Source organism: Nerophis ophidion, linkage group LG24 (genome assembly GCF_033978795.1).
Source record: "Nerophis ophidion isolate RoL-2023_Sa linkage group LG24, RoL_Noph_v1.0, whole genome shotgun sequence".
NCBI classification, from domain to species: domain Eukaryota; kingdom Metazoa; phylum Chordata; class Actinopteri; order Syngnathiformes; family Syngnathidae; genus Nerophis; species Nerophis ophidion.
In genome coordinates, this window is record NC_084634.1 from 10,865,070 (window position 1) to 11,009,248 (window position 144,179).

General features: G+C 37.5%; 5 protein-coding genes and 1 long non-coding RNA gene across 6 annotated transcripts; 3 read left to right on the top strand and 3 right to left on the bottom strand.

Annotated features, from left to right (window-relative positions):
* Positions 1-6,570: 6,570 nt before the first annotated feature.
* On the top strand, positions 6,571-25,997 carry stmn4 (stathmin-like 4). The gene is made up of 6 exons (XM_061886540.1): positions 6,571-6,666; positions 11,815-11,877; positions 11,943-12,038; positions 12,106-12,311; positions 17,232-17,423; positions 25,870-25,997. Exons 2-6 carry the CDS (start codon positions 11,865-11,867, stop codon positions 25,927-25,929), a joined length of 567 nt encoding a protein of 188 aa, XP_061742524.1. The 5' UTR covers positions 6,571-6,666; positions 11,815-11,864; the 3' UTR covers positions 25,930-25,997.
* A 7,313-nt stretch (positions 25,998-33,310) lies between these two features.
* LOC133542434 (interleukin-17F-like) lies at positions 33,311-40,861 on the bottom strand. The gene is made up of 4 exons (XM_061886541.1): positions 40,673-40,861; positions 40,434-40,606; positions 38,296-38,439; positions 33,311-36,830 (listed from the first exon to the last, which is right to left on the bottom strand). Exons 1-4 carry the CDS (start codon positions 40,679-40,681, stop codon positions 36,707-36,709), a joined length of 450 nt encoding a protein of 149 aa, XP_061742525.1. The 5' UTR covers positions 40,682-40,861; the 3' UTR covers positions 33,311-36,706.
* A 3,196-nt stretch (positions 40,862-44,057) lies between these two features.
* On the bottom strand, positions 44,058-82,368 carry mcm3 (minichromosome maintenance complex component 3). Its single transcript, XM_061886539.1, has 17 exons — positions 82,163-82,368; positions 81,967-82,079; positions 79,922-80,130; positions 79,718-79,848; positions 74,508-74,746; positions 68,529-68,634; positions 68,305-68,458; positions 65,646-65,777; positions 65,374-65,582; positions 65,127-65,301; positions 59,325-59,451; positions 54,779-54,929; positions 52,419-52,559; positions 52,138-52,241; positions 49,151-49,224; positions 45,166-45,259; positions 44,058-45,089 (listed from the first exon to the last, which is right to left on the bottom strand). Exons 1-17 carry the CDS (start codon positions 82,235-82,237, stop codon positions 44,891-44,893), a joined length of 2,433 nt encoding a protein of 810 aa, XP_061742523.1. The 5' UTR covers positions 82,238-82,368; the 3' UTR covers positions 44,058-44,890.
* A 3,649-nt stretch (positions 82,369-86,017) lies between these two features.
* On the top strand, positions 86,018-97,330 carry paqr8 (progestin and adipoQ receptor family member VIII). The gene is made up of 2 exons (XM_061886139.1): positions 86,018-86,206; positions 91,137-97,330. Exon 2 carries the CDS (start codon positions 91,174-91,176, stop codon positions 92,221-92,223), a length of 1,050 nt encoding a protein of 349 aa, XP_061742123.1. The 5' UTR covers positions 86,018-86,206; positions 91,137-91,173; the 3' UTR covers positions 92,224-97,330.
* On the bottom strand, positions 96,824-98,687 carry LOC133542235 (uncharacterized). The gene is made up of 2 exons (XR_009804097.1): positions 98,363-98,687; positions 96,824-98,258 (listed from the first exon to the last, which is right to left on the bottom strand). It is a non-coding gene; the product is annotated as an uncharacterized LOC133542235 (long non-coding RNA).
* A 40,978-nt stretch (positions 98,688-139,665) lies between these two features.
* LOC133542232 (AT-rich binding protein-like) lies at positions 139,666-140,720 on the top strand. The gene is made up of 2 exons (XM_061886134.1): positions 139,666-140,327; positions 140,424-140,720. Exon 1 carries the CDS (start codon positions 139,684-139,686, stop codon positions 140,203-140,205), a length of 522 nt encoding a protein of 173 aa, XP_061742118.1. The 5' UTR covers positions 139,666-139,683; the 3' UTR covers positions 140,206-140,327; positions 140,424-140,720.
* Positions 140,721-144,179: the final 3,459 nt, after the last annotated feature.

Consider the following 144,179-nt stretch of genomic DNA (forward strand, 5'->3'; position numbering starts at 1 on the left):
CAAAATGTCAACATCATTATGTATTTTTTTAATGCGATTAATTTTTTTCTCCCATAAAAATCAGAACACTGTAATTTATTATCGCCACATATGCGATCTTTTGCATGTATATTGTACTTCTACATACACCATATTGTGTAATGTAATTATATTTATACGACACATCTAAAAACTGTACGTTGCTTCGTGGTATTTATAATGCATGAAACGCAATAAAATGACAAGTGACTAATTTGCAGATACACTACCTGTTGTCTCTAATTTGATACACACATTTTCAACAGTTTTATTAAAAAATATAGTATGAAATATTAAGTGATTTCACATTTAATCAATAAATTAACTGTTCATACTGATGTATCTGTTAAAAAAAATATTTTTTTCTTACCTTATCCCTTTCAATTTGGCAAAGTTTCTCTTCAAAAATCAGTTGCCTTTGGTTTCTTCTTCGTGGCCACCTCGCAGGAGCTCTAATAGGTCAATACTGCCCCCATGTGAACTATACGTGTAATGCGTGCGTCTGATCTGATACGTCAAGACTTTTTAGGACGAACACTGACGAGGCAGAGGGCTCAAAAAGGTATGTATCACTTCTGATACGTTCGGCGTTTTCACCATAAACAATATTTTCATTGCAAAAAAAAAAAAATATTGAAACAATATTAGATCCGCGGCGGCTATGAGTTGTTTACATTTTAGGACCAGGTGTGTTCAATTAGGCCACCGGAGAAAGGAAGCAGTAAGTAGGACAAACGGACAACAGCTGGGACAAAATATGTGCTAATCAGACATATTTGGTCGCGGCATGACTGCCAGCTAATCGATGCTAACATGCGAGCAACAGAAATATAACACAAAACAATTTTTTTGTTGATTTTAAATTTGTTTGTTGGCAAATATTTTTGTTTTTGTTATTGCAAATTTTCAATTGGTTTCAAATCACCTGTTTTTGTTTGAAAATATATTTTTTAATTTAAAATCTTTTTTTGTTTGCATGCCTTTTTATCAAAACATTTGCATCCCCGGTGGTTTTATTTTGAAGTCTGCCTCTCCCCTGAGTGTATTTCCTGTCAGCGTCCTCGCTTCCCTTGGTCTTTCTCTTCTTCTTTTTTTCCTGCTCTTTTGTCTCTCTCTCTCTCTCTGCTGGTGATGTCATTTCCAGGACGAGCACAGCCTTGGCAAAGTCACGTGACCACTTCCTGTCAGCAGTGGGAGGAAGGAAGCGCCGAGAGGGAGCAACAGGACACGCCCAAATGTGACCTGCCGCTTATCTCTCTGCCTCGCTTTCATCCTGCTCGTGCCTTCATGTCCATGTGCGGACCTCCCACAAGTCGCCCAAGTATGCATTCATTTTACTGAATATCTTTGTTGCGCCCCACGAAGTGGTTGTACTCTAAGTCTTGTATATAATACACAACGTGCATGTTAGTTGTAGCTTTTTATCAGCACATATAGAGTTGTTGAAATCACCATGTGAAATCGCTAATGCTAATCAGCAGCACGTAAATAGCGCATCCAAATTAGCATCTAGCATTAGCATCTAGCTTGCGCATTTTCAAAGATGGAGCCTTACTTTTGAGTGCTTTCTATCGAGCATGCTTAGTGTTTTGGAATTTTTACTATTCAATGGAGAAATGTCCAGAGACTAACGTATTTATTTGGGATCTCAAGCAAAATTAGTTTACCCAAAAGAAAGTTTTTCGTTGCTACAGAAAGAAAGAAGGAGAGGAAGAAGAAACGAGAGAGAGTGAGACCAGTATTGCTTTTGGGAATCAGAGGAGGCTTTGGCAAAGTGTTCTGTCTCCTGGTGAGGGGTTGAATGGCGCATCCAAAATTAGCATCAAGCTAGCGCATTTTTCAAAGGTGGAGCCTTACTTTTGAGTGCTTTCTATCAAGCCTGTTTGCTTTGTTGGCAGGGTGTTTTGGAATTGTTTCCTATTCAATGGAGAAATGTCCAGAGAGAACTTACGTATTTATTTGGGATCTCAAGCAAAAAAAATAAAGTTTTTCGTTGCTACAGAAAGAAAGAAGGAGAGGAAGAAGAAGCGAGAGGGAGTGAGACAAAGAACTTCCAAATATTTTATTGATTTTGGGAATCAGAGGAGGAAAGACTGGAGGTAGTTTGGGCAAAATGTTCTGTCTCCTGGTGGGGGGTTGAATGGCGCATCCAAAATTAGCATCAAGCTAGCGCATTTTTCAAAGGTGGAACCTTACTTTTGAGTGCTTTCTATCAAGCCTGCTTGCTTTGTTGGCAGGGTGTTTTGGACTTTTTTTTCTATTCAATGGAGAAATGTCCAGAGAGAACTTACGTATTTATTTGGGATCTCAAGCAAAATTAGTTTACCCAAAAGAAAGTTTTACGTTGCTACAGAAAGAAAGAAGGACAGGAAGAAGAAGCGAGAGAGAGTGAGACAAGTATTGCTTTTGGGAATCAGAGGAGGAAAGACTGTAGGGAGTTTGGGCAAAGTGTTCTGTCTCCTGGTGGGGGGTTGAATGGCGCATCCAAAATTAGCATCAAGCTAGCGCATTTTTCAAAGGTGGAGCCTTACTTTTGATTGCTTTCTATCAAGCCTGCTTGCTTTGTGGGCAAGGTGTTTTGGAATTGTTTCCTATTCAATGGAGAAATGTCCAGAGAGAACTTACGTATTTATTTGGGATCTCAAGCAAAAAAAATAAAGTTTTTTGTTGCTACAGAAAGAAAGAAGGAGAGGAAGAAGAAGCGAGAGGGAGTGAGACAAAGAACTTCCAAATATTTTATTGATTTTGGGAATCAGAGGAGGAAAGACTGGAGGGAGTTTGGGCAAACTGCTCCGTCTCCTGGTGGGAGGTTGAATGGCGCATCCAAAATTAGCATCAAGCTAGCGCATTTTTCAAAGGTGGAGCCTTACTTTTGAGTGCTTTCTATCAAGCCTGCTTGCTTTGTTGCCAGGGTGTTTTGGAATCGTTTCCTATTCAATGGAGAAATGTCCAGAGAGAACTTACGTATTTATTTGGGATCTCAAGCAAAATTAGTTTACCCAAAAGAAAGTTTTTCGTTGCTACAGAAAGAAAGAAGGAGAGGAAGAAGAAGCGAGAGGGAGTGAAACAAAGAACTTTCAAATATTTTATTGATTTTGGGAATCAGAGGACGAAAGACTGGAGGTAGTTTGGGCAAAGTGTTCTGTCTCCTGATGGGGGGTTGAATGGCGCATCCAAAATTAGCATCAAGCTAGCGCATTTTTCAAAGGTGGAGCCTTACTTTTGAGTGCTTTCTATCAAGCCTGCTTGCTTTGTTGGCAGGGTGTTTTGGAATTGTTTCCTATTCAATGGAGAAATGTCCAGAGAGAACTTACGTATTTATTTGGGATCTCAAGCAAATTTAGTTTACCCAAAAGTAAGTTTTACGTTGCTACAGAAAGAAAGAAGGAGAGGAAGAAGGAGCGAGAGAGAGTGAGACAAGTATTGCTTTTGGGAATCAGAGGAGGAAAGACTGGAGGGAGTTTGGGCAAAGTGTTCTGTCTCCTGGTGGGGGGTTGAATGGCGCATCCATAATTAGCATCAAGCTAGCGCATTTTTCAAAGGTGGAACCTTACTTTTGAGTGCTTTCTATCAAGCCTGCTTGCTTTGTTGGCAGGGTGTTTTGGATTTTTTTTTCTATTCAATGGAGAAATGTCCAGAGAGAACTTACGTATTTTTTTGGGATCTCAAGCAAAATTAGTTTACCCAAAAGAAAGTTTTTTGTTGCTACAGAAAGAAAGAAGGACAGGAAGAAGAAGCGAGAGAGAATGAGACAAGTATTGCTTTTGGGAATCAGAGGAGGAAAGACTGGAGGTAGTTTGGGCAAAGAGTTCTGTCTCCTGGTGGGGGGTTGAATGGCGCACCCAAAATTAGCATCAAGCTAGCGCATTTTTCAAAGGTGGAGCCTTACTTTTGAGTGCTTTCTATCAAGCCTGCTTGCTTTGTTGGGAGGGTGTTTTGGAATTGTTTCCTATTCAATGGAGAAATGTCCAGAGAGAACTTACGTATTTATTTGGGATCTCAAGCAAATTTAGTTTACCCAAAAGAAAGTTTTACGTTGCTACAGAAAGAAAGAAGGAGAGGAAGAAGGAGCGAGAGAGAGTGAGACAAGTATTGCTTTTGGGAATCAGAGGAGGAAAGACTGGAGGGAGTTTGGGCAAAGTGTTCTGTCTCCTGGTGGGAGGTTGAATGGCGCATCCAAAATTAGCATCAAGCTAGCGCATTTTTCAAAGGTGGAGCCTTACTTTTGAGTGCTTTCTATCAAGGCTGCTTGCTTTGTTGGCAGGGTGTTTTGGAATTGTTTCCTATTCAATGGAGAAATGTCCAGAGAGAACTTACGTATTTATTTGGGATCTCAAGCAAAATTAGTTTACCCAAGAGAAAGTTTTATGCTGCTACAGAAAGAAAGAAGGACAGGAAGAAGAAGCAAAAGAGAGAGAATGAGACAAAGAACTTTGAAATATTTCATTGCTTTTAGGAATAAGAGGAAGGATAGATGGATTTTGGGCAAAGGGTCCTGTCGCCTGGGAGGGGGAGGAAAATGGTTAAAGGGGAACATTATCACCAGACCTATGTAAGCGTCAATATATACCTTGATGTTGCAGAAAAAAGACCATATATTTTTTAAACCGATTTCCGAACTCTAAATGGGTGAATTTTGGCGAATTAAACGCCTTTCTGTTTATCGCTCTTGCAGCGATGACGTCAGAACGTGACGTCGCCTAGGTAATAAAGCCGCCATTTTCATTTTCTCAAACACATTAGAAACGGCGGGTCTAAGCTCTGTTATTTTCCGTTTTTTCGACTATTTTTTGGAACCTTGGAGACATCATGCCTCGTCGGTGTGTTGTCGGAGGGTGTAACAACACTAACAGGGAGGGATTCAAGTTGCACCACTGGCCCGAAGATGCGAAAGTGGCAAGAAATTTCCCGCCAGACCCCCATTGAATGTGCCGGAGTGTCTGCGCATTTTACCGGCGATGCTAAGGCAAACATGGCACAGAGATGTATGGATAACCTGCAGATGCATTTGCAACGATAAAGTCAACAAAATCAGAGTTTTGTGGATGTTGTTGACTTATGTGCTAATCACACATATTTGGTCGCGCATGACTGCCAGCTAATCAATGCTAACATGCTATTTAGGCTAGCTGTATGTACATTTGAAAGTAGATACCCATATTTAATGCGAAACAAACACTTACCAATGGACGGATTTAAGTTGCTCCAGTGTCACAAGATGCGAAAGTCCTGATCGTTTGGTCCGCACATTTTACCGGCGATGCTAACGCAGCTATTCGGCCATGCTATGGCCAAATAGCATCAATACCTATTCGCTCAATAGCTTCAGTTTCTTCTTCAATTTCGTTTTAGCTATCTGCCTCCATACTCCAACCATTTGTTTCAATACATGCGTAATCTGTTGAATCGCTTAAACCGCTGGAATCAGAGTCTGAATCTGAGCTATGTCGCTATATCTTGCTGTGCTATTCGCCATTGTTTGTTTACATTGGCAGCACTGTGTGACGTCACAGGAAAATGGATAGTGGCTTCGAAGATAGCGAAAATAAGGCACTTTAAAGCTTTTTAAAACTTGAGTTTATACCAAAATGGATACATGGATGATACAGCAGAGGATTGGGAGAATGTCATGTAGTCAGATGAAACCAAAATAGAACTTTTTGGTGTAAACTCAACTCGTCGTGTTTGCAGGAAGAAGAATACTGAGTTGCATCCCAAGAACACCATACCTACTGTGAAGCATGGGGGTGGAAACATCATACTTTGGGGCTGTTTTTCTGCTAAGGGGACAGGACGAGTATTCCGTGTTAAGGAAAGAATGAATGGGGCCATGTATCGTGAGATTTTGAGCCAAAACCTCCTTCCATCAGTGAGAGCTTTGAATGGTTGACCAAATACTTATTTTCCACCATAATTTACAAATAAATTATTTAAAATTCCTACAACGTGAATTCCTGGATTATTTTTTTCACATTCTGTCTCTCACAGTTGAAGTGTACCTATGATGAAAATTACAGACCTCTGTCATCATTTTAAGTGGGAGAACTTGCACAATCAGTGGCTGACTAAATACTTTTTTGCCCCACTGTATATTGATGCATGCTTGGTTATCGTTTAAACAATTGCGACGACGACTTTCAACTGAGTTTGTTTTTTAATGATTTCTGCTGGTTTCAACGAAAAAAATGTGCCTTGGCTCAAAAAAAAGGTTGAAAAACACTGATGTAATGAATGTGTCCAAGCAGAAGTGTGTGTATTTACACGTACAGTAAGAGTTACATCATTGCTAGCCCCACTGCCCCCACCCCCACCTTTGAACAATTCTCCCCTTACTCCCCCCCGACTCGAGCCCCCACAAAAAAAGAGGCGCACACGCCCTGCGCTAACTGATTGTCTCAAACCCCCCCCCCCCCCCCCGCCCCGCAGGACAATACAAGGAGCTGACGGCCCTCCCCCCCGCATCCTCGCTCGGCGCTCCCATTGGCCGAGACTCCTGGATGCTGGCAGAGTCTCCCGCCAATGGGATGCCCGCTAAGTGATGTCATGGAGGCAGCGGTGATGCTGTTGCCGATGCTGAATCCGTGCTGCCAGACGAGGGGAAGCAACGTCGGCGCTCCGACATCAGCGAGACGAGACGCTCAGAGGGGGGTAAGTCTTACGTCATGGCGCCGTTCCACACTGAATGCCTCCTATTATTATTATTATTATTACTATTAGTATCATGCATGATTTAAGAGGAGTGATGATGCGGTTCCTGCTAACGAGGGAGGGAGGGAACCCGAAATATATATTATTTATTATTCATGTTCCGCTTTGTGTCTGCTTCGAGTGAATGTTTGTGCCGCAACATAATTGTGATTATATATTTATATATATGTATATATATGCGTGTATACACAAACTGTTTACATATATACATAAATATGTATGATATATATATATATATATGCATGTATATGTGTATATATGTGTGTGTATTCACATACTGTATACATATATGTATACATATATACATAAATATATATATGTTTAGATATATATATATATATGTATATAAATATGCATGTATACAAAGTATTTGTGTATATATATGTACATACATATATATGTGCATATGTGTATATATACATATATATGTACGTATATATGTATGTGTGTATATATGTATGTGGTGTGTATATATATATACATGCATATAAACACACATACAGTGAATATATATTTCTATATATGTATATATGTGTGTGTATATACAAACTGTATACATATATATATATATATATATATATTTATATATATATACACACACATAAATATATATATATGTTTAGATATACATATGTGTATATAAATATGCATGTATATACAGTATTTGTGTATATATATATGTACATACATACATATATATGTGCATATATACATATATGGTGTGTATATATATATATACATGCATATAAACACACATACAGTGAATATATATTTCTATATATGTATATATGTGTGTGTATACACAAACTGTATACATATATACATAAATATATATATATATATGTATACACACACACATAAATATATATATATGTTTAGATATACATATATGTATATAAATATGCATGTATATACAGTATTTGTGTATATATATGTACATACATACATATATATGTGCATATATACATATATATGTATGTGTGTGTGCATATATACATATATATGTACGTATATATGTATGTGTGTGTGTGTGTATATATATGTATATGTACATACATATATATGTGCATATGTGTATGTATACATATATATGTACGTATATATGTATGTGTGTATATATGTATGTGGTGTGTATATATATATATATATATATATATATATACATGCATATAAACACAAATACAGTGAATATATATTTCTATATATGTATATAAGTGTGTATACACAAACTGTATACATATATACATAAATATATATATATATATATATATAAATATGCATGTATATGTGTATATATGTGTGTGTTCACATAATGTATATACATATATATACACACATAAATATATATATATGTTTAGATATACATATATGTATATAAATATGCATGTATATACAGTATTTGTGTATATATATATGTACATACATATATGTGCATATATACATATATATGTACGTATATATGTATGTGTGTGTGCATATATACATATATATGTACGTATATATGTATGTGTGTGTGTGTGTGTGTGTGTGTGTATATATATATATATATATATATATATATATATATATATATATACTATACAAACACATTTGGAATTTTATAAGGTAATGATTGGACATTACTTTAGTATACGGGACTATCATAACTTTGGAGGTGGGGACAACCCTGACAAGCACTCGATCTATCGTATTACCATTGTGATGCGTGGGTTCATTTATTATTTGTGTAAGACCACAGCTATCAATTATAGTCCGGAGTGCTACGCACGGAGGGTCCAATGGGGTATTCATATGGATATTAAAGTCCCCCCTTATAATTATTTTAACAATTAAAAATTAAAAGCCATATTACAAACCTTGTTTCCATATGAGTTGGGAAATTGAGTTAGGTGTAAATATAAACGGAATACAATGATTTGCAAATCCTTTTCTACCCATATGCAATTGAATGCACTACAAAGACAAGATATTTTAAGTTCAAACACATAAACTTTTTTTTTTTGCAAATAATAACTAACTTAGAATTTCATGGCTGCAACACGTGCCAAAGTAGTTGGGAAAGGGCATGTTCACCACTGTGTTACATCACCTTTTCTTTTAACAACACTCAATAAACATTTGGGAACTGAGGAAACTATTTTTTGAAGCTTTGAAATTGTAATTCTTTCCCATTCTTGTTTTATGTACAGCTTCAGTCGTTCAACAGTCCGGGGTCTCCGCTGTCGTATTTTATGCTTCATAATGCGCCACACATTTTCGATGGGAGACAGGTCTGGACTGCAGGCGAGCCAGGAAAGTTCCCAATCAGCCTGCACACCTGTGGGATGTTCCAAATAAGTGTTTGATGAGCATTCCTCAACTTTATCAGTATTTATTGCCACCTTTCTCAACTTCTTTGTCACGTGTTGCTGGCATGAAATTCTAAAGTTAATGATTATTTGAAAAAAAAAAAAGATAATCAGTTTGAACATAAAATACGTTGTCTTTGTAGCATATTCAACTGAATATGGGTTGAAAAGGATTTGCTAATCATTTTATTCCGTTTATATTTACATCTAACACAATTTCCCAACTCATATGGAAACAGGGTTTGGACATACAGATAGTGTGTCATGAGATATAAATTGAATTATGAGGACTTAAAAAAAACTAAAGCTCAAATATACCTACAAATGAGGCATAATGATGCAATACGTAAATACAGTTAGCCTAGATAGCATGTTAGCATTGATTAGCTTGCAGTCATGCAGTGATAATATTTCAGGTAATAAATGATTTTCAAGGTAAAAGTTGATTTTCAAGGAAAAAATGATTTTCATGGTAAAACTTCATTTTCAAGGCAAAAAAATACTTTCAAGGTAAAAGTTTATTTTCAAAGAAAAAAATTATTACCAAGGTAAAAGTTGATTTTCAAGGAAAAAATATATTTTCAAAGTAAAAGTTGATTTTCAAGGAAAAAAATGATTACCAAGGTAAAAGTAGATTTTCAAGGAAAAAAATATTTTAAAAGAAAAAAATTCAAGGTAATAAATGATTTTCAAGGTAAAAGTAGATTTTCAAGGAAAAAAAAAATTTTCAAAGTACAACTTGATTTTCAAAGAAAAAAATGATTATCAAGGTAAAAGTTTATTTTCAAGGAAAAAAAATATTTTCAAGGTAAAAGTTGATTTTCAGGGAAAAAAATGACTTTCAAGGAAAAATAATATTTTTAAGGTAAAAGTTGATTTTCAAGGAAAAAAATATTTTCAAGGTAAAACTTGATTTTCAAGGAAAAAAAATATTTCAAGCTAAAAGTTGATTTTCAAAGAAAAAAATGATCATCAAGGTAAAAGTAGATTTTCAAGGTAGAAGCAGATTTTCAAGGAAAAATAATATTTTTAAGGTAAAAGTTGATTTTCAAGGAAAAAAATATTTTCAAGGTAAAACTTGATTTTCAAGGAAAAAAAATATTTCAAGCTAAAAGTTGATTTTCAAAGAAAAAAATGATCATCAAGGTAAAAGTAGATTTTCAAGGTAAAAGTAGATTTTCAAGGAAAAATAATATTTTTAAGGTAAAAGTTGATTTTCAAGGAAAAAAATGATTATCAAGGTAAAAGTTGATTTTCAGGGGAAAAAAATATTTTCAAGGTAAAAGTTGATTTTGAGGGAAAAAATGACTTTCAAGGTAAAAGTTGATTTTCAAGGAAAAAAAATATTTTAAAAGAAAAAAAATATTTAAGGTTATAAATGATTTAAAGTAAAAGTTGATTTTCAAGGAAAAAAATTATTTTCAAGGTAAAACTTGATTTTCAAGGAAAAAAAATATTTCAAGGTAAAAGTTGATTTTCAAAGAAAAAAATTATCATCAAGGTAAAAGTAGATTTTCAAGGTAAAAGTAGATTTCCAAGGAAAAATAATATTTTGAAGGTAAAAGTTGATTTTCAAGAAAAAAAAATATTTTCAAGGTAAAAGTTGATTTTCAGGGATAAAAAAATGACTTTCAAGGTAAAAGTTGATTTTCAAGGAAAAAAAAATATTTTAAAAGAAAAAAAATATTTAAGGTTATAAATGATTTAAGGTAAAAGTTGATTTTCAAGGAAAAAAAATATTTTCAAGGTAAAAGTTGATTTTCAAGGAAAAAAAATATTTCAAGGTAAAAGTTGATTTTCAAAGAAAAAAATTATCATCAAGGTAAAAGTAGATTTTCAAGGTAAAATTAGATTTTCAAGGAAAAATAATATTTTGAAGGTAAAAGTTGATTTTCAAGGAAAAAAAATATTTTCAAGGTAAAAGTTGATTTTCAAGGAAAAAAAATATTTTCAAGGTAAAAGTTGATTTTCAGGGAAAAAAATGACTTTCAAGGTAAAAGTTGATTTTCAAGGAAAAAAAATATTTTAAAAGAAAAAAAATATTTAAGGTTATAAATGATTTAAGGTAAAAGTTGATTTTCAAGGGAAAAAAATATTTTCAAGGTAAAACTTGATTTTCAAGGAAAAAAAATATTTCAAGGTAAAAGTTGATTTTCAAAGGAAAAAATTATCAAGGTAAAAGTAGATTTTCAAGGTAAAAGTAGATTTTCAAGGAAAAAAAAATATTTTCAAGGTAAAACTTGATTTTCAAGGAAAAAAAATATTTCAAGGTAAAAGTTGATTTTCAAAGGAAAAAATGATCATCAAGGTAAAAGTAGATTTTCAAGGAAAAAAAATATTTTCAAGGTAAAAGTTGATTTTCAAAGGAAAAAATGATCATCAAGGTAAAAGTAGATTTTCAAGGTAAAAGTAGATTTTCAAGGAAAAAAAATATTTTCAAGGTAAAAGTTGATTTTCAAGGAAAAAAAATATTTTCAAGGTAAAAGTTGATTTTCAAGAGAAAAAAATGCCCAGAACCCTTGCAGCACTAACTCTTCCGGGATGCTACAATAGATAGTACCTTATTGATTCCTTCAGGAAAATTAAAAATATATACACCCCCCCCCCCCCCCCCCCACTACCACCAAACCCCGCCCCTGGTTTTGGTGTTGTCATTACTGCCACACGTGGTGGAAGAGTGTATTACAACCGAGGACCGCCACCAAGAAAGGGATTTTACTGTGGCGTGCTCTGTGTGCAGACTGAGGAGGATCTCCGGCATCCTTGGAAAGCAACACGAGCAGCGAGAAGATGACTCTGGCAGGTAAGAAGCGGCGCCGAAAAATTGCCGGGTGCGTGTCTGACGTTCCTCACCGTGCTCCTCCCAAGCCTACAAGGAGAAGGTGAAGGAGCTCCCCCTGGTGTCCTTGTTCTGCGCCTGCCTGCGGCCACAGAGCCTGGACAAGGCCTCCTACAAGGCGGAAGGTGAGAGTCCTCGGGAGCGCGCGGCGTTGAGCCGGCGTCACGCCAACGTGTTTGTGGTCCTGCTCAGATGCGGTGGACCTGGGTCTGTGCGCCATGAAGGACGTGGAGGTGATCGAGCTGAACAAGAGGGCGTCCGGTCAGGCCTTCGAGGTCATCCTCAAACCTCCGTCCTTTGACGGCCTGCCGGACCTCAACGCGTCCGTGCTCCCGCGCCGAGACCCCAGCCTGGAGGAGATCCAGAAGAAGCTGGAGGCCGCCGAGGAGCGCAGGAAGGTCAGTCATGTGACTCACAAGGTTGAGACCAAAATCCTTGTGAGCCAATTCCAAAGTGTGATTAATCTAATTGAATTTATTAATTTTTTTAAATAGTAATAATAATAATAAAAAAAAAAAAAAAAAAAGGAATGTAAACAAAATAATCTAATTGGAAATGTTTCAATTGACAGCACTTATATTTTTTTAGTATTTGGACCAAATATGAATGTGTTAACGTATAAATAAAAACATACAACACAGATATTGCAGCCTTGCGTATTGACCAATACTGATATCGATCTGATACGATATCAGCACGAAACCCGAACCCGCTTATTATGAACCGTCTGGAAAGGGACTTATGCTGTCTTTAAGTTGAAGGGGAGTGGTATTTGTCTGGTGCTCACAACAGTTTAAATTGAATGGGTTGAATTTGCAGCTCTGGGGGTAGTTGTTTATTCAATTCACCCCCCCTCAAAAAAAATCAAACAAAAGGAAGACATATAAAAATGAAACATACCGTTAAAGTACATGATGAAAGAAGCGGAAAGAAGGTTAAAAAACGGAAATTAAATGATGGCGGACACATTTGTTTCTGGATACTTTCTATTACACGTCTGCCTTGGAGACTTTGAATGTTTAGGTAATGTGCACTTATAAATATTTGATACTTGTTTATATTGACAAATGTCGCCTTTTATTTATTACCCATGTCTAGCTTATGTGCTATTGTGTGCTTTGCTGTTGTGTAGCTGTCAGCTCCTACTAGCCGGTGGCCTAGCATGTTTACCTTTTGTAAATGACTCGAGTAAAATAGAAAAAAATTGCGTGTTAATTGGAGGATGTTTAGATGTTAACTCACTGTCCAGCTTTGTACAAGTAAACACTCTGCAGGACTGCTTGTATCGCACATGATTTCACACATTTGCAAACACTCCTCCGGATTGCTTGTATCACACATAATATCACACACAAGTAAACACGCTGCCGGACTGCTTGAATCACACATGATATCACACACAAGTGAACATGCTGCAGGACTGCTTGTATTGCACATGATATCACACACATGAGTAAACATACTTTGGGACTGCTTGTATCGCACATGATGTCCCACCCAAGTAAACACGCTGTCGGACTGCTTGAATCGCACATGATATCACATACAAGTAAACACTCTGTATGACTGTTTGTATCGCACTTGATATCACACACAACAACTTTCCGGACTGCTTATATCGCACATGATATCAAACACAAGTAAACACTCTGTATGACTGCTTGTATCGCACATGATATCACACACAAGTAATCACTCTACAGGACTGCTTGTATCACACGATATCACACACAAGTAAACACTCTGCAGGACTGCTTGTATTGCACATGATATCACACACAAGTAAACACATTGCAAGACTGCTTGTATCACACATGATATCACATCCAAGTAAACACTCTGCAAGACTGCTTGTATCACACATGATATCACACACAAGTAAACACTCTGCAAGACTGCTTGTATCGCACATGATTTCACACATTTGCAAACACTCCTCCGGATTGCTTGTATCACACATAATATCACACACAAGTAAACACGCTGCCGGACTGCTTGAATCACACATGATATCACACACAAGTGAACATGCTGCAGGACTGCTTGTATTGCACATGATATCACACACATGAGTAAACATACTTTGGGACTGCTTGTATCGCACATGATGTCCCACCCAAGTAAACACGCTGTCGGACTGCTTGAATCGCACATGATATCACATACAAGTAAACACTCTGTATGACTGTTTGTATCGCACTTGATATCACACACAACAACTTTCCGGACTGCTTATATCGCACATGATATCAAACACAAGTAAACACTCTGTATGACTGCTTGTATCGCACATGATATCACACACAAGTAATCACTCTACAGGACTGCTTGTATCACACGATATCACACACAAGTAAACACTCTGCAGGACTGCTTGTATTGCACATGATATCACACACAAGTAAACACTTTGCAAGACTGCTTGTATCACACATGATATCACATCCAAGTAAACACTCTGCAAGACTGCTTGTATCACACATGATATCACACACAAGTAAACACTCTGCAAGACTGCTTGTATCACACATGATATCACACACAAGTAAACACGGTGCAAGACTGCTTTCAAATGCAGATGATATGGCAAACAAGTAAACACTCTGCAGGACTGCTTGTATCGCACATGATATCACACTCAAACACGCTGCAGGACTGCTTGTAGCGCACATGATATCCCACAAAAGTGAACATGCTGCAGGACTGCTTGTATCGCTCATGATATCACACACATTAGTAAACAATCTTCAGGAGTGCTTGTATCACACATGATGTCCCACACAAGTAAACACGCTGTCAGACTGCTTGAATCGCACATGATATCACATACAAGTAAAAACTCTATAGGACTGCTTGTATCGCACATGATATCACACACAAGTAAACACTTTCCGGACTGCTTGTATCGCACATAATATCCCACACAAGTAAATACGCTGCCAGACTGCTTGTATCGCACATGATATCACACACAAGTAAACACTTTGCAGGACTTCTTGTATTGCACGATATCACACACAACCAAACACTCTGCAAGACTGCTTGTATCGCACATGATATCACACACAAGTAAACACTCTGCAAGACTGCTTGTATTGCACATGAAATCACACACAAGCAAACACTTTGCAGGACTGCTTGTATTACACGATATCACACACAACCAAACACTCTGCAAGACTGCTTGTATCGCACATGATATCACACACAAGTAAACACTCTGCAAGACTGTATTGTACATGATATCACACACAAGTAAACATGGTGCAAGACTGCTTTTATTGCAGATGATATCACACACAAGTAAACACTCTGCAAGACTACTTGTATTGCACACGATATCACACACAAGCAAACACTTTGCAGGACTGCTTGTATTACACGATATCACACACAACCAAACACTCTGCAAGACTGCTTGTATCACACATGATATCACACACAAGTAAACACTCTGTATGACTGCTTGTATCGCACATGATATCACACACAAGTAAACACTCTGCAGAACTGCTTTAATCGCATATGATATCACACACAACCAAAGACTTTGCAAGACTGCTTGTATCGCACGATATCACACACGAACACGCTGCAGGACTGCTTGTATCAAACATGATATTTACATGTGTGTGATATCATGTGCGCTAAAAACAGTCCTGCAGAGTGTTTACATGTGTCTGATATAATGTGTAATACAAAAAGTCCTGCAGAGTGTTTGCTTGTGTGGGATATCATGTGTGATACAAGCAGTCCTGCAGAGTGTTTGCTTGTGTGGGATATCATGTGCGATACAAACAGTCCTGCAGAGTGATTACGTGTGTGATATCATGTGCGATACAAGCAGTCCTGCAGTGTTTATTCGTGTGTGTCATAACACGTTAGGATACAAGCAGTCATGCAGTGTTTACTTGTGTGTGATATCATCTGCGACACAAGCAGTCCTGCAGAGTGTTTACTTGTGTGTGATATCATCCGCGATACAAGCAGCCCTGCAGAGTGTTTACTTATGTGTGATAACATCTGCGATACAAGCAGTCCTGAAGAGTGTTTACTCGTGTGTGATAACATCTGCGATACAAGCAGCCCTGCAGAGTGTTTACTTGTGTGTGATAACATCTGCAATACAAGCAGCCCTGCAGTGTTTACTTGTGTGATAACATCTGCGATAAAAGCAGCCCTGCAGAGTGTTTACTTGTGTGTGATAACATTTGCGATACAAGCAGCCCTGCAGAGTGTTTACTTGTGTGTGATATCATGTGTAATACAAAAAGTCCCGCAAAGTGTTTACTCTTGTTTGATATCATGTGCGATACAAGCAGTCCTGCAAAGTGTTTGTGTGTGATAACATCTGCGACACAAGCAGCCCTGCAGAGTGTTTACTTGTGTGTGATATCATCTGCGATATAAGCAGCCCTCAGAGTGTTTACTTGTGTGTGATATCATGTGTAATACAAAAAGTCCCGCAAAGTGTTTACTTGTGTGTGATATCATGTGCGATACACGCAGTCCTGCAAAGTGTTTACTTGTGTGTGATAACATCTGCGACACAAGCAGCCCTGCAGAGTGTTTACTTGTGTGTGATAACATCTGCGACACAAGCAGCCCTGCAGAGTGTTTACTTGTGTGTGATAACATCTGCGACACAAGCAGCCCTGCAGAGTGTTTACTTGTGTGTGATATCATCTGCGATACAAGCAGTCCTGCAGAGTCTTTACTTGTGCAAAGCTGGACAGCCAGTTAACATCTAAATTTCCTCCAATAAACACACCTTTTTGCTTCTATTTTACTCAAGTCATTTACAAAAAGTAAACATGCAAGGCTATAGGCTACGAGGAGCTGGCAGCTACACAACAGCTAAGCACACAATAACCCACAAGCTAGACATAGGTAATAAATAAAAGGTGACATCTGTCAATACAAACAAGTATCAAACAATTCTAGCTGAATATTCATACAAAGTCTCCAAGGCAGTAAAAGAAAGTAACAAACGTATTGCATCATTCGATTTACTGTCATGAGCTTAACGATTTTGGAAAAAAAATATTTCCACTCCACTTCACCTTAAAGACAGCATAAGTCCACTCTAGATGGTTAATAATATATATGTTTTGTTTTGTTTTCATAACTAGCAATTTTCTCTGTTTGACTCATTTCACTTGATCAATGCTTGATAATACAAGTATGTAGGATTCCTGCTGATATCGAATGGAATCAATGTCGGTATCGGCCGATGCGTTAGGTTTCGACGTCGGAACAGTGAAGTTTCCATGCAGGAAGTTTTCCATCTTGTCCCGTGTTTTTGCGTGCGTGCTCAGTGCCAGGAGGCGGAGCTACTGAAGCACCTGGCGGAGAAGCGGGAGCACGAGCGCGAGGTGATCCAGAAGGCCTTGGAGGAGAACAACAACTTCATCAAGCACGCCAAGGAGAAGCTGGAGCAGAAGATGGAGGCCAACAAGGAGAACCGGGAGGCCCTGCTGGCGGCCATGTTGGAGAGGCTGCAGGAGAAGGTATGGCGGGGCGTCCGCACTTTCAGTTTCACTTTCGTAATGAGCACGGGGAATTATTAGTGCAGCGGACGCGTGAAATCTGCATTTTTCATCAAACAAGCTGCTTTTTACCTGCTTGTATGCATTAATTATGACTTATTGTCTGCTTATGAATAAACATTATTGTTAGCCTTCTTACGGGTAGGCGATACAGCGATACCAAGTGATATCAATATGATGCCGTCTCGCAAACGGATACCCGGTCGCATCTTTTGTGCTGCATAAATGTTAATCAGATATCATTATCAGCAGAAAAATCAACACCCATTGGATGTGGTATCAAATTTTCATGGTCGATATCATTGTAGTCACAAACAAATTTGCTACAATATCTTTTCATAATTTTAAGAAATGCAGGAGAAAATGGATCATCTCTTTGTTGAAAACTTAGACGCATTTCTTCGAAATGTAAACCCTTGTTTAATTTTTTTATTTACAGTTATTGATTTATGCTCAGCATTTTACATAAATAGATATTTTTTCTAACTGTCTCTTTTATTCCCGGAAATATATCAAAGCAGCAAAAAGTCTTGAAACACATTTTGATTGTGCCCAAAATGTTTGGCATTGACTGTAAAATGCATATTTGTGGGCGATACTAAATGATATGGTAACGATATGATGTAAATACAGAGAAAATAAATCAATATTACAGTGATCAGGTCATTAATACATCACTGATCAGATCAATACTATGTCAGTGTAATATAATATAAATATAATACATCATTAATTAGATTAATAGTACTCACTGATGAGATCAATAGTACGTCATTGATCAGATCAATAATACGTCAGTGATCAGATGAATAGTACGTCACTGATCAGATCAATGTTATGTCAATCGGATCAATAATCACCAGTGATCAGATCAATGTCAGTGATCAATAATCACCAGTGATCAGATCAATGTCAGTGATCAAATCAATAATATGTCGATGATCAGATCAATAATGCATCATTCATGAGGTTAAAAAAAATAGCATATTCTATTATGTATGATTTTCCTACAAAAGTAAAATAATAGATAGAAAAATATATTTTTTCAATATTTTGTGACGTCGCAGAAGCTTTGGAGTAAAAATGGTGAGTGAAGGAAGTAATGTCGTATTTGTGTGTGACATTTACTACGCCCCCTAGTGGACCAATGATGTCTTCCAGTGGACCAATGGTGTCCTCTGTTACTGATTATGTGACATTTACTACGCCCCCTAGTGAACAATGATGTCATCTCTTACTGATCATGTGTGACATTTACTACGCCCCCTAGTGGACCAATGATGTCTTCCAGTGGACCAATGGTGTCCTCTGTTACTGACGATGTGACATTTACTACGCCCCCTAGTGAACAATGATGTCATCTCTTACTGATCATGTGTGACATTTACTACGCCCCCTAGTGGACCAAATGGTGTCTTCTGTTACTAATTATGTGACATTTACTACGCCCCCTAGTGGACCAATAATGTCTGTTACTGTTCATTTGTGACATTTACTACGCCCCCTAGTGGAACAATTATGTCTTCTGTTACTGATCATGTGTGACATTTTCTACGCCCCCTATTGGACCAATGGTGTCTTCTGTTACTGATCATGTCTGACATTTACTACGCCCCCTAGTGGACCAAATGGTGTCTTCTGTTGCTAATTATGTGACATTTACTACGCCCCCTAGTGGACCAATAATGTCTGTTACTGTTCATTTGTGACATTTACTACGCCCCCTAGTGGAACAATTATGTCTTCTGTTACTGCTTATGCGACATTTACTACGCGCCTTAGTGAACAATGATGTCATCTCTTACTGATCATGTGTGACATTTACTACGCGCCCTAGTGGACCAATACTGTCTGTTACTGTTCATGTCTGACATTTACTACGCCCCCTAGTGGACTAATGGTGTCTTCTATTACTGATCACGTGTGACATTTACTACGCCCCCTAGTGGACCAATACTGTCTTTTACTGTTCATGTCTGACATTTACTACGCCCCCTAGTGGACTAATGGTGTCTTCTGTTACTGATCATGTGTGACATTTACTACGCCCCCTAGTGGACCAAATGGGCTCTTCTGTTGCTGATTATGTGACATTTACTACGCCCCCTAGTGAACAATGATGTCATCTCTTACTGATCATGTGTGACATTTACTACGCCCCCTAGTGAACAATGATGTCATCTCTTACTGATCATGTGTGACATTTACTACGCCCCCTAGTGGACCAAATGGTGTCTTCTGTTACTAATTATGTGACATTTACTACGCCCCCTAGTGGACCAATAATGTCTGTTACTGTTCATTTGTGACATTTACTACGCCCCCTAGTGGAACAATTATGTCTTCTGTTACTGATCATGTGTGACATTTTCTACGCCCCCTATTGGACCAATGGTGTCTTCTGTTACTGATCATGTCTGACATTTACTACGCCCCCTAGTGGACCAAATGGTGTCTTCTGTTGCTAATTATGTGACATTTACTACGCCCCCTAGTGGACCAATAATGTCTGTTACTGTTCATTTGTGACATTTACTACGCCACCTAGTGGAACAATTATGTCTTCTGTTACTGCTTATGCGACATTTACTACGCGCCTTAGTGAACAATGATGTCATCTCTTACTGATCATGTGTGACATTTACTACGCGCCCTAGTGGACCAATACTGTCTGTTACTGTTCATGTCTGACATTTACTACGCCCCCTAGTGGACTAATGGTGTCTTCTATTACTGATCACGTGTGACATTTACTACGCCCCCTAGTGGACCAATACTGTCTTTTACTGTTCATGTCTGACATTTACTACGCCCCCTAGTGGACTAATGGTGTCTTCTGTTACTGATCATGTGTGACATTTACTACGCCCCCTAGTGGACCAAATGGGCTCTTCTGTTGCTGATTATGTGACATTTACTACGCCCCCTAGTGAACAATGATGTCATCTCTTACTGATCATGTGTGACATTTACTACGCCCCCTAGTGGACCAAATGGTGTCTTCTGTTACTGATTATCTGACATTTACTACGCCCCCTAGTGGACCAAATGGTGTCTTCTGTTACTGATTATCTGACATTTACTACGCCCCCTAGTGGACCAATAATGTCTGTTTCTGATCATGTGACATTTACTACGCCCCCTAGTGGACCAATGGTGTCTTCTGTTACTGATTATGTGACATTTACTACGCCCCCTAGTGAACAATGACACCATCTCTTACTGATCATGTGTGACATTTTCTACGCCCCCTAGTGGACCAATGGTGTCTTCTGTTACGGATTATGTAACATTTACTACGCCCCCTAGTGGACCAATGGCGTTTTCTGTTACTGATTATGTGACATTTACTACGCCACCTAGTGAACAATGATGTCATCTCTTACTGATCATGTGTGGCATTTACTACGCCACCTAGTGAACAATGATGTCATCTCTTACTGATCATGTGTGGCATTTACTACGCCCCCTATTGGACCAATGGTGTCTTCTGTTACTGATCATGTCTGACATTTACTACGCCCCCTAGTGGACCAAATGGTGTCTTCTGTTACTAATTATATGACATTTACTACGCCCCCTAGTGGACCAATAATGTCGGTTACTGTTCATTTGTGACATTTACTACGCCACCTAGTGGAACAATTATGTTTTCTGTTACTGCTTATGCGACATTTACTACGCCCCCTAGTGAACAATGATGTCATCTCTTACTGATCATGTGTGACATTTACTACGCCCCCTAGTGGACCAAATGGAGTTTTCTGTTACTGATTATCTGACATTTACTACACCCCTAGTGGACCAATAATGTCTGTTACTGTTCATTTGTGAAATTTAGTACGCCCCCTTGTGGACCAATTATGTATTCTATTACTGATTATGTGACATTTACTACGCTCCCTAGTGAACAATGATGTCATCTCTTACTGATCATGTGTGACATTTACTACGCTCCCTAGTGGACCAATGGTGTCTTCTGTTACTGTTCATGTGAGGCATTTACTACGCCCCCTAGTGGACCAAATGGTGTCTTCTGTTACTAATTATGTGACATTTACTACGCCCCCTAGTGAACAATGACGTCATCTCTTACTGATCATGTGTGACATTAAATACGCCCCCTAGTGGACCAAATGGAGTTTTCTGTTACTGATTATCTGACATTTACTACGCCCCCTAGTGGACCAATGATGTCTGTTACTGTTCCTTTGTGAAATTTAGTACGCCCCCTAGTGGACCAATTATGTCTTCTATTACTGATTATGTGACATTTACTACGCCCCCTAGTGAACAATGATGTCTTCTCTTACTGATCATGTGTGACATTTACTACGCCCCCTAGTGAACAATGATGTCATCTCTTACTGATCATGTGTGACATTTACTACGCCCCCTAGTGGACCAATGGTGTCTTCTGTTACTGTTCATGTGTGACATTTACTACGCCCCCTAGTGAACAATGATGTCATCTCTTACTGATCATGTGTGACATTTACTACGCCCCCTAGTGGACCAATGGTGTCTTCTGTTACTGATCGTGTGTGACATTTACTACGCCCCCTAGTGGACCAAATGGTGTCTTCTGTTACTGATTATGTGACATTTACTACGTCCCCTAGTGGACAATGATGTCATCTCTTACTAATCATGTGTGACATTTTCTACGCCCCCTAGTGGACCAATGGTGTCTTCTGTTACTGATCATGTGTGACATTTACTACGCCCCCTAGTGGACCAATGGTGTCTTCTGTTACTGATCATGTGTGACATTTACTACGCCCCCTAGTGGACCAAATGGTGTCTTCTGTTACTAATTATGTGACATTTACTACGCCCCCTAGTGAACAATGACGTCATCTCTTACTGATCATGTGTGACATTAAATACGCCCCCTAGTGGACCAATGGTGTCTTCTGTTACTGATCATGTGTGACATTTACTACGCCCCCTAGTGGACCAAATGGTGTCTTCTGTTACTAATTATGTGACATTTACTACGCCCCCTAGTGAACAATGACGTCATCTCTTACTGATCATGTGTGACATTAAATACGCCCCCTAGTGGACCAATGGTGTCTTCTGTTACTGATCATGTGTGACATTTACTATGCCCCCTAGTGGACCAATGGTGTCTTCTGTTACTGATCATGTGTGACATTTACTACGCCCCCTAGTGGAACAATTATGTCTTCTGTTACTGCTTATGCGACATTTACTACGCGCCTTAGTGAACAATGATGTCATCTCTTACTGATCATGTGTGACATTTACTACGCCCCCTAGTGGACCAATGGTGTCTTCTGTTATTGATCATGCGTGACATTTACTACGCCCCCTAGTGAATCAATGGTTTCATCTGTTACTGATCATGTGTGACATTTACTACGCCCCCTAGTGGACCAATGGTGTCTTCTGTTACTGATCATGTCTGACATTTACTACGCCCCCTAGTGGACCAAATGGTGTCTTCTGTTACTAATTATATGACATTTACTACGCCCCCTAGTGGACCAATAATGTCGGTTACTGTTCATTTGTGACATTTACTACGCCACCTAGTGGAACAATTATGTTTTCTGTTACTGCTTATGCGACATTTACTACGCCCCCTAGTGAACAATGATGTCATCTCTTACTGATCATGTGTGACATTTACTACGCCCCCTAGTGGACCAAATGGAGTTTTCTGTTACTGATTATCTGACATTTACTACACCCCTAGTGGACCAAATGGTGTCTTCTGTTACTAATTATGTGACATTTACTACGCCCCCTAGTGAACAATGACGTCATCTCTTACTGATCATGTGTGACATTAAATACGCCCCCTAGTGGACCAATGGTGTCTTCTGTTACTGATCATGTGTGACATTTACTATGCCCCCTAGTGGACCAATGGTGTCTTCTGTTACTGATCATGTGTGACATTTACTACGCCCCCTAGTGGAACAATTATGTCTTCTGTTACTGCTTATGCGACATTTACTACGCGCCTTAGTGAACAATGATGTCATCTCTTACTGATCATGTGTGACATTTACTACGCCCCCTAGTGGACCAATGGTGTCTTCTGTTATTGATCATGCGTGACATTTACTACGCCCCCTAGTGAATCAATGGTTTCATCTGTTACTGATCATGTGTGACATTTACTACGCCCCCTAGTGGACCAATGGTGTCTTCTGTTACTGATCATGTCTGACATTTACTACGCCCCCTAGTGGACCAAATGGTGTCTTCTGTTACTAATTATATGACATTTACTACGCCCCCTAGTGGACCAATAATGTCGGTTACTGTTCATTTGTGACATTTACTACGCCACCTAGTGGAACAATTATGTTTTCTGTTACTGCTTATGCGACATTTACTACGCCCCCTAGTGAACAATGATGTCATCTCTTACTGATCATGTGTGACATTTACTACGCCCCCTAGTGGACCAAATGGAGTTTTCTGTTACTGATTATCTGACATTTACTACACCCCTAGTGGACCAATAATGTCTGTTACTGTTCATTTGTGAAATTTAGTACGCCCCCTTGTGGACCAATTATGTATTCTATTACTGATTATGTGACATTTACTACGCTCCCTAGTGAACAATGATGTCATCTCTTACTGATCATGTGTGACATTTACTACGCTCCCTAGTGGACCAATGGTGTCTTCTGTTACTGTTCATGTGAGGCATTTACTACGCCCCCTAGTGGACCAAATGGTGTCTTCTGTTACTAATTATGTGACATTTACTACGCCCCCTAGTGAACAATGACGTCATCTCTTACTGATCATGTGTGACATTAAATACGCCCCCTAGTGGACCAAATGGAGTTTTCTGTTACTGATTATCTGACATTTACTACGCCCCCTAGTGGACCAATGATGTCTGTTACTGTTCCTTTGTGAAATTTAGTACGCCCCCTAGTGGACCAATTATGTCTTCTATTACTGATTATGTGACATTTACTACGCCCCCTAGTGAACAATGATGTCATCTCTTACTGATCATGTGTGACATTTACTACGCCCCCTAGTGAACAATGATGTCATCTCTTACTGATCATGTGTGACATTTACTACGCCCCCTAGTGAACAATGATGTCATCTCTTACTGATCATGTGTGACATTTACTACGCCCCCTAGTGGACCAATGGTGTCTTCTGTTACTGTTCATGTGTGACATTTACTACGCCCCCTAGTGGAACAATGGTGTCTTCTGTTACTGATCGTGTGTGACATTTACTACGCCCCCTAGTGGACCAAATGGTGTCTTCTGTTACTGATTATGTGACATTTACTACGTCCCCTAGTGGACAATGATGTCATCTCTTACTAATCATGTGGGACATTTTCTACGCCCCCTAGTGGACCAATGGTGTCTTCTGTTACTGATCATGTGTGACATTTACTACGCCCCCTAGTGGACCAAATGGTGTCTTCTGTTACTAATTATGTGACATTTACTACGCCCCCTAGTGAACAATGACGTCATCTCTTACTGATCATGTGTGACATTAAATACGCCCCCTAGTGGACCAATGGTGTCTTCTGTTACTGATCATGTGTGACATTTACTATGCCCCCTAGTGGACCAAATGGTGTCTTCTGTTACTAATTATGTGACATTTACTACGCCCCCTAGTGAACAATGACGTCATCTCTTACTGATCATGTGTGACATTAAATACGCCCCCTAGTGGACCAATGGTGTCTTCTGTTACTGATCATGTGTGACATTTACTACGCCCCCTAGTGGACCAATGGTGTCTTCTGTTATTGATCATGCGTGACATTTACTACGCCCCCTAGTGAATCAATGGTTTCATCTGTTACTGATCATGTGTGACATTTACTACGCCCCCTAGTGAACAACGATGTCATCTCTTACTGATCATGTGTGACATTTACTACGCCCCCTAGTGGACCAATGGCGTTTTATGTTACTGATTATCTGACATTTACTCCGCCCCCTAGTGGACCAATAATGTCTGTTACTGTTCATTTGTGACATTTACTCCGCCCCCTAGTGGACCAATTATGTCTGTTCATGTGAGGCATTTTAGTGGCGGGGAGGCTTCTGACTTCAATTTAAATACTCGTAAATTGAGGTCTTACTGTATTTACAATTAGGGATAAATATCAATATTAGTATCGATCCGATACTGACACTACCTTTGCTATCGATATCATAGTCAGATCGTTCAAAAGCCTGATAGGGCTGATGAATAATAAATATCAATTATGTTTTAGTTGTCTAGTTTCCAAATGTTCATGAAAGCACCGTCATTGATACCAATGTACGGACGACCACAAAAGGATCAACACCGTATCGTATCAACATATCAAGAGTGTATTGACGATCACGAAAGGATCAATAAAGTCACGACGTCTGCTCCACAGGACAAACACGCAGAGGAGGTGCGCAAGAACAAGGAGCTGAAGGAGGAGGCCTGCCGATAAAAGCACCGCTTCAAAAGAGCCGAATAGAGGAGCGGGAGGAGGATTAAAAAGATGATTTTGGTTTGTTTTTGTTTGTTGTTTTTTTTCTCGCGAGAGGAAAAGAGTACAGGGAAGAAAACGGGAAGTCAAAACCGCTCAAAGGAAAACGTCATTATTTCTAATGTTGAAACAAGTCGACTTGTGATATTTAGCTGGCGTGTAATAAGCATAATACTTGCAGTACCAACACTTTGTAGGGCGCAACGTAACACATTCAGCTACTTCCGAGTTCGACAACACACCATAGATACAGCACTGCCATTTAATGTCTCGGAAGTGCAACTGCATTGCAAAAGAGACTCAAAAATAAAATAAAACTATTCTTTTTAAACGTTAAATACATTTAAAAAATGCATTTTATTATCCAACAATTAATATTTATCAACACACAAAGTACCCAAAATTGAGAAACCGGTATTGACTACCAGGTATCGGAAAATTGCTACCGTATGGGTTCAAATGTGAACGCTATCCATTGACCGAGCGATTAGTGACAACATGAATCGGCACCGTGATACGATACTTGCCAGTGATATCAACACCCGGGGGCCACTTGAAAAAGTACACCAGGAAAACCGCACTTCCAGGATACACTTTGTGAAGTCAGTCCGAAGTTATAGGTCGACATACATCTGAACAAAACATGAGTACAAAGAACGACTATTAAACCCCTTTTATTGTGAAATTCAAATGTCTAAACGTTAAAATCTTTTTAATGGTTTCAGAAAATGTACTAAAAGTTAACATGAACTTCTCTTATAAGGTCCAACATTTTTACCATTTTGACTACTTTTAATATTATCATTATCACTACTAGGGGTGTCCCGATACCAACATTTTCACTTCCGATACGATACCAATATTCGAGCCTGGATATCGATCCAAAACGATATCAGCAGGAATGATACATACTCGTATTATTTAGTAGTGTGGAATGTTAGAAAAGGTTTGATCAAGTAAAATGAGTCCAACAATGAACAATAATAGCTACAAAAACACTAACGTATTTATTATTAATGGACTTATGCTGTCTTTAAGTTGAAGTGGAGTGGTCATTTTGTCACAAAAACTTGAGGTTAAACTCTCGACGCAGTGAGGCGAACAGTGCGGACACATTTGTTACTTGGAGACTTTGTAATATGCAGCAACTATAATTATTTGATGCTTGTTTATGTTGGCGTGTAATAAGCATAATACTTGCAGTACCAACACTTTGTAGGGCGCAACGTAACACATTCAGCTTCATGGAAAAAGCTACTTCCGAGTTCGACAACACACCATAGATACAGCACTGCCATCTAATGTCTTGGAAGTGCAACTGCATTGCAAATGGGACTCAAAAATAAAAATAATTATTTTTAAATGTTAAATAAATTAAAAAAAAGGATATTATTATCCAACAATTAATATTTATTAACACACAAATTGAGAAACCGGTATTGACTAGCAGGTATCGGAAAATTGCTACCGTATGGGTTCAAATGTGAACGCTATCCATTGACCGAGCGAGTGGTGACAACATGAATCGGCACAGTGATACGATACCTGCCAGTGATATCAACACCCGGGGGCCACTTGAAAAAGTACACCAGGAAAAACGCACTTCCAGGATAAACTTTGTGAAGTCAGTCCGAAGTTATAGGTCGACATATATCTGAACAAAACATGAGTACAAAGAACGACTATTAAACCCCTTTTATTGTGAAATTCAAATGTCTAAACATTAAAATCTTTTTAATGGTTTCAGAAAATGTACTAAAAGTTAACATGTACTTCTCTTATAAGGTCCAACATTTTTACCATTTTGACTACTTTTAATATTATCATTATCACTACTAGGGGTGTCCCGATACCAACATTTTCACTTCCGATACGATACCAATATTCGAGCCTGGATATCAATCCAAAACGATATCAGCAGGAATGATACATACTCGTATTATTTAGTAGTGTGGAATGTTAGAAAAGGTTTGATTAAGTAAAATGAGTCCAACAATGAACAATAGTAGCTACAAAAACACTAACATATTTATTATTAATGGACTTATGCTGTCTTTAAGTTGAAGTGGAGTGGTCATTTTGTCACAAAAACTTGTGAGGTTAAGCTCTCGACGAAGTAAGTCCAACAGTGCGGACACGTTTGTTACTTGGAGACTTTGTAATATGCAGCAACTATAATCATTTGATGCTTGTTTATGTTGGCGTGTAATAAGCATAATACTTGCAGTACCAACACTTTGTAGGGCGCAACGTAACACATTCAGCTTCATGGAAAAAGCTACTTCCGAGTTCGACAACACACCATAGATACAGCACTGCCATCTAATGTCTTGGAAGTGCAACTGCATTGCAAATGAGACTCAAAAATAAAAATACTTATTTTTAAATGTTAAATAAATAAAAAAAAATGATTTTATTATCCAACAATTAATATTTATTAACACACAAATTGAGAAACCGGTATTGACTAGCAGGTATCGGAAAATTGCTAGCGTATGGGTTCAAATGTGAACGCTATCCATTGACCGAGCGAGTAGTGACAACATGAATCGGCACAGTGATACGATACTTGCCAGTGATATCAACACCCGGGGGCCACTTGAAAAAGTACACCAGGAAAACCGCACTTCCAGGATACACTTTGTGAAGTCAGTCCGAAGTTATAGGTCGACATATATCTGAACAAAACATGAGTACAAAGAACGACTATTAAACCCCTTTTATTGTGAAATTCAAATGTCTAAACATTAAAATCTTTTTAATGGTTTCAGAAAATGTACTAAAAGTTAACATGAACTTCTCTTATAAGGTCCAACATTTTTACCATTTTGACTACTTTTAATATTATCATTATCACTACTAGGAGTGTCCCGATACCAACATTTTCACTTCCGATACGATACCAATATTCGAGCCTGGATATCGATCCAAAACGATATCAGCAGGAATGATACTTACTCGTATTATTTAGTAGTGTGGAATGTTAGAAAAGGTTTGATTAAGTCCAACAATGAACAATAGTAGCTACAAAAACACTAACATGTTTATTATTAATGGACTTATGCTGTCTTTAAGTTGAAGTGGAGTGGTCATTTTGTCACAAAAACGTGTGAGGTTAAGCTCTCGACGCAGTAAGGCGAACAGTGCGGACACGTTTGTTACTTGGAGACTTTGTAATATGCAGCAACTATAATTATTTGATGCTTGTTTATGTTGACAGAGGTCACCTTTTATTGTTCAATGACTATTACCTGCGTCTAGCTTGTGCGCTATTGTGTGCTTGGCTGTTGTGTAGCTGCCAGCTGCTAGTAGCCTACAGCAGAGCATGTTTACCTTTTTTTTTTACAAATGACTCAAATAGATGAAATTGTGTTTATTGGAGGACGTTTATTTATTTATTAGTTTGTTTATTTTTTCATTTTCTACTATTTTCATGCAAGCTGATATCAATATCAACATTGGATCGGTGCACCCCTAATATTATTATTATTATTAATATATACTATTTGGTGACTTGAGCAGCAGGGTAAATGACACCGAGCACACGTAGAAGATAAATCTTGTTTAACACAAACAATAATGCATAACAGCGTGGCGTCCGCGCTCTTATTTTGGCGGGCACAAGTCAAAAGCACACGTACACGAGGAGAAAGGAACTCGTCTGTTTGTGTCGTGAAAAATGTCTGAGCGGGAAAATAATCAAAAGTGACAAACTGTTGATGTCATTCGCTGAAGTCTTGTTGACTGGTGTTTTTTTTTTTTTTTTTGCATTTGGGAAAGTATGTTGCTGAAAATGAAAGATTGTAATTACTTGGCATGGACAGTAAAACATTTCAATCAACTTGGGTGTGCTCGTTGTTTATTTTTTCTTATTTATGTCAAGTCAGGTGATTAAAACAATAAAATAAAATAAAATAAACATGACATAAATGGTCCATGAGATAAGATGTGGGGTTTCCTCAGGGCTCCGTTTGAGGTCCCCTTTTTTTTGCTGCCTCTTGGGGACGTCATCAGGAGACACAACCTCCGTTTCCACGGCGACGCTGATGACACAGGACCAATAGACACCCTTCCTAACAGCGTTTTGAAGCCTACAATTATCACAAAACTCAGCTGCACGCGTGTTGACGAGGACCAAAGGGCCGGCGCACATTACACCAGTTTTAAAATTGCTGCATTGGCTCCCTGTCCGCCTCAATCTGGATTTCAAAATGGTAATATCATTTTCTACCGCTTATTCCCTTTGGGGTTGCGGGGGGGCGCTGGCGCCTATCTCAGCTACAATCGGGCGGAAGGCGGGGTACACCCTGGACAAGTCGCCCCCTCATCGCAGGGCTATTATTATCAGATTTTAAATGTCTTAATGGCCTTGAATACCAGAACAAAGACCCACGGCGAGGTGGCTTTTGGTGCAGGAGTTCAAGTGTCTTGAGGTCTTGTTCACGAGTGAGGGAAGAGTGGATTTTGAGATCGACTGTCGGATCGGTGATGTGGACTCTGCATCGCTCCGAAACGGTGAAGAAGGAGCTGAGCCGGAAGGCAAAGCTCTCAATTTACCGGTCCATCTCATCCCCAATTCTCACTTATGGTCATGAGTTCTGGGTTATGACAGAAAGGACAAGATCACGGGTCTGGTCAAGATCTGGTCAGAATACCACCAGGACCTGGGGAAGTTTTTAGGGGCACGTCCAACCGATAGGAGACCACGGGGAAAGACTGTCTCCTTGCTGGCCTGGGAAGGCCTCGGGGTCCCCTGGGAGGAGCTGGACGAAGTAGCTGGTGAGAAGGAAATCTGGGATTCTCTGCTTAGGCTGCTGCCCCCGCGACCCGACCTCGGGTAGGTGGAAAAATATGGATAGATGGATGGAACTCTTAATGGACTCGTTCTTGCAATGCAGCTAATGGAGTTCTAACAGTTCTGCCTGTAGGGAAGGGATTCATGTGGGCTCATTCCTGGTTGGATCTCGCGTGAGAGGAGGAGAGGAAGATTCATCATTTTGCAATGCATTCCACTGAAAATTATGGAAAGTGTCACCCTACATAGGAAATGGCGCTGTTGTCAAAGTTGGAATTGGCACAAAACACATTTTAAAGTATTTCACATTCTACTGCCATTTGGCGTCTAAAGTGGATGATGAAGCCCCCCCCAAAAATTTTTTTGTCATGTTTCATGTGTCGGGTAAACCGTGAAGAATGTGGCCTTATGAATCCCCTTTCTACTGTAAATCACTTTGAAAATGCATTCAATCACCGCCAACGATACTTCATTCACACTCAGGGCCGAGACCAGGAGTTGACAAAGACCGAGGTCAAAAAACGGAGCTTTGAAAGGCTGAAGTCATGAGTATCCCAGCCCCGTAGAAATAATATAACCTATAATATTAATATAATATAAATATTATTAGCAACACAATGAACAATCCACTTTTTGTTCATGAATATGCTGAAGTTAAGCACACTCAACAACATGTTTTTGACCCGTGTCCCAAATTTTTAGGTGTGTCCATATTTTTTTTACCTGTGTCCATATTTTTTCGTGTGTCCATATTATTTAGGTTTTATTATTATTTTTTTTAAGTGTGTCCATTTTTTTTTTTTTTTTTTAGGAGTGTCCATATTTTTTTTTTTTTTTAGGAGTGTCCATATTTTTTTTAGGTGTGTCTATATGTTTTAGGTTTGTACATTATTTTTCCACGTGTCCATATTTTTTACATATCCATATTTTTTATGTGTCCATATCTTTACATGTAGCCATATTTTCAGGTGTTTCCATATTTTTTAAGTTTCTCCATATTTTTTAGGTTTGTCCATTTTTTTTTTAAGTGTGTCCATTTTACTTTAGGTGTGTCCATATTTTTTTTAGGTGTGTCCATATTTTTTAGGTTTGTCCAATTTTTTTTACGTGTGTCCATTTTTTTACGTGTGTCCATTTTTTTACGTGTGTCCATTTTTTAGGTTTGTCCATTTTTTTTACGTCTGTCCATATTTTTTAGGTTTGTCCATTTTTTTTTTTTACACGTGTCCATTTTTTTAGGTGTCCATATTTATACATGTGTCCATATTTTCAGCTGTTTCCATATTTTTACGTGTGTCCATAGTTTTTAGGTTTGTCCATTTTTTTTTACGTGTGTCCATTTTTTTACATATCCATATTTTTTGTGTGTCCATATCTTTACATGTAGCCATATTTTCAGGTGTTTCCATATTTTTTAGGTGTGTCCATATTTTACGTGTGTCCATATTTTTTAGGTTTGTCCATTTTTTTTTTTTAAGTGTGTCCATTTTACTTTAGGTGTCCATATTTTTTTTAGGTATGTCCATATTTTTTAGGTTTGTCCAATTTTTTTTAAGTGTGTCCATTTTACTTTAGGTGTGTCCATATTTTTTTTACGTATGTCCATATTTTTTGGGTTTGTCCATTTTTTTTTTTTACACGTGTCCATTTTTTTAGGTGTCCATATTTATACATGTGTCCATATTTTCAGGTGTTTCCATATTTTTACGTGTGTCCATAGTTTTTAGGTTTGTCCATTTTTTTTTACGTGTGTCCATTTTTTTTTTTAGGTGTCCATATTTTTTTTTAGGTGTGTCCATATTTTTTTTAGGTTTGTCTATATATTTTAGGTTTTTACATTATTTTTCTTTTTCCGTGTGTGTTCATATTTTTTACATATCCATATTTTTTATTTGTCCATATCTTTACATGTAACCATATTTTCAGGTGTTTCCATATTTTTTAGGTGTGTCCATATTTTACGTGTGTCCATATTTTTTTTAGGTGCGTCCATATTTTTACGTGTGTCTATATTTTTTAGGTTTGTCCATTTTTTTCTACGTGTGCCCATACTTTTTAGATTTGTAAAATTTTTTTGGGGTGTGTCCATATTTTTACGTGTGTCCAAATTTTTTAGGTCTGTCCAATTTTTTTTACGTGTGTCCATATTTTTTACATTTGTCCATTTTTTTATGTGTGTCCATTTTTTTTTTACATCTGTCCATATTTTTTAGGTTTGTCCATTTTTTTTTTTTACACGTGTCTATTTTTTTAGGTGTCCATATTTATACATGTGTCCATAGTTTCAGGTGTTTCCATATTGTTACGTGTCCATATTTTTTAGGTTTGTCCATTTTTTTTTACGTGTCCATTTTTTTTTTTAGGTGTGTCCATATTTTTTTTAGGTGTGTCTATATTTTTTAGGTTTTTACATTATTTGTATTTTTCCATGTGTGTCCATATTTTTTACATATCCATATTTTTTATTTGTCCATATCTTTACATGTAACCATATTTTCAGGTGTTTCCATATTTTTTAGGTGTGTCCATATTTTTTAGGTTTGTCCATTTTTTTTTTTAAGGTGTGTCCATTTTACTTTAGGTGTGTCCATATTTTTTTTAGGTGCGTCCATATTTTTACGTGCGTCTATATTTTTTAGGTTTGTCCATTTTTTTCTACGTGTGTCCATATTTTTTAGATTTGTTCATTTTTTTAGGTGTGTCCATATTTTTACGTGTGTCCAAATTTTTTATGTTTGTCCAATTTATTTTATGTGTGTCCATATTTTTTAGGTTTGTCGATTTTTTTTACACGTGCCCAATTTTTTTAGGTGTCCATATTTATACATGTGTCCATAGTTTCAGGTGTTTCCATATTTTTACGTGTCCATATTTTTTAGGTTTGTCCATTTTTTTTTACGTGTCCATTTTTTTTTTTAGGAGTCCATATTTTTTTAGGTGTGTCCATATTTTTTAGGTTTGTACATTATTTTTCCACGTGTGTCCATATTTTATACATATCCATATTTCTTATGTGTCCATATCTTTACATGTAGCCATATTTTCAGGTGTTTCCATATGTTTTAGGTTTGTCCATATTTTTACGTGTCCATATTTTTTAGGTTTGTCCATTTTTTTTTACGTGTCCATTTTTTCTTTTAGGTGTGTCCATATTTTTTAGGTTTTTACATTTTTATTTTTCCATGTGTGTCCATATTTCATACAAATCCATATTTTTTATTTGTCCATATCTTTACATGTAACCATATTTTCAGGTGTTTCCATATTTTTTAGGTGTGTCCATATTTTTTAGGTTTGTCCATTTTTTTTTTTTTTAGGTGTGTCCATTTTACTTTAGGTGTGTCCATATTTTTTTTAGGTGCGTCCATATTTTTACGTGTGTCTATATTTTTTAGATTTGTTCATTTTTTTTTAGGTGTGTCCATATTTTTACATGTCCATATTTTTTATGTTTGTCCAATTTATTTTACGTGTGTCCATATTTTTTAGATTTGTCCATATTTTTTAGGTTTGTCGATTTTTTTTTACACGTGCCCATTTTTTTAGGTGTCCATATTTTCAGGTGTTTCCATATTTTTACGTGTGTCCATATTTTTTAGGTTTGTCCATTTTTTTTAACGTGTGTCCATTTTTTGTTTTAGGTGCATCCATATTTTTTAGGTTTGTTGATTTTTTTACACGTGTCCATTTTTTTAGGTGTTTCCATATTCATACATGTGTCCATATTTTCAGGTGTTTCCATATTTTTAGGTGTGTCCATATTTTTAGGTGCTTCCATATTTTTTTACGTGTCCATTTTTACTTGTGTCCATACTTTTTAGGTGTGTCCATATATTTTACGTGTCCATTTTTCAGGTGTTTCCATATTTTTTTTTAGGTGTGTCCATATTTTTTTATGTGTGTCTATATTTCTTTAAGTGTGTCCATATTTTCAGGTGTTTCCATATTTTTACGTGTCAATATTTTCAAGTGTTTCCATATTTTTAGGTGTGTCCATATATTTTACGTGTCCATTTTTTAGGTGTTTCCATATTTTTTTTAGGTGTGTAAATATTTTTACTTGTGTCCATACTTTTTAGGTGTGTGCATATTTTTTTTATCTTTGTCCATTTTTTTAGGTGCGTCCATTTTTTTACATGTGTCCATTTTTTTTAGGTGCATCCATATTTTTTAGGTTTGTTGATTTTTTTACACGTGTCCATTTTTTTAGGTGTGTCCATATTTATACATGTGTCCATATTTTCAGGTGTTTCCATATTTTTACGTGTGTCCATATTTTTTAGGTTTGTCCATTTTTTTTTACGTGTCCATATTTTTTTTAGGTGTGTCCATATTGTGTAGATTTGTACATTATTTTCCATGTGTGTTCATATTTTTTACATATCCATATTTTTTATTTGTCCATATCTTTACATGTAACCATATTTTCAGGTGTTTCCATATTTTTAGGTGTGTCTATATATTTTAGGTTTGTCCATTTTTTTTTTTTAGGTGTGTCCATTTTACTTTAGGTGTGTCCATATTTTTACGTGTCCATATTTTTTGGGTTTGTAAATATTTTTACTTGTGTCCATACTTTTTAGGTGTGTGCATATTTTTACTTGTGTCCATACTTTTTAGGTGTGTGCATATTTTTTTTTATCTTTGTCCATTTTTTTAGGTGCGTCCATTTTTTTTAAGTGTGTCCATTTTTTTTAGGTGTCCATATTTTTTTAGGTTTGTCCGGTTTTTTAAAATGTCCATATTTTTCAATGTGTCCATATTATCAGGTATGTCCATATGTGTACATTTTTTTATGTGTGTCCATATTTTTAAATATGTCCATTTATTACGTGTCCATTTTTTTTACGTGTCCATATTTTTTTTATCTTTGTTCATTTTTTTAGGTGTCCATATTTTCAGGTGTTTTCATATTTTTACGTGTCAATATTTTCAGGTGTTTCCATATTTTTACGTGTCAATATTTTCAGGTGTTTCCATATTTTTAGGTGTGTCCATATATTTTACGTGTTTCCATATTTTTTTTAGGTGTGTACATATTTTTACTTGTGTCCATACTTTTTAGGTGTGTGCATATTTTTTTTATCTTTGTCCATTTTTTTTAGGTGTGTCCATATTTTTTTACGTGAGTCCATATTTTTACATGTCCATATTTTTTAGGTTTGTCCGGTTTTTTGAAATGTCCATATTTTTCAATGTGTCCATATTATCAGGTATGTCCATATGTGTTCATTTCTTTTATAAGTGTGTACATTTTTCTTTGTGTGTCCATATTTTTAAATATGTCCATTTATTACATGTGTCCATTTTTTTTTTACATGTGTCCACATTTTTTACATGTGTCCACATTTCTGGAACCAATTAATTAGATCTCCATGATTTCCCATTGAAATTTGCGTTTGTCGTTTTAGAACAAAAACAAACAAAAACCTTTTTTTTTTTCTTCTTTCAGCTCCTTTTATGTTGCTTCAAAACGCTAATTTTGATTCTATTTTAAAAAGCTGAGTTATTTCTTTTTTATTTTTCTAGCAGACATGATCTCACACACAAGTGAAAATGCAATAACTGTACATTAATAACAAATATGTCTATGTTAATAAACAATAACTATGTTAATAAGCAAGAAGTGTATGTTCACAAATTGTATGTTAAAAAGCAAAAAGGGTACGTTAATAAGCACAAAGTGATGTTAATAAGGGTGTGACAGCAAGCAATAAGTGTACATTAATAAGGAATATGTGTGTTATTAAGTATGCGTTATTAAGTAACAAGTGTGTGTCCATAAACACTAAGTGTGTGTCCATAAACACTAAGTGTGTGTCAATAAGTGTGTGTGTTATAAGCAACAAGTGTGTGTCTATAAGTGTTTGTTTTATTATGTGTGTGTTACTAAGTGTGTGGGTGTGTGTTATATTAAGTGTGTGTTAAGTATGTGTGTGTGTGTTAAGTGTTTCTCACACAAGTGCAGCCGACTGTAATTGTTTCTGTTCCCAGTCTGAATTCATATTTTGTGTTCTTCTTCTTCTTCTTGCTCAGGTTCTTCTTCTTCTTCTTCTGTCGTGTGACCCTGCAGTGGGAACATTGACCATTATTGACTTTACAGTGGAAATAAGTATATATATATATATATATATATGTCATCCGGGAGGAGCTCAAAGTAAAGCCGCTGCTCCTTCACATCGAGAGGAGCCAGATGAGGTGGTTCGGGCATCTGGTCAGGACGCCACCCGAACGCCTCCCTAGGGAGGTGTTTAGGGCACGTCCAACCGGTAGGAGGCCACAGGGAAGGCCCAGGACACGTTGAGAAGACTATGTCTCCCGGCTGGCCTGGGAACGCCTCGGGATCCCCCGGGAAGAGCTGGACGAAGTGGCTGGGGAGAGGGAAGTCTGGGTTTCCCTGCTTAGGCTGTTGCCCCCGTGACTCGACTTTGGATAAGCGGAAGAAGATGGATGGATGGATGGATGTGTATGTATGTATGTATGTATGTATATATATATATATATATATATATATATATATATATATATGTAGGTGTGGGAAAAATCACAAGACTACTTCATCTCTCTATATATATATATATATATACATATACATACATACACACACGAGGGTCTTTGTTCTGTGTGTATGTATATATACATGTTCACACACACACACACACACACACACACACACACACACACACACACACACACACACACACAGATATACATATATACAAACCTATACATATATATAAACATATACATATATATACAAATATATATGTATATAAACATATACATACATATATGCATATATATACACATATGTATGTATATATATATATATATATATATTATATATAAATAAAAAGTTAATAAAAACAATTTTATCATGTACCCGTGTACATACATGTACTAGCATACTGTACATATATACAGTATATATATATATATATATATATATATATACAGTATATATATATATACATATATACACAGTGTATATGTATGTATATATGTATGAACAATCAAACATTGTTTAAAAAGACGCCAGCAAACTCCAAAACGCACTCGTATTATTTTGATTTACTCCCTCCAGTTATCCAGCAGTTGTAAAAATAATGACATGATATTTCTGAACAGACAAAATGTCTATTTTATTTTTATCAATCTATATTTGTTGACAAGCACACGTCGACGGACCAACTCCTCGCTCCTGGCTGTACTTCTGCACACCTGCCAGCTCGTACGCCTTTTCCAGGCCGACTAAATAGCGACGCAAAACAGGAAAGCAGTTTCAGTCTTGATAAATCATCTCCTCCCAGTATTGTGTGCGTTCTGATGATGGGCGTACATTCTGCATGTTGGTTTCTGCTGATTATTATATTTAAAAAATATATATTTTGAAAAAGCGTTTGGATCCGGTTCACTTCTAACGTGGAAGCACAGAAAGCGTGTCCAAAGTATCGATTTTGTCAGCACCAGTATCAGATAAGAACCCAGTCTGCTGTCAGTGTTGGCGCACACTTCCTTCTTTCTGCGCTCACCTGTGCAAAACCAGGACCTGATACTCGATAGGTCGGACCTGCAAGGCCGCGTCTTCACCGCCGCCCGGCTGGCCGAGACAGCCGCTTGTCAGGCAGCGGGCGTTGGACAGCACCCTTGGGAGACGCCAGGCCACGTTGGACTCTCTGGAGGGAAGACGAAATGTGTTGTGCTGATCTTTACTAGGCCTGTCCCAATCACACATTGATATCACACTGATATCATCCAAACAACAATTATGTGATATGTGACGTATCATGTGAGATACAAACAGTCCTTCATGTATATATATATATATATATATATATATATATATATATATATATATATATATATATATATATATATATATATACATACATACATACACACACACACACAGTGAGGCAAAAAAGTATTTAGTCAGCCACCGATTGTGCAAGTTCTCCCACTTAAAATGATGACAGAGGTCTGTAATTTTCATCATAGGTACACTTCAACTGTGAGAGACCGAATGTGAAAAAAAAAATCCAGGAATTCACATTGTAGGAATTTTAAAGAATTTATTTGTAAATTATGGTGGAAAATAAGTATTTGGTCAACCATTCTAAGCTCTCACTGATGGAAGGAGGTTTTGGCTCAAAATCTCACGATACATGGCCCCATTCATTCTTTCCTTAACACGGATCAATCGTCCTGTCCCCTTAGTAGAAAAACAGCCCCAAAGCATGATGTTTCCACCCCCATGCTTCACAGTAGGTATGGTGTTCTTGGGATGCAACTCAGTATTCTTCTTCCTCCAAAAACGACGTGTTGAGTTTATACCAAAATAGATACATGGATGATACAGCAGAGGATTGGGAGAATGTCATGTGGTCAGATGAAACTAAAATAGAACTTTTTGGTATAAACTCAACTCGTCGTGTTTGGAGGAAGACAAATACTGAGTTGCATCCCAAGAACACCACACCTACTGTGAAGCATGGGGGTGGAAACATCATGCTTTGGGGCTGTTTTTCAGCTAAGGGGACACGATGATTGATCTGAATGGGCTCATGTATCGTGAGATTTTAAACCAAAACCTCCTTCCTTCAGTGAGCGCTTTGAATGGTTGACCAAATACTTATTTTCCACCATAATTTACAAATAAATTCTTTAAAATACCTACAATGTGAATTCCTGGATTTTTTTTTTCCCACATTCTGTCTCTCACAGTTGAAGTGTACCTATGATGAAAATTACAGACCTCTGTCATCATTTTAAGTGGGAGAACTCGACTTGTCCAGGGTGTACCCCGCCTTCCGCCCGATTGTAGCTGATAGGCGCCAGCGCCCCCCCGCGACCCCAAAAGGGAATAAGCGGTAAAAAATGGATGGATGGATGGAAACTTGCACAATCGGTGGCTGACTAAATACTTTTTTGCCCCACTGTATATATGTATATGAGGTGGCGACTTGTCCAGGGTGTACCCCGCCTTCCGCCCGATTGTAGCTGAGATAGGCGCCAGCACCCCCCGCCACCCCAAAAGGGTATAAGCGGTAGAAAATTGATGGATGGATGGAAACTTGCACAATCGGTGGCTGACTAAATACTTTTTTGCCCCACTGTATATATGTATATGAGGTGGCGACTTGTCCAGGGTGTACCCTGCCTTCCGCCCGATTGTAGCTGAGATAGGCGCCAGCAACCCCCGCGACCACAAAAGGCAATAAGCGGTAGAAAATGGATGGATGGATATATATATATATACACATATTTATGTATATGTCATAATGTGCAATTAATTAATGAAATATATTAAACAATGCATTATTGTTTACAAAGTACAAAGAATAAGAATTCTGATAAACATTTTAAACTTGATTAGAAAAGCAATCACCTTATTCGTCTCACCATAACTTATTTATTTATTCATGAGAACCCTATTAATTATTTATACATTTATTATGTATTTACTCACTCATTTATGTATTTGTTCTCTGTTGCATTACGGATTGAGCACTAATGAGTTAGTAACTGATCTAGGATTAAATAAACTCAGCTTCTTCCTGCTCCTTCTCGGACACGAGAGCCTGTAAATTGTATCGGTTTGCAAATACCATACCCCGATATCGCACCACATTCCTGTCCGTATCGGCCCGAGGTGACGCGGGCGACTCACCTGTAGGTCCAGGGCGAGAGCGACACGTTGGCCAGGTGGTCCTGGTGGGCGCTGGTCATGTGACGCAGCAGCGGGTCCAACAGCAGCCTGACGGTCGTCCGGTCCGGAGTCCTGCAGTCCGCTCGCCCGTGCAAGCCGGCGGCCAGGCCCAGCCGCAACACAACTCCCAAAACCTTCAACGGCAAAAGAAGCTGACTATGGTTTGACGACGTGAAGGCAAGAAAAGATGTTTGACTCACCAGGAACATGGCAGCCGCAATCGGAGGCGTTTGTGAGATCTTTCTATCCGCTTGCCGTCCTCTTTTATATCTTCAACCACAGACGATATCTTTGCGGTATCTCTTCCGCTTGTCGTCCACAAAAGCAACTTCACTCGCGCGCGGGGGCGAGCGTCGCTCTCGTGATGAGTCAGCACAACTTCAAAAAGGTGCCCGTCTTCTTTCCACTTCCTGTTTGTCTCTCGCACCTGTCGCCGGTTGTGCCAATCAGGATGCTTGGAACTGTGCTATGCCTACCGTCTCTGCATCCTGGGGTCTTGTGTCAACTCTTTTGCCCACCTTTTAGTGCAGATCATTTTGTGTTTAACATTTTTTTTTTCATTATTAATTTTCCTGAAGGAATCAATAAAGTACTATCTATTCAAAACAAATGTTTAATGTTAAGTTTATTAAATTAATAACAATGGATTATCCATCCATCCTTTTTCTACCGCTTTTTTTTCATTAGAGTAATAATAGTGCTAACTAATCCACAATATGTTCATGTTGACAGCCTTATTTAAAAAAAAAAAAAAAAAATCAAATCACCATGCTTGACGGTAGGGATGATGTTCCTGGGACTAAAGGCCTCACTTTCTCTCCTCCCAACATATTGCTGGGTATTGTGGCCAAACAACTCAATTTTTGTTTCATCTGACCACAGAACTTTCCTCCAGGTCTTAACTTTGTCCATGTGGTATCAGTTTAAATAAAAAAAGTGAGCTGTTTGGCTGTTATATATATATATATATATAAAAACACACACACATATACATACACACATATATATACACACATACATACATACATATATATATACACATACATACACACACATATACAGATATATATATACATAAATATATACACTTATATATACACATATATACAGAAATATATATACATACATACATATATACACATAAATATATACACAGACACACACACGTACAGTATATGCATGAGTACAGTATGTATATTCAGTGTGAGTCATCTGTGTTGTGTTTATCTGTTGTGATGAACAGTACAGATAAGTACATGGTAAAACTTCAAGCGTATATTGTGTAGGAGTGTTTAAGTAGGTCACGGAGTACTTCATCTACTTTGATCCTCTACTTTGTACACATCGCAACACAATCTCAGTCGTCTTTGACACTTCTTGGGTTTTTCCAACACGTGCCAAGAACAAGGTCACTAATCAGTTGGAGTGTCCGTTGTGTAAGTACTATGAATGTGTGAACATAAAGGTACAGTAGTACTATGGACGTCTGAATTTAAAAGTCCAGTAGTACTATGGACGTGGGAATTTAAAAGTAAAGAGTACAGTAGTACTATGGACGTGTGATTTTAAAAGTACAGTAGTACTATGGACGAGCGACTTTATAAGTATGGTAGTACAATGGACATAAAACTTTACAAGTACAGTAGTACTATGAATGTATGACTTTACAAGTACAATAGTACTATTAACGTGTGACTTTAAAAGTACAGTGGTAATCTGAACGTATAACTTTACAAGTACAGTAGTACTATGGACGTGTGACTTTATAAGTATGGTAGTACAATGGACATAAAACTTTACAAGTACAGTAGTACTATGAATGTATGACTTTACAAGCACAATAGTACTATGGACGTGTGTCTTTACAAGTACAATACAGTAGTGCTATGAATGTGTGTACAAGAAAGTACAACAGAATGTATGACTTTACAAGTAGAGTAGTACTATGAATGTATGACTTTACAAGTAGAGTAGTACTATGAATGTATGACTTTACAAGTACAGTAAAACTAAAAATTTATGAATTTACAAGTGTAGTAGTACTAGGAACATATGACTTTACAAGTACAGTAGTACTATGAACGTGTGACTTTACAAAGTACAGTAGTACTATGACTATAAAACTTTACAAGTACAGCAGTACTATGAACGCGTGACTTTACAAGTACAGTAGTACTTTGAACAAATGACTTTACAAGTACAGTGGTAATCTGAAAGTATAACTTTGCAAGTACAATACAGTAGTGCTATGAACGTGTGACTTTACAAGTACAGTAGAATGTATGACTTTACAAGTACAGTAGTACTATAGACATGTGACTTTACAAGTATAGTGGTACTATGGATGTATAACTTTACAAGGACGTACAGCAGTCCTATGAACGTGTGACTTTACAAGTACAGTAGTACTATGAACGTGTGACTTTACAAGTACAGTAGTACTATGAACGTGTGACTTTACAAGTACAGTAGTACTGTGACCGTGTGACTTTACAAGTACAGTAGTACTATGACCGTGTGACTTTACAAGTACAGTAGTACTATGGACATGTAACTTTAAAAGTATAGTGGCAATCTGAAAGTATAACTACAAGTACAATACAGTAGTGCTATGAACGTGCGACTTTACAAGAAAGTACAGTAGAATGTATGACTTTACAAGTACAGTAGTACTATGAACGGATGACTTTACAAGTACAGTAGTACTATGAACATGTGACTTTATAAGTACAGTAATACTATGAACGTGTGACTTTACAAGTACAGTAGTACTATGAACATATGACTTTACAAGTACAGTAGTACTATGAACGTGTGACTTTACAAGTACAATAGTACTATGGACATGTGACTTTAAAAGTATAGTGGTAATCTGAAAGTATAACTACAAGTACAATACAGTAGTGCTATGAACGTGTGACTTTACAAGAAAGTACAGTAGAATGTATGACTTTACAAGTACAGTAGTAATATGAATGTAAAACTTTACAAGTACAGTAGTACTAATGTGAAACTTTACAAGTACAGTAGTACTATTAACGGGCAACTTTATAAGTACAGTAGTACTATGACCGTGTGACTATACAAGTACAGTAATTGAATATATAACTTTACAAGTACAGTAGTACTATGAACATGTGACTTTACAAGTACAGTAATACTATGGACGGGTGACTTTAAAAGTATAGTGGTACTATGGATGTACAACATTACAAATACAATACAGTGGTACTATGAGGTGCAACTTTACAAGTACAGTAGTACTATGAACGTATGACTTTAAAAGTACATACACGGTATAGAGACTTTACAAGTATATTTAGTGTATATTTACAAGTATAAACAGTTTACACACACACGCAGATTTAATTTGGTATAATAATGAAACTTTCAAAACAGGTTACATGTTACGGGTTTTTTTTTTTTTTTTTTTTAAAAGCTGCTTTTGCCACAAATTCATTTCCATAAAAAAACAAAAAATCTATTTACAATCTGGATGAATACGAATCTCTATTCAGATGTGAAGTGAGACTCATTTTTAAGTCAAATGAGTCTCACTTTAGGATTCGGAATGATCACAAATAATCACAGTTGCTACAAAAGCGGTTTAATTCAAGCGGTACTTTTGTTGACATTGTTACAGGTAAACTTTGCCTGTGCTTGTTGTTAATGTGTTGTCTTCTTGGAGCATATTGAAACTTGCTGTGCTTCTCTGACAGTATCATTGTGTATCATCGGTGCTAACCACACGTACTTTCGATACATGTGTCGACTGGGACAGCAACACACACACACGTATGCAGTATTACTGTAGTACATACACACACAGTATGCAGTATAAGTGTGGTACATACGCACACGTATGCAGTATAAGTGTGGTACATACGCACACGTATGCAGTATTACTGTAGTACATACACCCCGGCTTGCAGTATAAGTGTGGTACATACACACACAGTATGCAGTATAAGTGTAGTATATACACACACACAGTATGCAGTATAAGTGTAGTATATACACACACACAGTATGCAGTATAAGTGTGGTACATACACACACAGTATGCAGTATAAGTGTGGTACATACACACACAATATGCAGTATAAGTGTGGTACATACACACAATATGCAGTATACGTGTGGTACATACACACACACAATATGCAGTAAAAGTGTGGTACATACACACACACAGTATGCAGTATAAGTGTGGTACATACACACACAATATGCAGTATAAGTGTGGTACATACACACACACACAGCATGCAGTATAAGTGTGGTACATACGCACACGGCACGGCATGCAGCATAAGTGTAGTAGCAGAGAGTTGTGGTGATATTTGTATAAAGTATTTACAAGTTGTTACCGTGACAACAGTCTCCATAGAGAGAAGGTGTCAAGGAGAGCATCTTTCTCAGATGAGGAAGATGATGTCATCAGCCACCATGACCTGGTTGTCGTCTTGCATGCGGCGTAGAGCCACGCCCACTTCCTGCCGCGTGAAGCCCACCTCGCGGTCTTTGTTGACGGCGTCCATCAGCGCCTGCATCTTCACCGACTGAGCGTGTGCGGACTGGAAGACGGCGAACAGAGACGACTTGAACTCCTTCAACCTGGCAGGAAGACCAAACAAAACGTTTAGAAGTTGGCTTTTTGACTTTTGGGGTGTGGCGCTGACGAGGCGCACACCTGTCTGCCGCCAGCTCGCCGTCTTCAGAGGAAACCTGCGCTGGTTCTTCTGCCGCCTGATCCGCCTTCGCTCTTTTCGGGGCAGCACTGTGAACTGAAACACAAAATACATGTCATACGATGTTCAACTCCTCTCAATACACCAGGATTGGAAAAATGGAGCCACAACTGCCCAGTATCACTATATCACAACGTATCATATTGTTTCACCGTATCAATATATCATACAGTATCACTATATCACAACGTATCATATTGTTTCACTGTATCAATATATCATACGGTATCACAACGTATCATATTGTTTCACTGTATCAATATATCACACCGTATCATATTGTTTCACTGTATCAATATTTCTTACAGTATCCTATTGTTTCACTGTAGCAATATATCATACAGTATCACTAATCCCAATGTATCATATTGTTTCACAGTATCAAAACATTATAAAGTATCACTATATCACAATGTATCATAGTGTTTCACTGTATCAATATATCATACAGTATCACACCGTATCATATTGTTTCACTGTATCAATATTTCATACAGTATCCTATCGTTTCACTGTAGCAATATATCATACAATATCACTAATCACAACGTATCATATTGTTTCACAGTATCAATACATTATACAGTATCACTATAGCACAATGCATCATATTGTTTCACTGTATCAATATATCATACAGAATCACAATGTATCATATTGTTTCACTGTAACAATATATTGTACAGTATCACAATATCACACCGAATCATATTGTTTCACCGTATCAATATATCATACAGTATCACTATATCACACCGTATCATATTTTCACTCTACCAATATATCATACGGTATCATAACGTATCATATTGTTTCAATGTATCAATATATCACACCGTATCGTATTGTTTCACTGTATCAATATTTCATACAGTATCCTATTGTTTCACTGTAGCAATATATCATACAATATCACTAATCACAACGTATCATATTGTTTCACAGTATCAATACATTATACAGTATCACTATATCACAACGCATCATATTGTTTCACTGTATCGATATATCACAGAATCACACTATCATATTGTTTCACTGTATCAATATACCATGCAGTTTCATTGTTTAACTAAATCAATCTATCATACAGTATGATATTGTTTTACTGTATCAATATTTCATACAGTATCCCATGGTTTCACTGTAACAATATATCATACAAGACCACTGTATCACACCGTATCATATTGTTACATTGCATCAGTATACCATTCAGTATCATATTGTTTTACCGAATCAATATTTCATACAGTATCATTGTTTCACTGTATCAATATATTATACACTATCTATATCATACTGCATCATGTTTCACTGTATCAATGTATCATACAGTCTCATATCGTTTAACTGAATCAATATAGCCTACAGTGTCATTGTTTCACTGTATCAATATTTCATACAGTATCATTGTTTCACTATCAATACAACATACGGTATCACTACATCACATTGTATCATTTTGTTCCACTGTATCAATACACCATACAGTATCATATTGTTTTACTTCAATAATATAGTATACAGTATCACCATCACACTTTATCATAATGTTAATCCGTATCAATATATCATACAGTATCATATTGTTTCACTGTATCAATATAACATGCAGTTTCATTTAACTAAATCAATATATCGTACAGTATGATATTGTTTTACTGTATCAATATTTCATACAGTATCCTATGGTTTCACTGTAACAATATATCATACAAGACCACTATATCACACTGGATCATATTGTTACATTGCATCAGTATACCATTCAGTATCATTGTTTTACTGAAACAATTTATCATTCAGTATCATTGTTTCACTGTATCAATATTTTATACACTATATCATACTGTATCATGTTTCCCTGTATCAATGTATCATACAGTCTCATATCTAACTGAATCAATATATCCTAGTGTCATTGTTTCACTGTATCAATATTTCATACAGTATCATTGTTTCACTATCAATACAACATACGGTATCACTACATCACATTGTATCATTTTGTTCCACTGTATCAATACACCATACAGTATCATATTGTTTTACTTCAATAATATAGTATACAGTATCACCATCACACTTCATCATAATGTTCATCCGTATCAATATATCATACAGTATCATATTGTTTCACTGTATCAATATAACATGCAGTTTCATTTAACTAAATCAATATATCGTACAGTATGATATTGTTTTACTGTATCAATATTTCATACAGTATCCTATGGTTTCACTGTAACAATATATCATACAAGACCACTATATCACACTGGATCATATTGTTACATTGCATCAGTATACCATTCAGTATCATATTGTTTTACTGAAACAATATATCATACAGTATCATTGTTTCACTGTATCAATATTTTATACACTATATCATACTGTATCATGTTTCCCTGTATCAATGTATCATACAGTCTCATATCATTTAACTGAATCAATATATCCTAGTGTCATTGTTTCACTGTATCAATATTTCATACAGTATCATTGTTTCACTATCAATACATCATACGGTATCACTACATCACATTGTATCATTTTGTTCCACTGTATCAATACACCATACAGTATCATATTGTTTTACTGCATCAATATATTATACAGTATCACCATCACACTGCATCATGTTTATCCGTATCAATATATCATACAGTATCATTATTTCACTGTACCAATATATATCATACAGTATCACTATATCACAACATATTGATTCACTGTATAACTATATCACACCGTATCATATTGTTTCACTGTATCAATATACCATAGCATCATTGTTTTACTGAATAAATACATCATTCAGTATCATATTGTTTCAATGTATCTGTATTTTATACAGTATCATTGTTTCACTGTACTAATACATCACATTGTATCACTGTTTGACTATCAATATACCATACAGTATCATATTGTTTTACTGAATCAACATATCATACAGTATCACCATCAGACTGCATCATGTTTTACTGTATCAATATATATCATACACTATCACTATAACACAACATATATTGTTCCACTGTATCAATATATCAGCCATTGTCACTATATCACATCGTATCATTGTTTCACTGGATCAATATATATTTCAGTATCACTATATCACAACATATGTTTCACTGTATCAATAAACCATACAGTATTATATTGTCTCACTGTATTAATGTATCATACAGTATCATAGTTTCACTGTATCAATATATCATGCATTATCACTATCTCACGTCATATCATTGTTTCACTGTATCAATATATCATACAGTATCATAGTTTCACTGTATCAATATATCATGCATTATCACTATCTCACGTCATATCATTGTTTCACTGTATCAATATATCATACAGTGTGATATTGTTTCACTGTAACTATATATATCATTCAGTATCACTATATCACAACATATATCGTTTCACTGTATCAATACATCATACAGTATCATATTGTTTCACTGTATCACTATATCATGTTATGTGACTACATCCCACTGTATCATATTGTTTCACTGTATCTCTATATCATACCGTAACACCATCCTACATTATCCCTATATCAAATAGTATCATATCACAGAGTATAATACATTACTGAATCATACCGTATCACTATAATCACTATGTGACTTTATCCCACAGTATCATATTGTTTCACTCCATCATACAGTATCCCTGTATCATACAGTGTGATTACGTCCCACTGTTTTGTATCATTTCACCATATTGCTATATCATACTGTATCAGTGTATCATACTGTATCAGTGTATCATACTGTATCATAGTGAGAGATGTCGAGTAAAACTGTTATAAAGACAGAAGTATACATGAAACAAGAGAATAAGTCAATTTAAATATCATATAAATATTAATAAATATATATTTAAGACGGGTGTCAGACTTACTGTCAGGGACGTGTTGTTCTTCACTGAAGTCGTAAGGACTGTAAGGTTCACTGCCCTGAGATTCACGTCGCCCCCTTCAGGACACACAAGGTATTGTTAGTGCTGGCAAGACTGCATTCATACACTACTTTATGCATCACAAGTATGTGTGTAGTACACTATGTGTATATACAGCAGTGTGTATGTACCTAGTACACTGGGTACGTACTGTGGTGCGTATGTACGTAGTACACTGTGTACTTATTGGGGTACGCATGTACGTAGTACACAGTGTACATATGTACGTAGTACACAGTGTACATACTGGGGTAAGTATGTACGTAGTACACTGGGTATATACTGTGGTGTGTACGTAGTACACTGTGTACATATTGGGGTACGCATGTACGTAGTACACAGTGTACATACTGTGGTACATATGTATGTAGTACACTAGAGGTACAAACCGAAGTACATACAGTATGCATGTAGTACATTATGTTTACCGTTGAGTAGTAGTAGGTAGAGTATGTGTACCTAGATTAGTAGTAGTAGTAAGTACAGTATGCGTACCTACTTTAATAGCAGGTAGAGTATGTGTACCGGGCAGTAGCAGTATATAGAGTATGTGTACATACAATAGTAGTAGTATGTAGTAGAGTGTGTACCTTTTCCTGTGAGATGGTTGCAACTGCTGTGTAGTATGTAGGGTAGTAGTAGTAGTAGTAGTGTGTATGTACAGTATGTAGTAAAGTATTAGTAATAGTGTTTAAGTACAGTATGTAGTAGAGTATTAGTAGTAGTAGTAGTAGTAGTGTGTATGTACAGTATGTAGTAAAGTATTAGTAATAGTGTTTAAGTACAGTATGTAGTAGAGTATTAGTAGTAGTAGTAGTGTGCGTGTACAGTATGTAGTAAAGTATGTGTACCTTTTCCTGTGAGATGGTTGCGACTGTTGCATAGTATGTAGGGTAGTAGTGTGTATGTACAGTATGTAGTAGAGTAGTATTAGTAGCAGTGTGTAGGTACACTATGTAGTAGAGTGCATGTACGGTATGTAGTACAGTAGTAATAGTAGCAGAGTGTGTACAATATGTAGTAGAGTAGTAGTAGTAGTGTACATGTACAGTATGTAGTAGAATAGTAGTATGTAGTACGTGTACCTTTTCCTGTGAGATGATTGTGAGTGCTGCGTAGTATGTAGGGTAGTAGTAGTGTGTATGTACAGCATGTAGTAGTAGTGTGTATGTACAGTATGTAGTAGAGTAGTGTGTATGTACAGTATGTAGTAGTAGTAGTGGTATGTAGTAGAGTATGTGTACCTTTTCCTGTGAGATGATTGTGAGTGCTGCGTAGTATGTAGGGTAGTAGTAGTGTGTATGTACAGTATGTAGTAGTAGTGTGTATGTACAGTATGTAGTAGTAGTAGTGGTATGTAGTAGAGTATGTGTACCTTTTTCTGAGAGATGATTGAGAGTTCTGCGTAGTATGTAGGGTAGTAGTAGTGTGTATGTACAGTATGTAGTATGTATGTAGAGTATGTAGTAGTAGTTGTCATAGTAGTGTGTATGTAGAGTATGTAGTAGTAGTTGTCATAGTAGTGTGTATGTAAAGTATGTAGTAGAGTAGTAGTGTGTATGTTAAGTATGTAGTAGTAGTTGTCGTAGTAGTGTGTATGTACAGTATGTAGTAGTAGTAGTAGTGTGTATGGAAAGTATGTAGTAGAGTAGTAGTAGTGTGTATGTACAGTATGTAGTAGTTGTCATAGTAGTGTGTATGTTAAGTATGTAGTAGAGTAGTAGTGGTAGTGTGTATGTACAGTATGTAGTAGTTGTCATAGTAGTGTGTATGTTAAGTATGTAGTAGAGTAGTAGTGGTAGTGTGCATGTACAGTATGTAGTGGTAGTTGTAGTAGAGTGTATGTAAAGTATGTAGTAAAGTAGTAGCGTGTATGTATAGTATGTAGTAGTAGTAGAGTAGGAGTGTGTATGTAGAGTATGTAGTAGTAGTTGTCATAGTAGTGTGTATGTAAAGTATGTAGTAGTAGTTGTCATAGTAGTGTGTATGTAAAGTATGTAGTAGAGTAGTACTAGTGTGTATGTACAGTATGTAGTAGAGTAGTAGTAGTGTGTATGTACAGTATGTAGTAGTAGTTGTCGTAGTGTATGTACAGTATGTAGTAGAGTAGTAGTAGTGTGTATGTACATTATGTAGTAGTATTTTTCATAGTAGTGTGTATTTTAAGTATGTAGTAGAGTAGTACTAGTGTGTATGTACAGTATGTAGTAGAGTAGTAGTAGTGTGTATGTACAGTATGTAGTAGTATTTTTCATAGTAGTGTGTATTTTAAGTATGTAGTAGAGTAGTACTAGTGTGTATGTACAGTATGTAGTAGTAGTTGTCGTAGTAGTGTATGTACTGTATGTAGTAGAGTAGTAGTAGTGTGTATGTACAGTATGTAGTAGTAGTTGTCATAGTAGTGTGTATGTAAAGTATGTAGTAGAGTAGTAGTAGTGTGTATGTACAGTATGTAGTAGTATTTTTCATAGTAGTGTGTATTTTAAGTATGTAGTAGAGTAGTACTAGTGTGTATGTACAGTATGTAGTAGAGTAGTAGTAGTGTGTATGTACAGTATGTAGTAGTAGTTGTCGTAGTAGTGTATGTACTGTATGTAGTAGAGTAGTAGTAGTGTGTATGTACAGTATGTAGTAGTAGTTGTCATAGTAGTGTGTATGTAAAGTATGTAGTAGAGTAGTAGTGTGTATGTACAGTGTGTAGTAGTAGTTGTATTAGTGTGTATGTACAGTATGTAATAGTAGTAGTATGTACAGTATGTAATAGTAGTAGTAGTAGTAGTGAAGTATGCAAAGTATGTAGTAGAGTATTAGTAGTGTGCATGTACAGTATGTAGTAAAGAAGCAGTGTGTGTGTGTGTGTGTGTGTGTGTGTGTGTGTGTGTGTGTGTGTAGACTATGTAGTAGAATAGTATGTAGTAGAGTATGTGTACCTTTTCCTGTGAGATGATTGGGACTGCTGCGTAGTCGCTTCTTGGTCTTCGTCGGAGGAAGAATCTTCTTCCTTTCTCGAACGTTTCTTTTCTTTCTCCAGAACCTGCAAGAAAATGTTGTGGTTTGTTTGTATCCCGTTTATAATACTACTATATTTATCACGTACCTTCTTGAAGTACACAAACTGTACCACATTTATAATACTACTATATATTTCATGTACCTTCTTGAAGTACACAAACTGTACCGTGGTTATAATACTACGATATTTATCACGTACCTTCTTGAAGTACGCGAACTGTACCAGCTCCACGGCCACTTCAGAGTCCTGCAGTTCTACAGCTTTGCTCATGCGGGCTTTGGCGTGCGCTGTGGACAAGCGGATCAGGGTCTCCAACGTGCGCGCCGTCACTGGCGACGTCTGCAAGTCAACACGGGAGAAAAATTAATTTTATGCTGACTCGGCACCTAAATATTTCTCTCAAACCCCAAAACCAGTGAAGTTGGCACTTTGTGTAAATGGTAAATAAAAACAGAATACAATGATTTGCAAACCATTTCCAATCCATATTCAATTGAATAGACTGCAAAGACAAGATACCTAACATTAAAACTGGAAAACTTTGTTATTTTTTGAAAATATTAGCTCATTTGGAAGTTGATGCCTGCAACATGTTTCACAAAAGCTGGCAAAAGGGGCAAAAAAGACTGACAAAGTTGAGGAATGCTCATCAAATACTTATTTGGAACATCCCACGGGTGAACAGGCTAATTGGGAACAGGTGGGTGCCATGATTGGGTATAAAAGCAGCTTCCATTAAATGCTCAGTCATTCACCAACAAGGATGGGGCGAGGGCAAAATGTCCAACAGTTTAAGAACAACATTTCTCAACGAGCTATTGCAAGGAATTTAGGGATTTCACCATCTACGGTCCATGATAAAATTACAAGGTTCAGAGAATCAGGAGAAATCACTGCAAGTAAGCGGCAATTCCCATGACCTTTGATCCCTCAGGCGGTACTGCTTCTAAAAGTGACATCAGTGTGTAAAGGATATCACCATATGGGCTCTGGAAGACTTCGGAAAACCACTGTCAGTAACTAGTTTGTCGCTACATTCTGTAAAACTCTACTAAGCAAAGCCATTTATCAACAACACCAAGAAGGTTTCTCAGTTCAAACATTAAATATCTTGTCTTTGCAGTTTATTCAATTGAATATAAGTTGAAAAGGATTTGCAAATAATTGTATTCTGTTTTTACCATTTACACAATGTGCCAACTTCACTGGTTTGGGGTTTTGCATCCATATCCATATATATATCCATATATATATATATATATATCCATATATATATATCCATATATATATATATATATATATATATATATCCATATATATATATATATCCATATATATATATCCATATATATATACACATATCCATATATATATATCCATATATATATATCCATATATACATATATACATATACACATATACATATATACATATATATATACATATATACATATATATATATATATATATATATATATATATATATATACATACATATACATATACACACACACACATATATACATACATATATACACACTATATATATACATACATATACACTGTATATATACACATACATACATATACACACTGTATATATACACACACACATATATACATACATATATACACACACACGTACACACACTAGGTGTAACAGTACACAAAAATTTCGGTTTGGTACATACCTCGGTTTAGAGGTCACGGTTCGGTTCATTTTCAGTACAGTAAGAAAACAACAAAATATAAAATTTTTGGTTATTTACCAAATTGGTAAACAATGGCTTTATCCTTTTAACATTGGGAAGACTATAATAATTCTGCCCACCTTAATTCACATTAAACTTCCTCAAATTGTTGCTCAGATTAAATAAAATGACCAAACATTTCTTCTACATATAAAAAGTGCAACATTAAACAGTTTCAAGTCAACGCATCATGCTTAATTTATTACAGCATTGGGGAAGCCTGTAGTTGACCTTTATTATGTAAATGTTGTATTTTTATCAACATGTGATAGCAGGGACCCTGCCATTCAAAACTTTTCTGTCCGTAAAACACACACATGCACACCGCAAAATGAGCTAACGTTACGCTAAAAGCTAACTAGCCTCCACCTCAAGCCAGAACTGCGAGCGAGCTGAGCTGCAGTTTAAGTTTCTCGAAGGTCAACGGGCTCAAAATGATGTTAGTAGTAGTTGACTGGGAGGTGTTATCATTTGGGGAGAGTACGCTGCCTTATGCTCACCTGCTAAACACTTATCTGCTCGACGCTGAAGCATTTACTACATGCGCTCTGAATACGCACTGCTGATTGGCTGTTACCACTATATATGTAACCAATCGGATGGTTGTGTGGGTGCTGAGACAGAGGCAGAAGAAGCAAAGCAGCTTGTTAAGACTTTAAAATAGAAACCTGTTCGGTACACCCCCGTACCGAACTAGTTCAATACAAATACACGTACCGTTACACCCCTAGTATATATACACACACACACACACACACACACACACACACACACACACACACACAAAATGTTTATAGTTATGCTGACCCGGGCGATGTCAGCACCAAGCTGCTCCTGACTCCTGAGCCTGGAATATTCTTCTGCGATGTGATTGGCCGCCTCCTCCGTCAACACGGGCGTCACTCCCTTGGCAATGTGGATGTACTTCCTCATGAACTCCTTGCTCACCATCTTCTCCCTGAAAAGTTGGTCACTCATCAGTCAGCACTCTGCATTCGTACATTTTTTTGTTTTTCCGATTTTTTATCTTCCAGGCCACATATCTGCTCCCAGTCATGTCGCACAAAAATGTACTTTGTTTTTAAGTTCCAGCAACATGCTGGTGAGTTAGCACGGAGTGCAGAGCAGCAGCAGAGTTGCACAGTTAGCCTCAATATTCAAATGTATGCATGTAGAAATACATCTTCCGTAAACGTTTGGACAAGTTGAAAACAGCTAAGTCAATTCCTTGGGCTGGGAATCTTTAAAAAACCCAAGTCCGAAGTTTCTTCAGCGCAAAAATTATGACTAAAGCAATGATGCTACAATTGGGGCGTTACAGCTCGGTTGGTAGAGCGGCCGTGCCAGCAACTTGAGGGTTCCAGGTTCAATCCCTGCTTCTGCCAACCTACTCACTGCCGTTGTGTCCTTGGGCAAGACACTTTACCCACCTGCTCCCAGTGCCACCTACATTGGTTTAAATATAACTTAGATATTGGGTTTCACTATGTAAAAGCGCTTTGAGTCACTAGAGAAAAGCGCTATATAAATTTAATTCACTTCACTAATTTTATTTACACTTAAATTTGACATTTTCGCTAAGAAACAGTGTATATTATTTGTTAATTATTAATTTAGTTCAAATTCATCATGTATATAAGAAAAATGCTCATTTAGTTTTTTTTAATCCCTTCTTTTGCAGTACATTTGATTAGTATTTACTTCTGTATTCATACAACATTAGCATGCCAGCACATGACTGGATAAAAAATACCAAAATGCACAATTTGCAGGTGTAAACACACAAAATTAGCTTAAAAATCTGCCATACAACAGTGGTATGCCACTTTTCTACCTTCAATGTACTCAAAGCGCTTTGACACTACTTCCACATTTACCCATTCACACTGATGGAGGGAGCTGCCATGCAAGGGGCGGTTTAGCTCGGTTGGTAGAGTGGCCGTGCCAGCAACTTGAGGGTTGCAGGTTCGATTCCCGCTTCCACCATCCTAGTCACTGCCGTTGTGTCCTTGGGCAAGACACTTTACCCACCTGCTCCCAGTGCCACCCACACTGGTTTGAATGTAACTTAGATATTGGGTTTCACTATGTAAAGCGCTTTGAGTCACTAGAGAAAAAGCGCTATATAAATATAATTCACTTCACTAACCAGCACCCATCAGGAGCAAGGGTGAAGTGTCTTGCTTAGGACACAACGGCTGTGACAAGGTTGGTACTAGGTGGGGATTGAACCAGGGACCCTCGGGTTGCGCACGGCCACTCTCCCACTGCGCCAAACCGTCCCTCAATATAAGAGATGTTATACAACTCTATGAAAAATCAAAATTTTTAGGTTCGATCATAAAAAGCTAGCACAAACCTTAGCACGCTAACCTTCTCACAAGCATAGACATCTTATAAGTAGACGCAGCACGGAGCGCTAGTGCCTGTTGACGAGATGCGGGGCCGCCATCTTGGAGTGGTGATCCGCTCCACTCAGTGCAATTTATTTGGCAGGAGCAATGAACCGTCAGCGCATTTAATTCATCTTACCTCACTGAATACCACAGATATTTTAACGCGTTTTTTTTTGTCATACGTGTAGCTAACATAAATATATACAAACACCTAAATCCACCAATCTGTTTCACTGGATTCAGAATAAAAACAAATTCTGTCATACCCAACAATGTTAGTATTTGAATATTGTTACTTGAAGACTTTATTCCTGGTTACAATGATACTGTTAAAGTAATGTCTTATACTTTGCCTAAAATGAGAATGCATCATAATCAGCGGTGGCTGGTGAACTTTGCTTTAAGTGGGGCTGAAAGTTTGTAAACCAAACCCCTGCAGGGGGGTCATCCTCCCCCCCAGAAGATTTCTTTGTGATTTTCACATACAAATGAAGCATTCTGGTGCATTCTGACAAAATAATGAAGACAAAATAGAACATTTCATAGATTTGCAGAGAACTATATACAATATGCACACTGAAGGCATGACAAGTATGACATTTTTAAATTTAAATACCGTATTTCCTTGAATAGCCGCCAGGGGCGCTAATTAATTTAAAACCTCTTCTCACTCCTGCGCTTATTCAAGGCATGCGGTAAAAGTAAGCAGGCGCTAAAAGTTTTAAAACCTCTTCCCACCCCTGCGATTAACAATGGCATGCAGTAAAAAATTGAGTGTGATAAAAAAAAAAAAAAAATTGTTCTGCGGCCGCGTCCCGGTGGTTGGGGACCACTGCTCTACAACGTGTTATCGCGCCCACCTTTACACCATGCTATCTGCGTGCGTGCCGGCCGGACGCATGCATTTCGCTGCTTCTCATACGAGATTGCAATGCATACTTGGTCAACAGCCATACCGTTTACACTGAAGGTTGTGATATAAACAACTTTAACACTCTTACTAATATGCACCACACTCTGTGAACCCTAACCAAACACGAATAACAAACATTTCTGGAGAACATTGGCTCTGTAACACATTATAAACGCAACATAAAAAATATCCAAAATGCCATGCATCCATGCCTCTTGGCTATATTATACACGCACCCCCAACCCCGCCCACCTCAACCAACGCACAGGGGAACGGGGGGCGGTTAAGTGCTAGCGGGGTGTATAATAAAGTCAAGAGTCATGGATGCATGGCATTCTGGGTAATTCTTATGTTGCGTTTAAAATGTGTTACAGAGCCGATGTTCTCCCGAAATGTGTTTGGTGTGGGTTCACAGAGTGTGGCGCATATTAGTAAGAGTGTTAAAGTTGTTTTATATCACAACCATCAGTGTGATCTGTATGGCTGTGGAACAAGACCCCCGGTTCATACATAGTAAGAGCAAAATAAAACTCCTCCGCCATTTTGAATATGACAGGGGAAGCGTCACTCGTGACGTCACGAATTTGACCCAGCGGTAAAAGTAAGCGTGCGCTAATAAATATGGGGAGGGAGTTTGACCCGGCAGTAGTTCAAGGCAGGCGCATATTACATGCCTGGCGGCTATTCAAGGAAATACGATAATTTAATTAACAAGCAATTCTATTATGATCATACTCGTGTTTGCTCAAAGATACGATTTCAGTACTATTGATCTTTGCTCCATCTCAACTCTGTGGTAATATTCTTTCCACAAAATACAACTGATTGTACGTTAATGTTAAACCTTACTTGTGAAAAGTAATCCCCCCGATTCCTATTTTCAACAGTCCGCTCATTTGAGCAGGAAAACGCTGAACACCATCTTTGTTTTCTACCCGTCAACTGTCAGTTTAGGCTGCTCGCGGCTCCTCATCACCACTTCAAGATGGCGGCCCAATTTCTCGCGTCACAGCAGCCAATGCTGCGTCGACTTATAAGATCCATCCATCCATTTTTTACCGCTTGTCCCTTTTGGGATCGCGCGGGGGGGTCGCTGGAGCTGTCAAACCAAATTTCTTCCCCCCTACAAAAACCTTCCCCCCCGTTTACTTCCGGGGTCATGATTAATACAGACGTTTTGTTAACGCTATATTATAAAAAAAAATTTACATACACAAGCTATGGGATGACGCATTTACTTCCGGGGTTACGTTTCCTCTTATGTCTTCCCATAGCTTGTGTTTGTACATTGTTTTTTAAAATTTTTTATAATATAGCGTTAACAAAACGTCTGTATTTTTATAATATAGCGTCAAGAGGGTCAAGGTTTTTGTAGGGAGAAGAAATTTGGCGTGACATAGCCTATCACAGCTGCATTCGGGCGGAAGGCGGTGTACACCCTGGACAAGTTGCCACCTCATCGCAGAATGTAAGTGGTATTTTTTAAATATTAATCAATGATTTTATTAGATGTCTTTAATAGAAAAATGTCCGTTGACACCAATTAAAATTGTTTTGTTTACTAATGGAACGTTCGTCAAAGTCGCTGTCCACCAAGGTGGTGCTGAAACTGCTACCTGAGAAGGGACCTGAAATCAACCATGACAATAAACACAAAGTGTGTCAACTGTGTTTTAACAATGGGTTATATTTATGAATGAACATGGACTGTACTCATTTAAAATGCTTATTGCTATGGTATTACGTTATATTTTAAGTATTTACTAAAATAATTTGTGATTTTAAAGGATTCCTGCCAAGCAGCAGGCCCAAAATAAAGCACAGGCTGTGTTACATTGTAGTAAAAAAATAATAATAATATTAAAAAAAAAAAAAAAAAAAAAGCAGAAATTGGGAAAAACACAGCAAAAACAATATAATGTAACAAGAAAATGGTTTCTCTTTAAATATGTATACTGAGACTTTTTTCTTAAGCAGGCACATTTATAGCAATAACGGTTGACCTGTAATAATATTTACATTTCAACCGCCGTTGTTTACGTACTTCTTTTTCCTGCTCCCGTGCAGAAGGTTGTTGTGTTTCTCGTAAACCTGCAGCTCTTCCACCTCTTGAGCCGCCACGTCCGGGTCGTCCGTCGCGAGAACGTCGACAGAACCGCCCAGAGCCATGGCTGAAAACCATCGTGTGGAAGACACATGCGTATTAGACCACCAGCACTTTATTGGTCCTGACCATGTGGCATTGGAGCAATTATTTGTTGCAAAAAAAAAACAACGCGGCTAATGCCAACGCAAAGAAGAGCGCCACATTTGTTCCAAAGAAAGGAAAAGTGTTGTCAACAGTCCTTTAAAAAGCAGATGAGTTTTATTGAAGTACATTTGGGACGAGAGACGAGCACAGTGCATATTCATTTACATACTGGTAAATATTCTGTTTTGAATAAAACAAGTAAACAAAAACTGCAAGTTTGCAATTTGTTCATCCTCATTTTAGAGATCGTATCGTATATTTACACGCCATGTTCAGTGTTACATTTTTGTCAATTGTTTCATTCAAAACAGACGATTTATACTTGCACTTTAATTCAATGTTGAATTGTATTATTTCCATACAATTTTTAATTTGGTTTACATAAGTTTACATAAAACATTTAATTTGCACTTTATTCATCTAAATGTTGGAATGTATTATTTGCATACAATGTGCAAGATTACATTTTGTTTCACATAAGTGTTTGATTCACAAAATATATTGCATATAATGTGCAATGTAACATGTTTATATAATTGTTTTATTCAAGACAGAAGGTGCACCTCATTAATCTCAAATATTGGACTATTGTATTTATTTGCATACAGTGTGCAATGTTAAATTTGTGTTTACATAACTGTTCTATTTGAAAAAAGATAGTTTTAAGGTTGCACTTTATGATGTCAATATTGGAATGTATTTTTTATTTGCATACAATGTGCAATGTAGCCTTTTTGTCTTTCAATCCAAAACAAAAGATGCACTTTAGTAATAAGTATTGGACTGTTGTATCTATTTGCATATAATGTGCAATGTAACATTATTGTTTATACAATTGTTTTATTTAAGACAGAAGATGCACTTTATCAATCTCAAATATTGGACTGTTATAATCATTTACATACAGTGTGCAATGTTTGCATTTTTGTTTACATGTCTTAAAATATATTTAAGTTTGCACTTTAATGTCAACACTTGAATGTATTTTTGTATTTGCATAGTGTGAAATGTTACATTTTTGTTTACATAACTGTCTTATTGAAAAAAGATAGATTAAAGTTTGCACTTTATGAATGTCAATATTGGAATGTTTTTTTTATTTGCATACAATGTGCTAAATAACTTTTTTTATATAATTGTTTTATTCAAGACAGAAGATGCACTTACATCCATCCTTCCATTTTCTACCGCTTGTCCCTTGTTTTATTCAAGACAGAAAATGCACTTTATCAATCTCAAATATTAGACTGTTGTATTTGCATACAGTGTGCAATTTTACATTTGTTTACATACTTCCTTATTTAAAAAAAAAGATAGATTTAAGTGTGCACTCTATTCATGTCAATTTTGGAATGTATTTTTTATTTGCATACAATGTGCAATGTAGCATTTTTGTCTTTCTATCCAAAAAAAGACGTACTTTATTAATCTCAAATATTCCACTGTTATATTTATTTGCATACAATGTGCAATGTAACATTTTTGTTTATACAATTGTTTTATTCAAGACAGAAGATGCACTTTGTCAATCTCAAATATTGGACTGTTGTATTTAATTGCATACAGTGTGCAATGTTCCATTTATGTTTACATACGGTCTTATTAAAAAAAAGATATATTTAAATTTGCACTTTATTAATGTAAATTTTGAAAAGTATTTTTTATTTGCATACAATGTGCAATGTTACATTTTTGTCTTTCTATCCAAGGCAGAAAACGCACTTAATCTGAAATATTGAACTCTTGTATTTGCATACAATGTGCAATGTTACATTTTTGTTTACATAACTGTCTTATTCAAAGAAAGATATATTTAAGTTTGCACTTTATTAATGTGAATATTGGAATGTATTTTTTTATTTGCATACAATGTGCAAGGAAGCATCTTTTTCTAAGACAGAAGATGCACTTTATTAATCTCAAATATTGGACTGTTGTATTTATTTGAATACAGTGTGCAATGTTACACTTTTGTTTACATAACTGTCTTATTAAAAAAATATAGATTTAAGTTTGCACTTTATTATTGTCAACATTGGCATGTATTTTTGTATTTGCATACAATGTGCATTTTTACATTTTTGTTTACATAACCGTCTTATTAAACAAAAATACATTTAAATTTGCACTTTATTAATGTCAATATTGGAATTTATGTCTTATTTACAAACAATGTGCAATGTTACAGTTGCGTTTAAATAACCATCCATCAATCCATCCATTTTCTACAGCGTATTCCCTTTGGGGTTGCGGGGGTCGCTGGTGCCTATACAGTCTTATTTAAAAAGACAGATTTAAGTTTGCACTTTATTAACGTCGATATTGGAATGTATTTTTTTATTTGCATACAATGTGCAAGGTATCATCTTTTTCTAAGACAGAAGATGCACTTTATTAATCTCAAATATTGGACTGTTGTATTTATTTGCATATAGTGTGCAATGTTACACTTTTGTTTACGTAACTGTCTTATTTAAAAAAAAAATAGATTTAAGTTTGCACTTTATTATTGTCAACATTGGCATGTATTTTTGTATTTGCATACAATGTGCAATGTTACATTTTTGTTTACATAACCGTCATTAAAAAAAAGACATTTAAATTTGCACTTTATTAATGTCAATATTGGAATGTATGTCTTATTTGCAAGCAATGTGCAATGTTACATTTGTGTTTACATAACCATCCATCCCTCCACTTCCTACCGCTTATTCCCTTTGGGGTCGCTGGTGCCTATACAGTCTTATTTAAAAAGACATAGATTTAAGTTTGCACTTTATTAATGTCAATATTGGAATGTATTTTTTATTTGCATACAATGTGCAAGGTAGCATCTTTTTCTAAAGACAGAAGATGCACTTTTTAATCTCAAATATTGGACTGTTGTATTTATTTGCATACCGTGTGCAATGTTACACTTTTGTTTACATAACTGTCTTATTTTAAAAATATATATTTAAGTTTGCACTTTATTATTGTCAACATTGGCATGTATTTTTGTATTTGCATACAATGTGCAATGGTACATTTTTGTTTACATAACAGTCTTATCAAAAAAAAAAAAAGACATTTAAATTTGCACTTTATTAATGTCAATATTGGAATGTATGTCTTATTTGCAAACAATGTGCAATGTTACAGTTGTGTTTAAATAACCATCCATCAATCCATCCATTTTCTACAGCGTATTCCCTTTGGGGTTGCGGGGGTCGCTGGTGCCTATACATTCTTATTTAAAAAGACAGATTTAAGTTTGCACTTTATTAATGTCGATATTGGAATGTATTTTTTTATTTGCATACAATGTGCAAGGTAGCATCTTTTTCTAAGACAGAAGATGCACTTTATTAATCTCAAATATTGGACTGTTGTATTTATTTGCAAACAGTGTGCAATGTTACACTTTGTTTACATAACTGTCCTAATAAAAAAATATATAGATTTAAGTTTGCACTTTATTGTCAACATTGGCATGTAATTTTTGTACTTGCATACAATGTGCAATGTTACATTTTTGTATACATAAACGTCTTAATAAAAAAAAAACATTTAAATTTGCACTTTATTAATGTCAACATTGGAATGTATGTCTTATTTGCAAACAATGCAATGTTACATTTGTGTTTACATAACCATCCATCCATCCATCCATCCATTTTCTACCGCTTATTCCCTTTGGAGTCGCAGGGGGCGCTGGTGCCTATACAGTCTTATTTAAAAATACATAGATTTAAGTTTGCACTTTATTAATGTCAATATTGGAAAGTATGTCTTATTTGCAAACAATGTGCAATGTTACATTTGTGTTTACATAACCATCTTATTTAAAAAGACAGATTTAAGCTTGCACTTTATTAATGTCGATATTGGAATGTATTTTTTATTTGCATACAATGTGCAAGGTAGCATTTTTTTCTAAGACAGAAGATGCACTTTATTAATCTCAAATATTGGACTGTTGTATTTATTTGCATACAGTGTGCATTGTTACACTTTTGTTTACATAACTGTCTTATTAAAAAAATATAGATTTAAGTTTGCACTTTATTATTGTCAACATTGGCATGTATTTTTGTATTTGCATACAATGTGCAATGTTACACTTTTGTTTACATAACCTTCTTATTAAAAAAAAGATTTAAATTTGCACTTTACTAATGTCAATATTGGAATGTATGTCTTATTTGCAAACAATGTGCAATGTTACATTTGTGTTTACATAACGATCCATCCATTTCTTACCGCTTATTCCATTTGGGGGCGCTGGTGCCTATACAGTCTTATTTAAAGAGACAGATTTAAGTTTGCACTTTATTAATGTCAATATTGGAATGTATTTTTTATTTGCATACAATGTGCAAAATAGCATCTTTTTCTAAGACAGAAGATGCACTTTATTCATCTCAAATATTGGACTCTTGTATTTATTTGCATACAGTGTGCAATGTTACACTTTTGTTTACATAACTGTCTTATTAAAAAATATAGATAGATTTAAGTTTGCACTTTATTATTGTCAACATTGGCATGTATTTTTGTATTTGCATACAATGTGCAATGTTACATTTTTGTTTACATAACAGTCTTAATAAAAAAAGACATTTAAATTTGCACTTTATTAATGTCAATATTGGAAAGTATGTCTTATTTGCAAACAATGTGCAATGTTACATTTGTGTTTACATAACCATCTTATTTAAAAAGACAGATTTAAGCTTGCACTTTATTAATGTCGATATTGGAATGTATTTTTTATTTGCATACAATGTGCAAGGTAGCAGCTTTTTCTAAGACAGAAGATGCACTTTATTCATCTCAAATATCGGACTGTTGTATTTATTTGCATACAGTGTGCAATGTTACACTTGTTTACATAACCGTCTTATTAAAAAGAGATTTAACTTTGCCCTTTATTGTCAATATCTGAATGTATTTTTGTATTTACATACAATGTGCAATGTTACATTTTTGTTTACATAACTGTTTTATTTAAAAAAAGATAGATTTAACTCTGCACTTTATTATTGTCAATATTTGAATGTATTTTTGTATTTGCATACAATGTGCAATGTTACATTTTTGTTTACATAACCGTCTTATTTAAAAAAAGATAGATTTAAGTTTGCACTTTATTAATGTCAATATTGGAATGTATTTTTTTATTTGCATACAATGTGCAAGGTAGCATTTTTTTCTGAGACAGAAGATGCACTTTATCAATCTGAAATATTGGACTGTTGTATTTTTTTGCATACAGTGTGCAATGTTACACTTTTGTTTACATAACCGTCTTATTTAAAAAAAGATAGATTTAACTTTGCACTTTACTATTGTCAATATTGGAATGTTTTTAGTTTTTTTTGTATACAATGTGCAATGTTACATTTTTGTCTTTTTATCAAAGGCAGATGTTTTGCCACCATTAGGAAGACTTTTTTTTTTTTTTTATATTTTATATAAAGCGCAACATATACTTATTCCAAAAAGAACAACTTTGTATCAATTAACGACATTTTCATCAAATAAAAGCAAAACTTTGTCATTTGAATGAATTGCTGTTGTAATTGGCTTTGAACGGAGGAGCAGCTGCAGTACCTGCGCCCTCCTGCTGGCGGGGGTCCCGGTAGCGATGCATCCGGAGGACGTGATCGGAGATCTCGCGGTCCTGCTCGGGGTCCATCTGGTCCAGGACGATGAAGAGCAGGTCGAAACGGGACAGCAGGGAGTCCTGCAGCCCGATGTTCTCCATGGGGGTTTTGTACTGGTCGTACTGCGGGGACAACAAGGAGCGGCGTGCTCAGCGGCGTCCGCGTCAAGACGGCTCCTCCCCCCCGCCACTCACCCTGCCGTAGACGGGATTGGCGGCCGCCAGAACGGAGCAGCGGGCGTTCAGGCGGGCGTGGATGCCGGCCTTGGCGATGGTGACGCGGCCCTGCTCCATGACCTCGTGGATGGCGGTGCGGTCCATGTCGGACATCTTGTCGAACTCGTCGATGCACACCACGCCGCGGTCGGCCAGCACCATGGCGCCTGCCTCCAGACGACGCTCTCCTAGGAAAAAAAACAAACATCGGTGAATATTCGAGGAAAGAGGCGCTGGCGTGGTCGTCGTACCCGTCTCCTGGTCGGTGGTGACGGCGGCGGTCAGGCCCACGCCGGAGGAGCCGCGCCCGGTGGTGGGGATGGCCCTGGGCGCCGTGTGGAGGACGTAACGCAGAAGCTGCGACTTGGCGACCGAGGGATCACCTGGATAAGAAAAACAAAAAACAAAGATGTGGCGGACATTTTGAAGTGTTTATTTTCAGAACACCTCACACCTGCACAGTGGCCTAGTGGTTAGAGCAGGGGCCACCAACGCGGTGCCCGCGGGCACCAGGTCGCCCGTAAGGACCAGATGAGTCGCCCGTAAGGACCAGATGAGTTGGCCTGTTCTAAAAATAGCTCAAATAGCAGCACTTACCAGTGAGCTGCCTCTATTTTTTTTTTTAAATTGTATTTATTTACTAGCAAGCTGGTCTCGCTTTGCTCGCCATTTTTATTTCTAAGAGAGACAAAACTCAAATAGAATTTGAAAATCCAAGAAAATATTTTAAAAGACTTGGTCTTCACTTGTTTGAATAAATTCTTTTTTTTTTTTTTTTTACTTTGCTTCTTATAACTTTCAGATACACACTTTTAGAGAAAAATACAACCTTAAAAATGATTTTAGGATTTTTAAACACCTTTTAAATTCCTTCCTCTTCGTTCCTGACAATTTAAATCAATGTTCATCTTCTCTACTTCTCTAATATTTATATAGCGCTTTTCTCTAGTGACTCACAGAGCTTTACATAGTGAAACCCAATATCTAAGTTACATTTAAACCAGTGTGGGTGGCACTGGGAGCAGGTGGGTAAGGTGTCTTGCCCAAGGACACAACGGCAATGACTAGGATGGCGGAAGCGGGAATCGAACCTGCAACCCTCAAGTTGCTGGCAAGGCCACTCTACCAACCGAGCTGTGCCGTTCAAGTACTTTTTTTTTTTTATTGTAAAGAATAATAAATACATTTTAATTTCATTCTTCATTTTAACTTCTGTTTTTTCGACAAAGAATATTTGTGAAATATTCCTTCAAACTTATTAGGGATTAAAATTCCCAAAAATTATTTGTGTTCGTTAGAAATATAGCTTGGTCCAATTTGTTATATATTCTAACGAAGAGCAGATTGGATTTTAACCTATTTAAAACATGTCATCAAAATTCTAAAATGTATCTTAATCAGGAAAAATTACTAATGATGTTCCATAAATCATTTTTTTTTTTTCAAAAAGATTCGAATTAGCTATTTTTTTCTTCTTTTTTTCGTTTGAATTTTAAAGAGTCGAAATATATTCGTAAAAATATTTATCTGTTTCTATACATATTTATTTTGACAAATCATTAAGATGATCAGTGTTTCCACAAAAATAAATATAATTAATTAATAATAACAGTTAAAGGTAAATTGAGCAAATTGGCTATTTATTTAAGTGTGTATCAAACTGGTAGCCCTTCGCATTAATCAGTACCCAAGAAGTAGCTCTTGGTTTCAAAAAGGTTGGTGACCCCTGGGTTAGAGTGTCCGCCCTGACTCTAAAAACGGGACCCATTACCTCCCTGCTTGGCACTCAGCATTGGAATTGGGGATTAAATCACCAAAAATGATTCCTGGGCGCGGCCACAGCTGCTGCTCACTGCTCCCCTCACCTCACAGGGTGTGAACAAGGGGATGGGTCAAATGCAGAGGACACATTTCACCACACCTAGTGTGTGTGTGACAATCATTGGTACTTTAATTTTAATTTTAAAATGTATTCTTTTTTTTTTTACTTTAGGGCTCCTTTTAAGTTTGTTACAAGGGACCGAGAAGGATCTCAGTCATAAAAATGTTAAAAAATAAGTCACATTACATCTTTTTTTTCTCAAATTTTAAAGATCAACATTAAAATCTGCCCGTTGTTTTTTTCTTATCTTTTAGGCCCTTTGTTTAAAAAACAAAAAAAACAAAAAAAAAGTGGAATTTTAGACATCAAGTAATGGAAGCCTTAAATTGGTCAATAGTTCATAGAATTTTGGAGCAGAGTTGTTTATTTTTCAGCTTGTAAAATGGATGGATGAATGGATGGAGTTGCTTCTTTTAATCCCACTAAAATTCTTAAAGATCCAAAAGAATAAATATCTGTTTTGCAGTGGTCTTCAGATGTAATACACTTTTCCACCACTTGTGACACTAAAAAACAAAAGAAGTCTGTAGCTCAAGTCAAAATAGTTTAAGCGCAAAAATTATGACTAAAGTGTTGAAGCTGTATTTTTATTTGTATCGTTTAGTTTAAAAACATTGACAAAGATTTGTTATTAAATTTAGTTAGAATGTAATTTTATTTCATTATTATGTTTTATTTAGTTAATCTATTTGTTTTAGCACTGTATTATTTGAATGGGGTCCCTGGTTCATTTGTAGTGGAAAATTTGGTTACCGAACTCAAAATGGTTAGGAAAAACCTGCCCTCGATTGCAGCGAAGAAATATGTTTTGCAGTAGTCTTCAGTTGTAATACACTTTTCCACCACTTGTGACAGTTTGAAAGAAAAAAATGCTTTGTGTAATTGGGAGTCAACATTGCAACTTTTCTCGATACATCTCACCTCTTTGCTCTTTTATTCCACCTTTTTAATGTTATTTCCATAAACGGTACTTTAGAAAATGACACTTTCAACAAGAAAAACATTATAAGTGGGATTCCTTCCCGTACCGATAAGGAGGATGTTGATGTCCCCTCGGATGCGGGAGCCGTTTTCCAGCACCTTCTCGACGCCGCCGAGCAACATGCAGAGGATGGCCTTCTTGATGTACTCGTGACCGTGGATGCTGGGGGCCAGCGAGCGAGACAGCTGATCGAAAACGTTCTGGAAAAAAAAAAGGCGTGTTTAGTCTTCCGTGCGCGCGTTCATCCCGTCTCTGCAGGGGAGGACGTACGCTGCGACCGCGACTGAAGTTCCGAATTTTGCTGATGTCGTCCGCAGAGAAGACGGGGGCCACCTCCTTGCTCATCTGCTTGACGTGACACGCTATCATGATGGTCCTGGGGACAAAAGCCATTAAAATCAGTGCGCGCTTTACCATTACTGATAAGAACCCTGCGAGGCCACTTGTTGGGTCGCCAAAAATGTTATTTTTTTTCAGCGTTACTCAGTTGTAATACATTTTTCCACCACTTGTGGAAATAAAAAAAATAAAATAAAAAAAAAGAAGTCCGTAGCTGAAGTCAAAGACAAGTTTCTTAGGCGCAAAAACTATGAATAAGTGTTGAAGCTATGTTTTGATTTTGATAACATTGAAAAATATTTGTTACTAAATTTAGTTAGAATGTAATTTTTTCATTATTATTTTTTTATTTTATTTTTTGTTTTGTTTTAGCACTGCATTATTTGAGTGGGGCCCCTGGTTCATTTGTAGTAGAAAATGTGGGTACCGAAGTTAAAATAGTTAGAAAAACCTGCCCTGGATCGCGGCGAAGAAATATCTGTTTTGCAGTGGTCCTCAGTTGTAATACACTTTTCCACCACTTGTGGCAATAAAAACAACCAAAAGAAGTCCATAGCTTAAAGTCAAAAGACAAGTTTCTTAAGCGCAAAAATTATGACTCAAGTGGTGAAGCTATTTTTTGATTTTGAAAACATTGAAAAATATTCATTGTTAAATTTAGTTACATTGTAATTATATTTCATTATTTTTTTATTTCTATTTGTTTTAGCACTGGATTATTTGAGTGGGGGCCCTGGCTCATTTGTAGTGGAAAATTTGAGTCCCGAAGTCAATATGGTTAGAAAAACCTGCCCTCGATTGCAGCGAAGAAATATGTTTTGCAACGGTCCTCAGTTGTAATACACTTTTCCACCACTTGTGGCGATAAAAACAACCAAAAGAAGTCCATACCTTAAAGTCAAAGACAAGTGTCTTGATCGCAAAAATTATGACTAAGGTGTTGAAGCTATTTTTGGATTTTGAAAACATTGAAAATATTTATTGTTAAATTTAGTTACAATGTAATTTTATTTCATCATTTTTTTATCTATTTTTTGAAAATTTGAGTCCCAAGTCAATATGGTTAGAAAAACCTGCCATCGATTGCAGCGAAGAAATATCTGTTTTGCAACGGTCCTCAGTTGTAATACACTTTTCCACCACTTGTGGCAATAAAAACAACCAAAAGAAGTCCATAGCTTAAAGTCAAAAGACAAGTTTCTTAAGCGCAAAAATTATGACTCAAGTGTTGAAGCTATTTTTTGATTTTGAAAACATTGAAAAATATTCATTGTTAAATTTAGTTACAATGTAATTTTATTTCATAAATTTTTTATCTATTTTTTGTTTTAGCACTGGATTATTTGAGTGGGGTCCCTGGCTCATTTGTAGTGGAAAATTTGAGTCCCGAAATCAATATGGTTGGAAAAACCTGCCATCGATTGCAGCGAAGAAATATCTGTTTTGCAGTGGTCCTCAGTTGTAATACACTTTTCCACCACTTGTGGCGATAAAAACAAACATAAGAAGCCCATAGCTTAAAGTCAAAGACAAGTGTCTTAATCGCAATAACTATGACTAAAGTGTTGACGCTTTTTTGATTTTGAAAACATTGAAAAATATTCATTGTTAAATTTAGTTACAATGTAATTTTATTTCATTAATTTTTTATCTATTTTTTGTTTTAGCACTGGATTATTTGAGTGGGGCCCCTTGGCTCATTTGTAGTGGAAAATTTGAGTCCCGAAGTCAATATGGTTAGAAAAACCTGCCATCGATTGCAGCGAAAAAATATCTGTTTTGCGACGGTCCTCAGTTGTAATACACTTGTCCACCACTTGTGGTGATAAAAACAAACATAAGAAGCCCAAAGCTTAAAGTCAAAGACAAGTGTCTTAAGCGCAAAAATTATGACTAAACTGCTGAACCTAATTTTTTATTTTAATATTTTGGTTTAAAAACATAAAAAAATATTTGTTATTAATCACCCAATTTATTATTAGAACTCAGGAGAGCTACTTGCGGTAGCAGACATGTGAGATAGAGTCTAACCAGGAACACATTGTGTCAGCAAAAGGTGGCCAAATGGTGTCATTCTGGTTTTCATTGAGGGCCGCGTTGCAGTTCTGGCTGCTCTCAGAGGGCCAAATATTACAGTGAATATAGAAGAATTATAATACGTAATCCCCTCATTATTACACAATTCCCTACGGATCTCCATTTTTTTTTTACATACTAATTGATGGATAAAGTATTTGCTTTTGAAATCATGAGAAGGCGACAAGCATACAAAAATGTTAGGAAAATATATAAATAATACAGAGGCGTCGCAACTTTTTCCAACAAGGACCGCATAATAAGAAGTCAAAATATGTGGGAACCAATTTGATATATTTTGGATTTTGTAGGAAAAAAACAAGCCAAACATACATATGTTTAAAGACAGGGCTTAGTGTCAGCTTTGTGTTATAGGTGACAATGAGTACTATTCATGTAATACACAGGTAAGTACAAACAGTTAAAATAAATAATAGCAAAAAGACATAATATCATGAAAAAAAAGCTGAGATTTTGATACTGGTAACTAATAACCTACTTTCACTTAAAACACAAAGCTGACCTTAAGTTTTGTCTTTAAATAAAGTACATCATTAATGTCTTTTTGTTACAAAATAAAACATCTAAATAGCTTAATTTTTATTTCAGTATGCAAACCTCAGTGGAAGACGTTTGGACATACTGGAGTTGTATTCAATCAGTGTTGGCGTCCACACATTTTTTTGTGTCTTTTAACGCATTCAAATCAGAGGATGCGAATTTTGCACGTCCCCCGGAAACAGATGTTTTTTTTTTTTACCCCCCGGTTTGCTTGTTTTTTAAAGGGGAACATTATTACCAGACCTATGCAAGCATCAATATATACATTGATGTTGCAGAAAAAAAGACCATATATTTTTTTAACCGATTTCCGAACTTTAAATGGGTGAATTTTGGCGAATTAAACGCCTTTCTGTTTAGCCCTCTTGAAGCGATGACGTCAGTACGTGACGTCGCCGAGGTAATACAGCCGCCATTTTCATTTTCTCAAACACATTACAAACACCGGGTCTCAGCTCTGTTATTTTCCGTTTTTTCGACTATTTTCTGGAACCTTGGAGACATCATGCCTCGTCGGTGTGTTGTCGGGAGGGTGTAACAACATGAACAGGGAGGGATTCAAGTTGCACCACTGGCCCAAAGACATCATGCCTCATCGGTGTGTTGTCGGAGGGTGTAAGGGAGGGATTCAAGTTGCACCACTGGCAAGAAATCTGCCGCCAGACCACCATTGAATTTGCCGGAGTGTCTGCACATTTTACCGGCGATGCTAAGACAGACATGGCACAGAGATGTATGGATAACCTGCAGATGCATTCGCAACGATGAAGGCAACGAAATCACAAAGGTGAGTTTTGTTGATGTGGTTGACTTATGTGCTAATCAGACATATTTGGTCGCGGCGTGACTGCCAGCTAATCGATGCTAACATGCTATTTAGGCTATAGCTGTATGTACATTTGCAACTATATTATGTATCCACCCACATTTAATGCGAAACAAACACTTACCAATCGACGGATTTAAGTTGCTCCGGTGTCACAAGATGCGAAAGTCCTGATCGTTTGGTCCGCACATTTTACCGGCGATGCTAACGCAGCTATTCGGCCATGCTATGGCTATGAATAGCATCAATAGCAATTCGCTCAATAGCTTCAGTTTCTTCTTCAATACTTTCATACCCCAACCATCCGTTTCAATACATGCGTAATCTGTTGAATCGCTTAAGCCGCTGAAATCAGAGTCTGAATCTGAGCTAATGTCGCTGTATCTTGCTGTGATATTCGCCATTGTATATTTAGCTTGGCAGCACTGTATGACGTCACAGGAAAATGAACAGTGGCTTCGAGGGAGCGAAAATAAGGCACTTTAAAAGCTTTTTTTTTTTTTTAGGGATATTCCGGGACCGGTAAAATTTTGAAAAAAACTTCAAAAAATACAACAAGCCACTGGGAACTGATTTTTATTGTTTTTAACCCTTTTGAAATTGTGATAATGTCCCCCTTTAATAATTTTAGTGATTATCGCTTTCCGCCGGTGTTTTGTTTTGTTTATATTTGCCAAGTCAAATTTTTATTAAGTATAAATTATTGGTTGACTTCAAAGTAATGCACTTTCCGGTAAAATTTCTTAAATTTGGATTCGCATAAAGTTTTGTCGATCATTTCCAGTATTAGGACTCCTGTGTGTTATTGTTTTGGTCATGGCGAGCAATAAACCCAAGAAGCCAAGCTTCAATGACAAGTGGCTTCAGGAGTCACTTTTCAGCAAATGGCTTATATAGTCCGGTGCAGCTTATTTACGGAAAAAAAAATGTATTTACCGTATTTTTCGGACTATTGAGTCGCAGTTTTTTTTTTTGTAGTTTGGCCGGGGGTGAGACTTGGCCAAACTATAAAAAAAAATAAAAAATAAATGTTTTTATTTTATTTTTTTGGTTGGACTGTGGAGAAGATCGCGACTTACAGTCCGAAAAATACTGTAAATGTATTTTGAATTTAGTTAGAATGTAATTTTGTTTCATTATTATTTTTTATCAATTTTAATCCATTTGTTTTAGCACTGTTTTTTGCCCCCACCCCGCTCACTTTTAGTGGAAAATTTGGTCCCTAAGTCAAAATTTTTCGAAAAACCTTTCCCTCGATCGCAGCAAAAAGATGTCCATTTGGTGTCTGGGTTGCAATATAAGGAGAAATGTTTTCTTTTCTAAAGATTTAGGGAGTGTGGCATATATGCTGCTGCACTATATAGTTTGGAAAATACAGTATATTGTATCTGCGAGTTATGTTGTAGTTGTAATATAAATGTAAAAAAAAAAAAAAAAAAAAGAGTCAGATACCCATCCATCCATCTATCCATTTTCCACCGCTTGTCCCTTTGGGGTCACGGGGGGTGCTGGAGCCTATCTCAGCAGCATTCGGGCCTCTAAAGGCTTAATGGCCACATGCGTGGACAGCACCTTTTAGTTCCTATTTCCAAAGTTGTGTACACTACTGAATTAGGGTCTTAAGGCCACTTATGTTGACACTTATACTGCCATCTGGTGGTGTCAGAAGAGTATAACATACAATGGAATTTGGGAAAAAAAAAAAAATTAGCATGTCACTTAACATGAAGTACACATTAGTGTACTTATGGACTAAATACATCATATCAAAAGATGATTCTTGGTTTTTTTTCTAATCAGGGTCTGATAAGCCCAAATAGCAAAAAAAAAGAAAAAAAAAGCATGTAAACAAACAGCTTGGGCCGTAAGAGGTGATCTCAAAATGCCAAATATCAGCACCGATAAAACGGTCTCTCCACTGCCTTAGGACAGCGGATGAAAGGCAGCTATTGTGCTAACTCCGGCATATTTACATTGTTGCTCTACGTTAATAAATAAGCATTGTCCTAATTCAAATAAATAAATAAATATCCTCAATCATGTCGCGGAAGGGGAGGGACTAACTTGAGTGCATGCAGAAGCATCATCTAATACACTCATAAGTAAATGGCGGCTTGCAACTATTCAATTCTGTGTTACCCATTATGTCTTGGCTAATAAACACATTATGATGGGACTTTGTGTAAAATTTAGCTTGTCGTTACAAAACAGTTGATGGCCTCTGATCAGCATCTGGCTTGTGACCCTAAACCCCTCACAAAAATGTATTTGTATTTCTACACATTTGTTTACTTTTGATTTTTTTCTCCAACATGTGTCATGGCCAATTACGCAAAATAAACACCAATTCCATAGGAAACATCTTCAACGATCGGTTCTAAATGTACGATTCCAATCATTTTCTTCAGTAGAAATTGCCGATTTGTGCAGTTTTGACTAGGTTTCACCTGAAGGTCCCGGATGTGAAGCCGCCCTTCTTCCCGGGCAGGCAGCGGTAGGTCCCCACCACCTGGACCCGGTCCCCCGGCTTGACCACGTCCACCAGGTCGTTGTCCAGGATGATGTCCACCGAGCGAGGAAGCTGACCCGCCGGCGCTTTTTCGGGCATCTCCTGCACCGTGATGGTCTGGTGGTCCTTGTAGACGGACAGACCGAACTCCGTCTCCAGAGGGTTGTTCTCCTCGTCCTGGTGGGGGAGCAGCCAGAAGGGGGAGGAGCTTAAGCATCAAAAGCCAATTCTAATAACTTCAGAAGTCTAAGTAAAGATGGACGCATTATTGCAGCAAAACTATTTGCTAATGCGTGTTTCAGTGTGCGCCTGTCATTAATTTGATTCGTGTTTTAATTTGTGTCTGTGTTGTGAATTGCGTGTGTAAAAATATCCAGGGTTTCCCACACATTCATTTATTTGTGGCGGCCCGCCCCGAAAGAATTACGGCCGCCACAAATAAGATAAAAAAATACAAAAATTAATAAAAATAAAAACATTTTTTTTTTAGGATTTTGATCCCTCGACCGCTCATAAAAGCAATGGGACTCTGTCTGTGAATGGAGCTTGTAGTTACATATTATATAAATATGTATATAAATATGTACATAAAGTGATGTAATTATATTCCAACTCCGCGTTCTTCTTGGTCATCGCCGCCGCCGTTGCCACCCCCCAACCCCCCACCCCCTACACTACCACAAATAGATGCCTGTAATGTGGGAAACACTTATACCGTTTGCAATTTGTGCGTGTGGGAACAAAAGTCTAATCAGATTTGTGTGTCCGTGTACTAATTTGTGCGTCTGTATCTCAATGCATGTGCGTAATTTTTAATTTTTAACTTTAACTTTTCTGAAGAACTCTCCTGAAGGAATCAAGAAAGTACTATCTATCTAATCAGAAAACCAGCGTGTCCATGTTTAAAGTTGTGTCCGTATTGTGATTTGCACGTGTAAAAATATCTGTTGCGATTTGTGCGTGTGTAAAAAATCAGTTTGTAATCAGACGTGTGTCTGTGTACTCATTTGTGCGGGAAACCCCACTTCTGGGGTTCTACTACTACAAACGGACCTGGGACCCACTCAAATATGAACAAATATTAATTAGTGTTCTTACTCTTGATTTATAACCATATTCAATAATGTGGGTAATTATCAAGGCTTAGGTCAGGCTAGTTACATTTTTTTTTTTAATAAATGAATTTAATTTAAAAAAAATAAAAAATGTTTATAAAATATTTAAAAAAACATTTAGATTTAAAAATAAAATAAAAAAATTACAAAAATAAATTCTAACTAAATTGGTAATGATAGGTTTCTTTATTTAAACATCATATAGACTCAAACACTGATGAAAAATATATTTACATTAAAAAAAGACATACAGTTTTTTTTTAGAGCTGTCCGATAATGGCTTTTTTGCCGATTTTCGATATTGTCCAACTCTTGATTACCGATTCTGATATCAACCGATACCGATATACACAGTCGTGGAATTAACACATTATTTTGCCTAATTTTGTTGTGATGCATTAAGCAATGTAACAAGGTTTACCAAAATAAATCAACTCAAATTATGAGAAAATATTTATTATTTTTATTATAAGTCACAGAGTGAATTATTTTTTAAAACATGCCTCAAAACAGCAGCTTGGAATTTGGGACATGCTCTCCCTGAGAGAGCATGAGGAGGTTGAGGTGGGCGGGGTTAGGGGGCATAGCGGGGGGTGTATATCGTAGCGTCCCTGGTTAGTGCTGCAAGGGGATTCTGGGTATTTTTTCTGTTGTGCTACGGTGCAAAAGTTCTACCGAAATGTGTTTGTCATTCTTGTTTGGTGTGGGTTCACAGTACGGCGCATATTTGTAACAGAGTTAAAGTTGTTTAAACGGCCAGCCTCAGTGTGACTGTTGACCAAGTATGCCTTGCATTCACTTGTGTGTGGGAAAAGCCGTAGATATTATTTGACTGGGCCGGCACGCAAGGGTAAGTCCTTTAATGTTTATCGGTGCTCTGTACTTCTCCCTACGTCCGTGTACCACTCCGTACAGCGGGGTTTAAAAAGTCATAAATTTTACTTTTTGTAACCGATAATTTTTCGGTATTACATTTTAAAGCATGGGTGTCAAACTCTGGCCGCGGGCCAAATTTGGCCCGCCGCGTAATTTCATTTGGCCCTTGAGGCAATATCAAATTAACATAAGAACTGGCCCGCCGGTGTTATACAGCGGTGCTGCAGTAACACCGCATTCACCGATTTACCGGGAGACTCTCGAATTTCAGTGCCCCTCCCAAAAATCTCCCGGTGCCACCATTCACCCGAATTCCACCCGGACAACAATATTGGGGGTGTGCCTTAAAGGCACTGCCTTTAGCGTCCTCTACAACCTGTCGTCAAGTCCGTTTTCCCTCCTCACAAACAGCGTACCGACCCAGTCACGTAATATATATGTGGCTTCTACACACATGTAAGTAAATGCAAGGCATACTTGATCAACAGCATACAGGTCACACTGAGGGTGGCCATATAAACAACTTTAACACTGTTACAAATATGCGCCACATTGTGAACCCACACCAAACAAAAATAAACACATTTTGGGAGAACATCCGCACCGTAACACAACAGAACAAATACCGAGGACCCCTTGCTGCACTAACTCTTCCGGACCGCTACACTATACACCTCCCTAACCCCCGCTACCGACAAACCCCGCCCACCCACCTGAGCCCCGACATTAACTGAGCAGTAAAAAGGCCTGAATGGTTGATTTATTCATTGTTATTTTATTTTCAAATGTATTAGCCTGTGGAAAAAGTTAATGTTGATATTTCAGAAGGCTGCAAATACAAAAGAGGCATTCATTTTTTATTTAAATTTGATTTGATATGCCATTGATATTTTTTAATTATTATTTTTATTATTATTATTTGAAACTCAATTTTGCATGTCACTATAAAGTTATATAAGCCTTGCTTGTTCAATATTCAATGAAAACTTGTTTGGGTCCCTATTTAAAGGTTAATTTGTTCAACCTCGGCCCGCAGCTTTGTTCAGTTTTAAATTTTGGCCCACTCTGTATTTGAGTTTGACACCCCTGGTTTAAAGCATTTATCGGCCGGTAATATCGGTAGTCCGACATTATCGCACATCTCTACTTTTTTTACAATAACAAACTACCGTATTTTTCGGACTATAAGTCGCAGTTTTTTTCATAGTTGGGTGCGACTTATACTCGGGAGCGGCTTATGTGTGAAATTACTAACACATTACCGTAAATTGTCAAGAGACTAAACGTATAAGATTTCATGGGATTTATCGATTAGGAGTGACAGATTGTTTGGTAAACGTATAGCATGTTCTATATGTTATAGTTATTTGAATGACTCTTACCATAATATGTTACGTTAACATACCAGGCACCTTCTCAATTGGTTATTTATGTGTCATATAACGTACACTTATTCAGCCTGTTGTTCACTATTCTGTAGTTATTTTAAATTGCCTTTCAAAAGTCTATTCTTGTTGTTGGGTTTTATCAAATAAATTTCCCCAAAAAATGCGACTTATACTCCAGTGTGACTTATATATATTTTTTTCCTTCTTTATTATGAATTTTCGGCAAGTGCGACTTATACTCCGGACCGACTTATACTCCGAAAAATACGGTAGGTTGTAACAAAATAAAGAAATTCGAATTAAATAAATAATCCATCAATAAAATTAAAGAGTAAATAAAACACACAGCTTCACCACTTTGGTCATATTTTTTGCACTTAAAGGGGAACATTATCACCAAACCTATGCAAGCGTAAATATATACCTTGATGTTGCAGAAAAAAAGACCATGTATTTTTTCAACCGATTTCCGAACTCTAAATGGGTGAATTTTGGCAAATTAAACGCCTTTCTGTTTATCGGTCTTTTAGCGATGACGTCAGAACGTGACGTCACCGAGGTAATACACCCGCCATTTTAATTTTCACATTACAAACACGGGGTCTAAGCTCTGTTATTTTCTGTTTTTTCGACTATTTTTTGGAACCTTGGAGACATCATGCCTCGCCGGTGTGTTGTCGGAGGGTGTAACAACACTAACAGGGAGGGATTCAAGTTGCACCACTGGCAAGAAATCTGCCGCCAGACCCCCAGTGAATGTGCCAGAGTGTCTTCACATTTGACCGGCGATGCTAAGACAGACATGGCACAGAGATGTATGGATAACCTGCAGATGCATTTGCAACGATTAAGTCAACGAAATCACAAAGGTGAGTTTTGTTGATGTTGTTGACTTATGTGCTAATCAGACATATTTGGTCGCAGCATGACTGCCAGCTAATCGATGCCAACATGCTACGCTAATCGATGCTAACATGCTATTTACGCTAGCTGTATGTACATTTGAAACTAGATACCCACATTTAATGCGAAACAAACACTTACCAATCGACGGATTTAAGTTGCTCCAGTGTCACAAGATGCGAAAGTCCTGATCGTTTGGTCCGCACATTTTACCGGCGATGCTAATAAGGCAGTCATGCAATGGGCCACTTCATTAGGTACACCCATTTTAAGGCCGAATAGCGTCAATAGCTTCAATTTGTTCTTCAATTTCGTTTTCGCTATCTGCCTCCATACTCCGACTATCTGTTTCAATACATGCGTAATCTGTTGAATCGCTTAAACCGCTGAAATCAGAGTCTGAATCCGAGCTAATGTCGCTATATCTTGCTGTGGTAACCGCCATGTTTGTATTGGCAGCACTGTATGACGTCACAGGGAAATGGACAGTCTCATCGCAAATAGCGAAAATCAAGATCGTTAAAGCTTTTTTTAGGGATATTCCGGGAGGTGTAAAATTTTGAAAAAAACTTCAAAAGATAAAACTAGCCACTGGGATCTGATTTTTATTCTTTTTAACCCTTTTGAAATTGTGATAATGTTCCCCTTTAAGAAACTTCTCGACAACAGTAGCTCAATACTTATGTTTGTTAGAAAGTGTCATTACTGCCACAAGTGGTGGAAAAGTGTATTGCAACCTAGTACCGCTGAGAAACCCATTTTTTGGTGGTTCTCTCGGGGGTGCGGGCGGCCCAACAACGGTGAAATACTGCGGAAAGCGAATAAAGCAGGTTTTGAACGTGTACATGGAGCATGGATGACGTTACCTTGGTTGGATAGATGGCGCTAGAAGGAAAGGCGTCCAATGACGTCAGATCGGTGTATTTCCTTTCCATGGTCTTGTTGGTGGCGGGGCAGTAGTGGACACTGCGTACCACTTTGGGCCGCACAAGAGAGCCTGAGGGATACACGCGGACACGGTGGATAAGCGGGCTCTTGTGCATTTGAGACCGACAAGCGTAGAAACTCACACTTGGTGATGATGCCCTCCACACACACCATGCTGCCCAGCAGCCTGGAAGTCAGCGTTCGGGGGCTGACGTGCTTGGATCCGAAGCTGCCCTCCAGGCCCACGTTGAACTCCTCGTACTGCTTGGCGTAGGTTGCGTCCACGGTGGCCACCAGGTCCTTCAGGGCCAGCTGGAAGGCCATCAGCTCTTCGAAAGCATTGCTCATCAACCTGGTGGGAACGCGGAACCGTCAAGCGGCTGTTAAAGGGGAACATTATCACCAGACCTATGTAAATAAAATTAAATGATAAATGGGTTGTACAGTTGTGATCAAAATTATTCAAACCCCACACAATTTTGTTTTTTTAGCAAGTAGGACATTTATTCCGTATTTTGTTTATAGTCATATCAAATAAAGACAAATGCAACTTGAATTACAACATTATATTTTGTAACATACCAAACAGTGTCATTTCTCTTAATATCTCATTGACAAAATTGTTCAACCCCTTGAAGATCATAACTCTTAAGAACAGAATTGGAATTAGGTCTTTTCAATCAGGTGTTGAAAACACCTGTAGATGTGATTAGAACCATAGCGCGCAACAATTAAACTGATTAAAAAAGACTGACGCTCAACTTCTTGTAGATGATCAATGGTGTATTTGCAACATGGTGAAGTCCAGGGAGTGGTCAAAGAAGTCAAGAAAGGAGGTAATTTCTCTTCATAAGAAAGGATATGGATATAAGAAATTAGAAAAGACATTACACATTTCAAGAGACACAGTTGGGAGCATAATTCGCAAGGCACAGTGGAAACACTACCTGGGCGTGGTAGAAAGAGGATGCTGAGTGCAACTGCTGTCCGGTATTTGAAGCGTACAGTGGTGAAAAACCCCCGGGTAACAGCTGAGGAACTACAACAGGACATTGCGGAGGGGGGAACGCAGGTTTCGTCCCAGACAATAACGCACACACTATGAGATGAAGGCCTCCATGCCAGAACTCCCAGGCGCACCCCACTTCTGACTACCAGGCACAAGAAAAATAAACTCCAGTATGCCAAAAATCATCTGGACAAACCCCAAAAGGTTTTGTATATAATAATGTAAATGCATCATAAAGCCTACATGATAGCTTGAGTCACATACCAAATTATACAACTCTGGGGGAAACCGTTGCAAAATGAGCTAAATACGTTAACATGCTAACGGGTAGCATGTGTCACATACAAAGTTATTAGAGTCTGGGGCCAACGATTGGGAAAAGAGCTAAAAATGTTATCAGGTAGCATGGGTCACAAAGTTATAAGACTCTGGGGAAAACGACTGAAATAAGCTAAAATATACATATATTAGCATGCTAACAGTTAGCATGTGTCACATACCATGTGATATGACTCTGGGGTAAGATGTTGCAAAATTGGCTAAAAAAGTTAGCCTGTGTCAAATACCAAATTATATGACTCCGGGGAAAACTGTTGCAAAATGAGCTAAAAATGTTAACATGCTAACAGGTAGCATGAGTCACATACAAAGTTATACGACTCTGGGGCAAACGATTGTGAAATGAGCTAAAAAAAAATTGCATGCTAATAGTTAGCATACTCTAATGTTGACAAACTTAAATACTAATAAAAGACAAGTTGTCTTGTATGTTCACCATTTTTATTTTAAGGACAAACTCGCAATAATAAACGCAGATTGGTAGGTTGTGAGTTCAAACCCTGGCCGAGTCATTCCAAAGACTATAAACAAAATGGGACCCATTACCTCCCTGCTTGGCACTCAGCATCAAGGGGTTGGAATTGGGGGTTAAATCACCAAAAATGATTCCCGGGCGCGGCCACAAGCTGCTGCTCACTGCTCCCCTCACCTCCCAGGGGGTGAACAAGGGTGATGGGTTAAATGCAGAGAATCATTTCGCCAACTTTTACTTTAAAATGGGTAATGTACCCTAAGATTTTTTTTATGATTATACAGCCAATAATGACATAGAAAAGTACCGATATACATTTTGATACCGGTACTGAAATATTGGTATCAGGACAAGGCAAGCGTGCTTACTTTGCAGCTCGGGCCTCATTCTTCCTCCTCAGGTCGTTAATGTTGACAATGACGCGAGACTTGTTCTGGTCGATCATGTCCCGAACTTTGTTCTGATAGACTCCCTGGTCGTGCTGAGGAGAAGCAGAAGAAAAACTCGACAGTGACTTCGACTCAAATTCGGTTTCTTTCGAAAACATCCGCAACAATAACTTACATCATCATCCAGGAAGTCTAAATAGTCCCTCTGGGCCTCCCTCATCTCCCGGTCGTCCACAACGTCGGTAGCCATGTCCAAGTAGTTCCGTGGAGAAAAAAAGTTTGCAAATATTCCACAGTCGCGTTGCTGAACGTGCAGCCTTTCACAGTCCACTCGCACAATGAAGAGGATTTTTTTCCCGCCAATGCGTCGCCGGCGCGGGCACGACGTGACACGTCATTGGGTACACGATGACACGTGACCAGGCAAACTAAACCAATAAGACGTCAATGTTTGGCCACGTGATCTTGCCGCGCTCAGAAACCCCGCGAAAACGAGGCCGGAAAAGACGTGGACTCGGTAGGAGGAAACCGGAAGTGTTACCAATGAAACGGTTGATTTAACTTCAATTTTACATCCAAATTTGGATTATTTACAGATTTTGTGTGAGCCCATATCTTTACATTTTGTTACATATACATATTTTGCATTCTATTTTAGTTACTTTATTGAGTTTACAACCCTCTGGCGCTGTTTTGTACAGTTTGGTACTATTTTTGTACTTGTTTTGATTATTATTATTATGTATGGCTTGTATGTAATTTTGTATATTATAAATAAAGGTTTATAAAATAAAAAATAAATAATAAGGATGTACCCCGCCTTCCTTCCGAATGCAGCTGAGATAGGCTCCAGCGCCCCCAAAGGGAATAAGCGATAGGAAATGGATGGATGGATATATATATATATATATATATATATATATATATATATATATATATATATATATATATATATATATATTTTTTTTTTTTTTTTTTCTACACATATATATGTATATATTTATTTACACATATATATATATATTTATTTAAATATATATATATATATATATATATATATATATATATATATATATTGTGACGGACTTCCTGCCATCCGTGTGTGGGTTGCAGTGACGATGGACACAGACGCATCATGGCAGGTTTGACCCATGTTTATTATTTCAATTCCCATGATGTCTTCTTGCCTGTCTGTCACGCCACTTTTCAGTGCGCGGGCTCTTCCTGCTGGTTGTGGCGGCGCACCTTTCGGTGGGTGGGTGGGTGCGTCTGTTGCGGGAGCTCATCGTCTTCCGGGTCTCGTTCGTCGTGCTCGTGGTCGGTCTTGTCAGGTGGTTCATTCTCTTACTTCTGCCACGATCGTTCCTCCCTCGCCCTTTTTATGCTGCAGCACAAGATGCAGGAATTGAGCACAGGTGTGTTGTGTACGCGCCTGACTCTGATGGCTGCTGCAGCGCCGCTCCGAGTGCGTCACGCCTCTCCTCTCTGCTCAATGCACAGTCTCCTGGCCTCCATCTTGGTCAGGACCGCTGCTCCTCTCAGCCCGCTGTCGGCTCCGTCTCTCCACATATGTATATATATATATATACCGTATACATATATACGTATATATACACACACATAAATATATATATATATATATATATATATATATATATATATATATATATATACCGTATACATATATACGTATATATACACACACATAAATATATATATATATATATATATACATACATATATATATATATATATATATATATATATATATATATATATATATATATATATATATATATATATACAGAAACAGACAATCGGACACAATCCCTGAAGTAAAAAAAACTAAAAAAACAACAAAAAAGCTTCACTTTTACAATCTAAAGGGGCGATTTGGTTCGAACTGTTTGGAAATGGTGTTTCTGAATCGAACAAGCATCGACGCGTGGGTGCAATGCACCGAACTTGACGGTGGATGGCGCCACAAATCACGTGACACGTGACTTTGGCCTCGGTGAGAAACCAAATCGATACGGTTTGGGAATGTAATCATTCGTGTAAGATATTAAAATGGAAAAACAGGACAGAGTAGGAAAATATATGCATTGTTCTTTTGTTTTTAATCAACAAACGTACTTGTGAGCAATTGATATTTAAATACAACAATGTAAAATAATGGAAATATATCAACAACATAATACAGTCATTCGCTTTGAAATGGTTAAAAAAAAATAGTTGTTCTAATGAAAATGCAAAAATACAACCATTGGCTCCCCCAAACCATCCTGTTATAAAAAAAAAATTGTTCCCAAATTATAAATTTAATTCAATCTAATTTGATAAAATTTCTTATGTTTGTAAATAATATAATAAAGTATATTGTAGCTGTAACAATGTGAACAACAATGTAAAATAATAGAAAAATACCCCCCAAAAATAATACAGTTATTTTGTTTCAAATACTTTTAGGGGAAAAAAAGACATGCAAAAATACTATTATAGGCTCTCCTGAACAATCCTGTTTTCAAAAACGTATTTCTCAAATTTGTAGTTTTATTTTATTTTATTTTATTTAGTTTAATTTCATTTAATTTCATTTAAGTTCCAATGCCTTTCCCTAAATATACTCTGGCTAGAACAATTTGAACAACATTGTAAAAGAATGGAAACATATCAACAAAATAATACAGTTATTCCCTTTCAAATACTTTTTATTCCCTTTCAAATACTGTGAGAAAAAATATAGACACTGCTTGCCTATCTGTTTTATCCAGTGCTTTCATGTTTTTATTTCTATTTTTATCTACGTTTCTATATTTTATCTAGTATTTAACTAGTAATGTTCATTTTTTTATTTCTATTTAAATTGTCTATTATATATAATAACTTTCTATTTTAATTTTTACCTTTTTTTTATTTATTATTTTTTATTTTATTTTATTTTTTATATACTTTGTAGCACTTTGAGATTTTAACAAATGTAAAGTGTGTTACAAATGCAATTCATTATTATAACTATTATTATTATTATTATTATTATTACATGCACAAACACTGCTATTGGTTTCCCTAAGCCATCCCGTTTTCAAAAAATGTTTTCCACATTTTCTATTTAATTTAATTTAATACATTTATTTCAATATTATTTATTTAAATTGTATTTTATTTCCTTTTACTTTATTCATTTGTATTTTATTCAATTCTATTTTGTTTTATTTCCAATGTTTTTGACTGATACCCCAAAATATACTGCAGCTATAACAGTATGCACAACAATGAAAAAATATGGAAAAATATCAACAAAATAATATAGTTATTCCCTTTCAAATACTGTTAGAAAATAATACAGACATGCACAAAAACTGCTATTGGTTTCCCACAGCCATCCTGTTTTCAAAAAATGTTTCCACATTTATTACTCAATTTCATTTAATAAACGTATTTAAAAAATATATTTTCTTTTATTTGATTACATTTTATTCAATTTTATTTCCAATGTATAAAATATACTGTAGCTATAACAATACGAACAACAATGTAAAATAATGGAAAAATATCAACAAAATAATACAGTTATTCACTTCCAATTATTTTAAGAAAAAATAGAGACATGTTAAAATACAACTACTGGCCAAAAAAGCCATCCTGTTTTCAAAAAGATATTCTCCAAGTTTTTTATTTAATACATTTTCCCATTTTGTAAATAATGCACCAACATATACTGTAACTATAATAACATAAACAACAACATAATAAATAGGAGGAACACAACATCAAAAAACACACATATTTCCATGAAAATAAACAGAAGATAAATGAAAAGTACCGAGCCAATGCGATACAGACCATGGTATCGACGTCATCGATATTTGTATTGACCCAATCTACCAGTTAATTGTAATGATGAAGTGCTCTTAAAAATGACTGAAATACAAATAAAAGACCAATTAATATAAATAACTTGTGTATTTCCTGTACTGTGATATCGTTTAGGGGCGTGTCTCGTCACTCTAACACCGCCCCTAATTATCCCGTATCTGCCAACTTCCAGGCCAGCTGTGTTGTTTGTATGTTTTTAAATCGCCTTTAACGCCTTTTCCACCTTCCCAAATATATCACGTTGCAACGATATCGCGCCTTGCAGCGTCTTCAAGTTGAGTTCTTTTATTCCCATTTTTGCAGGTTGACAGGGAGCGGGTGTTTGGGTGGACACAAACAGGTGAGCCTTGTTGATTTATTTGCAACATGAATTGTGTTTGAATATATTTGTCATGCATTTTGTCCATGACTCTAACAAATGACCCGAGGCGTCATTCTAAAGTTGACCTTTCAATTTGAAATCAGATGCAGCATGACAATGTGTTGTCGTGTCGGTGACACATACACACACACACACACACACACACACTTGCTTCACATGGCAGCGTACAGGTTTGACTGCATATTTTGTCCCTCTCGGTGGTGAAATGTGAAACAGTGTCAGCGCTGTTGTGATGAATTCTCTTTTTAATGTTGAAAAAAAGTGACAAAACGAAGCTCATAAGAACATTCTTTTGTGTATCTCGGCTTTGTGTCACGTGCCTCTGCTTGCTGACAGACTTTTTTTTTTGCTGCTTTAGTTCCCCTGCAAACCAAGTAGTTCTACTGGCAACCAGTGCAAAAAACATTATTATGACCTTTATTATTATGATAGTAGTATCAAATAAATGAATTAATACAAACCTGGTAGTAGTATCAAATAAATAAGTACAAACCTGGTAGTGGTATCAAATAAAATACATAAATACAAACCTGGTGGTAGTATAAAATAAATAAATGCAAACCTGATCGTAGTATAAAATAAATAAATACATAGTTACAAACCTGGTGGTAGTATGATAAAAACAAATAAATACAGACCTGGTTGTAGTAGTATAAAATGAATAAATACACACCTGTTGGTAGTAGTATAAAATAAATGAATGCAAACCTGGTATGAAATAAATAAATACAAACCTGGTGGTAGTAGTGTAAAATAAATAAATACAAATCTGATGGTAATAATATATAAAATAAATAAATACAAACCTTCTGGTAATAGTTTATTCCAAGTAAATACAAACCTGGTAGTAGTAGTATCAAATAAAATAAATACAAACCTGCTCATAGTAGTATAAAACATACAAATACAAACCTGGTGGTAGTAAAAAATAAATCGATGAATGCAAACCTGGTAGGAGTATACAATTATTACATAAATACACATTTGGCGGTAGTATAAAATGAATAAATAAACATATACAAACCTGGTGGTAGTATTATAAAAACAAATAAATACAAACCTGGTTGTACTAGTACAAAATAAATAAATACAGACCTGGTTGTAGTAGTATAAAATGAATAAATACACACCTGTTGGTAGTAGTATAAAATAAATAAGAACAAACCTGGTAGTAGTATCAAATAAATAAGTACAAACCTGGTAGTAGTATCAAATAAATAAGTAAAAACCTGGTAGTAGTATCAAATACATAAATACAAACCTGGTAGTAGTGTAAACTAAATTAATGCAGACCTGATAGTAGCATTAAATAAATAAATAAATACAAACCTGATGGTAGTATTATAAAAACAAAGAAATACACACCTGGTTGTACTAGTACAAAATAAATAAATACAGACCTGATTGTAGTTGTATAAAATAAATACAAACCGGTTGGTAGTAGTATGAAATAAATAAGTACAAACCTGGTAGTAGTATAAAATAAAATACAAAAATACAAACCTGGTGGTAGTATAATATAAATGAACACAAACCTGATGGTAGTGTAAATTAAATGAATGCAAACTTGATAGTAGTATAAAATAAATAAATAAATAAATAAATAGATACAAACCTGGTGGTAGTATTATAGAAACAAACAAATAAATACACACCTGGTTGTACTAGTACAAAATAAATAAATACGGACCTGGTTGTAGTAGTATAAAATAAATAAATACACACCTGTTGGTAGTAGTATAAAATAAATAAGTTCAAACCTGGTGGTAGTAGTATGAAATAAATAAGTACAAACCTGGTAGTAGTATAAAATAAAATACATTAATACAAACATGGTGGTAGTATAAAATAAATGAATACAAAGATGATAGTAGTGTAAAATAAGTGAATGCAAACCTGATAGTAGTATAAAATAAATAAATACAAACATGGTGGTAGTATTATAAAAGCAAACAAATACACACCTGGTTGTACCAGTAGAAAATAAATAAATACAGACTTGTTTGTAGTAGTATAAAATAAACAGATACACACCTGTTGGTAGTAGTATAAAATAAATAAGTACAAACCTGGTAGTAGTATCAAATAAATAAGTACAAACCTGGTAGTACTATAATATAAAATACATAAATACAAACCTGGTGGTAGTATAAAATAAATGAATACAAACCAGATAGTAGTGTAAAATAAGTGAATGCAAACCTCATAGTAGTATAAAATAAATAAATACATAAATACAAACCTGGTGGTAGTATTATAAAAACAAATAAATACACACCTGCTTGTACTAGTACAAAATAAATAAATACAGACCTGGCTGTAGTAGCATAAAATAAATAAATACACACCTCCTGGTAGTAGTATCAAAAAAATAAGTACAAACCTGGTAGTTGTATAAAATAAAATACATAAATACATACCTGGTGGTAGTATAAAATAAATTAATACAAACCTGATGGTAGTGTAAAGTAAATGAATGCAAACCTGATAGTAAAATAAATAAATGCAAACCTGGTTGTGGGAGTAGTATAAAATAAAATAAATACATACCTGCTCACAGTAGTATAAAACATATAAATACAAACCTGGTTGTAGTAGTATAAAATAAATAGATGAATACACACCTGGGGGTATTTGTATGAAATTCGTGAATAGCGTCGCCAGGGTAACACAAAATGTTTCCAATTTAAGATACGCCGACGGTATATCATATGTGGGGGTTCGTTAGCCGTTTCGTCTCGTGGTAGACAAAAGGTGTTTATTTTTGTTCGTGAATAGCGTTGCCATGAAATGCCAATTTAGATTTCCGTCATCGGCGCGAGTGGCACCTTTCCCACGGTATAACACATGTGGGAGTGGGTTGGCCGGTTCGTCTCGTATTAAACAAAATAGGCGTATTTATTCAATTGGCCCATTTTTGCAAAAAAAATAAAATAAAAAATTTTTGATTTTTGTTTTGTTTTTTTAAATAGGCAATAGCGTCACCATGGTAACCTGGAATGTTCCCAATTTAGGATACATTTATAGCGGGAAAGGACAGCCTTCCGACGGTATAACATATGTGGGGGGCTCGTTGACCGATTCATCTCGTATTATATCCACGCGCCGTACCTAATAAATTGGCCCGTTTTTTTATTTGTTCGTGAATGGCGTTTCCATGGTAACACGAAATGTTCCCAATTTATAAAACACCTATCGATGCTGACGAGACCTTTCCGACAGTATAACACATGTGGGGTTGGGTTGGCCGGTTTGACTCGTATTAAACAAAATAGGCGTACCTATTTGATTGGCCCGTTTTTGAAAAAAAAAAAACTGTGAATTTTTTTTGTTAAATCATGAATAGCGTCGCCATGGTAACCTGGAATGTTCCGCATTTAAAATACATTTATAGCTGGAAAGTACACCTTTCCGACGGTATAACATATGCAGGGGGCTCGTTGGCCGGTTCGTCTCGTATTAGATCCACGCGCCGTACTTAAAAATTTGGCCCATTTTTTGATTTGTTCTTGAATAGCGTTGCCATGGTAACACGAAATGTTCCCAATTTGGATACCCGCCATCGGCGCTAGTGGCACCTTTCCGACGGAATAACATACATGGGGTTTCATTGACCGATTCGTCTCGTTTTAGACCCACGCGCCATACCTAATCAATTGGCCCATTTTTGTATTTGTTCTGAATAAAGTTGCCATGGTAACACGAAATGTTCCCAATTTAGATTTTCCGCCATCGGCGCTAGTGGCACCTTTCAGACGGTATAACATACGTGGGGTTTCATTGACCGATTCGTCTCGTTTTATACCCATGCGCCGTACCTAATAATGTGGCCCCTTTTTTAATTTGTTCTTGAATAAAGTTGCCATGGTAACAGGAAATGTTCCCAATTTAGATTTTTGCCATCGGCGCTAGTGGCACCTTTCAGACGGTATAATATATGTGGGGTTCGTTGACCAATTTGTCTCATATCGAACAAAATAGGCGTACCTATTCAATTGGCCCGTTTTTTGAAAAGAAAAAAAATATTGAATTTTTTCTGTTAAATCGTGAATAGCGTCGCAATGGTAACCTGGAATGTTCCCAATTTATGATACATTTACAGCTGGAAAGTACAACTTTCCTACGGTATAACATATGTGGGGGCTCGTTGAGCGATTCGTCTCGTGTTAGACCCACGCGCCGTACCTAATCAATTGGCCATTTTTTATATTTGTTCTGAATAGCGTTGCCATGGTAACACAAATGGTTCCCAATTTGGATTCATGCCATCGGCGCTAGTGGCACCTTTCCGACGGTATAACATACATGGGGTTTCATTGACCGATTCGTCTCGTTTTAGACCCACGCGCCATACCTAATCAATTGGCCCATTTTTGTATTTGTTCTGAATAAAGTTGCCATGGTAACACGAAATGTTCCCAATTTAGATTTTCCGCCATCGGCGCTAGTGGCACCTTTCCGACGGTATAACATACGTGGGGTTTCATTGACCGATTCGTCTCGTATTATACCCATGCGCCATACCTAATAAAGTGGCCCATTTTTTTTTTTATTCGTTCTTGAATAACGTTGCCATGGTAACAGGAAATGTTCCCAATTTAGATTTTCCGCCATCGGCGCGAGTCGTACCTTTCCGACGGTATAGCATATGTGGGGGTGCGTTGGCCGGTTCTTCTCGTAATAGAAACGTGCAGGAAAAGAATAATAATAATAAAGTTAGACGTATGAGCAATAACAACATCCCATTCATTACACCCAGCAGTCCCATAATAAATACACACCTGGTATTAGCATAAAATAAATAAAAACAAACCTGGGAGCAGTTCAGATTTGTTCATGAAAAAGGAACGATAGCAAAAGACAGTTGATTTATTCTCATTTTTTTCAGCGACGGCCATATTGTCCAGTCCATTGTGTTCCTGGCAATGTCAGGAGATCTTGTGCAGAGACTCCGCACCTTCATCACCGGTGTCAAGCACCTGGACATCTCTACGGCCGCCTTGCCGCTGCCCAGCCCGACCGTCTCCTACGCCCAAGTGCCCGACTTGTTCCAGGAACCCTACGTCCTGTCGGGCTACCGTCCCGTCCGGCAGAAGTGGCACTGTTACCTCCTCAGCCTCTTCCAGGTACACAACGAAAGTCTCAACGTGTGGACTCACTTGCTGACCGTACCCGTGTTGCTGCTCCACTGGCGGGTCAGAGCGGGCGCCCTGGGGTTCAGCTTGGGCGCAGCGTCCCTGCCCCTGTTCCTGTTCCTGGTGTCCTCGCTGACGTATTTGCTCCTCAGCGCCGCGGCTCACCTGTTCCAGTCGCACTCTGAGCACGCGCACTACTTCTTCTTCTTCATGGACTACGTGGGCGTGGCCGTCTATCAGTACGGCTGTTCCCTCGGACATTACTTCTACGCGTCCCAGTCGGCGTGGAGGAACAGCTGCCTCGGACGGCTCTTCCTGCCCGGAGCCGCTTTCTTCGGCTGGCTGTCCTGTGCCGGCTGCTGTTTCGCCAAATGCCGATACCGCCGACCGTACCCCGTGGGCAGGAAGGTGTGCCAGCTGATCCCGACCTCGCTGGCGTACGCGCTGGACATCAGCCCCGTGCTTCACCGCCTGCTCACCGCTTCCTGGGCGGAGGAACCCTCACTGCCCTTCCACGCGATCCAGATCGCGTGCTTCCTGCTGTGCGCCGTCTTCTTCACCTGTCCCGTCCCAGAGCGCCTCTTCCCGGGCCGCTGTGACTTTGTGGGCCAGGGGCACCAGATCTTCCACCTGCTCCTGTCGCTGTGCACGCTGTTCCAGCTGGAGGCTTTGTTCCAGGACTACGTCAGGCGGAAGGACACGCTGGTCGAGGGGTTTGGCGAGAGGCAGCTGTGGTGGGCTTGCGCCGTCTTCCCGGTCCTGTTTCTGTCTTGCGTTTTGACTGCGCTCCTCACCATGAGGCACAAACACAAGCAACTGCAGGATAAGAAAGAGAAATGAACATGCACACACTTCACTCGTGGGAGGAGCAATCGCATTTATTCAGAGTTGCATATGCATGGGCCTTGGCTAGTGTATCAGGACTTTGATTAGTTTCTATTGCTAATAACCAAGGTGTCGGTATCTTTAATTATTGGCAGGAGGAGCGATCGCACTGATTATAAAGCACATCGAGGCTAAATTCAAGCTTGGGGGGTGTGGATAACCGTGCTCATGTCCCCCAAATACTTTGACTAATGGATTATTTCAGTTCTCACTATTTATCGTTGTTATTAATAACTGGCAAGAGGAGGGATTGCACTGATTATAAAGCACATCAAGGCTAAATTTAAGCCAGTTAGGTGTAGATCGCAGCACTCATGTCAGTCAAACAATTTGACAGGTCAACTTTTTCAGGTCTTGCTATATAATGTTGTTAATAATAACTGACAAGAGGAGCGATCGCACTGATTATAAAGCACACCAAGGCTAAATTCAAACTAGGTGGGTATGGATCACAGTGCATACGTCCGCCAAATATACTTTGACTCGTGGGTTATTTCAATTCTTAATATTTATCCTTGATATAACTAGCAAGAGGAGCGATCCCACTGATTATAAAGCACATCGGGGCTAAATTCAAGCTCAGTGGGTGTGGATCGCAGTGCACATGTCCCCCGAATACTTTGACAAATGGATTATTTCAGTTGTCGCTATTTATCTTTGTTATTAATAACTGGTAAGAGGAGCGATCAGACTGATTTATAAAGCACATCAAGGCTGAATTTAAGCTCGGTGGGTGTGGATCACAGTGCTCACGTCCTCCCCCAAATAGTTTGACTAATGGATCATTTCAGTTCTCACTATTTATCGTTGTTATTAATAACTGGCAAGAGAAGCGATCGCACTTATTTATAAAGCACATCAAGGCTGAATTCAATCACGGTGGGTGTGGATCACAGTGCTCACGTCCTCCCCCAAATAGTTTGACTAATGGATCATTTCAGTTCTCACTATTTATCGTTGTTATTAATAACTGGCAAGAGAAGCGATCGCACTTATTATAAAGCACATCAAGGCTCAATTCAAGCCCGGTGGGTGTGGGTCACAGCACTCATGCTAGTCAAACACTTTGACAGGTGGACTTTTTCAGGTATTGCTATTTAATGTTGTTATTAACAACTGGCAAGAGGAGCGATCGCACTGATTATAAAGCAGATCAAGTCCAAATTCAAACAAGGTGGGTATGGATCACAGTGCTTACATTCGGCAAATACTTTGACTCGCGGGTTATTTCAGGTCTTACTATTTATCTTTGGTATAACTAGCAAGAGAAGCGATCGCACTGATTATAAAGCACATCGAGGCTAAATTCAAGCTTGGGGGGTGTGGATAACCGTGCTCATGTCCCCTAAATACTTTGACTAATGGATTATTTCAGTTCTCACTATTAATCGTTGTTATTAATAACTGGCAAGAGGAGCAATCGCACTGATTATAAAGCACATGAGTCTAAATTAAAGCTCGGTAGGTGTGGATCACAGCACTCATGTCAGTCAAACACTTTGACAGGTGGACTTTTTAGGTCTTACTATTTATCTTTGGTATAACTAGCAAGAGGAGCAATCCCGCTGAATATAAATCGCATCGGGGCTAAACTCAAGCTTAGTGGGTGAGTATCACAATGTTCACATCCCCCAAATACTTTGACTAATGGATTATTTCAGTTGTCACTATTTACCGTTGTTATTAATAACTGGCAAGAGGAGCGATCACACTGATTTATAAAGCACATCAAGGCTGAATTCAATCTCGGTGGGTGTAGATCACAGTGCTCACGTCCTCCCCCAAATAGTTTGACTAATGGATTATTTCAGTTCTCACTATTTATCGTTGTTATTAATAACTGGTAAGAGAAGCGATCGCCCTTATTATAAAGCACATCAAGGCTCAATTCAAGCCCGGTGGGTGTGGGTCACAGCACTCATGCTAGTCAAACACTTTGACAGGTGGACTTTTTCAGGTATTGCTATTTAATGTTGTTATTAACAACTGGCAAGAGGAGCAATCGCACTGATTTATAAAGCAGATCAAGTCCAAATTCAAACAAGGTGGGTATGGATCACAGTGCTTACATCCGCCAAATACTTTGACTCGTGGCTTATTTCAGGTCTTATTATTTATCTTTGGTATAACTAGCAAGAGTAGCGATTGCACTTATTATAAAGCACATGGAGGCTAAATTCAAGTTCGATGGGTGTGGATCACACTGCTCATGTCCCACAAATACTTCGACTAATGGATTATTTCAGTTCTCACTATTTATCGTTGTTATTCATTACTGGCAAGAGGAGCGATCGCACTGATTATAAAGCACATCAAGGTTCAATTCAATCTAAGTGGGTGTGGATCACATTGCTCACGCCCCCCAAACACGGGGCGGTATAGCTCGGTTGGTAGAGCGGCCGTGGCAGCAACCTGAGGGTTGTAGGTTCGATTCCCGCTTCCGCCATCCTAGTCACTGCCGTTGTGTCCTTGGGCAATACACTTTACCCACCTGCTCCCAGTGCCACCCACACTGGTTTAAATGTAACTTAGATATTGGGTTTCACTATGTAAAGCGCTTTGAGTCACTAAAGAAAAGCGCTATATAAATATAATTCACTTCACTTTGACTAATGTATTATTTCAGTTCCCAATATTTATCTTTGTTATTAATTACTGGCAAGAGGAGCGATTGCACTGATTACAAAGCACATCAAGGCTATATTCAAGCTCGGTGGGTGTGGGTCACAGCACTCATATCAGTCATGTCAGTCAAACACTTTGACAAGTGAACGTTTTCCAGTCTTGCTTGTTATTAAAAACTGTTATTAAAACCTGTCAAGAGTAGCGATCGCACTAATTGTAAAGCACATCAAGGCTAAATTCAAAGTACGTGGGTATGGATCACAGTGCTCATGTCCGCCAAATACTTTGACACACAGATTATTTTAGGTCTTAGTATTTATCCTTGGTATAACTAGCAAGAGGAGCGATCGCACTGATTATAAAGCACACCGAGGTTAAATTCAAGCTTGGTGGGTGTGATCACAGTGCTCACGTCTGCCAAATACTTTGACCAATGGATTATTGCAGTTCTTACTATTTGTAGTTGTTGTTATTAATAACTGGAAAGAGGTGGACTTTTTCACGTCTTATTATTTATTGTTGTTATCCAAGGTGTTTTGTCAGTGTTATCAATAACTCCTATGAGGAGTGATCGCACTGATTATAAATATTGTCTCGGCTCAAATTCACGTTTTCAAAACCAAACCGGATGATTTGAGATGACAGATACTTTGACGAGTAAATTATTTCATGTCTTACTATTTATTGTTGTTATCCAAAGTGTTGTGTCAGTGTTATCAATAACTGCCACGAGTAACGATCGCACTGATTAAAAATCCTGTCTCGGCTACTCGTATTTTTTTTTAAATCAGGCTAGGTGGTTGTGGATGGCAAATACTTTGACTAGTGAATTATTTTATGTCTTTCTGTTTATTGCTATTATCAAATGGTAATAACAATTTGCAGGAGGCATGAATAAAGAATGTTTGGTGTGGGTCACAATGCTCACATCTGTCAAATACCTAAATGGATTATTTCAGTTCTTTCTATTTATTATTGTTATCTAAGAGGAGCGATCACACTGATTATAAAGCTAGCCAAGGCTCAGACCCACCTATGGGCGTAGATCGCAGCATTCCAGTTAGTCAAACACGTTGACTTGTGGATTATGTCAGATCTTTCTATTTGTTATTATCCAAGGTAATAATAATAACTACCAGGGGGAGCAATTGCACTGTTTATAAAGCACATAAAGGCTAAAATCTAGCAGGGTGGGATCACAGCACTCATGTCGGTCAAATACTTTCAATAATAGGTTTTTCTATTGTTTTTATCCAGGGTGTCAGTATTATTGATAACCAGTAAGAGGAGGAGGAGCAATCACACTGATCATAAAGCTTGCCATGGCTCGGACCCACCTTTTGTTTAAAATCAAGCTGGGTAAGGCAGCGGGCCTTGGCTCTTCAGCATTCAAACAAATTTTTTACGGAAATATTCTAAAATCTTTATGTTGTCCTGGTTTTGATGAGGAAAACAACCAAAAACCACCCCTGCATCCTTTAATTTATCAGTCTGTGGCTCTCAGTGGAAAACATTTTGGGGATCCCTGCCGTCACTGCAAAACTGTCAGTGATCAGATGAATAATGTGTCAGCACAAAAACGAGTGAGGAGACTCCGACTGGTGGTATCGCAGGAATAAAATATTGTATCTGTCAGGCTTGGACTTGGTCTTGGTTTGTTTACCCGAGGTGCAAAGCGAATGGAGTGGAAACGGCGTGAAGGTAAAGACATCTTTATTTTAACACTAAAACTAAAAACAGGAACCAACAAAAAGCGCGCACAATGGCGGTACAAAAAACTGGGCCATGAAACAAAAGACTAGCACAAAGGCTATAAACTACAAACATGAAACAAAAACACTTGCACAGTGGCATGAATAACAAAAACTTACGTGGACAAAATGGACAGCATTGCAAGGCATGAAGCAGATAATCGAGGGCATGAATGAGGTGATGTTGCCAGACTGACTACCTGGTAACTGGCTTAAATAATGAACATGATAAGTGAAAACAGGTGTGAGACAAGACAGGTGAACTGATTGGTCGTCATGGTAACGAAACAGGGAGTGAAAAAAAAAGGAACTTAGAGTCCAAAGGTCAAAAGCACCTGGTATTCCTAGGCAGTCTCCCATCCAAGTACTAACCAGGCCAGACACTGCTTAGCTTTGAGAACAGATGAGATTGGGGATGCTCATGGAAATATGGCCATACAAAACTCATGATACGTGACAGAAAACTAAATCAGTTCGCATGGTAAGACAAACAAGGAAATGCAAAACAGAACTAAATGTCCAAAAAACTAAACATAGCATGACCAAAACAAAACATGAACCATAAGCGTGACAGTATCCATATGTACAGTATATCCTGAACGAACTTTTGATCAAAATGTTACCAAGTTTTGTACAAATAAATGACATGCATTCAATTAAAACATCTAAAAACTTTTCTGGATGAATTTCAGGGAACACTTTTGTTTTTACTCCCATTTTTCATGAGTTGACTCAAAGATATAAAACTTGTACAATATACAAAAAAACCCTATTCTTCTCAAATATTGTTTACAAATCTGTTTAAATCTGTGTTAGTGAGCATTTCTTCTTTGCCAACATAATCCATCCCAGCTCACAAGGTGTGTCATATCAAGATGATTAAACAGCATGATTATTGCACATGTGTGCTTTAGGCTGCCAACTGTAAAAGGCCACTCTGAAATGTGTGGTTTTATCACACACAATGCTGACTGCAGGAATGTCCACCAGAACTGTTGCCCGTAAACTGAAAGTTTTTTTCTCTACCATATCTCCAAAGGCCATCCATCCATCCATTCTTCAACCGCTTATCCGGAATCGGGTCACGGGGACAACAGCTCCAGCAGAGACCACCAGACTTCCCTCTCCAGAGCAACATTGGTAACTTTCTCCTGGGGGCGATCCCAAAGCGTTCCCAGGCCAGAGAGGACATGTAATCCCTCATCTGGTCCCTGGCCTGCCGCGGGGTCTTCTCCCAGTGGGACGTGGAACGAGGACCTCCCTAGGGAGACGCTCGTGAGGCATTTTCACGAGATGCCCGAACTGGCTCCTTTCCAAGCGAAGGAGCAGCGGCTCTACTCCGAGTCTCTCTCAGGTGACTGAACTTCTCACCCTGTCTCTAAGGGAGATGCCAGCCACCCTTCTGAGGAAACTCATTTCGGCCGCCTGTATCCACAATCTTTTTCCTTCGGTTATGACCCACACTTCATGACCATAGGTGTCTCCAAATGCCTTTTGGAGAATTTGGCAGTACATCCAACCGGTCTCACAACCGTTGACCACGTGTCACCTCACCAGCCCGGGAACTCCGCATCCAGCTCCAAGACCGTCCGAGGCCAACCACCCGGACAGCTGCTGCAACAATTGGTTTGCATAACCAAATAATGTTCTGTAAAAACTGTGAGAAACCGTCCCAGGGAAGCTCATCGGGGTCAACGAACGCAAGTGCACAGACATACCGTGACGAGATCCTGAGGCCCATTGTTGTGTCCTTCACCCGAGAACCTCACCTCACGTTGCAGCATGACAAATCACGGCCCCATGTCGCAAGGATCTGTAGACAACTCCTGGAAGCTGAAAACAAGCCAGTTTTTGCACGGCCAGAATACTCAGCGGACATGTCACCCTTTTGAGGACGTTTGGCATGCTGTGGGTCGGCGTATACGACAACGTGTTCCACTTCCTGCCAACATCCAGCAACTTGGCACCGCCGCCGAAGAGGAGTGGAGCAACATTCCACAATCAACAACCTGATCCACTCTATGCCAAGGAGATGTGTTGCACTGCCTGAGACAAATGGTGCTCGGACCCGATGCTGACTGGTTGGACCTTCTCGGACCCCAATAAAGAAAAACTTCACATTTAAGAGTCGCCTTTTAATGTGGGTAGCCCAAGGCACACCTGTGCAATAATCATGCTGTTTAATCAACATCTTGATATGACATACCTGTGACGTGGGATGGATGATATTGGCCAAGAGGAAATGCTCACTAACACAGATTTAGTCAGATTTGTCAACAATATTTGAGAGGAATAGGTCTTTTGTGTATGTAGTCAAAGTTTTAGATCTTTCATATCAATCAATGTTTATTTATATAACCGTAAATCATAAGTGTCTCAAAGGGCTGCACAAGCCACAACGACATCCGCGGATCAGCGCCCACATAAGGGCAAGGAAAAATTCACAACCCAGTGGGATGTCAATGTGAATGACTATGATAAAACCTTGGAGAGGACCGCAGATGTGGTTTTCTGAAGTGTTCCTGAACCCCTGTGGTGATATCCTTTACACACGGATGTCGCTTTTTGATGCAGTACTGCCCAAAGGATCGAAGGTTTCGAGCATTGCCGCTTACGGCGGCGGCATGGCGTAGTGGGTAGAGCGGCCGTGCCAGAAACCTGAGGGTTGCAGGTTCGCTTCCCACCTATGGACATCCAAATCGCTGCCGTTGTGTCCTTGGGCAGGACACTTCACTCTTGCCCGCGGTGCCGCTCACACTGGTGAAGGAATGATGAATGAATGACAGGTGGTGGTCGGAGGGGCCGTAGGCGCAAACTGGCAGCCACGCTTCCGTCAGTCTACCCCAGGGCAGCTGTGGCTACAGATGTAGCTTACCACCACCAGGTGTGAATGAATGATGGGTTCCCAGTTCTCTAGAGAAGCGCGATTATAAATTCTAATCCATTATTATTATTATTATTGTTATTATTATTACGTGCAGTGATTTCTCCAGATTCTCTGAAACTTTTGATGATATCACAGACGTTGGATGGTAAAATCCCTAAATTCATTGCAATAGCTTTGTTAAGAAATGTTGTTCTTAAACTTTTCGACAATTTGCTCAGGCATTTGTTGACAAAGTTCTGACCCTCGCCCCATCCTTGTTTGTGAATGACCGAGCATTTCATGGAAGCTGCATTTATACCCAATCTCGGCACCCACCTGTTCAATACTAGCCTGTTCACCTGTGGAACGTTCCAAATAAGCGTTTGATGAGCATTCTTCAACTTTATCAGTCTTTTTTGCCACTTGTGCCAGCTTTTTCTGAAACATGTCGCTGGCATCAAATTCCAAATGAGCTAATATTTGCAAAAAAATAACGTTTTCCGGTTTCGAACGTTAAGTATCTTGTCTTTGCAGTCTATTCAATGGAATATAGGTTGAAAAGGATTTGCAAATAATTGTATTCTGTTTTTATTCACGGTTTACACAACTTGCCAACTCGACTGGTTTTGGCTTTTGTACATTTAGCTGTTGTTCTCTGTAGTTGGAAATTCACTACAAAGCACTATTAATGGTCATGACCTGACAAAGTGGATTTGGAAACACCCCGCAAGGAAAACTCACACCCAGTGGGCAAGGAGAACTGACACCCAATTCGACACTAGTGACAATGATGACTATGAGAACCTTGGAGAGGACCTCATATGTGGGCAACCCCCCCCCCCCCCTCCCCCCAGCAGCATTGCTAAGTACATACTAACCATAATAAACCATAATAAAACAAACACTTATTGTAATATTTCCACTCTTGCTGGGAGGTCGACCGACGGGACGCTCACATAATTCTGTTTAGATGAAGAATCACAATTCTCACAAAGGATTAAAATAAAGTTGCCGCAACTAGCGTGTATTTGCCCATTTCAGCTTTATTGAGTCTACTAGCTTGTTCACCTGTGGGACGTTCCAAATAAGTGTTTGATGAGCATTCCTCAACTTTTTTGCCACTTGTGCCAGCTTTTTCTGAAACATGTCGCCGGGATCAAATTCCAAATGAGCTAATATTTGCAAAAAATAACGTTTTCCGGTTCGAACGTTAAGTATCTTGTCTTTGCAGTCTATTCAATGGAATATAAGTTGAAAAGGATTTGCAAATAATTGTATTCTGTTTTTATTCACGGTTTACACAACTTGCCAACTCGACTGGTTTTGGCTTTTGTACGTTCAGCTGTTGTTCTCTGTAGTTGAAAATTCACTACAAATCACTATTAATGGTCATGACCTGACAAAGTGGATTTGGAAACACCCCGCAAGGAAAACTCACACCCAGTGGGCAAAGAGAACTGACACCCAGTTCGACGCTAGTGACAATGATGACTATGAGAACCTTGGAGAGGACCTCATATGTGGGCAACCCCCCCCCCCTCTCCTCCCCCCAGCAGCATTGCTAAGTACATACTAACCATAATAAACCATAATAAAACAAACACTTATTGTAATATTTCCACTCTTGCTGGGATGCCGACCGACGGGACGCTCACATAATTCTGTTTAGATGAAGAATCACAATTCTCACAAAGGATTAAAATAAAGTAGCCGCAACCAGCTGGTATTTGGCCATCTTAGCTTTATTGAGTCTACTAGCTTGTTCACCTGTGGGACGTTCCAAATAAGTCTTTGATGAGCATTCCTCAACTTTTTTGCCAAATGAGCTAATATTTGCAAAATATAACGTTTTCCGGTTCGAACGTTAAGTATCTTGTCTTTGCAGTCTATTCAATGGAATATAAGTTGAAAAGGATTCGCAAATAATTGTATTCTGTTTTTATTCACGGTTTACACAACTTGCCAACTCAATTGGTTTTGGCTTTTGTACGTTTAGCTGTTGTTCTCTGTAGTTGGAAATTCACTACAAAGCACTATTAATGGTCATGACCTGACAAAGTAGATTTGTCTGATCCCTTATTAAAATCATGACGTCTGAAGATGCTGGCGGGCCGCACTTGGCCTGCGGGCCGTAGTTTGGACCACCCCTGGTATGTAAATAATCATGACAAGAGATCTAGATGGGGGGTTTTTTATGAGTAAGGGGAGAAAGTGAAACATTTCACTACTTGGAAGTGAAATGGACATAAACTTTTAGAACAGGAGATACAGGACAATAAAATGCCGGACAAACCGTTTTAAAACCACTTTTTACCCGAGAGCAATAGTATCACTGAACACAATAGACTCCCTTTTTAGACCAGTTGATCTGCCGTTTCTTTTCTTTTTCTCCTATGTCCCACCCTCCCTTGTGGAGGGGGTCCGGTCCGATCCGGTGCCCATGTACTGCTTGCCTGTGTATCGGCTTGGGACATCCCTGCGCTGCTGATCCGACTCCGCTTGGGATGGTTTCCTGCGGGCTCCGCTGTGAACGGGACTCTCGCTGCTGTGTTGGATCCGCTTTGAACTGAACTCTTGCGACTGTGTTGGATCCATTATGGATTGAAGTTTCACAGTATCATGTTAGACCCGCTCGACATCCATTGCTTTCCTCCTCTCCAAGGTTCTCATAGTCATCATTATTTCCTTGCCCTTATGTGGGCCTACCGAGGATGTCGTAGTTGTTTGTGCAGCCCTTTGAGACACTAGTGATTTAGGGCTATATAAGTAAACATTGATTGATTGATTGAAGATAACAATAAGGACTGTGCACGTGAGCTGTATGCTTGGTATTTTTATGAATTTTACGTATTTTTATCTATTTATCTATGTTCTTATGGTTTTATTTATCTATGTTCTTATGGTTTTTAGAATGAATTTGCACTGAATTAGTTTGCATACAATTTCGTTGTACAAATGTACAATGACAATAAAGATATACTATCTTGCCGATTGTATTGTACCATATGTCCCGACAAGAAATCTGCGTTCAAAAGACTCCGGCTTATTAGTGATTCCTAAAGCCCCAAAAAAGTCTGCGGGCTATAGAGCGTTTTCCGTTCGGGTTCCAGTACTCTGGAATGCCCTCCCGGTAACAGTTCGAGATGCTACCTCAGTAGAAGCATTTAAGTCTCACCTTAAAACTCATCTGTATACTCTAGCCTTTAAATAGACCTCCTTTTTAGACCAGTTGATCTGCCGCTCCTTTTCTTTTTTCTCCTACGTCCCCCCTTGTGGAGGGGGTTCGGTCCGATGACCTTGGATGAAGTACAGGCTGTCCAGAGTCGAGACCCAGTATGGAACGCTCGTCGGGACCCAGGATGGACCGCTCGCCTGTGTATCGGTTGGGGACATCTCTACGCTGCTGATCCGCCTCCGCTTGGGATGGTTTCCTGTGGACGGGACTCTCGCTGCTGTCTTGGATCCGCTTTGAACTGAACTCTCGCGGCTGTGTTGGAGCAATTATGGATTGAACTTTCACAGTATCATGTTAGACCCGCTCGACATTCATTGCTTTCGGTCCCCTAAAGAGGGGGGGTTGCCCACATTTGAGGTCCTCTCCAAGGTTTCTTATAGTCAGCATTGTCACTGGCGTCCCACCGGGTGTGAGTTTTCCTTGCCCTTGTGTGGGTTCTTCCGAGGATGTCGTAGTCGTAATGGTTTGTACAGTCCTTTGAGACATTTGTGATTTAGGGCTATATAAATAAACATTGATTGATATTCTATTCTATTCTATTGTATTTTTCCTCCTACTTTTCAGACATGAAAAACAAACTTTCATTGTCAATGGAAGGGAAATTCCTGGAATCCATTCCGACTACAATTCACGACATCGCAGCACCGCAGCTGCTGTCGATGACATAAGAAGTCGTATACGCAGCTGTCAATACACAAGTATTATTACTAGCCGGGCCACACCTAAAAGCTGCACGGGTGTGTCTGCACACACGACAAGCTCATTATCTCGCCCTGGGATGTTTCACTACGGATTCTCTGCGCCGTGCTGAAGCGTCATGAGTAACCTCTGATTTATTTCGTAGTTATTTCTTAATGGCGTGTGCGTGTGTGTGAGACGTCACTACAGCATGTAGTACAAAAACCAAAACCAGTGAAGTTGGCATGTTGTGTAACTCGAAATAAAAAACTGAATACAATGATATGCTCATCCTTTTCAACTTATGTTCAATTGAATAGACGGCAAAGACAAGATATTTGATGTTCGAACTGGGAAGCTATTTTTTTTTTCTTGCAAATAGTCATTAACTTAGAATTTAATGGCGGCAACACTTTGCAAAAAAGTAGGCACAGGGGCATTTTTACCACTGTGTTGCATGGCCTTTCCTTTTCAATCAATCAATCAATGTTTATTTATATAGCCCCAAATCACAAATGTCTCAAAGGACTGCACAAATCATTACGACTACAACATCCTCGGAAGAACCCACAAAAGGGCAAGGAAAACTCACACCCAGTGGGCAGGGAGAATTCACATCCAGTGTGACGCCAGTGACAATGCTGACTATGAGAAACCTTGGAGAGGACCTCAGATGTGGGCAACCCCCCCCTCTAGGGGACCGAAAGCAATGGATGTCGAGCGGGTCTAACATGATACTGTGAAAGTTCAATCCATAGTGGCTCCAACACAGCCGCGAGAGTTCAGTTCAAGCGGATCCAAGACAGCAGCGAGCAGCCCGTCCACAGGAGACTTTGATTGATTGATTGATTGATACTTTTATTAGTAGATTGCACAGTACAGTACATATTCCGTACAATTGACCACTAAATGGTAACACCCGAATAAGTTTTTCAACTTGTTTAAGTCGGGGTCCACGTTAATCAATTCATGGTAAATCTCAAGCGGAGGCGGATCAGCAGCGTAGAGATGTCCCCAACCGATACACAGGCGAGCGGTCCATCCTGGGTCCCGACGAGCGGTCCATCCTGGGTCTCGACTCTGGACAGCCAGTACTTCATCCATGGTCATCGGACCAGACCCCCTCCACAAGGGAGGGGGGGACATAGGAGAAAGAAAAGAAGCGGCAGATCAACTGGTCTAAAAAGGAGGTCTATTTAAAGGCTAGAGTATACAGATGAGTTTTAAGGTGAGACTTAAATGCTTCTACTGAGGTAGCATCTCGAACTGTTACCGGGAGGGCATTCCAGAGTACTGGAGCCCGAATGGAAAACGCTCTATAGCCCGCAGACTTTTTTTGGGCTCTAGGAATCACTAATAAGCCGGACTCTTTTGAACGCAGATTTCTTGCCGGGACATATGGTACAATACAATCGGCAAGATAGGCTGGAGCTAGACCGTGTAGTATTTTATACGTAAGTAGTAAAACCTTAAAGTCACATCTTAAGTGCACAGGAAGCCAGTGCAGGTGAGCCAGTACAGGCGTAATGTGATCAAACTTTCTTGTTCTTGTCAAAAGTCTAGCAGCCGCATTTTGTACCAACTGTAATCTTTTAATGCTAGACATGGGGAGACCCGAAAATAATACGTTACAGTAATCGAGACGAGACGTAACAAACGCATGGATAATGATCTCGGCGTCTTTAGTGGACAAAATGGAGCGAATTTTAGCGATATTACAGAGATGAAAGAAGGCCGTTTTAGTAACGCTTTTAAGGGGTGACTCAAAGGAGAGAGTTGGGTCGAAGATAATACCCAGATTTTTTACGAGTCACCTTGTTTTATTATTTGGTTGTCAAATGTTAAAGTTGTATTATTAAATAGAGTTCGGTGTCTAGCAGGACCGATAATCAGCATTTCCGTTTTTTTGGCGTTGAGTTGCAAAAAGTTAGCGGACATCCATTGTTTAATTTCATCAAGACACGCTTCCAACTGACTACAATCCGGCGTGTTGGTCAGCTTTAGGGGCATGTAGAGTTGGGTGTCATCAGCATAACAGTGAAAGCTAATACCGTATTTGCGTATGACGTCACCCAGCGGCAGCATGTAGATGCTGAAGAGTACAGGGCCAAGGACCGAACCCTGGGGAACTCCACACGTTACCTTAACATAGTCCGAGGTCACACTATTATGGGAGACGCACTGCATCCTATCAGTAAGATAAGAGTTAAACCATGACAGGGCTGAGTCTGACATACCAATTCATGTTTTGATACGTTCTAATAAAATATTATGATCGACGGTATCGAAAGCAGCGCTAAGATCGAGGAGCAGCAACATAGATGACGTATCAGAGTCCATCATTAACAATAGATCATTAGTCTATTTGGCGAGGGCTGTCTCAGTCGAGTGATTTGCCCTGAAACCGGATTGAAAGGTTTCACATAGATTGTTAAACGCTAAGTGTTCATTTAGCTGCTCTGCAACAATTTTTTCGAGGATTTTTGAAATAAAGGGAAGGTGAGACACCGGTCGGTAGTTTACCATGAGGTCAGGATCGAGGTTAGGTCTTTTAAGGAGAGGATGAATAACCGCTTTTTTTAATGCTAGGGGAACAGTGCCCGAGGAAAGTGATAAGTTTATAATATTTAGCACTGATGGACCTAATAATACAAAAAGCTCCTTGATAAGTTTCCCAGGAAGCGGGTCAAGTAAACATGTTGTTTGTTTTATTCCATTTACACGTTGTAACAATCCTTCTAATGTTATTTCATCAAAACGAGAGAAACTATTTTGGATATTTGCAGTATCCGCCGTATATACCATCGTATCTGTGTTACTATAACCCAGTTGTAGCTGGGACGCATTGTCTTTAATCTCCTTTCTAATAAGTTCAATTTTCTTATTAAAGAACTTCATAAAGTCATCAGCTGAGTGGGTGGAGCTACTGGAAGGAGTCCCTTGTTGGGTTAGCGATGCTACTGTACTAAACAAAAATTTTGGATCGTTTTTATTAATGCGGATTTTAACAACACTCTGTAAACGTTTGGGAACTGAGGAGACCAAAAAAATGCTTGATGTACAGCTTAAGTTCTTCAACAGTCCGGGGTCGCCGTTGTAGTATTTTAGCCTTTATAAATTTTCAATGTGAGACAGGTCTGGACTACAGGCAGGCTTCAGTCTAGTACCCGCACTCTTTTACTATGAAGCCACGGCGTTGTAACACGTGGCTTGGCATCGTCTTGCTGAAATAAGCAGGGGCGTCCATGATAACGTTGCTTGGACGGCAACATATGTTGCTCCAAAACCTGCATGTACCTTTCAGCAGTGATGGTGCCTTCACAGATGTGTAAGTTACCCATGCCTTGGGCACTAATACACCCCCATACCATCACAGATACTGTTTTTTCAACTTTGCGCCTATAACAATCCGGATGTTTCTTTTCCTCTTTGTTCCGGAGGATACTACGTCTGCATTTTTCAAAAACAATTTAAAATGTAGACTCGTCAGCCCACAAAACACTTTTACACTTTGCATCAGTCCATCTTTATTGAGCTCAGGCCCAGGGAAGTCGGCGGAATTTCTGGGTGTTGTTGATAAATGGCTTTGGCTTTGCATAGTATCAATCAATCAATCAATCAATCAATGTTTACTTATATAACCCTAGATCACTAGTTTCTCAAAGGGCTGCACAAACCACAACACAAACCACTACGACATCCTCGGTAGGCCCACATAAGGGCAAGGAAAACTCACACCCAGTGGGACGTCGGCGACAATGATGACTATGAGAACCTTGGAGATAGTAGAGTTTCAACTTGCACTTACAGACGTAGCGACCAACTGTAGTTACTGACAGTGGTTTTATGAAGTGTTCCTGAGCCCATGTGGTGATATCCTTTACACACTGATGTCGCTTTTTGATGCAGTACCGCCGGAGGGATCGAAGATTTCTGACATTGCCGCTTATTTGCAGTGATTTCTCGAGTTTCTCTGAACCTTTTGATGATATTACAGACTGTAGATGGTGAAATCCCTAAATGACTTGCAATAACTCGTTGAGAGATGTTGACAAAGTGGTGACCCTTGCCCCATCCTTGTTTGTGAATAACTGGGCATTTCACGGAAGCTGTTTTTATACCCGATCATGGCGACCACCTGTTCCCAATTAGCCTGGTCACCTGTGGGATGTTCCAAATAAGTATTTGATGAGTATTCCTCAACTTTTCTCCGTCTTTTTTGCCACTTTTGCCAGCTTTTCTGAAACATGTTGCAGACATCAAATTCCAAATGAGCTAACATTTGCAAAAAATAACAAATTTTTTCCAGTTCAAACGTGAAGTATCTTGTCTTTGCAGTCCATTCAAGTGAATATAAGTTGAAAAGGATTTGCAAATCCTTGTATTTTGTTTTTATTTACCTACTCAGTGGCTTAGTGGTTAGAGTGTCCGCCCTGAGATCGGTGTAGGTTGTGAGTTCATACCAAAGACTATGAAAAAATGGGACCCGATACCTCCTTGCTTGGCACTCAGCATCAAGGGTTTGAATTGGGGGTTATATCACCATAAATGATTCCCGGGCGCGGCACGGCTGCTGCCCACTGCTCCCCTCACTTCCCAGGGGTTGATCAAGGGGATGGGTCAAATGCAGAGGACAAATTTCACCACACCTAGTGTGTGTGTGACAATTATTGGTACTTTTAACTTTGACTTATTTACACAATGTGCCAACTTCACGTGTTTTGGCTTTTGTACCACATAGCTGTTGTTTTCTGTAGTTGGAAGTGGAATTCTTGGAGGCCGAAATGTGTGAACACTCCTACTGACACACGTGATATCATTTTTCCCATACTTTCCAAGTAAACATTACAGTGTGCTCTGAAACAAAAAGCTGACACATCTTAACTCAAACGACATTCCTGAAACATTCCGGTCCGGTTTTTAAATCCTCCCCGAGCACAGAAACGGCATTTTTAAAACCACTGAATGATCTGTTTTTGATATCAGACATGTCGGCTCGGCCATGTTTGTGCTTTTAGATTCAAAGGCAGCCTCTGACGTTGTGTTCTACTATATATTCTTTTGTCATGCGGTACCTTACTACCTTGATTTAAAGTAGCAGTGGAGTAAAAAAAAAACAACACACACTTATGTTTTTGGGAGGTAATGAGCAAGCCGGTTACGAGATCCATGATGTAGAGGAGGAACCACAGATCCCTTCCACATCAACAACAATGGGAATCAAGCAGACTTTGTGAGAGCCAACGACGATTACTTTGGGAACAATTATGATCCAGGACCTTAGGTTTTTGAGCCCGAACACAAAGAGGATGAACAATAAGTTTTAGAAGCAGAGTGCTAAATGGATGTAGTTTTATGGTGATGCTATAGCATTATTAATCATCCATCCATTTCCTACCGCTTATTCCCTTTCGGGGACGCTACAATCGGGCGGAACGCAGGGTACACCCTGGACAAGTCGCCACCTCATCACAGGGCCAACACAGATAGACAGACAACATTCACACTCACATTCACACACTAGGGCCAATTTAGTGTTGCCAATCAACCTATCCCCAGGTGCATGTCTTTGGAAGTGGGAGGAAGCCGGAGTACCCGGAGGGAACCCACGCATTCACGGGGAGAACATGCAAACTCCACACAGAAAGATCCCGAGCCTGGATTTGAAACCAGGACTGCAGGAACTTCGTATTGTGAGGCAGACGCACTAACCCCTCTGCCACCGTGAAGCCCATCATTAATCAATCAATGTTTATTTATATAGCCCCAAATCACAAATGTCTCAAAGGACTGTACAAACCACTACGACTACGACATCCTCGGAAGAACCCACATAAGGGCAAGGAAAACTCACACCCAGTGGGCAAGGAGAACTCACACCCAGTTTGACGCTAGTGACCATGTTGACAATGAGAACCTTGGAGAGGACTTCATATGTGGGCAACCCCCCCCCCCCCCCCCCCCCCCCCCAAGCAGCATTGCTAAGTACAAACTAACCATAATAAAACAAACACTTATTGTAATATTTCCACTGTTGCTGGGATGCCGACCGACAGGACGCTCACATAATTCTGTTTAGATGAAGAATCACAATTCTCACAAAGAATTAAAATAAAGTTGCCGCAACTAGCGTGTATTTGGCCATCTCAGCTTTATTGAGTCTACATGTGCTTTGTGGATTTGGAGAGGGCATTAGACCATGTCCCTCGGGAAGTCCTGTGGGATGTGCTCAGAGAGTATGAGGTACCGGACCACCTGATTGTGGCGGTCCGCTCCTCGCACGACCTGTGTCGGAACTTGGTCTGCATTGTCGGCAGTAAGTCGGACCCGTTTCCGGTGATGGTTGGACTCTGCTAGGGCTGCCCTTTGTCACCGATTCTGTTTACAACTTTTTGGGACAGAATTTCTAGGCGTTGAGGGGAATCCGGTTTGGTTTTGCAGATGATGTGGTCCTGATGGCGTCATCTGGCCAAGATCTTCAGCTCTCACCGGTCAGGTTCGCGGCCGAGTGTGAAGCGACCGGGGGTGGGAATTAGCACCTCCACGTCTGAGTCTCGCCCAGAAAAGGGCGGAGTGTCGTATCTGGGTTGGGGATGAGACCCTACCCCAAGTAGAGGATTTCAAGTACCTCGGAATTTTGTTCAAGAGCGAGGGGTGAGTGGATCGTGAGATCGACAGGTGGATCGGTGCAACGTCTGCAGTGATGCGGTATCCTGCATCGGTCCGTCGTGCTGAGCCGGAAGGCAAAGATCCCGATTTACCGGTCGATCCACGTCCCTATCCTCACCTATGGTCATGACCTTTGGGTTATGACCGGAAGGACAAGATCACGGGTACTAGAGACCGATATGAGTTTCCTTCGTTGGGTGTCGGGGCTCTCCCTTAGAGATAGGGGGCGAAATTCTGTCAATCGGGAGGAGCTCAGAGTAAAGCCGCTGCTCCTGAAAATCGAGAGGAGCCAGATGAGGTGGTTCGGGCATCTGGTCAGGATGCCCCCTGAATGCCTTCCTGAGGAGGTGTTTAGGACATTCCCCACCGGTAGGAGTCCACAAGGAAAACCCAGGACACATTGGGGGACTATGTCTGCCAGCTGGACTGGGAAAGTCTCGAGAAAGTGGCTGGAGAGAGGGAAGTCCGGGCTTCACTGCTTAGGCTGTTGCCCTTGCGACCCGACCTCGGATAAGGGAAAAAAGATGAATGGATGTTGCATTAAAACTATTCTAACTGATCCAAAAAGTACTTCGGTAGATGTAGCAGAGTAGGAGTTACTACAGTACACACCTGCACCTTGAATGGTAGCTAATACTACAACCTTATGGATAATACCTGCTGCTACTCTGAAGTTTTATGAATGAAGGAATGTTATTGCACCATTCAAATACCTTTGCGACACACTCCTTGGAATGTGCGTGTGCTGCAGGTGTTACCAGGTGGCTCCTCCTCCATGACACCAACGACAAGAATCCTACCTTCAAGTACCTGCCCGTCACTCAAAAGCAGCTTTGGGAGCGTGACGGTCCGCAGTTGGCGACACACAAGAAGTGAGCAGCACACACGGTAAGTTTCATGGTTTTCTGATCAATGTAGTCCTCGTGTGTGCCTACATAGACCTAAATGTAGTCCTCGTGTGTGCCTACATAGACCTAAATGTAGTCCTCGTGTGTGCCTACCAAGACCTCACTGTTGGCTTTGGAAGGTCATGTGACCTTTAAACTCAAGGTTGATGCTGATCCACCTGTTGCTTCTCTATTTTCATTTGAAAGTACATAGATTGTAAAGTAACATTGAGTACTTTGATTGTTAAGTACCATTGAGTATATTGCTTAAGTACATGGATTGTAATATACCATTAACTACATTGATTTTAAAGTAAAATTGAGTTTATTGATTTTAAAGCACCATTAAGTACATAGATTTTAAGGTACCATGCAGTACATTTATTCTAAAGTACCTTTAAGTACATTGATAATAAAGTACCATTGAGTACATTAATTGTTAAGTACCATTGAATACATTGATTGTAAAGTACCATTGAGTAGATTGATTAAGTAGATTGATTGTAAACTACCATGGAGTTCAATGATTTTAAAGTACCACTGAGTAAACTGATTGTAAAGAACCAATAACTACATTCATTTTAAAGTACCATTAAGTACATTTGATTTTAAAGTACCATTAAGTACATTTGATTTTAAAGCACCATTAAGTATGTTGATTGTAAAGTACCATTGAGTTCATTGATTATAAAGTACCATTGAGTACATTGTTTAAGTACATTGATTTTAAAGTACCATTGAGTACATTGATTAAGTACATTGATTTTAAAGTACCATTGAGTACATTGATTAAAAAGTACCATTGAGTACATTGTTAAAGTACATTGAATATAAAGTACCATTGAGTACATTGATTTTAAAGTACCGTTAAGCACATTGGGTACAAAGTACCATTGAGTACATTGATTTAAAAGTACCATTGAGTACATTGTTTAAGTACATTGATTTTAAAGTACCATTGAGTACATTGATTAAGTATATTGATTTTAAGGTACCATTGAGTACATTGATTTAAAAGTACCATTGGGTACATTGATTAAGTACATTGATTTTAAAGTACCCTTGAGTACATTGGTTTTAAAGTACCATTGAGTACATTGATTCTAAAGTACCATTGAGGACATTGATTTTAGAGTACCATTGAGTACATTGATTTTAAAGTACCATTAAGTACATTGATTATAAAGTACCATTGAGTACCTTGATTGCAAAGTACCATAAAGCACATTGGGTACAAAGTACCATTGAGTACATTGATTTAAAAGTACCATTGAGTACATTGATTAAGTACATTGGTTTTAAAGTACCATTGAGTACATTGATTTAAAAGTACCATTGAGTACATTGTTTAAGTACATTGATATTAAAGTACCATTGAGTACATTGATTAAGCACATTGATTTTAAAGTACCATTGAGTACATTGATTTAAAAGTACCATTGAGTACAATGTTTAAGTACATTGATTTTAAAGTACCATTGAGTACATTGATTAAGTACATTGATTTTAAGGTACCATTGAGTACATTGATTTAAAAGTACCATTGGGTACATTGATTAAGTACATTGATTTTAAAGTACCCTTTAGTACATTGGTTTTAAAGTACCATTGAGGACATTGATTTTAGAGTACCATTGAGTACATTGATTTAAAAGTACCACTGAGTACATTGATTAAGTTCATTGATTTTAAAGTACCCTTGAGTACATTGGTTTAGAAGTACCATTTAGTACATTGATTTAAAAGTACCATTGAGTACATTGTTTAAGTACATTGATATTAAAGTACCATTGAGTACATTGTTTAAGTACATTGATTATAAAGTACCCTTGAGTACATTGGTTTTGAAGTACCATTGAGTACATTGATTTAAAAGTACCATTGAGTACATTGTTTAAGTACATTGATTTTAAAGTAACCTTGAATAAATTGGTTTTAAAGTACCATTGAGCACATTGATTTTAAAGTACCATTGAGTACATTGATTCTAAAGTACCATTGAGGACATTGATTTTAAAGTACCATTGAGTACATTGATTGTAAAGTACCATAAAGCACATTGGGTACAAAGTACCATTGAGTATATTGATTGTAATGAACCATTGAATACATTGATTGTATAGTACCATTGAGTACATTGATTTTAAAGTACCATTGAGTACATTGATTTTAAAATACCATTGAGTACATTGATTAAGTATACTGATTCTAATGTACCATGGAGTACATTGATTGAAAAGTAGCATAAAGTACATGGATTACAAAGTACCACAGAGTACATTGATTAAGTACATTGATTTTAAAGTACCCTTGAGTACATTGGTTTAGAAGTACCATTTAGTACATTGATTTAAAAGTACCATTGAGTACATTGTTTAAGTACATTGATTTTAAAGTACCATTGAGTACATTGTTTAAGTACATTGATTTTAAAGTACCCTTGAGTACATTCGTTTTGAAGTACCATTGAGTACATTGATTTAAAAGTACCATTGAGTACATTGTTTAAGTACATTGATTTTAAAGTAACCTTGAAATAATTGGTTTTAAAGTACCATTGAGCACATTGATTTTAAAGTACCATTGAGTACATTGATTCTAAAATACCATTGAGGACATTGATTTTAAAGTACCATTGAGTACATTGATTGTAAAGTACCATAAAGCACATTGGGTACAAAGTACCATTGAGTATATTGATTGTAATGAACCATTGCATACATTGATTGTATAGTACCATTGAGTACATTGATTTTAAAATACCATTGAGTACATTGATTAAGTATACTGATTCTAATGTACCATGGAGTACATTGATTGAAAAGTAGCATAAAGTACATGGATTACAAAGTACCACAGAGTACATTGATTTTAAAGTACCACTGAGTCCACATTTCCTCCTCTATTTTTCCCAGATAGTAAATGATAAGAGACTCAATAAAGAACCGAATCAAAAGTGGAACTGGAACAATCTTATCAACTTCCATCCCTGTGACTCATGTTTACGTCGTCATGCTTTTTTGCCCTGATAGTTATTGAAGTACTTAGTAGTAGTATCTGTTGTGTGTGTGTGTGTTCAACATGACAGCAGCGTCACAATGGCTCCAATCGCAGTGGCGGACATGTTGTCTTCTCTTTCGTCCGCCGAGGCGGCCATCGTCTCCCTGCTCGTCTTCCTCATCCTCAGCATCACTCTGGTGGCTCTCTGCAACGACTGTACGCGGTGAGTCTCCCGTCTCTCACGTCACACACCAACGGGCTCTTCCAGCGCCACCAAACTCAGACTTGTTAGACTTGATGGGCGGTTTCTGTCTTAGGGTGTTGCCTGCTTGGAGAGCACGCCATAGAATTAGCATTTTTGAAGGCTTAACCAAAAGTCCCTTACACTCAAATATTTACAAACAAAATTTGAGCACACGCCACTTATTAAACTAAAAAAAAAGATACATTTTGTCAAGTATTACCCTAAGAATCAAAACTAGTCCACCAAAACGTCTTAGTTTAGCTAGTGAGCTAGCTAGCTAACGTAATCCTTCTAATTTCTGCTTCTTGGACTCCGAATGTGACTTTTTAAAGGGAGTGAAATGTTGTCTTTAAAGCAACAACATAGAAATGACAAATATTTGCTAAAAGTGTAAATGGTAAACATTGTCAAATTTATAAATGACAGGAATGCTAGTTAGCATTTTTAAAGGATTCACCAACAGTCCCTTGACAACTCATATATTTACAAAAAAAATTGGAGCACAAGCCCCTTAATAAACAAAAAAAAGACACATTTTGTCAAGTATTACCCTAAGAATCAAAACCAGTTTGCCAAAACATCTCAGTTTAGCTAGCTAGCAAGCTAGCATAATCATTCTAACTTCTGCTGCTTGTCTCAAAATGTGACTTTTTAAAGGTAGTGAAATGTTGTCTTTAAAACAACAACATACAAATGACAAATATTTGCTAAAAGTGTAAATGTTAAATATTTTCAAATTTATAATTCACAAGCATGCTAGTTAGCATTTTTAAAGGCTTCACCAAAAGTCCCTTGACAACTCATATATTTACAAACAAAAGTTGAGCACATGGCCCTTATTAAACAAAAAAAAAAAACGCATTTTGTCAAGTATTACCCTAATAATCAAAACTAGTACGCGAAAACGTCTCAGTTTAGCTCGTGAGCTAACTAGCTAGCGTAATCCTTCTAATTTCTGCTTCTTGGACTCCGGATGTGACTTTTTAAAGGTAGTGAAATGTTGTCTTTAAAGCAACAACATAGAAATGACAAATATTTGCTAAAAGTGTAAATGTAAAATATTTTCAATTTAATAATTCACAAGCATGCTAGATGGCATTTTTAAAGGCTTCACCAACAGTCCCTTGACAACTCATATATTTACAAACAAAATTTGAGCACAAGCCCCTTAATAAACCAAAAAAAAGACACATTTTGTTAAGTATTACTCTAAGAATCAAGACTAATACGCGGAAACGTCTCAGTTTAGCTAGTGAGCTAGCTAGCTAGCTAGCGTAATCCTTCTAACGTTTGCTGCTTAGACTCCGAATGTGACTTTTTAAAGGTAGTGAAATGTTGTTTTTAAAGCAACAACATAGAAATGACAAATATTTGCTAAAAGTGTAAATGGTAAACATTTTCGAATTTATAAATAACAGGCATGCTAGTTAGCATTTTTAAAGGCTTCACCAACAGTCCCTTGACAACTCATATATTTACAAACAAAATTTGAGCACAAGCCCCTTAATAAACCAAAAAAAAAAGACAGTTTTTGTCAAGTATTACCCTAAGAATCAAAACTAGTCCACCATAACGTCTGAATTTAGCTAATGAGCTAGCTAGCGTAATCCTTCTAAATTCTGCTGGTTGGACTCCGAATGTAACTTTTTGCTGAAGTGTAAATGTTAAACATTTTAAAATTTATAGATAACACGCAGGCTAGTTAGCATTTTTTAAAGGCTTCACCAACAGTCCCTTGTCAACTCAAATATTTACAAACAAAATGTGAGTATGAGCCCCCTATTAAACTAAAAAAGAACAACACATTTTGTCATGTATTACTCTAAGAATCAAAACTAATACACGGAAACGTCTCAGTTTGGCTAGCGAGCTAGCTAGCCAGCTAGCGTAATCGTTCTAAGTTCTGCCGCTTGGACTCGGAATGTGACTTTTTAAAGGTAGTGAAATGTTGTCTTTAAAGCAACATTATAGAAATGATAAAATATTTGCTGAATTATAAATGTTAAACATTTAAAACATTTATAAATAACACACAGGCTAGTTAGCATTTTAAAAGGCTTCACCAACAGTCCCTTGACAACTCATATATTTACAAACAAAATTTGAGCACAAGCCCCTTAATAAACCCCCAAAAAAAGACACATTTTGTCACGTATTACTCTAAGAATCAAAACTAATACGCGGAAACGTCTCAGTTTAGCTACCGAGCTAGCTAGCTAGCTAGCGTAATTGTTCTAACTTCTGCTGCTAGGACTCTGAATGCGACTTTTTAAAGGTAGTGACATGTTATCTTTAAAGCAACCACATCGAAATGACAAATATTTGCTAAAAGTGTAAATGTTAAACATTTTCAAATTTATTAATCACAAGCAAGCATGCTAGTTAGCATTTTTAAAGGCTTCACCAACAGTCCCTTGACAACTCATATATTTACAGACAAAATTTGAGCACAAGCCCCTTAATAAACCAAAAAAAAGACACATTTTGTCAAGTATTACCCTAAGAATCAAAACCAGTTCGCCAAAACGTCTCAGTTTAGCTAGCTAGCAAGCTAGCATAATCATCCTAACTTCTGCTGTTTGTCTCAAAATGTGACTTTTTAAAGGTAGTGAAATGTTGTCTTTAAAACAACATAGACATGACAAATATTTGCTAAAGTGTAAATGTTAAACATTTTTCAAATTTATAAATCACACGCATGCTGGTTTGCATTTTTAAAGGCTTCACCAACAGTTCCTTGACAACTCATATATTTACAAACCTAATTTGAGCACAAGCCCCTTATTAAACTAAAAAAAAACACATTTTGTCAAGTATTATCCTAAGAATCAAAACTAGTCCGCCAAAACGTCTCAGTTTAGCTAGCGAGCTAGCTCGCTGGCTAGCGTAATCCTGCTAACATGTAAATGTTAAACATTTTCAAATTTATAAATAACACACATGCTAGTTAGAATTTTTAAAGGCTTCACCAACAGTCCCCAATTGAAAACTCAAATATTTACAAACAACATTTGACCCCAAACCCCTTATTAAACTAAAAAAAACCAACACTTTGTCACGTATTACTCTAAGAAACAAAACTAGTACGCGGAAACGTCTCAGTTTAGCTAGTGAGCATAATCATTCAAACTTCTGCTACTTTGACTTGAAATGTGACTTTTTAAAGGTAGTGACAATTTTTTTCTTCAAAACAACAACAAAGAAATGACAATTTTTTGCTAAAGTACATAAATATAAAAACATATTTTGGATAAATAAATAAAAAAGGAAACAGGTGTAACACTGCCATTAAGTTGTCCTTATTTTTTTTTTTTATGTTTCAGTTGGCAGATGAGCTTCATTTGCAGTAAAACATGAAAGTGAAACAACTTCAATCATTAGACTAATATAATAATAATAATAATAATAATAATAATAATAATAATAATAATAATATTCCCCACCTTTTGCCCAAAGCAGCTGAGATAGGCTCCAGCAAGCCCTACAACCCCCCTCCCGCGACCCCAACGGGACAAGCGGTAGAAAATGGAGCCTATCTCAACTGCATTAATGATGATGATAATAATAATAATAATAATAATAATAGTGATTATTATAGTAATAATAATAATGATAATAATTATGATTATAATAATATAATAATAATAAAATAATAATACAAATAATAATATAAATAATAAAAACAACAATAATAATAATAATAATGACAATAATAATAATTAAAATAATAAAATAAAGATAAAAATAAAAATAATAATATTAATATACCCCGCCTTTTGCACAAATGCAGCTGAGATAGGCTCCAGCACCCACCGGGACCCCGAACGGGACAAGCGGTAGAAAAATGGATGGATGGATGGATGGGTAATGATGATAATGGTAATAATCAATCCATAAATTTTTACCGCTTGTCCCTTTTGGTGTTGCGGGGGTGCTGGAGCCTATCTCAGCTGCAATAATAATAATAATAATAATAATAAAAAAAGGGAATAAGCGGTAGAAAATGGATGGATGGATAATAATAACAATAATAATTATGATAATAATAATAGTAATCATAATAATGATAATAATTATAATAAAGATAACAATAATAACAATGATAAAAAGAATGATCATGATAATAATAATAATAATAATAATAAAACAATAATAATAACAATAATTGTGGTTATGATAATAATAATAATAATAATGATATTAATAATAATCAAAAATACAAATAATTACATTCATAATAATAATAATTATTATAATGATAATATTTTTAATACAAATAAAAATAATTAAAATAATGATAATAATAATAATATTAATGATAACACTTAATTTTTGTAGCATTGTCTAGCAACACCAAGCACTTTTACGCTCAGAATTTTTCCTCCCTACTTTAAGGTTCATTTGCTGTGGATTTCAAAGTACTATTGAGTACATTCATTTTACAATATTATTGAGATTGAGCACAGTAACTTTTAAGTACTAAAAATGTTCAAAGTACCATTGACTACATAGGTTTTAGAGTACAATTGAGTACATTTATTTTAAAGTACCACCGACTACATTGATGTTAAGTTACTTTGAGTACCTTGATTTTAAAGTACTATTAAGAACATTAATTTCAAAGTACCATTGGGTACATTGATTCTTAAGTACCATTAAGTACATTGATTTTAAAGTACCACTGACTAAATTAATGCTAAAGTACCATTAAGTACATTGATTTTAAAGTACCATTAAGTACATTGAATATAAACTACCATTGACTACATCAATTTTAAAGTACCATTAAGTACATTAATTTTAAAGTACCACTAACTACATTGTTTTTAACATACTATTGAGTACATTGAGAGTTGAGTGCACATTAAAGTTTCATGTTAAATGTGAAAAAAAAAATTATGAGTTTATAAGTGCGTGGAAAGACTTTAAATGCATATAATATTAATAAAAATTATGAATATATATATTTTTTTAACTTATAAACAGAAAGTCCCTCTCCACTCAGAGTGGACGATACTGATCATTTTGATATGGATGCGATACCAAGTAAATGCAAGACTAGTATCGCCGACATCATAGTCGACTAATTATATGAATTGTTCTTTTTCTCACATAATTATGATTCTGATACATTACAGAACACGAAGAAACAACATGTTGCATCAATCAATCAATTTGACAGTATCAACAGAATCAAATGATGGCCTCCTTGACTAACAGGAATGATTATTATCATTCGCACAAAGCAGTATCGCAGCTGAGTTTGGCATGAATGCCGCTGCCAGTTATTTGGCGCCTTGTATCTGTGCATCTCTGTCTCCACACACACCCGGACCACGAGGTGACGAAAACTAATCTTATCCGCCACATTTCTCGTCTTGTTGGAAGAAGAACGCTCGCGTAGATGACTGTACATGAAATTAAAATCACTGACTTTGGAGTTCGCAGCATTAATAGCGTCATTGTGGTTTTGCCTTTGTAGGTAAGGAACCGTTATCGGAAATACAAAAGCAAAAAATAAGAAAATATGTCATATATTACAGCCAATAGGAAAAGTAAAAAACAAGAAAGGTATGATTGTAAGAAATATAAATAAAGAATACGTAAAAAATATAAAATAGAAGAATAATCAATTCATTCTTTTATATTCCGTTACTTTGATGAATCCTTTAATGAGTCACGGGGGTCAAACTCAAAGCCCGGCCCGCCACAGCATAGATTCACATATTAGTGGGATATTATATTTACCCCAAACAGTTACTTCAGGCAAACGGCAGACCAAACTTTGGTTTTTGATGTATTTAGTTATGTTTATTTATTTATTTTAGTCATTTACTTATTTTATTTATTTTTTCATCAATGTATTTATTTATTTTAGTCATTTTACCTTTTTTTTTATTTTTTTTATTATTTTTTCATTTTACTCATGTATTTATTTTATTTATTTGTTTTTTTGTGTATTTATTTATTTCAGTCATTGACTTATTTTATCTACTTATTTGTATTTAATTTAGTCATTTACTTATTTTATTATTTGTCATTTATATATTCATTTATGTATGTATTTATGTTAATCATTTACATAAGTATTTATTTATTTTAGTCCTTTACCTATTTCTTTTATTTATTTATTTGTTTATCTATTTCTGTATTTATTTTAGTCCATTTACTTATTTTATGTATTTATTTTAGTCATTTACTTATTTTATTAATTTGTTTGTTTATTTATGTCCTTATTTTTTATCATTTACTTATTTTCATTATTTTAGTCATTTACTTATTATATTTATTTTTGTCATGTATATATTTATTTATGTATTTATTTACGTTAGTAATTTACATTTGTATTTATTTATTTTAGTAATTTATCTATTCTCTTTCTTTATTTTAGTCATTTACTTATGTTATTTGTGTAATTATTTTTTTGTTTATCCATTTCTTTATTTATTTTAGACATTTACTTATTTTTTTATGTATTTATTTTAGTAATTTACTTATTTTGTTTATTTATTTATTCATGTATTTTAGTCATTTACTCATTTTATTTATTTAATTAATTATTTGTTTTAGTCATTTACTTATTTGATTCATTAATGAAATTTAGTCTTTTACTTATTTATTGCAGTCATTTATTTATTTTCTTAATTTATTTATTTTAGTCATTTACTTATTTTATTTATTTATCTATTTTAGTCATTTACTTATTTTATTCATTTGTTTGTCTCTTTATGTATTTATACATTTTTTGTCATTTACTTATTTTATTGATTTACTTGTTTTTGTGATTTACTTATTTCATTCATTTTTATTAATTATTATTTTATTCTTATTCATTTATTTATTGTTTGATATTTTACATGGATCTCAGGAGGATGTACTTGCTATAAACCAACAGCTCCAAAGTGAATCTTGCTCAAGTGGGTCGATACAAATATCAACAGTAATGATACCAAATATAGGTTCAGTTTATATTGTATTTTATTTCTGTGGTGTTTGTTGTTGTTGACAAACTTTCTGGAAACAAGAGGATTTTAGATACAAAAAGCAGAAGGGTTAAATCAGAGCCAAAGGTTGTTCTATTATCATTTTTATGCCAAATAATGATATATATTTTTATCACAAGAGGCTACAATGTATATCGATATACAGATTTTAGGTCATATTGCCCATCCCAGAGTATATTACACTTTTTTTATGATTATTAGAAATATGATCATCACTTTTAAATGAACGTTGTATTAACATTTAACATTAGAGTTAAACTCTTTATTTTTTAATGCATCAGTGCCCCAAAAACTATATTTTCTTAATCTTAATATATATCACAAGCAAACAGGTAAATAACCATATTTGGTCATTTAGATCACACAAAATGGAGCCACGTCATGTTTATATAAAAAAAATTTTTTAACACTGTGACTCCCAGCTAATTAGCAAAGACGGATAAATAACAAAACATCTATATTGGCATCATAATAATGCATTATAATGATTAGGAAACGTCACAAAAGACCAGAAGTAATAGTGGACTCAAGTAAAACATACTTCACTGACGTCAAAATTTGCAGTTTTCCAGCTGTTTTGTTATGATGAAATAATATAGAGATGAAAGGATCACTTTAAAAATGCAAATAGAAAAGTGTATGAGTACACACACACACACACACACACCAATCATTACTTTTCTTTTTCTTCTCAGGAAATCGGGCAACGCGTACGACGTGAACCGAGGAGTTACGGTATGAACTTCCTGTCACTATTTTAGTACCACCTTTGAGCAGGCCAATGTTTACTCTGATATTTGGGCAATGTTACAACGCTTCATAAATGTTGACTTTAAAGGGGAACATTATCACAATTTCAGAAGGGTTGAAATCAATAAAAATCAGTTCCCAATGGCTTATTTTATTTTTTGAAGTTTTTTTCAAAATTTTACCCATCATGGAATATCCCGAAAAAAGGCTTTAAAGTGCCTGATTTTCGCTATCTGTAAATCAACCGTACATTTTCCTGTGACGTCACATAGTGATGCTAATACAAACAAACATGGCGGATAGAACAGCAAGATATAGCGACATTAGCTCGGATTCGGACTCGGATTTCAGCGGCTTAAGCGATTCAACAGATTACGCATGTATTGAAATGGATGGTTGGAGTGGAGGCAGAAATTGAAAAAGAAACTGAAGCTATTGAGCGAATAGCTATTGAAGCTATTCGGCGATCGCCTTCTAACCAACAATTGCATCTTTTGACCACTGGAGCAACTTAAATCCGTCGATTGGTAAGTGTTTGTTTGGCATTAAATGTGGGTGGAGGGAAAGTCCAGATGCAAATATAGCTACAAATGTACATACAGCTAGCCTAAATAGCATCTTAGCATTGATTAGCTGGCAGTCATGCCGCGACCAAATATGTCTGATTAGCACATAAGTCAATAACATCAACAAAACTCACCTTTGTGATTTCATTGACTTTATCGTCGGAAATGCATCTGCTTTGAGTCGCAGGATAGCCACACATTCTTGCCATTTCTGCCATGTTAGCATCGATTAGCATGCCGTGCTAATCGATGGACACTCCACGTAAGACAACTTGAATCCGTCCCTGATCGTGTTGTTACACCCTCCGACAACACACCGACGAGGCATGACGTCTCCAAGGTACGGAAAACAGTCGAAAAAACGGAAAATAACAGAGCTGATTTGACTTGGTGTGTAATTTGTTTGAGAAAATGGCGGATTGCTTCCCGTTGTGACGTCACGGGTGAAAGGTCATCGCTCCGACAAGGCGTTTGAATCGCCAAATTCACCCTTTTAGAGTTCGGAAATCGGTTAAAAAAACTTATGGTCTTTTTTCTGCAAAATCAAGGTATATATTGACGCTTACATAGGTCTGGTGATAATGTTCCCCTTTAAAATCCAACTGTGATTATTGTGTTTACTGGACTATAGACCGGAGTATAAGACGCACACTCTCAATTTTAGGAGAAATTATTTTTTTCCATATAGAAGACGCACTGGACTATAAGTCGCAGATGTAGATGTTGACTTATTTACACAGAAAGAGAAAAGATCCCGGATTAGGTCAATTTGGCATTGAAGAGATCTTGGATAAATTCAAATTAAATGGTTGCACAGTATGAGAAGCAAAGAAGAGATTCTGGACTTTAAAGAAGCTATCCTGGATATGTTCATATTAAATGGTAGCATAGTCTTGGAACCAAAGATGAGATCCTGGATGTGTTGAAATTAAATGGTAGCATAGTCTTAGAACCAAAGAAGAGATCCTGGACTTGAAAGAAGAAATCCTGGATGAATTCAAATTAAATGGTAGCATAGTTTTAGAACCAAAGAAGAGATCCTGGATATGTTCAAATTAAATGGTAGCATAGTATTTGAACCGAGGAAGAGATCCTGGACTTTAAAGAAGATATCCTGGATATGTTCAAACTAAATAGTAGCATAGTATTAGAACCAAAGAAAATATACTGGACTTTAAAGAATACATCAGGGATATGTTCAAACTAAATGGTAGCATAGTCTTAGAACCAAAGAAGAAATCCTGAACTTTAAAGAAGATATCCTGGATATGTATATAGCAAATGGTAGCATAGTCTTGAACCAAATAAGAGATCCTGGATGAAATTTAAAATAAACAGTAGCATTTTTTTTTAGAACCAAAGAAGAGATATTGGACTTTAAAGAAGACAACCTGAATATGTAGCATAGTTTTACAACCAAAAAAGAGATGATGGATATGTTCAAATTAAATGGTAGTATATTATTTGAACCAAAGAAGAGATCCTGGACTTTCAAGAATATATCATGGATGTGTTCAAACTAAATGGTAGCATAGTATTAGAACCAAATAAGAGATCCTGGACTTTAAAGAAGATATCATGGATATGTTCAAATTAAATGGTAGCATAGTATCAGAACCGAAGAAGAGATTGTGGACTTTAATGAATATATCCTGGATAAGTTCAAATTAAATGGCAGCATAGTATGAGAAGCAAATAAGTGATCCTGGACTTAAAAGATGGTATCCTGGATATGTTCAAATTAAATGGTAGCATAGTCTTAGAACCAAATAAGAGATCCTGCACTTTAAAGAAGATATCATGGATATGTTCAAATTAAATGGTAGCATGGTATTAGAACCGAAGAAGAGATTGTGGACTTTAATGAATATATCCTAGATAAGTTCAAATTAAATGGCAGCATAGTATGAGAAGCAAATAAGTGATCCTGGACTTAAAAGATGGTATCCTGGATATGTTCAAACTAAATGGTAGCATAGTCTTAGAACCAAAGAAGAGATCCTGGACTTTAAAGAAGATATCCTGGATGTGTTCAAATTAAATAGTAGCATAGTCTTAGAACAGAAGAAGAGATCCTGGACTTTAAAGAAGATATCCTGGATAAGTTCAAACTAATTGGTAGCGTAGTATTATAACCAAAGAAGAGATCCTGGACTTTAAAGAAGATATCCTGGATGTGTTCAAATTAAGTGGCATCATAGTATTAGAACCGAAGAAGGGATTATGGACTTTAAAGAAGCTATCCCGGATACGTTCAAACTAAATGTTAGCACAGTCTTAGGACCAAAGAAAAGATCCTGGATGAATTCAAATTATATGGTAGCATAGTATTAGAACAAAAAAAAGAAATCCTGGATATGTTCAAATTAAATGGTTGCATAGTATTAGAACCCAAGAAGAGAATATGGACTTTAAAGAAGATATCCTGGACATGTTCAAATTAAACGGTAGCATAGCATTAGAACCAAAGAATAGATTTTACATAAGTTAAAATTAAATGGTAGCACATTATTAGAATCCAAGAAGAGATTATGGACTTTAAAGAAGATATCCTGCATAAATTCAAACTAAATGGTAGCATAGTCTTAGAACCAAAGAAGAGATCCTGGACTTTAAAGAAGATGTTCTGGTTGTGTTCAAATTTATTGGTAGCATAGTCTTAGAACCAAAGAAGATATCCTGGACTTTAAAGAAGATATCCTGGATGTGTTCAAATTAAATGGCAGCATAGTACTAGAACAGAAGAAGAGATTATGGACTTTAAATAAGCTATCCTGGATACGTTCAAACTAAATGGTAGCACAGTCTTAGGACCAAAGAAAAGATCCTGGATGAATTCAAATTAGATGGTAGCATAGTATTAGAACCAAAGAAGAAATCCTGGATATGTTCAAATGATATGGTAGCATAGTATTAGAACAAAAAAAATAAAATCCTGGATATGTTCCAATTAAATGGTTGCATAGTATTAGAACCCAACAAGAGAATATCGACTTTAAAGAAGATATCCTGGACATGTTCAAATTAAACGGTAGCGTAGCATTAGAACCAAAGAATAGATCCTACATAAGTTAAAATTAAATGGTAGCACATTATTAGAATCCAAGAAGAGATTATGGACTTTAAAGAAGATATCCTGGATAAATTCAAACTAAATGGTAGCATAGTCTTAGAACCAAAGAAGAGATCCTGGACTTTAAAGAAGATGTTCTGGTTGTGTTCAAGTTTATTGGTAGCATAGTCTTAGAACCAAAGAAGAGATCCTGGACTTTAAAGAAGATATCCTGGATAAGTCCAAACTAATTGGTAGCGTAGTATTAGAACCAAAGAAGAGATCCTGGACTTTAAACAAGATATCCTGGATGTGTTCAAATTAAATGGCAGCATAGTACTAGAACAGAAGAAGAGATTATGGACTTTAAAGAAGCTATCCTGGATACGTTCAAACTAAATGGTAGCACAGTCTTAGGGCCAAAGAAAAGATCCTGGATGAATTCAAATTAGATGGTAGCATAGTATTAGAACCAAAGAAGAAATCATGGATATGTTCAAATTAAATGGTAGCATAGCATTAGAACCAAAGAATAGATCATGCATACGTTAAAATTAAATGGTAGCACAGTATTAGAACCCAAGAAGAGATTATGGAATTTTAAGAAGATATCCTGGATAAATTCAAACTAAATGGTAGCATAGTCTTAGAACCAAAAAATTGATCCTGGACTTTAAAGAAGATGTCCTGGTTGTGTTCAAATTTATTGGTAGCATAGTCTTAGAACCAAAGAAGAGATCCTGGACTTTAAAGAAGATATCCTGGATGTGTTCAAATTAAATAGTAGCATAGTCTTAGAACAGAAGAAGAAATCTTGGACTTTAAAGAAGATATCCTGGATGAGTTTAAACTAATTGGTAGCGTAGTATTAGAACCAAAGAAGAGATCCTGGACTTTGAAGAAGATATCCTGGATGTGTTCAAATTAAATGGCAGCATAGTACTAGAACAGAAGAAGGGATTATGGACTTTAAAGAAGCTATCCTGGATACGTTTAAACTAAATGGTAGCACAGTCTTCGGGCCAAAGAAAAGATCCTGGATGAATTCAAATTAGATGGTAGCATAGTATTAGAACCAAAGAAGAAATCCTGGATATGTTCAAATTAAATGGTTGCATAGTATTAGAACCAAAGAAGAAATCCTGGATATGTTCAAATTAAATGGTTGCATAGTATTAGAACCGAAGAAGAGATTATGGAATTTTAAGAAGATATCCTGGATAAATTCAAACTAAATGGTAGCATAGTCTTAGAACCAAAGAAGATATCCTGGACTTTAAAGAAGATGTCCTGGATGTGTTCAAATTTATTGGTAGCATAGTCTTAGAGCAGAAGAAGAAATCCTGGACTTTAAAGAAGATATCCTGGATAAATTCAAACTAATTGGTAGCGTAGTATTAGAACCTAAAAAGAGATCCTGGACTTTAAAGAAGATGTCCTGGTTGTGTTCAAATGTATTGGTAGCATAGTCTTAGAACCAAAGAAGATATCCTGGACTTTAAAGAAGATGTCCTGGATGTGTTCAAAATTATTGGTAGCATAGTTTTAGAACCAAAGAAGATATCCTGGATAAGATCAAATTAAATGGTAAGCATAGTATTAGAAGCAAAGAAGAGATCCTGGACTCTAAAGAAGATATCCCGGATAAATTCAAATTGAATCAAAGTACTTCCTGGTGAACTCGGTTTCTAAGTTTGTTATCCATCTTTTTTATGTCATTGGATGTACGTTAACAAAAAAAGTCCAAGTTGTAAAGAAGTGTTGTTGACTGTGTGCTTGTGGTTCTTCATGGCAGGTTGACGGCAGAGGTGAGTCGCCCGCCCCACGATTGTGACGTCTTCTCCTTGGGAGACTCCACTTTATGTTGGGATTGTGTCTTGCAGACTCCACCTACATGGCATGGAGGGACCATAAAAACATGCCCATCAGCACGCTGGAGAGATCCAACCCCTCTGCTCACTAAAACCAATCTTGATGCCCTTTAGAAAAAAAAAATGAGGAAGGAAAGAATAATCAGTAAGTCGTTAGGATGTCTCCAAAGGACAGAAGGAAAGATGAACTAAGAGCAATCCCATGTAGGTCCAAGAAAATATGGTCAACTATGGAATCAAACCTCGTAGCTTGTTGTGTTATCATGACAAATTAGCAGTGATGGGCAACCAACTCGGAAAAAAAAAAAAATATATATATATATATATATATATACACACACATATATACATATATATATATATATATATATATATATATAGGATAAGATAGGATAGGATAGGTCTTTATTGTCATTGCACAAGTACAACGAAACTTTGTTTTCAGCACAAACCTGTTCAAGATTAGACAAACAAACAGTGTACAGGGCTACTGAACAAGAACGCCGAAAAAGATGTGAAAAAAGGTAAACGCTGGGGAAGGATGAGTACAAAAATACAATCTAGACTGGGCTCCTAAGGGGGCCCAGTCTGGAGTGGGAAAAAAAACCCTCCAAAGCAAAGCACATATACATATTACAACATACATCTCGAGACATCGAGCAACAGAGGGAAGGTAGTTCAAGGTCATGGTGGTAGGCCGCAGCTCTTCAGGCCATCCATGACCATCCATTCATCACCCCTACGGGATTTTATATATGTGTGTGTGTGTGTCTGTGATGAGGTGGCGACTTGTCCAGGGTGTACACCGCCTTCCGCCTCATTGTAGCTGAGATAGGCACCAGCGCCCCCCGCGACCCCAAAGGGAATAAGGGGTAGTAAATGGATGGATGGAAGTGTGTGTGTGTGTGTGTGTGTGTGTGTGTGTGTGTGTGTGTGTGTGTGTGTGTGTGTGTGTGTGTGTGTATATATATATATGTATATATGTATGTATGTATGTATATATATGTATGTCTGTATGTATATATACATATATATACAGTATATATGTATGTAAATATATACCGTATATATATATAAGTATGTATGTATATATATAATGTATATATGTATATATACGTATATATGTATGTACATATATATACGTATATACATTATATATGTGTATATATATATATATATATATATATATATATATATATATATATATATTCACCCCCATTTAACAACATTCCTATGTCAATGTTAACGTCACTGAGAGTGTACAAATATTACTATTAACTATCTGTAATTTAGCTGGGGACACCCTACACTTACCTCTCGGGTCCCCCCACCCCACTCTATGTATTTATTTAGTTTGCCTTTTCTTTGGCACACTCCTATCATGTTGTTAATTTTCTCTGCCTACAGTAACAAAAACAAAAAAAACAGCATCATTCTATCTCTTGACATAAAAGCAATGACTTGTGTGTGTTAGTAAACAACTAAAAAAGGAAAAATATCATCCCGGGAGATAATTCCCGCTACAATTTTCAAGTATGGTTCCTTTTTTTTTTTTTTTTTTGGAGTGGTCGGCTTGAAGCATCCCTCTGTCTCTGGCTCCCTCGTCGTCATGTGACGTGAGTGCGGGCTAGCTAGTTTCGATGACCTAATTGTGCTAATTGCTAATTGTGACCAAACATACGAACGCCAAGCAATCATCATGGATTTTCTCTGATGTTGTCATTTATTGGGTTTTCTCCGTATTTTATTTTAACCTCTCCATTTTATGTCTCTGTAGCTCGTAAAGTAAGCTACTTCGCTGCAAGACTCTAAAAAATAGCTAAGCTACAGGAATCGCTACTGGTTCAAAGCGTAGCGAAGCTACCGCGAGATGAAAGCTGCGCTAGTTACTGCCCATCACTGCAAATAAGTGTAACATCTAATGATATATTTCATGAATAATAAATTAATTTTATCTTTACGATACGTAGCTGTCCCCGCTTAATCTTTACAACCTGCGTGTTTTTTTGTGAGCATCACAGTATGAACGTCACATGACCAAAAACTGTCTTTAACCCAAAAAATCACTATAAACTCATTTTAACGAGCAATTAAAAATGTTCAATTCTGGCGCGTAACCTCGTTTATATTTGTCATGTGTTTTTGTAGATTGTTTCCCATTTTTATGTCTTTATATGTGGAGCAATATCGAATTGAACTCAGTGTTTTCTTTTGTTCTGTTTTTTTCCCCCCCACAATGTTGAATGATATTTCCAGGTGCAAAAGTGCAGAGTTGAAATCTCTACCGTTGTTTTTTTTATTGTTTTGTTTGCAATCACTCTTTAAATGCGCTGCATGGAATAAAGGAAATAGCACAAGCAAGCCATTGTGATTCATCTGATTTGACCGTGAGGTGTGTGGCTGCGGAATTAGAGAAAAAAAAAGTGTGAAATTAGCTGAAAAAGTTAAAACGCTAATGTTAGCATACTAGCATGCTAACATTATAAAGCTAGCACAGGACTGGGTATGAAGAAATAGCAAAATTCACTATTTGTTGGTGTGGACATAGAAAGTAGCAAAAAAAAAAAAAAGCTAGCATAAAATGTTAGCATGCTAATATGAGAGAAGCTAGCACAAAACATCAGACATTTTTAATAATATTGTGTTGATTGTACACTAATGGGAGTGGAGGGCGAAACTTTTTTTAAATGCTCATTAAATGATGTGATTTGTCTTCACTTTTACTTTTTGTTCTGTAGTGTAATGGTTCTCAAATGGGGGTACGCGTACCCCTGGGGGTACTTGAAGGTATGCCAAGGGGTACGTGAGATTTTTCAAAAATATTCTAAAAATAGCAACAATTCAAACAACCTTTAGAAATATATTTATTGAATAATACTTCAACAAAATAGGAATGTAAGTTCATAAACTGTGAAAAGAAATGCAACAATGCAATATTCAGTGTTGACAGCTAGATTTTTTTGTGGACATGTTCCATAAATATTGATGTTAAAGATGTATTTTTTTGTGAAGAAATGTTTAGAATTAAGTTCATGAATCCAGATGGATATCTATTACAATCCCCAAAGAGGGCACTTTAAGTTGATGATTACTTCTATGTGTAGAAATATTTATTTATAATTGAATCACTTGTTTATTTTTCAACAACTTTTTAGTTATTTTTATATCATTTTTTCCCAAATAGTTCAAGAAAGACCACTACAAATGAGCAATATTTTGCACTGTTATACAATTTAATAAATCAGAAACTGATGACATAGTGCTGTATTTTACTTCTTTATCTCTTTTTTTCAACCAAAAATGCTTTGTTCTGATTAAGGGGGTACTTGAATTAAAAAAAATGTTCACAGGGGGTACATACCTGAAAAAAGGTTGAGAAACACTGCTGTAGTTGTCTAATATTTTTAACAATTTCTGTATATATACAATGGGGCAAAAAAGTATTTAGTCAGCCACGGATTGTGCAAGTTCTCCCACTTAAAATGCTGACAAAGGTCTGTAATTTTCATCATAGGTACACTTCAACTGTGAGAGACAGAATGTGGGGAAAACCTCCAGGAATTCACATTGTAGGAATTTTAAAGAATTTATTTGTAAATTATGGTGGAAAATAAGTATTTGGTCAAACAAGGAAGATCTCTGGCTCTCACAGACCTGTTTTTTCTTCTTTAAGAAGCTCTTCTGTCCTCCACTCGTTACCTGTATTAATGGAACCTGTTTGAACTTGTTATCCGTATAAAAGACACCTGTCCACAGCCTCAAACAGTCAGACTCCAAACTCCACTATGGCCAAAACCAAAGAGCTGTCGAAGGACACCAGGAAAAGAATTGTAGACCTGCACCAGACTGGGAAGAGTGAATCTACAATAGGCAAGCAGCTTGGTGGTAAAAAATCAACTGTGGGAGCAATTATCCACTGATAATTTCCCTCGATCTGGGGCTCCACGCAATATATCATCCCGGGGGGTCAAAATGATCATGAGAACTGTGAGCAAAAATCCCAGAACCACACGGAAGGACCTGGTGAATGACCTGCAGAGAGCTGGGACCAAAGTAACAAAGGTTACCATCAGTAACACACTACGGCGACAGGGAATTAAATCCTGCAGTACCAGACGTGTCCCCATGCTTAAGCCAGTGCATGTCCAAGCCCATCTGACGTTTGCCAGAGAGCGCATGGATGATACAGCAGAGGATTGGGAGAATGTCATGTGGTCAGATGAAACCAAAATAGAACTTTTTGGTATAAACTCAACTCGTGGTGTTTGGAGGAAGAAGAATACTGAGTTGCATCCCAAGAACACCACGCCTACTGTGAAGCATGGGGGTGGAAACATCATGCTTTGTCGCTGTTTTTCTGCTAAGGGGACAGGACGATTGATCCGTGTTAAGGAAAGAATGAATGGGGCCATGTATCGTGAGATTTTGAGCCAAAACCTCCTTCCATCAGTGAGAGCTTTGAATGGTTGACCAAATACTTACTTTCCACCATAATTTACAAATAAATTATTTAAAATTCCTACAATGTGAATTCCTGGATTTTTTTTTCACATTCTGTCTCTCACAGTTGAAGTCTACCTATGATGAAAATTACAGACCTCTGTCATCATTTTAAGTGGGAGAACTTGCACAATCGGTGGCTGACTAAATACTTTTTTCCCCCACTGTACAGTAAAAATAAATAAATACATAAAATAAAAAGTACAGGTATTTATTACCACGGTGGAGGCACCAATTTAGAAGGGCAAAGTTCATGTTCTCTTGCGGTGTCGTAGCAACCGCCGGTGCAGTCGTTTGTCTGCCGTGACGAAGACGCGGGCGTGTCAAGGCGTCCAACTGAAGCAGGGCTTGCTTGTTATTCCTGCATTGCCACTTTTCATACCACTATGATTAGTAGCAGTCCTCGTTGTAGTTTGTGCCGTCGGGAAGGGAAACACACCCAAGTGACAATCTTCAAATCAGAGATGGGCCTACTCAGATAGACAAAAGTTCTGTAAAGTCACCAAACAACACTCATATTAAAAAATTACAATAAAAAAAATCATGTTATAGTTTTCTGCAGTGGAAAAAGTTCTTGTTTCTCAACACCTGGAGTGTGAAGCAGAAAACAAACCACTCCACACGTAACATCAACATTTAAAAAAAATATATATATATACCAGTGTTTTTCAGCCACTGAGAAATTATGTAATTTCACCTAATGTGGTCGGAAAACTATTATTTGCTAACTAATAACTAACTATAGTCCGCACAATAATGTGCCGTTGTAGAGTGTCTGTGCCAGTGTTTTTCAACCACTGTGCTGCGGCACACTAGTGGAGTGGTTCTCAAATTGGGGTACGCGCACCCCTGGGGGTACTTGAAGGTATGCCAAGGGGTAAGTGAGATTTTTTTTAAATATTTTAAAAATAGCAACAATTTAAAAGTCCTTCATAAATATATTTATTGAATAATACTTCAACAATATATGAATGTAAGTTCATAAACTGTGAAAAAAAATACAACAATGCAATATTCAGTGTTGACGGTTAGATTTTTTGTGGACATGTTCCATAAATATTGATGTTAAAGGGGAACATTATCACAATTTCAAAAGGGTTAAAAACAATAAAAATCAGTTCCCAGTGGCTCGTTGTATTTTTTGAAGTTTTTTTCAAAATTTTACCGGTCTCGGAATATCCCTCAATAAAGCTTTAAAGTGCCTTATTTTCGGCTCTCTGCGAAGACACTGGCCATTTCCCTGTGACGTCACACAGTGCTGCCAATGTAAACAAACAATGGGAATACCACAGCAAGATATAGTAACATTAGCTCGGATTCAAACTCGGATTTCAGCGACTTAAGCGATTCAACAGATTACGCATGTATTGAAACAGATGGTTGGAGTATGAAAGTATTGAAGAAGAAACTGAAGCTTTTGAGCGAATAGCTATTGACGCTATTCATAGCCATAGCATGGCCGAATAGCTGCGTTAGCATCGCCGGTAAAATGTGCGGACCAAACGATCAGGACTTTCGCATCTTTTGACACTGGAGCAACTTAAATCCGTCGATTGGTAAGTGTTTGTTTCGCATTAAATGTGGGTGGAAGGAAACGTAATATAGTTGCAAATGCATCTGCAGTTTATCCATACATCTCTGTGCCATGTCTGCTTTAGCACCGCCGGTAAATAGCATGTTAGCATCGATTAGCGTAGCATGTTAGCATCGATTAGCTGGCAGTCAACATCAACAAAACTCACCTTTGTGATTTCGTTGACTATCGTTGCAAATGCATCTGCAGGTTATCCATACATCTCTGTGCCATGTCTGTCTTAGCCGGTAAAATGTGGAGACACTCTGGCACATTCAATGGGGGTCTGGTGGCAGACACTTTGGCATCTTCGGGCCAGTGGTGCAACTTGAATCCCTCCCTGTTAGTGTTGTTACACCCTCCGACAACACACCGACGAGGCATGATGTCTCCAAGGTTCCAAAAAATAGTCAAAAAAACGGAAAATAACAGAGCTGAGACCCTGTGTTTGTAATGTGTTGAAAATGAAAATGGTGGGTGTATTACCTCGGCGACGTCACGTTCTGACGTCATCGCCTCCAGCGCGATAAACAGAAAGGCGTTTAATTCGCCAAAATTCACCCATTTAGAGTTCGGAAATCGGTTAAAAAAATAGATGGTCTTTTTTCTGCACCATCAAGGTATATATTGACGCTTACATAGGTCTGGTGATAATGTTCCCCTTGAAAGATTTATTTTTTTGTGAAGAAATTATTAGAATTAAGATGGATCTTTATTACAATCCCCAAAGAGGGCACTTTAAGTTGATGATTACTTCTATGTGTAAAAATCTTTATTTATAATTGAATCCCTTGTTTATTTTTCAACAAGTTTTTAGTTATTTTTATATATTTTTTTCCAAATAATTCAAGAAAGACCACTACAAATGAGCAATATTTTGAACTGTACTTCAATCTAATAAATCCGAAACTGATGACTGTATTTTACTTCTTTATCTCTTTTTTTCAACCAAAAATGCTTTGCTCTGATTAGGGGGTACTTGAATTAAAAAAACTGTTCACAGGGGGTACATCACTGAAAAAAGGTCGAGAACCACTGCACTAGTGTACCAGGAGATCCAGCAGGGGTCTTAAGCTCAATTTACCTGGGGGCCACTGGATGCCGAGCCTGGGTGAGGCTGGGCGGCAAGAAAAGATTTCTTGAAAACAATCTTTTTAAATGTCTTTATTTTTGTTTTCAACACACAAAAAAAAAAAATCTAAATATAAATGAACAAAATGAGAATTAAGTAAATAAATCAGACATAGGTAATAACAATAAAACTTTGATTTCTCCAGTCAGCAACAATGTATACACATACTTACTGTGATGTTATGAGCTAGGGCAGGGGTGCCCACATTTTTTCTGCAGGTGAGCTACTTTTCAATTGACCAACTCGAGGGGATCTACCTCATTTATATATATCATTTATATTTATTTATTTATGAAAGAGACATTTATGTAAAGAAGTTAAATGTGTTTAATGATAACACAAGCATGTGTAACACATATAGATGTCTTTCTTTCACAAAGACAAGAATATAAGTTGGTGTATTACCTGATTCTGATGACTTGCATTGATTGGAATCAGACAGTAATGATGATAACGCCCACATTTTCAAATGGAGGAGAAAAAAAGTTGTCCTTTCTGTACAATACCACATGAAAGTGGTTGGTTTTTGGCATCTAATTCATCCAGCTTCCATACACTTTACAAGAAAAACATTGGCGGCAAATTCCGTAGCTTGCTTGATTGACATTCACGGCACCCGAGGGTCTTGTGAGATGACGCTGGCTGCTGCCAGTTCATTATTATGAAAAAATGACAGAGAGGAAGGCGAGAAACACTTTTTATTTCAACAGACTTTCGCGCCGTCCCTTCCGTCAAAACTCTAAAGGCCGACTGCACATTTCCTATCTTCACAATAAAAGCCCTGCTTCATGCTGCCTGCGCTAACAAAATAAGAGTCTCGGAAAGCTGGCGTGCACAAGTGATGTGCACGCCAGCTTTCTGAGGGATCGCTTGTGCACGCCAGTTTTCCGAGACTCTGTATTTAGTTAGCGCAGGCAGCATGAAGCAGGGCTTTTATTGTGAAGATAGGAAATGTGCAGTCGGGCCTTTAGAGTTTTGACGGAAGGTACGGCGCGAGAGTCTGTTCAAATAAAAAGTGTTTCTCGCCTTCCTCTCGGTCATATTTTCATAATAATGATCTTGCAGCAGCCAGCGTCATCTCACAAGACCCTCCGGTACCGTGAATGTCATTTAAGTGACGTCTTGGTGAAGATTGATGATCACTAATTTATAGGTCTATTTTTTTTAAAAGCCTGGCAGGAGATCGACTGACACACCCCCCGCGGTCGACTGGTAGCTCGCGATCGACGTAATGGGCACCCCTGAGCAAGGGAATAGAAGAACTACACTACCCAGCATGCAACAGTAGTGACGAGCATGCGCAGTAGCCCCGGTGAAGGTTGAATGTGGCCATGTCGGCAGCTAGAATGATGTTATGAGCACGCTATGGAGTTTACAGTGGGGCAGCATAGCTTGGTTGGTAGAGTGGCCGTTCCAGCAACTTCAGGGTTCCAGGTTCGATTCCCGCCTCCGCCATCCTAGTCACTGCCGTTGTGTCCTTGGGCAAGACACTTTACCCACCTGCTCCCAGTGCCACCCACACTGGTTTAAATGGAACTTAGATATTGGGTTTCCCTATGTAAAGCGCTTTGAGTCACTAGAGAAAAGTGCTATATGAATATAATTCACTTCCCTTCACAGTTACAGAAGCACAATTAGCCCCGATCGGGCTACCGTGCCGACTAACGTGTTGCACGTCCGATTCGCCCAGCGCTGGGGTAAAGTGCACCACAGTTTTGTATTGTCGCGCGGTCCGTCGGCAGAGTGCTTCGGAAGCTACCGGGCCACTTGTCTCCCCGGCCCGGACTGTTTACAGCGGCGCCGGGGGAGGGAGCCAGAGGTCGACACACACACACATTGACAGAGAGAGAGAGCGAGGGAGGAAGAGCTCATGCAGGTCTAGTGGAAAGTGACGTCAATGTCCCGCCCTCGAGAGCCATATACCAAACCATGATTGGTAGATTCCTTCAGCTCCCCACACAACGCTGTCAAGCGCCATTTATATAAAACTCTCAGCCCGCACTAACATTAAACTTTCATATTAAGGTGGGGGCCGCGTGTTTGAGACCCCTGAGATTCAGTCTGGTGTGCCGTGGGAGATGATCTAATTTCACACACTTGGGTTAAAAAAAATTTTTTTGCAAACCAGTAATTATAGTCTGCAAATGATGTGTTGTTGTTGAGTCTCGATGCAGTCTAGAGCTCGGCAGAGTAACCGTGCAATACTCTTCCATAACAGTAGGTGGCAGCTAATTGCGTCGTAGATGTCGGAAACAGCGGGAGGCACGGTGCAGGTAAAAAGGTATCTAATGCTTAAATAAAAAATAAACAAAAAGGTGAATATGTCAGACCTGGACATGGATTGTTTGGGCTCCTTCGACGCAGAGGGATTACAGGACGAGCCAGGCGTGAATTCAGGTACATGTTTGTTTTTATTTATACTCAAAAAAAAAGGCAAAACAAAAAGCGCGCTCGATGGCGGATAATAATCTATACTAAAACTTAAGAACACAAACAGCACAAATGCAATACTGTCTACAAACAAACAAAAGATACTATCAAAGGCATAAATACAAACAAAAACTTACTTGGCGTGGATGAATCGAAAAGCACGGCATGAAGTATGAAAGGCAATGAAAGCAAAGTTCCCAGACTGATGAACAGAAAGAAAATGACCTAAATACTGGCTGTGATAATCAGGAACAGGTGCGCGAGACTGAGGGCAGGGGCGTGACAAGGTGGGAACTAAATGCGTTGACATGGTAACAAAAGCAAACCAGGAAGTGCAAAATGGAACAAGAGTCCAGAAAACAAAACAAAACATGATCAAACATAAAACCAGATTCACAGGCGTGACAGAATACCCCTAAGAAAGGGCATTGAAGCGTAGGGAAGGCTAAAACCGAACTGGCTGCAAAGTAAAAAAAAAACCAGAATGCTGGACAACAGCAAAGACTTACTGAGGAACAAAGATGGCGTCCACAATGTACATCCGAACATGACAAGACAATCAACAATGGCCACACAAAGACGGATAAAAACAACTGAAATTTTATTGATTGCTAAAACAAATGTCGCTCAAAGAAAACGTGAAACTGCTACGGGAAAATACCAAAAAATGAGAAAAAGCCACCAAAATAGGAGCGCAAGACAAGAACTACAGCACTACACTAAGGAAAACAGCAAAAAACTCAAAGTAAGTCACGGCTCGATGTGACAGTAGACCTACTTGGAGACAAGAGCTATGGTTGGTTATGGTTTAAAGCAGGGGTGGGCATTACGTCGATCGCGATCGACTGGTCGATCTCGGAGGGTGTGTCAGTCGATCTCAAGCCAGGCATTAAAAAATAGACATAAAAATGAGCGATCATCAATCATACCAAGACTTCAATTTCGTCAGTTGTTTGACATTCTCGGCACCCGAGGATCTTGTGAGATGACGCTGGCTGCTGCGAGCTCATATTTAAGAAAAAAATCCCTAACAGGGCGGACGCAGAGAAACACATTTTATTTCTAGAGACTCCGTACCTACTGTCAAAACTCTAAAGACCGACAGCACAGTTCCTGTCTTCACCATAAAAGACCTGTTTCATCCTGCCTGTGCTAACAAAATAAGAGTCTCAGAAAGCTAGCGTGCACAAGCTAGCAAGCTACGGAGTTTGATGCCAATGTATTTCTCCCCCGCCCTCAGCGACCACTTTCTCACTTGCTTGCCCACCCGCACAGTCACTGACGTCACTCAGCTGCTGCCAGACATTAAAGGGCCACACCCATATGCTACTCTCATCACAAAGTGTTTAAAAACGAGTATGCAAGTTGGACAAATGAGATGCCAAATCCAACCACTTTCATGGGGTATTGGACAGAAAGGAGGACTTTTTTTCCTCCATTTGAAAATGCGGACGTTATCAGTACCACTGTCTAATTCCTATCAATGCAAGTCATCAGAATCAAATACACCAACTTATATTCTTGACTTCATGAAAGAAAGGAATCTATGTGTGTTAAACATGCTTGTATTATCATTAAACACCATTAACTTGTTAACAAAAATGTCTCTTTCATAAATAAATAAATATAAATTATAAATAGGAATGAGGTAGATCTCCTCGACTTGGTCAATTGAAAAGTAGCTCGCCTGCAGAAAAAGTGTGAGCGCCCCTGCAGTAGACCTACTTGGAGACAATAGTTATGGTTGGTTATGGTTTAAACTCATATCCAACAATTGCAACAACGATTTTTTTTACTGTCAACTGAGTTTTGTTTAATGATTTCTGCTGGTGGCGTGCCTCCGGATTTTTTCAACGCCACAAATGTGCCTTGGCTCAAACGCTGGTCTGTGCTGTGTGGAGATCAGCAGAGTAACCATGTGATACTCTTCCATATCAGTAGGTGGCAGCAGGTCGTTAATTGCTTTGTAAACCTACTTTGAGACAAGAGAATGAATGATGGTTCTGGTTTTGATTGATTGATTGATACTTTTATTAGTAGATTGCACAGTACAGTACATATTCCGTACAATTGACCACTAAATGGTAACACCCCAATAAGTTTTTCAACTTGTTTAAGTCGGGGTCCACGTTAATCAATTCATGGCTTGAAGTGGTATCGAACAATTGCGTCGGGCATTTGATGAGAACGACTTTATATTGTCGAAATTAGTTTTTAACGTTTTATGCTGGTGGTGGGGCTTCACGGTGGAAGAGGGGTTAGTGCGTCTGCCTCACAATACGAAGGTCCTGCAGTCCTGGGTTCAAATCCAGGCTCGGGATCTTTCTGTGTAGAGTTTGCATGTTCTCCCCGTGAATGCGTGGGTTCCCTCCGGGTACTCCGGCTTCCTCCCACTTCCAAAGACATGCACCCGGGGATAGGTTGATTGGCAACACTAAATTGGCCCTAGTGTGTGAATGTTGTCCGTCTATCTGTGTTGGCCCTGCGATGAGGTGGCGACTTGTCCAGGGTGTACCCCGCCTTCCGCTCGATTGTAGCTGAGATAGGCGCCAGCGACCCCAAAAGGGAATAAGCGGTAGAAAATGGATGGATGGATGCTGGTGGTCTCTGTCATGCATAGGTTACTCTGGTCACAGGATCAGCAGAGTAACCATGTTATACTCTTCCATATCAGTAGGTGGCAGCAGGTAGTTAATTGCTTTGTAAACCTACTGTGGAAAGGCGGAGCCAACGGCTGCCCTGCCCAAGATGGTGGCAAGGAGGCGGGGGATGCCGTGGAGCTGAGAGGCGGGGCTTGCTGGGAGCAATGCCTCCACAATCTTAATCAGGTGCGTGGGACACACACCTGCACACAATTAACTCATCTCCTCCTGCTGTATAAAAGGGGAGAAGGAGGAGAGATCGGAGAAGGACTTGGAGTGTCTGCAGCAGGTGCATTGCGTGAAGAGCAAGAGCAAGAGCAAGAGCAAGAGCAAGAGCAAGAGCAAGAGCAAGAGCAAGAGCAAGAGCAAGAGCAAGAGCAAGAGCAAGAGCAAGAGCAAGAGCAAGAGCAAGAGCAACAGAAAGCAGACGACGACGGCTTAAAAAAAGCGAGCGGCGAATGAGCAGTGGAGGAAGGAGCTGAAAAGCAATCCAAACTACAGCCAAGCTTTATTGCAAAATAAAGAAGTCAAACCTGCTAAAGAGATGTCCTTCCTTGGCGGTCCGCTGAACCCGAGCGACGACAGTAAGAAACGGTCACACCTACTTTGAGACAAGAGAATTAGTAATGGTTATGGTTTGATTGATTGATTGATTTATTGATCCGCTTCATTTGGCCAAGATCTTCAGCTCTCACTGGATCGGTTCGCAGCCGAGTGTGAAGCGACTGGGATGAGAATCAGCACTTCCAAGTCCGAGTCCATGGTTCTCGCCCGGAAAAGGGTGGACTGCCGGCTCCGGGTTTAGGGAGGAGATCTTGCCCCAATTGGAGGAGTTCAAGTACCTCGGAGTCTTGTTCACGAGTGAGGGAAGAGTGGATTGTGAGGTTTTCTTTTTAACTATATTTAACTGGACACACCATTTTAACTTTCACATTTTATATATAACTCTAAGAAATATATGAATATTTTTAGTATATATTTGGTCTTGTTACATGAAAAAAAAACAACTGTTTTTTTTACAACGACTGGATAACAAAGTATGAATGTTACTCTTTGCAAACGCTTGAGTCAAAAAAAAAAATAATAAAAATAAAAAAGGATTTGATAATGTCTCCCCGGATTTTTTTCAGTTAAAACAATATGCCTCGGCTCAAAAAAGGTTGAAAAACACGGAAATATACAAATTTAATTGGATTAAATACAATGGGTCGAAAAAATATTTTTATTTTTTTATTTTTATTTTATTCTTGTACTATATTTAACTGGACACACCATTTTAACTTTAACATTTTATATATAACTCCCAAAAAATACAAAAATATGTATAGTATATTTTTGGTCTTGTTACATGAAAAGAAATCTTTTTTTTTACAACGAGTGGATAACAAAGTAGGAAAGTTTTTCTTTGCAAACGCTTGAGTAAAAAAAATGAAAATGAAAAACAAAAAAAGGATATGATAGTGTCCCCCTGGATTTTTTTCAATTAAAAAAATGTGCCTCGGCTCAAAAAAAGGTTGAAAAACACAGATATATAAAAAATAAATTTAATTGAATTAAACACAATGGGTCGAACGAAAATACTTCATTTTATTTATTTATTTTTTTTGTACAATATTTAACTGGACACACCATTTTAACTTGAACATTTTATATGTAACTCTAAAAAAATACATGAATGTTTTAGTATATATTTGGTCTTTTTACATGAAAAAAAAAATCTGTTTTTTTTTTTTTACAACGACTGGATAACAAAGTATGAATGTTTTGCCTTTCAAACGCTCGAGTCATTGTTTCCTGTCGGACGTTTTAAGCGACGGACACAATGTTCCAGATAGGCAGCAACAAGAATAGAAGTCCACACGTGTAAACTTCAATACGAAACTCGGTCAAACATGTAAGTAAATAATGACAATTAGTTGGTTTTGTATTGAAATGACTGACTTGGTGATGTCTTTTGTATCCGTGGTCGTGTTATTTTTCTGAGTGGAAGTCGGCCGCGTTTAACACATGTAGTGCTAAAATGGAACCAGTAGAGGGCGGTAACGCTACACTGTGTGAATGTTATTTCTCTATGGGGAAACCTCTCTACTTGTATTGTGTGAATGTATCCACAGATTCCACACTAAACTTTATATGTTCCATCCATCCCTTTTCTACCGCGTGTCCTTTTTAGGGGTAGCGGGGGGTGCTGGAGCCTATGTCGGCTGCATTCGGGCGGAAGGCGGCGTATATCCTGGAAAAGTCGCCACCTCATCACATATAGACAGACAACATTCACACTCTAAACTTTATATTTTATTTATATAAATAACACAATGGACGTTATACTTTTGTAATGTTTATTTAATGTTTACATGTTCATTCTTACAAACCTAAATGGAGGAAGAAGTGTAAAACATAAAACTGAGGGAGGAAAATAATTCAAAAGAAGGAACATCATTCCTTAACAAAACTTCTGGAGCTTCTGTTTCGCAAACCCCGAAAGGGTCTTTTCCATTAAAGTGTTAAAAAGTCACATATTTTAAATGTTTTACTTTCATCACTTAAATATCTATAGGTCAACTTCAGATGTATCCGTTGACATGAAGTGTATTTTTTTTTTATTATTTGTGTTGTATGCCTTTTTGTCAAAACCCTCTTGAATAGAAAAATGCCCAATCCAAAGTCCAAAATGTGGAGTATTTGGATGTGAAGTATTTGCAGCCAACTGAATAGAAAAATAATTCATAACAAAATTGCTTTTGGTTCATTATTTTTTTGTGTAATGACAGTCTAAAAAAAACAATCACATTGAAGGTTTCGAGGACCCAAAAGGTTTGCTTTTATTGAAGTGTTAAAAAGTCTTATATTCATATTTGTTACTTTCCAATATAAGATAATTACTGATCATATGTATGTATACTATATATATATATATATATATATATACATACAGTATATATATACACACACATGTATCACATATCTATATATATGTATATATATATATATATATGTATATATACACACACACATATATATCACACATACATATACACATATATATGTGTGTGTATATATATATACACACATATATATCATATATATATATACACACACATATATATACACATATATATATATACACACATATATCACGCGTATATATATATATATATATATGTATGGCAGCACGTTGGAAGAGGGGTTAGTGTGTCTTCCTCACAGTACGAAGGTCCTGAGTAGTCCTGGGTTCAATCCCGAGCTCGGGATCTTTCTGTGTGGAGTTTGCATGTTCTCCCTGTGACGGCTTGGGTTCCCTCCGGGTACTCCGGCTTCCTCCCACCTCCAAAGACATGCACCTGGGGATAGGTTGATTGGCAACACTAAATAGTCCCTAGTGTGTGAATTTGAGTGTGAATGTTGTCCGTCTATCTGTGTTGACCCTGCGATGAGGTAGCGACTTGTCCAGGGTGTACGCCGCCTTCCGCCAGATTGTAGCTGAGATAGGCACCAGCGCCGCCCGCGACTCCAAAGGGAATAAGCGTTGGAAAACGTATATATATATATATATATATATATATATATATATATATATATATATATATATATATATATATATATATATATATATGTGTGTCTGTATATTAGTATATTTTGTTTTAGAATCACTTAATTAAATATCGTAATATTACATTTTATATATATATACATATATATATATGTATATATATATATATATATATATATATAATATATATATATATATATATATATATATATATATCAAGAACTCTTTCCAGCTGTATAATCACTTTTCTATACAGTAATAGATAATATCGGATGGATATTGATCCTCTTATTAGTAATATTGATACAATATTAGTTGGATATTGATGATGATAGTAATATTGATACAGTATCAGATGTATATTGATCCTCCTATTAGTAGTATTGATACAGTATCAGATGCATATTGATCCGCTTATCAGTAATCTTGAAACAGTATGCGATGCATATTGATGATGATATTAGTAATTATGATGCAATATCTAAGTGGAATATTTGGCGTGAAGTAATTGTAGCTTTAAATCGGTCAATATTTCATGACATGAATTTTGATACATTATTTTTTTAGAACAATAATATATGTTTTTTAATATAATTCCATTAAAACTAATGGGGAGCCAAAACGGTCATGTCATAAAACATATTTTTTTAAATAACATTATATATATATATATATATATATTTTTTTTTTTTTTCAATTTCCACCTGCTTTTTAGATCAGTTGCATATCCATGCTTTGATTTTTATGTTTTATGATTTTTTTAAAAAAAGAAGCCTTTTTTGCTATGAAAAATATAGTTGTTTTTTTAATGGCAAATACAAAATATATATTTCAAAGTGGAATATTTGATGTAAAGTAATTGGAGTCTTAAATCGGTCAATATTTC

Excerpts from the sequence above, each read along its gene's own strand:
- stmn4 (XM_061886540.1), top strand. Across the intron at positions 12,039-12,105 it reads GGCCTCCTACAAGGCGGAAG|ATGCGGTGGACCTGGGTCTG; the intron begins GTGAGAGTCCTC and ends GGTCCTGCTCAG. Across the intron at positions 12,312-17,231 it reads CCGCCGAGGAGCGCAGGAAG|TGCCAGGAGGCGGAGCTACT; the intron begins GTCAGTCATGTG and ends GTGCGTGCTCAG.
- LOC133542434 (XM_061886541.1), bottom strand. Across the intron at positions 38,440-40,433 it reads CTCTCGCCCTGGACCTACAG|AGAGTCCAACGTGGCCTGGC; the intron begins GTGAGTCGCCCG and ends TCTTCCCTCCAG. Across the intron at positions 36,831-38,295 it reads CAGGTCCTGGTTTTGCACAG|GGTCACACGACAGAAGAAGA; the intron begins GTGAGCGCAGAA and ends TTCCCACTGCAG.
- mcm3 (XM_061886539.1), bottom strand. The coding sequence starts at position 82,237 with ATGGCTACCGACGTTGTGGACGACCGGGAGATGAGGGAGGCCCAGAGG. Across the intron at positions 82,080-82,162 it reads TAGACTTCCTGGATGATGAT|CACGACCAGGGAGTCTATCA; the intron begins GTAAGTTATTGT and ends GCTTCTCCTCAG. Across the intron at positions 54,930-59,324 it reads CACGGGAGCAGGAAAAAGAA|GGAGAAGATGGTGAGCAAGG; the intron begins GTACGTAAACAA and ends CCAACTTTTCAG.
- paqr8 (XM_061886139.1), top strand. The coding sequence starts at position 91,174 with ATGTCAGGAGATCTTGTGCAGAGACTCCGCACCTTCATCACCGGTGTC.
- LOC133542232 (XM_061886134.1), top strand. The coding sequence starts at position 139,684 with ATGGATGGATGGATGCTGGTGGTCTCTGTCATGCATAGGTTACTCTGG.